Genomic DNA, 144,179 nt, shown 5'->3' with positions numbered 1-144,179 from the left:
ACGGCTCAGCAGTCAGTATCACACAGGATAGGATTAGATACACGGCTCAGCAGACAGTATCACACAGGAGAGGATTAGATACACAGCACAGCAGTCAGTATCACACAGGAGAGGATTAGATACACGGCTCAGCAGACAGTATCACACAGGATAGGATTAGATACACGGCTCAGCAGTCAGTATCACACAGGAGAGGATTAGATACACTGCTCAGCAGACAGTATCACACAGGAGAGGATTAGATACACGGCTCAGCAGTCAGTATCACACAGGATAGGATTAGATACACAGCTCAGCAGACAGTATCACACCGGAGAGGATTAGATACACAGCTCAGCAGACAGTATCACACAGGAGAGGATTAGATACACAGCTCAGCAGTCAGTATCACACAGGAGAGGATTAGATACACAGCTCAGCAGACAGTATCACACAGGAGAGGATTAGATACACAGCTCAGCAGACAGTATCACACAGGAGAGGATTAGATACACAGCTCAGCAGACAGTATCACACATTATAGGATTAGATACACAGCTCAACAGTCAGTATCACACAGGATAGGATTAGATACACGGCTCAGCAGTCAGTATCACACAGTAGAGGATTAGATACACAGCTCAGCAGACAGTATCACACAGGAGAGGATTAGATACATGGCTCAGCAGTCAGTATCACACAGGAGAGGATTAGATACACAGCTCAGCAGACAGTATCACACAGGAGAGGATTAGCTACACGGCTCAGGAGTATCACACAGGAGAGGATTAGATACACAGCTCAGCAGTCAGTATCACACAGGAGAGGATTAGCTACACGGCTCAGCAGTATCACACAGGAGAGGATTAGATACACAGCTCAGCAGTCAGTATCACACAGGAGAGGATTAGATACACGGCTCAGCAGTCAGTATCACACAGGAGAGGATTAGATACACAGCTCAGCAGACAGTATCACACATGATAGGATTAGATACACAGCTCAGCAGACAGTATCACACAGGATAGGATTAGATACACGGCTCAGCAGTCAGTATCACACAGGAGAGGATTAGATACACGGCTCAGCAGTCAGTATCACACAGGAGAGGATTAGATACACGGCTCAGCAGACAGTATCACACAGGATAGGATTAGATACACGGCTCAGCAGACAGTATCACACAGGATAGGATTAGATACACGGCTCAGCAGTATCACACAGGAGAGGATTAGATACACAGCTCAGCAGTCAGTATCACACAGGAGAGGATTAGATACACGGCTCAGCAGTCAGTATCACACAGGATAGGATTAGATACACAGCTCAGCAGACAGTATCATACAGGATAGGATTAGATACACGGCTCAACAGACAGTATCACACAGGATAGGATTAGATACACGGCTCAGCAGTCAGTATCATACAGGATAGGATTAGATACACGGCTCAGCAGTCAGTATCACACAGGAGAGGATTAGATACACGGCTCAGCAGTATCACACAGGAGAGGATTAGATACACAGCTCAGCAGTCAGTATCACACAGGAGAGGATTAGATACACGGCTCAGCAGTCAGTATCACACAGGATAGGATTAGATACACAGCTCAGCAGACAGTATCATACAGGATAGGATTAGATACACGGCTCAACAGACAGTATCACACAGGATAGGATTAGATACACGGCTCAGCAGTCAGTATCATACAGGATAGGATTAGATACACGGCTCAGCAGTCAGTACCACACAGGATAGGATTAGATACACGGCTCAGCAGTCAGTATCACACAGGAGAGGATTAGATACACGGCTCAGCAGTCAGTATCACACAGGATAGGATTAGATACACGGCTCAGCAGTCAGTATCACACAGGAGAGGATTAGATACACGGCTCAGCAGTCAGTATCACACAGGATAGGATTAGATACACGGCTCAGCAGACAGTATCACACAGGAGAGGATTAGATACACAGCTCAGCAGTCAGTATCACACAGGAGAGGATTAGATACACGGCTCAGCAGACAGTATCACACAGGAGAGGATTAGATACACGGCTCAGCAGACAGTATCACACAGGAGAGGATTAGATACACAGCTCAGCAGACAGCATCACACAGGAGAGGATTAGATACACAGCTCAGCAGTCAGTATCACACAGGAGAGGATTAGATACACAGCTCAGCAGACAGTATCACACAGGAGAGGATTAGATACACAGCTCAGCAGACAGTATCACACAGGAGAGGATTAGATACACGGCTCAGCAGTCAGTATCACACAGGAGAGGATTAGATACACAGCTCAGCAGACAGTATCACACAGGATAGGATTAGATACACAGCTCAGCAGTCAGTATCACACAGGAGAGGATTAGCTACACGGCTCAGCAGTATCACACAGGAGAGGATTAGATACACAGCTCAGCAGTCAGTATCACACAGGAGAGGATTAGATACACGGCTCAGCAGTCAGTATCACACAGGAGAGGATTAGATACACAGCTCAGCAGACAGTATCACACATGATAGGATTAGATACACAGCTCAGCAGACAGTATCACACAGGATAGGATTAGATACACGGCTCAGCAGTCAGTATCACACAGGATAGGATTAGATACACAGCTCAGCAGTCAGTATCACACAGGATAGGATTAGATACACAGCTCAGCAGTCAGTATCACACAAGAGAGGATTAGATACACAGCTCAGCAGTCAGTATCACACAGGAGAGGATTAGATACACGGCTCAGCAGTATCACACAGGAGAGGATTAGATACACAGCTCAGCAGTCAGTATCACACAGGAGAGGATTAGATACACGGCTCAGCAGTCAGTATCACACAGGAGAAGATTAGATACACAGCTCAGCAGTCAGTATCGCACAGGATAGGATTAGATACACAGCTCAGCAGTCAGTATCACACAGGAGAGGATTAGATACACAGCTCAGCAGTCAGTATCACACAGGATAGGATTAGATACACGGCTCAGCAGACAGTATCATACAGGAGAGGATTAGATACACGGCTCAGCAGTCAGTATCACACAGGAGAGGATTAGATACACAGCTCAGCAGTCAGTATCACACAGGATAGGATTAGATACACAGCTCAGCAGTCAGTATCACACAGGAGAGGATTAGATACACGGCTCAGCAGTCAGTATCACACAGGAGAAGATTAGATACACAGCTCAGCAGTCAGTATCACACAGGATAGGATTAGATACACGGCTCAGCAGTCAGTATCACACAGGAGAGGATTTGATACACAGCTCAGCAGTCAGTATCACACAGGATAGGATTAGATACACGGCTCAGCAGACAGTATCACACAGGATAGGATTAGATACACAGCTCAGCAGTCAGTATCACACAGGAGAGGATTAGATACACGGCTCAGCAGTAAGTATCATACAGGATAGGATTAGATACACGGCTCAACAGACAGTATCACACAGGATAGGATTAGATACACGGCTCAGCAGTCAGTATCATACAGGATAGGATTAGATACACGGCTCAGCAGTCAGTACCACACAGGATAGGATTAGATACACGGCTCAGCAGTCAGTATCACACAGGAGAGGATTAGATACACGGCTCAGCAGTCAGTATCACACAGGATAGGATTAGATACACGGCTCAGCAGACAGTATCACACAGGAGAGGATTAGATACACGGCTCAGCAGTCAGTATCACACAGGAGAGGATTAGATACACAGCTCAGCAGTCAGTATCACACAGGAGAGGATTAGATACACGGCTCAGCAGACAGTATCACACAGGAGAGGATTAGATACACGGCTCAGCAGTCAGTATCACACAGGAGAGGATTAGATACACGGCTCAGCAGACAGTATCACACAGGAGAGGATTAGATACACGGCTCAGCAGTCAGTATCACACAGGATAGGATTAGATACACAGCTCAGCAGACAGTATCACACAGGAGAGGATTAGATACACAGCTCAGCAGACAGTATCAAACGGGAGAGGATTAGATACACAGCTCAGCAGTCAGTATCACACAGGATAGGATTAGATACACAGCTCAGCAGACAGTATCACACAGGAGGATTAGATACACAGCTCAGCAGACAGTATCACACAGGAGAGGATTAGATACACAGCTCAGCAGACAGTATCACACATTATAGGATTAGATACACAGCTCAGCAGTCAGTATCACACAGGATAGGATTAGATACATGGCTCAGCAGTCAGTATCACACAGGAGAGGATTAGATACACAGCTCAGCAGACAGTATCACACAGGAGAGGATTAGATACATGGCTCAGCAGTCAGTATCACACAGGAGAGGATTAGATACATGGCTCAGCAGTATCACACAGGAGAGGATTAGATACACGGCTCAGCAGACAGTATCACACAGGAGAGGATTAGCTACACGGCTCAGCAGTATCACACAGGAGAGGATTAGATACACAGCTCAGCAGTCAGTATCACACAGGAGAGGATTAGCTACACGGCTCAGCAGTATCACACAGGAGAGGATTAGATACACAGCTCAACAGTCAGTATCACACAGGAGAGGATTAGATACACGGCTCAGCAGTCAGTATCACACAGGAGAGGATTAGATACACAGCTCAGCAGACAGTATCACACATGATAGGATTAGATACACAGCTCAGCAGTCAGTATCACACAGGATAGGATTAGATACACGGCTCAGCAGACAGTATCACACAGGATAGGATTAGATACACGGCTCAGCAGTCAGTATCACACAGGATAGGATTAGATACACAGCTCAGCAGTCAGTATCACACAGGATAGGATTAGATACACAGCTCAGCAGTCAGTATCACACAGGAGAGGATTAGATACACGGCTCAGCAGACAGTACCACACAGGAGAGGGTTAGATACACGGCTCAGCAGTCAGTATCACACAGGAGAGGATTAGATACACGGCTCAGCAGTCAGTATCACACAGGATAGGATTAGATACACAGCTCAGCAGACAGTATCATACAGGATAGGATTAGATACACGGCTCAACAGACAGTATCACACAGGATAGGATTAGATACACGGCTCAGCAGTCAGTATCATACAGGATAGGATTAGATACACGGCTCAGCAGTCAGTATCACACAGGAGAGGATTAGATACACGGCTCAGCAGTATCACACAGGAGAGGATTAGATACACAGCTCAGCAGTCAGTATCACACAGGAGAGGATTAGATACACGGCTCAGCAGTCAGTATCACACAGGATAGGATTAGATACACAGCTCAGCAGACAGTATCATACAGGATAGGATTAGATACACGGCTCAACAGACAGTATCACACAGGATAGGATTAGATACACGGCTCAGCAGTCAGTATCATACAGGATAGGATTAGATACACGGCTCAGCAGTCAGTACCACACAGGATAGGATTAGATACACGGCTCAGCAGTCAGTATCACACAGGAGAGGATTAGATACACGGCTCAGCAGTCAGTATCACACAGGATAGGATTAGATACACGGCTCAGCAGTCAGTATCACACAGGAGAGGATTAGATACACGGCTCAGCAGTCAGTATCACACAGGATAGGATTAGATACACGGCTCAGCAGACAGTATCACACAGGAGAGGATTAGATACACAGCTCAGCAGTCAGTATCACACAGGAGAGGATTAGATACACGGCTCAGCAGACAGTATCACACAGGAGAGGATTAGATACACGGCTCAGCAGACAGTATCACACAGGAGAGGATTAGATACACAGCTCAGCAGACAGCATCACACAGGAGAGGATTAGATACACAGCTCAGCAGTCAGTATCACACAGGAGAGGATTAGATACACAGCTCAGCAGACAGTATCACACAGGAGAGGATTAGATACACAGCTCAGCAGACAGTATCACACAGGAGAGGATTAGATACACGGCTCAGCAGTCAGTATCACACAGGAGAGGATTAGATACACAGCTCAGCAGACAGTATCACACAGGATAGGATTAGATACACAGCTCAGCAGTCAGTATCACACAGGAGAGGATTAGCTACACGGCTCAGCAGTATCACACAGGAGAGGATTAGATACACAGCTCAGCAGTCAGTATCACACAGGAGAGGATTAGATACACGGCTCAGCAGTCAGTATCACACAGGAGAGGATTAGATACACAGCTCAGCAGACAGTATCACACATGATAGGATTAGATACACAGCTCAGCAGACAGTATCACACAGGATAGGATTAGATACACGGCTCAGCAGTCAGTATCACACAGGATAGGATTAGATACACAGCTCAGCAGTCAGTATCACACAGGATAGGATTAGATACACAGCTCAGCAGTCAGTATCACACAAGAGAGGATTAGATACACAGCTCAGCAGTCAGTATCACACAGGAGAGGATTAGATACACGGCTCAGCAGTATCACACAGGAGAGGATTAGATACACAGCTCAGCAGTCAGTATCACACAGGAGAGGATTAGATACACGGCTCAGCAGTCAGTATCACACAGGAGAAGATTAGATACACAGCTCAGCAGTCAGTATCGCACAGGATAGGATTAGATACACAGCTCAGCAGTCAGTATCACACAGGAGAGGATTAGATACACAGCTCAGCAGTCAGTATCACACAGGATAGGATTAGATACACGGCTCAGCAGACAGTATCATACAGGAGAGGATTAGATACACGGCTCAGCAGTCAGTATCACACAGGAGAGGATTAGATACACAGCTCAGCAGTCAGTATCACACAGGATAGGATTAGATACACAGCTCAGCAGTCAGTATCACACAGGAGAGGATTAGATACACGGCTCAGCAGTCAGTATCACACAGGAGAAGATTAGATACACAGCTCAGCAGTCAGTATCACACAGGATAGGATTAGATACACGGCTCAGCAGTCAGTATCACACAGGAGAGGATTTGATACACAGCTCAGCAGTCAGTATCACACAGGATAGGATTAGATACACGGCTCAGCAGACAGTATCACACAGGATAGGATTAGATACACAGCTCAGCAGTCAGTATCACACAGGAGAGGATTAGATACACGGCTCAGCAGTAAGTATCATACAGGATAGGATTAGATACACGGCTCAACAGACAGTATCACACAGGATAGGATTAGATACACGGCTCAGCAGTCAGTATCATACAGGATAGGATTAGATACACGGCTCAGCAGTCAGTACCACACAGGATAGGATTAGATACACGGCTCAGCAGTCAGTATCACACAGGAGAGGATTAGATACACGGCTCAGCAGTCAGTATCACACAGGATAGGATTAGATACACGGCTCAGCAGACAGTATCACACAGGAGAGGATTAGATACACGGCTCAGCAGTCAGTATCACACAGGAGAGGATTAGATACACAGCTCAGCAGTCAGTATCACACAGGAGAGGATTAGATACACGGCTCAGCAGACAGTATCACACAGGAGAGGATTAGATACACGGCTCAGCAGTCAGTATCACACAGGAGAGGATTAGATACACGGCTCAGCAGACAGTATCACACAGGAGAGGATTAGATACACGGCTCAGCAGTCAGTATCACACAGGATAGGATTAGATACACAGCTCAGCAGACAGTATCACACAGGAGAGGATTAGATACACAGCTCAGCAGACAGTATCAAACGGGAGAGGATTAGATACACAGCTCAGCAGTCAGTATCACACAGGATAGGATTAGATACACAGCTCAGCAGACAGTATCACACAGGAGGATTAGATACACAGCTCAGCAGACAGTATCACACAGGAGAGGATTAGATACACAGCTCAGCAGACAGTATCACACATTATAGGATTAGATACACAGCTCAGCAGTCAGTATCACACAGGATAGGATTAGATACATGGCTCAGCAGTCAGTATCACACAGGAGAGGATTAGATACACAGCTCAGCAGACAGTATCACACAGGAGAGGATTAGATACATGGCTCAGCAGTCAGTATCACACAGGAGAGGATTAGATACATGGCTCAGCAGTATCACACAGGAGAGGATTAGATACACGGCTCAGCAGACAGTATCACACAGGAGAGGATTAGCTACACGGCTCAGCAGTATCACACAGGAGAGGATTAGATACACAGCTCAGCAGTCAGTATCACACAGGAGAGGATTAGCTACACGGCTCAGCAGTATCACACAGGAGAGGATTAGATACACAGCTCAACAGTCAGTATCACACAGGAGAGGATTAGATACACGGCTCAGCAGTCAGTATCACACAGGAGAGGATTAGATACACAGCTCAGCAGACAGTATCACACATGATAGGATTAGATACACAGCTCAGCAGTCAGTATCACACAGGATAGGATTAGATACACGGCTCAGCAGACAGTATCACACAGGATAGGATTAGATACACGGCTCAGCAGTCAGTATCACACAGGATAGGATTAGATACACAGCTCAGCAGTCAGTATCACACAGGATAGGATTAGATACACAGCTCAGCAGTCAGTATCACACAGGAGAGGATTAGATACACGGCTCAGCAGACAGTACCACACAGGAGAGGGTTAGATACACGGCTCAGCAGTCAGTATCACACAGGAGAGGATTAGATACACGGCTCAGCAGTCAGTATCACACAGGAGAGGATGAGATACACGGCTCAGCAGACAGTATCACACAGGATAGGATTAGATACACGGCTCAGCAGTCAGTATCACACAGGATAGGATTAGATACACAGCTCAGCAGACAGAATCACACAGGATAGGATTAGATACACGGCTCAGCAGTCAGTATCATACAGGATAGGATTAGATACACGGCTCAGCAGTCAGTACCACACAGGATAGGATTAGATACATGGCTCAGCAGTCAGTATCACACAGGAGAGGATTAGATACACGGCTCAGCAGTCAGTATCACACAGGATAGGATTAGATACACGGCTCAGCAGACAGTATCACACAGGAGAGGATTAGATACACGGCTCAGCAGACAGTATCACACAGGATAGGATTAGATACACGGCTCAGCAGACAGTATCACACAGGAGAGGATTAGATACACGGCTCAGCAGACAGTATCACACAGGATATGATTAGATACACGGCTCAGCAGACAGTATCACACAGGAGAGGATTAGATACACGGCTCAGCAGTCAGTATCACACAAGAGAGGATTAGATACACAGCTCAGCAGTCAGTATCACACAGGAGAGGATTAGATACACGGCTCAGCAGACAGTATCACACAGGATAGGATTAGATACACGGCTCAGCAGACAGTATCACACAGGATAGGATTAGATACACAGCTCAGCAGTCAGTATCACACAGGAGAGGATTAGATACACGGCTCAGCAGACAGTATCACACAGGAGAGGATTAGATACACGGCTCAGCAGTCAGTATCACACAGGATAGGATTAGATACACAGCTCAGCAGACAGTATCACACAGGAGAGGATTAGATACACAGCTCAGCAGACAGTATCACACAGGAGAGGATTAGATACACGGCTCAGGAGACAGTATCACACAGGATAGGATTAGATACACGGCTCAGCAGACAGTATCACACAGGAGAGGATTAGATACACGGCTCAGCAGTCAGTATCACACAGGATAGGATTAGATACACAGCTCAGCAGACAGTATCACACAGGAGAGGATTAGATACACAGCTCAGCAGACAGTATCACACAGGAGAGGATTAGATACACGGCTCAGGAGACAGTATCACACAGGAGAGGATTAGATACACGGCTCAGCAGTCAGTATCACACAGGAGAGGATTAGATACACGGCTCAGCAGTCAGTATCACACAGGATAGGATTAGATACACAGCTCAGCAGACAGTATCACACAGGAGAGGATTAGATACACAGCTCAGCAGACAGTATCACACATTATAGGATTAGATACACAGCTCAGCAGTCAGTATCACACAGGATAGGATTCGATACACGGCTCAGCAGTCAGTATCACACAGGAGAGGATTAGATACACAGCTCAGCAGACAGTATCACACAGGAGAGGATTAGATACATGGCTGAGCAGACAGTATCACACAGGAGAGGATTAGATACACGGCTCAGCAGACAGTACCACACAGGAGAGGATTAGATACACGGCTCAGCAGTCAGTATCACACAGGAGAGGATTAGATACACAGCTCAGCAGACAGTATCACACAGGAGAGGATTAGATACACGGCTCAGCAGACAGTATCACACAGGAGAGGATTAGATACACAGCTCAGCAGACAGTATCACACAGGATAGGATTAGATACACCGCTCAGCAGTCAGTATCACACAGGATAGGATTAGATACACAGCTCAGCAGACAGTATCACACATTATAGGATTAGATACACAGCTCAGCAGTCAGTATCACACAGGATAGGATTCGATACACGGCTCAGCAGTCAGTATCACACAGGAGAGGATTAGATACACAGCTCAGCAGACAGTATCACACAGGAGAGGAATAGATACACGGCTCAGCAGACAGTATCACACAGGAGAGGATTAGATACACAGCTGAGCAGACAGTATCACACAGGAGAGGATTAGAAACACGGCTCAGCAGACAGTACCACACAGGAGAGGATTAGATACACGGCTCAGCAGTCAGTATCACACAGGAGAGGATTAGATACACGGCTCAGCAGTCAGTATCACAAAGGATAGGATTAGATACACAGCTCAGCAGATAGTATCACACAGGAGAGGATTAGATACACAGCTCAGCAGACAGTATCACACAGGAGAGGATTAGATACACGGCTCAGCAGACAGTATCACACAGGAGAGGATTAGATACACAGCTCAGCAGACAGTATCACACAGGATAGGATTAGATACACAGCTCAGCAGATAGTATCACACAGGAGAGGATTAGATACACGGCTCAGCAGACAGTATCACACAGGAGAGGATTAGATACACGGCTCAGCAGACAGTATCACACAGGAGAGGATTAGATACACGGCTCAGCAGTCAGTATCACACAGGAGAGGATTAGATACACGGCTCAGCAGACAGTATCACACAGGAGAGGATTAGATACACGGCTCAGCAGTCAGTATCACACAGGATAGGATTAGATACATGGCTCAGCAGTCAGTATCACACAGGATAGGATTAGATACACGGCTCAGCAGTCAGTATCACACAGGACAGGATTAGATACACGGCTCAGCAGTCAGTATCACACAGGAGAGGATTAGATACACGGCTCAGCAGTCAGTATCACACAGGATAGGATTTGATACACGGCTCAGCAGTCAGTATCACACAGGAGAGGATTAGATACACGGCTCAGCAGTCAGTATCACACAGGATAGGATTAGATACACGGCTCAGCAGACAGTATCACAGGAGAGGATTAGATACACAGCTCAGCAGTCAGTATCACACAGGAGAGGATTAGATAAACGGCTCAGCAGACAGTATCACACAGGAGAGGATTAGATACACGGCTCAGCAGACAGTATCACACAGGATAGGATTAGATACACGGCTCAGCAGTCAGTATCACACAGGAGAGGATTAGATACACAGCTCAGCAGACAGTATCACACAGGATAGGATTAGATACACGGCTCAGCAGTCAGTATCACACAGGAGAGGATTAGATACACAGCTCAGCAGACAGTATCACACAGGAGAGGATTAGATACACGACTCAGCAGACAGTATCACACAGGATAGGATTAGATACACAGCTCAGCAGTCAGTATCACACAGGAGAGGATTAGCTACACGGCTCAGCAGTATCACACAGGAGAGGATTAGATACACGGCTCAGCAGACAGTATCACACAGGAGAGGATTAGATACACGGCTCAGCAGACAGTATCACACAGGAGAGGATTAGATACACGGCTCAGCAGACAGTATCACACAGGAGAGGATTAGATACACGGCTCAGCAGACAGTATCACACAGGAGAGGATTAGATACACAGCTCAGCAGTCAGTATCACACAGGAGAGGATTAGATACACAGCTCAGCAGACAGTATCACACAGGAGAGAATTAGATACACAGCTCAGCACACAGTATCACACAGGAGAGGATTAGATACACGGCTCAGCAGTCAGTATCACACAGGAGAGGATTAGATACACGGCTCAGCAGTCAGTATCACACAGGAGAGGATTAGATACACAGCTCAGCAGACAGTATCACACATGATAGGATTAGATACACAGCTCAGCAGACAGTATCACACAGGATAGGATTAGATACACGGCTCAGCAGTCAGTATCACACAGGATAGGATTAGATACACAGCTCAGCAGTCAGTATCACACAGGATAGGATTAGATACACAGCTCAGCAGTCAGTATCACACAAGAGAGGATTAGATACACAGCTCAGCAGTCAGTATCACACAGGAGAGGATTAGATACACGGCTCAGCAGTATCACACAGGAGAGGATTAGATACACAGCTCAGCAGTCAGTATCACACAGGAGAGGATTAAATACACGGCTCAGCAGTCAGTATCACACAGGAGAAGATTAGATACACAGCTCAGCAGTCAGTATCACACAGGATAGGATTAGATACACAGCTCAGCAGTCAGTATCACACAGGAGAGGATTAGATACACAGCTCAGCAGTCAGTATCACACAGGATAGGATTAGATCCACGGCTCAGCAGACAGTATCACACAGGATAGGATTAGATACACAGCTCAGCAGTCAGTATCACACAGGAGAGGATTAGATACACGGCTCAGCAGTCAGTATCATACAGGATAGGATTAGATACACGGCTCAACAGACAGTATCACACAGGATAGGATTAGATACACGGCTCAGCAGTCAGTATCATACAGGATAGGATTAGATACACGGCTCAGCAGTCAGTATCACACAGGATAGGATTAGATACACAGCTCAGCAGTCAGTACCACACAGGATAGGATTAGATACACGGCTCAGCAGTCAGTATCACACAGGAGAGGATTAGATACACGGCTCAGCAGTCAGTATCACACAGGATAGGATTAGATACACGGCTCAGCAGACAGTATCACACAGGAGAGGATTAGACACACGGCTCAGCAGTCAGTATCACACAGGAGAGGATTAGATACACGGCTCAGCAGTCAGTATCACACAGGATAGGATTAGATACACGGCTCAGCAGTCAGTATCACACAGGAGAGGATTAGATACACTGCTCAGCAGACAGTATCACACAGGAGAGGATTAGATACACGGCTCAGCAGTCAGTATCACACAGGATAGGATTAGATACACAGCTCAGCAGACAGTATCACACCGGAGAGGATTAGATACACAGCTCAGCAGACAGTATCACACAGGAGAGGATTAGATACACAGCTCAGCAGTCAGTATCACACAGGATAGGATTAGATACACAGCTCAGCAGACAGTATCACACAGGAGAGGATTAGATACACAGCTCAGCAGACAGTATCACACAGGAGAGGATTAGATACACAGCTCAGCAGACAGTATCACACATTATAGGATTAGATACACAGCTCAACAGTCAGTATCACACAGGATAGGATTAGATACACGGCTCAGCAGTCAGTATCACACAGGAGAGGATTAGATACACAGCTCAGCAGACAGTATCACACAGGAGAGGATTAGATACATGGCTCAGCAGTCAGTATCACACAGGAGAGGATTAGATACACAGCTCAGCAGACAGTATCACACAGGAGAGGATTAGCTACACGGCTCAGCAGTATCACACAGGAGAGGATTAGATACACAGCTCAGCAGTCAGTATCACACAGGAGAGGATTAGCTACACGGCTCAGCAGTATCACACAGGAGAGGATTAGATACACAGCTCAGCAGTCAGTATCACACAGGAGAGGATTAGATACACGGCTCAGCAGTCAGTATCACACAGGAGAGGATTAGATACACAGCTCAGCAGACAGTATCACACATGATAGGATTAGATACACAGCTCAGCAGACAGTATCACACAGGATAGGATTAGATACACGGCTCAGCAGTCAGTATCACACAGGAGAGGATTAGATACACAGCTCAGCAGACAGTATCACACATTATAGGATTAGATACACAGCTCAACAGTCAGTATCACACAGGAGAGGATTAGATACACAGCTCAGCAGTCAGTATCACACAGGAGAGGATTAGATACACGGCTCAGCAGTCAGTATCACACAGGAGAGGATTAGATACACAGCTCAGCAGACAGTATCACACATGATAGGATTAGATACACAGCTCAGCAGACAGTATCACACAGGATAGGATTAGATACACGGCTCAGCAGTCAGTATCACACAGGATATGATTAGATACACAGCTCAGCAGTCAGTATCACACAGGATAGGATTAGATACACAGCTCAGCAGTCAGTATCAAACAGGAGAGAATTAGATACATGGCTCAGCAGTCAGTATCACACAGGAGAGGATTAGATACACGGCTCAGCAGTCAGTATCACACAGGATAGGATTAGATACACGGCTCAGCAGACAGTATCACACAGGATAGGATTAGATACACGGCTCAGCAGACAGTACCACACAGGAGAGGATTAGATACACGGCTCAGCAGTCAGTATCACACAGGAGAGGATTAGATACATGGCTCAGCAGTCAGTATCACACAGGATAGGATTAGATACACAGCTCAGCAGACAGTATCACACAGGATAGGATTAGATACACGGCTCAGCAGACAGTATCACACAGGAGAGGATTAGATACACGGCTCAGCAGTCAGTATCACACAGCAGAGGATTAGATACACAGCTCAGCAGTCAGTGTCACACAGGAGAGGATTAGATACACGGCTCAGCAGACAGTACCACACAGGAGAGGATTAGATACACGGCTCAGCAGTCACTATCACACAGGAGAGGATTAGATACACGGCTCAGCAGTCAGTATCACACAGGAGAGGATGAGATACACGGCTCAGCAGACAGTATCACACAGGAGAGGATTAGATACACAGCTCAGCAGACAGAATCACACAGGATAAGATTAGATACACGGCTCAGCAGTCAGTATCACACAGGATAGGATTAGATACACGGCTCAGCAGTCAGTATCATACAGGATAGGATTAGATACACGGCTCAGCAGTCAGTACCACACAGGATAGGATTAGATACATGGCTCAGCAGTCAGTATCACACAGGAGAGGATTAGATACATGGCTCAGCAGTCAGTATCACACAGGAGAGGATTAGATACACGGCTCAGCAGTCAGTATCACACAGGCGAGGATTAGATACACGGCTCAGCAGACAGTATCACACAGGAGAGGATTAGATACACAGCTCAGCAGACAGAATCACACAGGATAGGATTAGATACACGGCTCAGCAGTCAGTATCACACAGGATAGGATTAGATACACGGCTCAGCAGTCAGTATCATACAGGATAGGATTAGATACATGGCTCAGCAGTCAGTATCGCACAGGAGAGGATTAGATACACGGCTCAGCACTCAGTATCACACAGGATAGGATTAGATACACGGCTCAGCAGACAGTATCACACATGAGAGGATTAGATACACGGCTCAGCAGTCAGTATCACACAGGAGAGGATTAGATACACGGCTCAGCAGACAGTATCACACAGGAGAGGATTAGATACACGGCTCAGCAGTCAGTATCACACAGGATAGGATTAGATACACGGCTCAGCAGACAGTATCACACAGGAGAGGATTAGATACACGGCTCAGCATTATCACACAGGAGAGGATTAGATACACGGCTCAGCAGTCAGTATCACAATGGAGAGGATTAGATACACGGCTCAGCAGTATCACACAGGAGAGGATTAGATACACGGCTCAGCATTATCACACAGGAAAGGATGAGATACACAGCTCAGCAGTCAGTATCACACAGGACAGGATTAGATACACGGCTCAGCAGTCAGTATCACACAGGAGAGGATTAGATACACAGCTCAGCAGTCAGTATCACACAGGATAGGATTAGATACACGGCTCAGCAGTCAGTATCACACAGGAGAGGATTAGCTACATGGCTCAGCAGTATCACACAGGAAAGGATTAGATACACAGCTCAGCAGTCAGTATCACACAGGAGAGGATTAGATACACGGCTCAGCAGTCAGTATCACACAGGAGAGGATTAGATACACGGCTCAGCAGACAGTATCACACATGATAGGATTAGATACACAGCTCAGCAGACAGTATCACACAGGATAGGATTAGATACACGGCTCAGCAGTCAGTATCACACAGGATAGGATTAGATACACAGCTCAGCAGTCAGTATCACACAGGATAGGATTAGATACACAGCTCAGCAGTCAGTATCACACAAGAGAGGATTAGATACACAGCTCAGCAGTCAGTATCACACAGGAGAGGATTAGATACACGGCTCAGCAGTATCACACAGGAGAGGATTAGATACACAGCTCAGCAGTCAGTATCACACAGGAGAGGATTAAATACATGGCTCAGCAGTCAGTATCACACAGGAGAAGATTAGATACACAGCTCAGCAGTCAGTATCACACAGGATAGGATTAGATACACAGCTCAGCAGTCAGTATCACACAGGAGAGGATTAGATACACAGCTCAGCAGTCAGTATCACACAGGATAGGATTAGATACACGGCTCAGCAGACAGTATCACACAGGATAGGATTAGATACACAGCTCAGCAGTCAGTATCACACAGGAGAGGATTAGATACACGGCTCAGCAGTCAGTATCATACAGGATAGGATTAGATACACGGCTCAACAGACGGTATCACACAGGAGAGGATTAGATACACGGCTCAGCAGTCAGTATCACACAGGATAGGATTAGATACATGGCTCAGCAGTCAGTATCATACAGGATAGGATTAGATACACGGCTCAGCAGTCACTACCACACAGGATAGGATTAGATACACGGCTCAGCAGTCAGTATCACACAGGAGAGGATTAGATACATGGCTCAGCAATCAGTATCACACAGGATAGGATTAGATACACGGCTCAGCAGACAGTATCACACAGGAGAGGATTAGATACACGGCTCAGCAGTCAGTATCACACAGGAGAGGATTAGATACACGGCTCAGCAGTCAGTATCACACAGGATAGGATTAGATACACGGCTCAGCAGACAGTATCACACAGGAGAGGATTAGATACACAGCTCAGCAGTCAGTATCACACAGGAGAGGATTAGATACACGGCTCAGCAGACAGTATCACACAGGATAGGATTAGATACACGGCTCAGCAGTCAGTATCACACAGGAGAGGATTAGATACACGGCTCAGCAGACAGTATCACACAGGAGAGGATTAGATACACGGCTCAGCAGTCAGTATCACACAGGATAGGATTAGATACACAGCTCAGCAGACAGTATCACACCGGAGAGGATTAGATACACAGCTCAGCAGACAGTATCACACAGGAGAGGATTAGATACACAGCTCAGCAGTCAGTATCACACAGGATAGGATTAAATACACAGCTCAGCAGACAGTATCACACAGGAGAGGATTAGATACACAGCTCAGCAGACAGTATCACACAGGAGAGGATTAGATACACAGCTCAGCAGACAGTATCACACAGTATAGGATTAGATACACGGCTCAGCAGTCAGTATCACACAGGAGAGGATTAGATACACAGCTCAGCAGACAGTATCACACAGGAGAGGATTAGATACATGGCTCAGCAGTCAGCATCACACAGGAGAGGATTAGATACACAGCTCAGCAGACAGTATCACACAGGAGAGGATTAGCTACACGGCTCAGCAGTATCACACAGGAGAGGATTAGATACACAGCTCAGCAGTCAGTATCACACAGGAGAGGATTAGCTACACGGCTCAGCAGTATCACACAGGAGAGGATTAGATACACAGCTCAGCAGTCAGTATCACACAGGAGAGGATTAGATACACGGCTCAGCAGTCAGTATCACACAGGAGAGGATTAGATACACAGCTCAGCAGACAGTATCACACATGATAGGATTAGATACACAGCTCAGCAGACAGTATCACACAGGATAGGATTAGATACACGGCTCAGCAGTCAGTATCACACAGGATAGGATTAGATACACAGCTCAGCAGTCAGTATCACACAGGATAGGATTAGATACACAGCTCAGCAGTCAGTATCACACAGGAGAGGATTAGATACGCGGCTCAGCAGTCAGTATCACACAGGAGAGGATGAGATACACGACTCAGCAGACAGTATCACACAGGATAGGATTAGATACACGGCTCAGCAGACAGTACCACACAGGAGAGGATTAGATACACGGCTCAGCAGTCAGTATCACACAGGAGAGGATTAGATACACGGCTCAGCAGTCAGTATCACACAGGAGAGGATGAGATACACGGCTCAGCAGACAGTATCACACAGGATAGGATTAGATACACGGCTCAGCAGTCAATATCACACAGGATAGGATTAGATACACAGCTCAGCAGACAGAATCACACAGGATAGGATTAGATACACGGCTCAGCAGTCAGTATCACACAGGATAGGATTAGATACACGGCTCAGCAGTCAGTATCATACAGGATAGGATTAGATACACGGCTCAGCAGTCAGTACCACACAGGATAGGATTAGATACATGGCTCAGCAGTCAGTATCACACAGGAGAGGATTAGATACACGGCTCAGCAGTCAGTATCACACAGGAGAGGATTAGATACACGGCTCAGCAGACAGTATCACACAGGAGAGGATTAGATACACGGCTCAGCAGTCAGTATCACACAGGAGAGGATTAGATACACGGCTCAGCAGACAGTATCACACAGGAGAGGATTAGATACACGGCTCAGCAGTCAGTATCACACAGGATAGGATTAGATACACGGCTCAGCAGACAGTATCACACAGTAGAGGATTAGATACACAGCTCAGCAGTCAGTATCACACAGGAGAGGATTAGATACACGGCTCAGCAGACAGTATCACACAGGATAGGATTAGATACACGGCTCAGCAGACAGTATCACACAGGATAGGATTAGATACACAGCTCAGCAGTCAGTATCACACAGGATAGCATTAGATACACAGCTCAGCAGTCAGTATCACACAGGATAGGATTAGATACACAGCTCAGCAGTCAGTATCACACAGGAGAGGATTAGATACACGGCTCAGCAGATAGTACCACACAGGAGAGGATTAGATACACAGCTCAGCAGACAGTATCACACATGATAGGATTAGATACACAGCTCAGCAGACAGTATCACACAGGATAGGATTAGATACACGGCTCAGCAGTCAGTATCACACAGGATAGGATTAGATACACAGCTCAGCAGTCAGTATCACACAGGATAGGATTAGATACACAGCTCAGCAGTCAGTGTCACACAGGAGAGGATTAGATACACGGCTCAGCAGACAGTACCACACAGGAGAGGATTAGATACACGGCTCAGCAGTCAGTATCACACAGGAGAGGATTAGATACACGGCTCAGCAGTCAGTATCACCCAGGAGAGGATGAGATACACGGCTCAGCAGACAGTATCACACAGGAGAGGATTAGATACACAGCTCAGCAGACAGAATCACACAGGATAAGATTAGATACACGGCTCAGCAGTCAGTATCACACAGGATAGGATTAGATACACGGCTCAGCAGTCAGTATCATACAGGATAGGATTAGATACACGGCTCAGCAGTCAGTACCACACAGGATAGGATTAGATACATGGCTCAGCAGTCAGTATCACACAGGAGAGGATTAGATACATGGCTCAGCAGTCAGTATCACACAGGAGAGGATTAGATACACGGCTCAGCAGTCAGTATCACACAGGCGAGGATTAGATACACGGCTCAGCAGACAGTATCACACAGGAGAGGATTAGATACACAGCTCAGCAGACAGAATCACACAGGATAGGATTAGATACACGGCTCAGCAGTCAGTATCACACAGGATAGGATTAGATACACGGCTCAGCAGTCAGTATCATACAGGATAGGATTAGATACACGGCTCAGCAGTCAGTACCACACAGGATAGGATTAGATACATGGCTCAGCAGTCAGTATCACACAGGAGAGGATTAGATACACGGCTCAGCAGTCAGTACCACACAGGATAGGATTAGATACATGGCTCAGCAGTCAGTATCACACATGAGAGGATTAGATACACGGCTCAGCAGTCAGTATCACACAGGAGAGGATTAGATACACGGCTCAGCAGACAGTATCACACAGGAGAGGATTAGATACACGGCTCAGCAGTCAGTATCACACAGGATAGGATTAGATACACGGCTCAGCAGACAGTATCACACAGGAGAGGATTAGATACACGGCTCAGCATTATCACACAGGAGAGGATTAGATACACGGCTCAGCAGTCAGTATCACAATGGAGAGGATTAGATACACAGCTCAGCAGTATCACACAGGAGAGGATTAGATACACGGCTCAGCATTATCACACAGGAGAGGATTAGATACACAGCTCAGCAGTCAGTATCACACAGGATAGGATTAGATACACGGCTCAGCAGTCAGTATCACACAGGACAGGATTAGATACACGGCTCAGCAGTCAGTATCACACAGGAGAGGATTAGATACACGGCTCAGCAGTCAGTATCACAATGGAGAGGATTAGATACACGGCTCAGCAGTCAGTATCACAATGGAGAGGATTAGATACACGGCTCAGCAGTCAGTATCACACAGGACAGGATTAGATACACAGCTCAGCAGTCAGTATCACACAGGAGAGGATTAGATACACGGCTCAGCAGACAGTATCACAGGATAGGATTAGATACTCGGCTCAGCAGACAGTATCACACAGGATAGGATTAGATACACGGCTCAGCAGTCAGTATCACACAGGAGAGGATTAGATACACGGCTCAGCAGACAGTATCACAGGATAGGATTAGATACTCGGCTCAGCAGACAGTATCACACAGGAAAGGATGAGATACACGGCTCAGCAGTCAGTATCACACAGGAGAGGATTAGATACACGGCTCAGCAGTCAGTATCACAATGGAGAGGATTAGATACACGGCTCAGCAGTCAGTATCACAATGGAGAGGATTAGATACACAGCTCAGCAGTCAGTATCACACAGGAGAGGATTAGATACACGGCTCAGCAGACAGTATCACACAGGATAGGATTAGATACACGGCTCAGCGGTATCACACAGGAGAGGATTAGATACACAGCTCAGCAGTCAGTATCACACAGGAGAGGATTAGATACACGGCTCAGCAGACAGTATCACACAGGATAGGATTAGATACACCGCTCAGCAGTATCACACAGGAGAGGATTAGATACACAGCTCAGCAGTCAGTATCACACAGGAGAGGATTAGATACACGGCTCAGCAGTCAGTAACACACAGGAGAGGATTAGATACACGGCTCAGCAGACAGTATCACACAGGATAGGATTAGATACATGGCTCAGCAGTATCACACAGGAGAGGATTAGATACACAGCTCAGCAGACTATCACACAGGAGAGGATTAGATACACGGCTCAGCAGTGTCACACAGGAGAGGATTAGATACACGGCTCAGCAGACAGTATCACACAGGAGAGGATTAGATACACAGCTCCGCTGTCGGTATCACAAAGGAGAGGATTAGATACACGGCTCAGCAGTCCGTATCACAATGGAGAGGATTAGATACACGGCTCAGCAGTCAGTATCACACAGGAGAGGATTAGATACACGGCTCAGCAGTCAGTATCACACAGGAGAGGATTAGATACACGGCTCAGCAGACAGTATCACACAGGAGAGAATTAGATACACGGCTCAGCAGACAGTATCACACAGGATAGGATTAGATACACGGCTCAGCAGACAGTATCACGCAGGATAGGATTAGATACACGGCTCAGCAGTCAGTATCACGCAGGATAGGATTAGATACACGGCTCAGCAGTCAGTATCACACAGGATAGGATTAGATACACGGCTCAGCAGACAGTATCACACAGTATAGGACTAGATACACGGCTCAGCAGTCAGTATCACAATGGAGAGGATTAGATACACAGCTCAGCAGTCAGTATCACACAGGATAGGATTAGATACACGGCTCAGCAGACAGTATCACACAGGATAGGATTAGATACACGGCTCAGCAGTCAGTATCACACAGGAGAGGATTAGATACACGGCTCAGCAGACAGTATCACACAGGATAGGATTAGATACTCGGCTCAGCAGACAGTATCACACAGGAAAGGATGAGATACACGGCTCAGCAGTCAGTATCACACAGGAGAGGATTAGATACACGGCTCAGCAGTCAGAATCACACAGGAGAGGATTAGATACACGGCTCAGCAGTCAGTATCACACAGGAGAGGATTAGATACACGGCTCAGCAGTATCACACAGGATAGGATTAGATACATGGCTCAGCAGACAGTATCACACAGGAGAGGATTAGATACACAGCTCAGCAGTCAGTATCACACAGGATAGGATTAGATACACGGCTCAGCAGTCAGTATCACAATAGAGAGGATTAGATACACGGCTCAGCAGACAGTATCACACAGGATAGGATTAGATACACGGCTCAGCAGACAGTATCACACAGGATAGGATTAGATACACGGCTCAGCAGTCAGTATCACAATGGAGAGGATTAGATACACAGCTCAGCAGTCAGTATCACACAGGATAGGATTAGATACACAGCTCAGCAGACAGTATCACACAGGAGAGGATTAGATACACGGCGCAGCAGTCAGTATCACACAGGATAGGATTAGATACACGGCTCAGCAGTCAGTATCACGCAGGATAGGATTAGATACACGGCTCAGCAGTCAGTATCACACAGGATAGGATTAGATACACGGCTCAGCAGTCAGTATCACACAGGAGAGGATTAGATACACGGCTCAGCAGTCAGTATCACACAGGAGAGGATTAGATACACAGCTCAACAGTCAGTATCACACAGGATAGGATTAGATACACGGCTCAGCAGTCAGTATCACACAGGAGAGGATTAGATACACGGCTCAGCAGTATCACACAGGATAGGATTAGATACATGGCTCAGCAGACAGTATCACACAGGAGAGGATTAGATACACGGCTCAGCAGACAGTATCACGCAGGAGAGGATTAGATACACAGTTCAGCAGTCAGTATCACACAGGATAGGATTAGATACACGGCTCAGCAGACAGTATCACACAGGAGAGGATTAGATACACGGCTCAGCAGTCAGTATCACAATGGAGAGGATTAGATACACAGCTCAGCAGTCAGTATCACACAGGATAGGATTAGATACACGGCTCAGCAGACAGTATCACACAGGAGAGGATTAGATACACGGCTCAGCAGTCAGTATCACACAGGATAGGATTAGATACACGGCTCAGCAGTCAGTATCACGCAGGATAGGATTAGATACACGGCTCAGCAGTCAGTATCACACAGGAGAGGATTAGATACACGGCTCAGCAGTCAGTATCACACAGGATAGGATTAAATACACGGCTCAGCAGACAGTATCACACAGGAGAGGATTAGATACACGGCTCAGCAGACAGTATCACACAGGAGAGGATTAGATACACAGCTCAGCAGACAGTATCACACAGGAGAGGATTAGATACACGGCTCAGCAGGCTATCACACAGGATAGGATTAGATACACGGCTCAGCAGTCGGTATTACACAAGAGAGGATTAGATACACGGCTCAGCAGTCAGTAATCACAAAGGAGAGGATTAGATACACAGCTCAGCAGTCAGTATCACACAGGAGAGGATTAGATACACAGCTCAGCAGTCAGTATCACACAGGACAGGATTAGGTACACGGCTCAGCAGTCAGTGTCACACAGGAGAGGATTAGATACACAGCTCAGCAGTCAGTATCACACAGGATAGGATTAGATACACGGCTCAGCAGACAGTATCACACAGGATAGGATTAGATACATGGCTCAGCAGACAGTATCACACAGGAGAGGATTAGATACACGGCTCAGCAGTCAGTATCACACAGGAGAGGATTAGATACACAGCTCAGCAGTCAGTATCACACAGGATAGGATTAGATACACGGCTCAGCAGTCAGTATCACACAGGAGAGGATTAGATACACGGCTCAGCAGTCAGTATCACACAGGATAGGATTAGATACACGGCTCAGCAGTCAGTATCACACAGGAGAGGATTAGATACACAGCTCAGCAGTCAGTATCACACAGGATAGGATTAGATACACGGCTCAGCAGACAGTATCACACAGGATAGGATTAGATAAACGGCTCAGCAGTCAGTATCACACAGGATAGGATTAGATACACGGCTCAGCAGACAGTATCACACAGGAGAGGATTAGATACACGGCTCAGCAGACAGTATCACACAGGAGAGGATTAGATACACGGCTCAGCAGTCAGTATCACACAGGAGAGGATTAGATACACGGCTCAGCAGTATCACACAGGATAGGATTAGATACACGGCTCAGCAGACAGTATCACACAGGATAGGATTAGATACACAGCTCAGCAGTCAGTATCACACAGGATAGCATTAGATACACAGCTCAGCAGTCAGTATCACACAGGATAGGATTAGATACACAGCTCAGCAGTCAGTATCACACAGGAGAGGATTAGATACACGGCTCAGCAGATAGTACCACACAGGAGAGGATTAGATACACAGCTCAGCAGACAGTATCACACATGATAGGATTAGATACACAGCTCAGCAGACAGTATCACACAGGATAGGATTAGATACACGGCTCAGCAGACAGTATCACACAGGATAGGATTAGATACACAGCTCAGCAGTCAGTATCACACAGGAGAGGATTAGATACACGGCTCAGCAGATAGTACCACACAGGAGAGGATTAGATACACAGCTCAGCAGACAGTATCACACATGATAGGATTAGATACACAGCTCAGCAGACAGTATCACACAGGATAGGATTAGATACACGGCTCAGCAGTCAGTATCACACAGGATAGGATTAGATACACAGCTCAGCAGTCAGTATCACACAGGAGAGGATTAGATACACAGCTCAGCAGTCAGTGTCACACAGGAGAGGATTAGATACACGGCTCAGCAGACAGTACCACACAGGAGAGGATTAGATACACGGCTCAGCAGTCAGTATCACACAGGAGAGGATTAGATACACGGCTCAGCAGTCAGTATCACACAGGAGAGGATGAGATACACGGCTCAGCAGACAGTATCACACAGGAGAGGATTAGATACACAGCTCAGCAGACAGAATCACACAGGATAAGATTAGATACACGGCTCAGCAGTCAGTATCACACAGGATAGGATTAGATACACGGCTCAGCAGTCAGTATCATACAGGATAGGATTAGATACACGGCTCAGCAGTCAGTACCACACAGGATAGGATTAGATACATGGCTCAGCAGTCAGTATCACACAGGAGAGGATTAGATATATGGCTCAGCAGTCAGTATCACACAGGAGAGGATTAGATACACGGCTCAGCAGTCAGTATCACACAGGCGAGGATTAGATACACGGCTCAGCAGACAGTATCACACAGGAGAGGATTAGATACACAGCTCAGCAGACAGAATCACACAGGATAGGATTAGATACACGGCTCAGCAGTCAGTATCACACAGGATAGGATTAGATACACGGCTCAGCAGTCAGTATCATACAGGATAGGATTAGATACACGGCTCAGCAGTCAGTACCACACAGGATAGGATTAGATACATGGCTCAGCAGTCAGTATCACACAGGAGAGGATTAGATACACGGCTCAGCAGTCAGTACCACACAGGATAGGATTAGATACATGGCTCAGCAGTCAGTATCACACATGAGAGGATTAGATACACGGCTCAGCAGTCAGTATCACACAGGAGAGGATTAGATACACGGCTCAGCAGACAGTATCACACAGGAGAGGATTAGATACACGGCTCAGCAGTCAGTATCACACAGGATAGGATTAGATACACGGCTCAGCAGACAGTATCACACAGGAGAGGATTAGATACACGGCTCAGCATTATCACACAGGAGAGGATTAGATACACGGCTCAGCAGTCAGTATCACAATGGAGAGGATTAGATACACAGCTCAGCAGTATCACACAGGAGAGGATTAGATACACGGCTCAGCATTATCACACAGGACAGGATTAGATACACGGCTCAGCAGTCAGTATCACACAGGAGAGGATTAGATACACGGCTCAGCAGTCAGTATCACAATGGAGAGGATTAGATACACGGCTCAGCAGTCAGTATCACAATGGAGAGGATTAGATACACGGCTCAGCAGTCAGTATCACACAGGACAGGATTAGATACACAGCTCAGCAGTCAGTATCACACAGGAGAGGATTAGATACACGGCTCAGCAGACAGTATCACAGGATAGGATTAGATACTCGGCTCAGCAGACAGTATCACACAGGATAGGATTAGATACACGGCTCAGCAGTCAGTATCACACAGGAGAGGATTAGATACACGGCTCAGCAGACAGTATCACAGGATAGGATTAGATACTCGGCTCAGCAGACAGTATCACACAGGAAAGGATGAGATACACGGCTCAGCAGTCAGTATCACACAGGAGAGGATTAGATACACGGCTCAGCAGTCAGTATCACAATGGAGAGGATTAGATACACGGCTCAGCAGTCAGTATCACAATGGAGAGGATTAGATACACAGCTCAGCAGTCAGTATCACACAGGAGAGGATTAGATACACGGCTCAGCAGACAGTATCACACAGGATAGGATTAGATACACGGCTCAGCGGTATCACACAGGAGAGGATTAGATACACAGCTCAGCAGTCAGTATCACACAGGAGAGGATTAGATACACGGCTCAGCAGACAGTATCACACAGGATAGGATTAGATACACCGCTCAGCAGTATCACACAGGAGAGGATTAGATACACAGCTCAGCAGTCAGTATCACACAGGAGAGGATTAGATACACGGCTCAGCAGTCAGTAACACACAGGAGAGGATTAGATACACGGCTCAGCAGACAGTATCACACAGGATAGGATTAGATACATGGCTCAGCAGTATCACACAGGAGAGGATTAGATACACAGCTCAGCAGACTATCACACAGGAGAGGATTAGATACACGGCTCAGCAGTGTCACACAGGAGAGGATTAGATACACGGCTCAGCAGACAGTATCACACAGGAGAGGATTAGATACACAGCTCCGCTGTCGGTATCACAAAGGAGAGGATTAGATACACGGCTCAGCAGTCCGTATCACAATGGAGAGGATTAGATACACGGCTCAGCAGTCAGTATCACACAGGAGAGGATTAGATACACGGCTCAGCAGTCAGTATCACACAGGAGAGGATTAGATACACGGCTCAGCAGACAGTATCACACAGGAGAGAATTAGATACACGGCTCAGCAGACAGTATCACACAGGATAGGATTAGATACACGGCTCAGCAGACAGTATCACGCAGGATAGGATTAGATACACGGCTCAGCAGTCAGTATCACGCAGGATAGGATTAGATACACGGCTCAGCAGTCAGTATCACACAGGATAGGATTAGATACACGGCTCAGCAGACAGTATCACACAGTATAGGACTAGATACACGGCTCAGCAGTCAGTATCACAATGGAGAGGATTAGATACACAGCTCAGCAGTCAGTATCACACAGGATAGGATTAGATACACGGCTCAGCAGACAGTATCACACAGGATAGGATTAGATACACGGCTCAGCAGTCAGTATCACACAGGAGAGGATTAGATACACGGCTCAGCAGACAGTATCACACAGGATAGGATTAGATACTCGGCTCAGCAGACAGTATCACACAGGAAAGGATGAGATACACGGCTCAGCAGTCAGTATCACACAGGAGAGGATTAGATACACGGCTCAGCAGTCAGAATCACACAGGAGAGGATTAGATACACGGCTCAGCAGTCAGTATCACACAGGAGAGGATTAGATACACGGCTCAGCAGTATCACACAGGATAGGATTAGATACATGGCTCAGCAGACAGTATCACACAGGAGAGGATTAGATACACAGCTCAGCAGTCAGTATCACACAGGATAGGATTAGATACACGGCTCAGCAGTCAGTATCACAATAGAGAGGATTAGATACACGGCTCAGCAGACAGTATCACACAGGATAGGATTAGATACACGGCTCAGCAGACAGTATCACAATGGAGAGGATTAGATACACAGCTCAGCAGTCAGTATCACACAGGATAGGATTAGATACACAGCTCAGCAGACAGTATCACACAGGAGAGGATTAGATACACGGCTCAGCAGTCAGTATCACACAGGATAGGATTAGATACACGGCTCAGCAGTCAGTATCACGCAGGATAGGATTAGATACACGGCTCAGCAGTCAGTATCACACAGGATAGGATTAGATACACGGCTCAGCAGTCAGTATCACACAGGAGAGGATTAGATACACGGCTCAGCAGTCAGTATCACACAGGAGAGGATTAGATACACAGCTCAGCAGTCAGTATCACACAGGATAGGATTAGATACACGGCTCAGCAGTCAGTATCACACAGGAGAGGATTAGATACACGGCTCAGCAGTATCACACAGGATAGGATTAGATACATGGCTCAGCAGACAGTATCACACAGGAGAGGATTAGATACACGGCTCAGCAGACAGTATCACGCAGGAGAGGATTAGATACACAGTTCAGCAGTCAGTATCACACAGGATAGGATTAGATACACGGCTCAGCAGACAGTATCACACAGGAGAGGATTAGATACACGGCTCAGCAGTCAGTATCACAATGGAGAGGATTAGATACACAGCTCAGCAGTCAGTATCACACAGGATAGGATTAGATACACGGCTCAGCAGACAGTATCACACAGGAGAGGATTAGATACACGGCTCAGCAGTCAGTATCACACAGGATAGGATTAGATACACGGCTCAGCAGTCAGTATCACGCAGGATAGGATTAGATACACGGCTCAGCAGTCAGTATCACACAGGAGAGGATTAGATACACGGCTCAGCAGTCAGTATCACACAGGATAGGATTAAATACACGGCTCAGCAGACAGTATCACACAGGAGAGGATTAGATACACGGCTCAGCAGACAGTATCACACAGGAGAGGATTAGATACACAGCTCAGCAGACAGTATCACACAGGAGAGGATTAGATACACGGCTCAGCAGGCTATCACACAGGATAGGATTAGATACACGGCTCAGCAGTCGGTATTACACAAGAGAGGATTAGATACACGGCTCAGCAGTCAGTAATCACAAAGGAGAGGATTAGATACACAGCTCAGCAGTCAGTATCACACAGGAGAGGATTAGATACACAGCTCAGCAGTCAGTATCACACAGGACAGGATTAGGTACACGGCTCAGCAGTCAGTGTCACACAGGAGAGGATTAGATACACAGCTCAGCAGTCAGTATCACACAGGATAGGATTAGATACACGGCTCAGCAGACAGTATCACACAGGATAGGATTAGATACATGGCTCAGCAGACAGTATCACACAGGAGAGGATTAGATACACGGCTCAGCAGTCAGTATCACACAGGAGAGGATTAGATACACAGCTCAGCAGTCAGTATCACACAGGATAGGATTAGATACACGGCTCAGCAGTCAGTATCACACAGGAGAGGATTAGATACACGGCTCAGCAGTCAGTATCACACAGGATAGGATTAGATACACGGCTCAGCAGTCAGTATCACACAGGAGAGGATTAGATACACAGCTCAGCAGTCAGTATCACACAGGATAGGATTAGATACACGGCTCAGCAGACAGTATCACACAGGATAGGATTAGATAAACGGCTCAGCAGTCAGTATCACACAGGAGAGGATTAGATACACGGCTCAGCAGACAGTATCACACAGGAGAGGATTAGATACACGGCTCAGCAGTCAGTATCACACAGGAGAGGATTAGATACACGGCTCAGCAGTATCACACAGGATAGGATTAGATACATGGCTCAGCAGACAGTATCACACAGGAGAGGATTAGATACACGGCTCAGCAGACAGTATCACACAGGATAGGATTAGATACACGGCTCAGCAGTCAGTATCACACAGGAGAGGATTAGATACACGGCTCAGCAGACAGTATCACACAGGAGAGGATTAGATACACATCTCAGCAGTCAGTATCACACAGGATAGGATTAGATACACGGCTCAGCAGACAGTATCACACAGGAGAGGATTAGATACACGGCTCAGCAGTCAGTATCACACAGGATAGGACTAGATACACAGCTCAGCAGTCAGTATCACACAGGATAGGATTAGATACACGGCTCAGCAGACAGTATCACACAGGATAGGATTAGATACACGGCTCAGCAGACAGTATCACACAGGATAGGATTAGATACACGGCTCAGCAGTCAGTATCACAATGGAGAGGATTAGATACACAGCTCAGCAGTCAGTATTACACAGGAGAGGATTAGATACACAGCTCAGCAGTCAGTATCACAATGGAGAGGATTAGATAAACGGCTCAGCAGTCAGTATCACACAGGATAGGATTAGATACACGGCTTAGCAGACAGTATCACACAGGAGAGGATTAGATACACGGCTCAGCAGTCAGTATCACACAGGATAGGATTAGATACATGGCTCAGCAGTCAGTATCACGCAGGATAGGATTAGATACACGGCTCAGCAGTCAGTATCACACAGGATAGGATTAGATACACGGCTCAGCAGTCAGTATCACACAGGATAGGATTAGATACACGGCTCAGCAGACAGTATCACACAGGATAGGATTAGATACACAGCTCAGCAGACAGTATCACACAGGAGAGGATTAGATACACGGCTCAGCAGTCAGTATCACACAGGCTAGGATTAGATACACGGCTCAGCAGACAGTATCACACAGGATAGGATTGGATACACAGCTCAGCAGACAGTATCACACAGGAGAGGATTAGATCCACGGCTCAGCAGACAGTATCACACAGGAGAGGATTAGATCCACGGCTCAGCAGACAGTATCACACAGGAGAGGATTAGATACACAGCTCAGCAGACAGTATCACACAGGATAGGATTAGATACACGGCTCAGCAGACAGTATCACACAGGATAGGATTAGATACACGGCTCAGCAGACAGTATCACACAGGAGAGGATTAGATACACGGCTCAGCAGACAGTATCACACAGGAGAGGATTAGATACACGGCTCAGCAGTCAGTATCACACAGGAGAGGATTAGATACACGGCTCAGCAGTATCACACAGGATAGGATTAGATACATGGCTCAGCAGACAGTATCACACAGGAGAGGATTAGATACACGGCTCAGCAGACAGTATCACACAGGATAGGATTAGATACACGGCTCAGCAGTCAGTATCACACAGGAGAGGATTAGATACACGGCTCAGCAGACAGTATCACACAGGAGAGGATTAGATACACATCTCAGCAGTCAGTATCACACAGGATAGGATTAGATACACGGCTCAGCAGACAGTATCACACAGGAGAGGATTAGATACACGGCTCAGCAGTCAGTATCACACAGGATAGGACTAGATACACAGCTCAGCAGTCAGTATCACACAGGATAGGATTAGATACACGGCTCAGCAGACAGTATCACACAGGATAGGATTAGATACACGGCTCAGCAGACAGTATCACACAGGATAGGATTAGATACACGGCTCAGCAGTCAGTATCACAATGGAGAGGATTAGATACACAGCTCAGCAGTCAGTATTACACAGGAGAGGATTAGATACACAGCTCAGCAGTCAGTATCACAATGGAGAGGATTAGATAAACGGCTCAGCAGTCAGTATCACACAGGATAGGATTAGATACACGGCTTAGCAGACAGTATCACACAGGAGAGGATTAGATACACGGCTCAGCAGTCAGTATCACACAGGATAGGATTAGATACACGGCTCAGCAGTCAGTATCACGCAGGATAGGATTAGATACACGGCTCAGCAGTCAGTATCACACAGGATAGGATTAGATACACGGCTCAGCAGTCAGTATCACACAGGATAGGATTAGATACACGGCTCAGCAGACAGTATCACACAGGATAGGATTAGATACACAGCTCAGCAGACAGTATCACACAGGAGAGGATTAGATACACGGCTCAGCAGTCAGTATCACACAGGCTAGGATTAGATACACGGCTCAGCAGACAGTATCACACAGGATAGGATTGGATACACAGCTCAGCAGACAGTATCACACAGGAGAGGATTAGATACACGGCTCAGCAGACAGTATCACACAGGAGAGGATTAGATCCACGGCTCAGCAGACAGTATCACACAGGAGAGGATTAGATACACAGCTCAGCAGACAGTATCACACAGGAGAGGATTAGATACACGGCTCAGCAGACTATCACACAGGATAGGATTAGATACACGGCTCAGCAGTCAGTATCACACAGGAGAGGATTAGATACACGGCTCAGCAGACAGTATCACACAGGAGAGGATTAGATACACAGCTCAGCAGTCAGTATCACACAGGAGAGGATTAGATACACGGCTCAGCAGTCAGTAATCAGACTGCAGAGACCCGTGTGTCGTAACCAGTGCCTTCCCCCGTCCCACCACTCCGTAATAAAAGATACCAACAATCCTGGATGGGTTGAACAGGTCGGTCACAGTTTTATTAATTGCAAAGTAGAGAAGGGCAATTACACATCGCGACGCACTCATTGCTGAAGGCCCCAGCCGACGACCGCTGGGCCAGCATGCCGATGAGAGGTTACGAACCTTTGCCCCCCTCTACCTACCGCCACTGTGACGTATATAAAAGAACATCAAAATCTTTTTTTTTTTTTTTTTTTTAAATTTAAAATTCAAAACATTTTAACAGTAATTGCACAGCACATTTATCAATTTATAAGGGAGGGAGGGTGGGACAACAGCTTCCAAGGGTCAACCGGGGAGAAAGAGGGAGAACCTGGCCCGGTCACTAGAATTTAACCCCTGAGGGTGTGGCCTGACTCACCTCCTCTCCCCGGTTGGTCCGCTGGGCGTCCCAATCATGACCTCACCTGGGGAGGTAGTGGGAGGGGGGAATTGGGCACTGCACTGATTTCCCCTCTAGCTATCCCTTAGGGGCTCTGCAGTCAGAGGCACGTTCCTTATACAGTGCCGTGCCTACCAGACTGCAGAGACCCGTGTGTCGTAACCAGTGCCTTCCCCCGTCCCACCACTCCGTAATAAAAGATACCAACAATCCTGGATGGGTTGAACAGGTCGGTCACAGTTTTATTAATTGCAAAGTAGAGAAGGGCAATTACACATCGCGACGCACTCATTGCTGAAGGCCCCAGCCGACGACCGCTGGGCCAGCAAGCCGATAAGAGGTTACGAACCTTTGCCCCCCTCTACCTACCGCCACGGAGGATCATGTGTATGACCTACACAAGACTCCGACCCCCACACAACATCATTAGAGCCTGTTCAACACCATCCCGCAAACCCTCCAAGAATATGTCCAGTCCGATGTCCGTGAGGTGGATGCCATCTGGTCTCAGCAAAGCAAAATTGTTCCCTTCTAACTCCTGGTGTCGCACCACAATGCCGTAATTTTCTCTCACAAACTTCGACATCTTTGTGTTAATCCTTTTTCTTGCGTTTTCGATGGCTTTTACGTCCTTAGCTCCGTGCCAGACCGCTCGAGGTATTATCTCTGACCACACCACCACCATATCTGGTAATAAACAGACAAACCGCTCAATGTCCGTTGACATTACTGTGTACAGCTCGGCCCCTTTCCGCTTGCCCAAATCATTGCCTCCGGCATGTAGCACCAGAACCACCGGCCCCTTGGCCTTCTTAGCGATGTCGACCAACTCCGGGAAGATCTGACGCCACCGAAGCCCTCTGACGCCTCTCCAGTTGACTTCCAAATTCGGGAAGCCAAAATTGGTTCCCCCCGTCCTGAGTTTGGCCCTTTTGCACGCCCAGTAGACAAAAGAATGCCCCACTACCCAAACTGTGGGCTTAAAGCTGCCTGGAAGAGACAAGAAGTGTTAGAGCAGGTCTGGTCTTATGTATCTTGCAAAGCATGCGGATTTCCAGCGGCCCATTCTCTGCACCTCGACTTCCGATACCCCCGCTCTAGCTGCTTCGGTCGCCGCCCCTATTCGGAATGAATGTGTCCCATATTCCTTTGGAGCCACACCGAGTGCCTCTAGGCACTGTCTAAAAATCGCTTGAAATTGATATTTAGTAAGAGGGGACCCGTCGGTGTGTGAAAGGAGGAATCTACCCGGATGTCTTACTAGCGCATAGTTTTTAACTATTTTTACGGGGCATATAGGGCCGCCTGACGCCTTGACCAATACCCATGTCCCCCTCCCGGTGGGGTCGCACTTGGATCTCCGTACTCTAATGCGCAGAGCTTCGCTGCATATGACGAGGTCTTCATTGATTAAGCCGCCTATTGATGCTGTTTTTGACTGGGGCACTAATTCGCTGATGCGAAGTGCCCCGAAGAAGGCGATTGCGAACGCTGCGGATATCAGCGTTGCCTCGTATTGTGATTTGCACACCGATGAAGAAATTGCAATTATGTCGGCCAGCAGCCTTAAGGAAACTGGGCGTCGGCATTCCTGACTAGGTTGCAACCTTCTCCAGCCTTTAACGGCTTGTTTGATGAAAAAATATTTGGTTACGTCCACCCACCCCAGCAGCTGAAAGAAGAATGCTATTCCCGACAGATGACGTTGCGCTAATGTCCCTGACGCACCTCCCTGCCTGAGCTTTTCTAAAAGTTCTACTAGGACGTCGCATCTCGTCCGGTTGCACCTATCGACTGGTCTTCCTTGCGTTAGCGAGCACCACTCCTCCCACGCCTTACCGTAAACCTGCCAAGTCGCCGGTGTCACCGAAGCGCGGATCAAGGGCATCAATGATTGGCCACCATGTCCAAGAGAGAAGGAGGACACCGCAGGCCCGACGTTCGCGCCCTGGGGAGGAAGAGTTTGAATGCCTGCCAATCGGAAGATAACAAAGAGTTAACAATTTTATCATCGACAGTCGCCGTAAATCTGGCCCGGCACCAGATGTTGTGCTTCAGGCATAATAGTGCTAGGCGGCGCAACAGCGCGAGTACCGGCTGAGAAGAAGAGGACATGCTGTTTAGGGCTTTTGCTGTTCTCAGCTGTTTTGTTGTAAATCTGATGTTCGTATTTTCCAATTGGGCACCCCATAGCTCGACTGATGTAACTATTGCCAAAATTTCCACCAGTGCTGGGTCACGGCCCCATGCGGCCGTGGTCCATAGTTCAGGCCATTGGCCTTTGCACCACTGGTTTTTGTATATCGCCGCGAACCCATCAGTAATATTTCCACCAACCATCAAGTCTAAATCTTTGCTTGGCGTCTCCTGCGCCATAACGCATGTATGCCCATTGTAGGACTCCAGGAATGTCCTCCAGACCAGCAAGTCTGCCTTCAGGGAACGGTTTAGCCTAATTCTGTGGCTCGGCTGGGCTATGCCCTTGGTTGCCAGTGATAGTCGGCGTGAAAACGCTCTGCCCGCCGGCATTACACGACAGGCAAAGTTGAGCAATCCTAGCAGGGACTGCATCTGCTGCAGGGTAACTTTTTTTGCTTCGTAGCAATTTTTAACCATTTGCAGAGTTTTTTGCAGCTTATCAGCTGGTAATCGAAACACCATTGCATTGGTGTCTATTTCAATACCGAGGAAAGGCAAAACGTTACAAGGGCCGACTGTTTTATCCGGTGAAAGTGGTACCCCAAATTTTCCGGCTAAAAACTTAAACTGTTGGAGAAGAAAGGAGCAGAGTCTGGAGTCCCCGGGACCGACGAACAAAAAATCGTCGAGGTAGTGAATCGTTGAGTTGCTACCAGTTTCGTATCGTAATACCCAGTCTAGGAAGGTGCTGAAAAGTTCAAAATAATGACAGGAAATGGAGCAGCCCATTGGTAGGCACATATCGAAGTAAAATAGCCTGTCCACCTCACAGCCTAATAAATGAAAACATTCCGGGTGAACGGGCAAAAGGCGGAAGGCTGACTCTATGTCGGATTTCGCCAGCAGGGCACCGGGCCCGGCTGCGCGCACGAGCTCGACCGCCCTGTCAAAAGAAGAGTAGGTTACGGACGAGTCTTCCGCGGGTATTGCGTCGTTAACCGATGCGCCTTTCGGGTAGGAAAGGTGATGTATTAGCCGATATTTTCCTGGCTCCTTTTTGGGAACAATACCTAAAGGCGAGATTCTGAGATTTTTAAATGGCAACGAACTAAAAGGTCCCGCCATCCTGCCCAGCTCAACTTCTTTTTGGATTTTTTGCTGTAAAATATCAGGGAATTCGCATGCCGATTTTAAATTATTTGCAATAGTTGGCGAGGGGCTGGGTTTGAAAGGGATATAAAAACCGTGTTTAAAACCAAAATATAGTTGTTCTGCCGCTTCTTTATTGGGATAACGGCTTAGCCATGGGCCCATTGCGGTTACGTTCACCGGGGTTAGACCTCGCAGGTGCTCTATTTGACTGGCGGGTGCATCTGGCCGCAGGGTGTCCTCCTCCGCAGGAGGAGCATTCGTGTCTATATTTACAGGACCCTTGGAAACGGCAGTATCCGTCGTTAAACAGTAAGCAGGCCCCAGGTCCGCGTGCGACCACTGTGTTCTGGCCTGCTGCTGTTGAGTGATAAGTGGTCGCTGCAGAAGAGGGGGGCTGTTTTTGGGACAACATCAGTCGTAACCAAACGTCCGTCGCTTTCACCCCCCAGCCCAAGTCTGGTTGCATGGCCAACCGCCTGCGGAACTCCTCGTCGTACCGTTTCCATGCCGCCCCGCTGTGACACTTATATGAATTATAAATTAGATCTTGGTAAATAAATAATTCGGAACAGCGCTCTGGGTGCTTTTGGCCCATTATACATCCGAGAACCGCGAAGGCCTGGAGCCAGTTATTCATTGTTTGAGCTATTTTTGGTTTGCTCCTATCTTGCAACCGCTCGCCCATCCTCCTTTCCTTGTCTACGGACTGTTGGTCGGCCGATATCAGTGACCATATATCCACATAACCATTTTCCCAAATTTTTTGCTTTGTCTCCAAGTCAACATGCGCTCCCAGTGGGCTAACTCCACAGAAAAATGCATCCTTGTGCAGACTGGCTGCTTGGGTGGTGCTAGTGTCAGTTGGTACGCCTGGGCGTGTCAACTGCTGAACTAGGGTCTGTCCTGGTGCTGGCCGCCCGCCCAGGAGGATGAAGATGGCAGGCCAGCGGCCAGCGCCGTGGCACGGGGATGTATTCTCGTCTGGTGCCGAGCGTCCCCTGGAGAGGGAGGTGCTCCGGCGTCAGTTGTCTCCATGGTTCGGTGCTGTCTGGTGGACCGGGGAGGTACGTATGGCATGTCTCCCCGTGCGTCAGCCAATGAAGGAGCACGTGACGGATGAGATCTGTCGTGTGCTCGATGATGAGAGGCTATTGGGGCTCTGATCTCTGCCTGGTCGGTAACGGGGGGTGTCAGTGTCTGTTCCCACCGGGTACCCGCTCTGGGTGTCCGGTGAGACCGCCGTCTTTCGGCGTGTGACAGCTTCCAAGGGTCAACCGGGGAGAAAGAGGGAGAACCTGGCCCGGTCACTAGAATTTAACCCCTGAGGGTGTGGCCTGACTCACCTCCTCTCCCCGGTTGGTCCGCTGGGCGTCCCAATCATGACCTCACCTGGGGAGGTAGTGGGAGGGGGGAATTGGGCACTGCACTGATTTCCCCTTTAGCTATCCCTTAGGGGCTCTGCAGTCAGAGGCACGTTCCTTATACAGTGCCGTGCCTACCACACAGGAGAGGATTAGATACACGGCTCAGCAGTCAGTATCACACAGGAGAGGATTAGATACACAGCTCAGCAGTCAGTATCACACAGGATAGGATTAGATACACGGCTCAGCAGTCAGTATCACACAGGAGAGGATTAGATACACGGCTCAGCAGTCAGTATCACACAGGAGAGGATTAGATACACGGCTCAGCAGTCAGTATCACACAGGATAGGATTAGATACACGGCTCAGCAGTCAGTATCACACAGGAGAGGATTAGATACACGGCTCAGCAGTCAGTATCACACAGGAGAGGATTAGATACACGGCTCAGCAGTCAGTATCACACAGGAGAGGATTAGATACACAGCTCAGCAGTCAGTATCACACAGGATAGGATTAGATACACGGCTCAGCAGACAGTATCACACAGGATAGGATTAGATACACGGCTCAGCAGTCAGTATCACACAGGAGAGGATTAGATACACAGCTCAGCAGTCAGTATCACACAGGATAGGATTAGATACACGGCTCAGCAGACAGTATCACACAGGATAGGATTAGATACACGGCTCAGCAGACAGTATCACACAGGATAGGATTAGATACACGGCTCAGCAGTCAGTATCACACAGGAGAGGATTAGATACACAGCTCAGCAGTCAGTATCACACAGGATAGGATTAGATACACGGCTCAGCAGACAGTATCACACAGGATAGGATTAGATACACGGCTCAGCAGACAGTATCACACAGGAGAGGATTAGATACACGGCTCAGCAGTATCACACAGGATAGGATTAGATACACGGCTCAGCAGACAGTATCACACAGGATAGGATTAGATACACGGCTCAGCAGACAGTATCACACAGGATAGGATTAGATACACGGCTCAGCAGACAGTATCACACAGGAGAGGATTAGATACATGGCTCAGCAGACAGTATCACACAGGAGAGGATTAGATACACGGCTCAGCAGTCAGTATCACACAGGATAGGATTAGATACACGGCTCAGCAGTCAGTATCACACAGGAGAGGATTAGATACACAGCTCAGCAGACAGTATCACACAGGATAGGATTAGATACACAGCTCAGCAGACAGTATCACACAGGATAGGATTAGATACACAGCTCAGCAGACAGTATCACAGGAGAGGATTAGATACACAGCTTAGCAGTCAGTATCACACAGGATAGGATTAGATACACGGCTCAGCAGTCAGTATCACACAGGAGAGGATTAGATACACGGCTCAGCAGACAGTATCACACAGGATAGGATTAGATACACAGCTCAGCAGACAGTATCACACAGGAGAGGATTAGATACACAGCTCAGCAGTCAGTATCACACAGGATAGGATTAGATACACGGCTCAGCAGTCAGTATCACACAGGAGAGGATTAGATACACGGCTCAGCAGACAGTATCACACAGGATAGGATTAGATACACGGCTCAGCAGTCAGTATCACACAGGAGAGGATTAGATACACGGCTCAGCAGACAGTATCACGCAGGAGAGGATTAGATACATGGCTCAGCAGTCAGTATCACACAGGAGAGGATTAGATACACGGCTCAGCAGACAGTATCACACAGGAGAGGATTAGATACACGGCTCAGCAGTCAGTATCACACAGGAGAGGATTAGATACACGGCTCAGCAGACAGTATCACACAGGAGAGGATTAGATACACGGCTCAGCAGACAGTATCACACAGGAGAGGATTAGATACACGGCTCAGCAGACAGTATCACACAGGAGAGGATTAGATACACGGCTCAGCAGACAGTATCACACAGGAGAGGATTAGATACACAGCTCAGCAGACAGTATCACACAGGATAGGATTAGATACACGGCTCAGCAGACAGTATCACACATTAGAGGATTAGATACACCTACATTTAGTAGGGGGTGCTGTGTAGGATTGGGGTGATGGGAGGATAGTATTTGGGGGATGATGAGGGTGAGATGTGTTACTTGGGGTGGGGGATGGGTGTATGTTGGGGGCCGCTGTTCTCAGGCTCCAGGATGAGGAGGACCCTGTGCAGAAAGAGGGGGCGGCAGAGACGAGGGGATGGGGGAGGGGAGACACCTCGGATACAGTCTCAGCCCCGCAGCCTCTCCGGACAATCATCGTCTCCGCAGGACACAGAACAGACCCGGTGCCGCCATGGTGAGAGCTGATCCCCCCATTACTGCCCCCAGCGCCTCCCTGCTGCCCACTAATCTGCTGTCTGTGTCCCCAGCTCCTGAGGAGGACTGCCCCCCTGCTGCTGCTGCTGGCCCTGTCCTGCTGCCAGGCTCAGGTATGTACAGACCCCCAGTCCTGAGCCCCCCAACATTGCACCCCCAGTCCTGTGCCCCCAACACTCTGCACCCCCAGTCCTGTGCCCCCAACACTCTGCACCCCCAGTCCTGTGCCCCAAAACTCTGCACCCCCAGTCCTGTGCCCCCAGAACTGCACCCCCAGTCCTGTGCCCCCAACACTGCACCCCCAGTCCTGTGCCCCCAACACTCTGCGCCCCCAGTCCTGTGCCCCAACAATGCACCCCCAGTCCTGTGCCCCCAACACTCTGCGCCCCCAGTCCTGTGCCCCAACACTGCACCCCCAGTCCTGTGCCCCCAGCACTGCACCCCCAGTCCTGTGCCCCAACACTCTGCACCCCCAGTCCTGTGCCCCAACACTGCACCCCCAGCCCTGTGCCCCCAGCACTGCACCCCCAGCCCTGTGCCCCCAGCACTGCACCCCCAGCCCTGTGCCCCCAGCACTGCACCCCCAGTCCTGTGCCCCCAATGTTCTGCACCCCCAGCCCTGTGCCCCCCAACATTGCACCCCCAGTCCTGTGCCCCCAGCACTGCACCCCCAGTCCTGTGCCCCCAATGTTCTGCACCCCCAGCCCTGTGCCCCCCAACATTGCACCCCCAGTCCTGTGCCCCCAGCACTGCACCCCCAGTCCTGTGCCCCAACACTCTGCACCCCCAGTCCTGTGCCCCCAATGTTCTGCACCCCCAGCCCTGTGCCCCCCAACATTGCACCCCCAGTCCTGTGCCCCCAGCACTGCACCCCCAGTCCTGTGCCCCAACACTCTGCACCCCCAGTCCTGTGCCCCCAGCACTGCACCCCCAGTCCTGTGCCCCAACACTCTGCACCCCCAGTCCTGTGCCCCCAACACTCTGCACCCCCAGTCCTGTGCCCCCAGCACTGCACCCCCAGTCCTGTGCCCCAACACTCTGCACCCCCAGTCCTGTGCCCCCAACACTCTACACCCCCAGTCCTGTGCCCCCAGCACTGCGCCCCCAGCACTGCACCCCCAGTCCTGTGCCCCCAGCACTGCACCCCCAGTCCTGTGCCCCCAATGTTCTGCACCCCCAGTCCTGTGCCCCCAGCACTGCACCTTCAGTCCTGTGCCCCCAACACTGCACCCTCAGTCCTGTGCCCCCCAATGTTCTGCACCCCCTTCCTGTGCCCCAATACTCTGCACCCCTAGTTCTGAGCTTTAAAAGATCAATCTTACCCAGTGCAGAAATAGTTAAACCGACCCCCAAGCCCCCCCCCCCCCCTCCTGTGCTCAGACTTGTACATTGTAGGGAAGATTCCATTGTGTAAATGTCTGTAAGATCAAACATGAAACATTGTAACAATCTGATGTAAAGTCTGAGGAAATCTCCCCTTAATATAAACTAAGTGTTATCTATCACCCCCGTATATAAGAAGGATACACGTCTTGTATATCACCCCCGTATATAAGAAGGATACACGTCTTGTATATTACCCCCGTATATAAGAAGGATACACGTCTTGTATATCACCCCCATATATAAGAAGGATACACGTCTTGTATATCACCCCCGTATATAAGAAGGATACACGTCTTGTATATTACCCCCATATATAAGAAGGATACACGTCTTGTATATTACCCCTGTATATAAGAAGGATACACGTCTTGTATATTACCCCTGTATATAAGAAGGATACACGTCTTGTATATCACCCCCATATATAAGAAGGATACACGTCTTGTATATTACCCCCGTATATAAGAAGGATACACGTCTTGTATATTACCCCTGTATATAAGAAGGATACACGTCTTGTATATTACCCCCGTATATAAGAAGGATACACGTCTTGTATATTACCCCTGTATATAAGAAGGATACACGTCTTGTATATCACCACTGTATATAAGAAGGATACACGTCTTGTATATCACCACTGTATATAAGAAGGATACACGTCTTGTATATTACCCCCGTATATAAGGATACACGTTTTGTATATCACCCCCGTATATAAGAAGGATACACGTCTTGTATATCACCCCGTATATAAGAAGGATACACGTCTTGTATATTATCCCGTATATAAGAAGGATACACGTCTTGTATATTATCCCGTATATAAGAAGGATACACGTCTTGTATATTATCCCGTATATAAGAAGGATACACGTCTTGTATATCACCACAGTATATAAGAAGGATACACGTCTTGTATATTACCCCCGTATATAAGAAGGATACACGTCTTGTATATCACCCCGTATATAAGAAGGATACACGTCTTGTATATTACCCCCGTATATAAGAAGGATACACGTCTTGTATATCACCCCGTATATTATTATTATTATTATTATACATTTTTATAGCGCCATTTATTCCATGGCGCTTTACATGTGAATACGGGGCAAATATAGACAAATACATTAAACATGAGCAGATAACAAGGCACACGAGTACATAAGGAGGGAGGACCCTGCCCGCGAGGGCTCACAGTCTGCAGGGGGTGGGTGAGGATACACTAGGAGAGGGAAGAGCTGGCTGTACGGCTGTTCAGTAGGTTGAGGATCACTGCAGGCTGTAGGCTTGTCGGAAGAGATGAGTCTTCAGGTTCTTTTTGAATGTTTCTATGGTAGGCGCAAGTCTGATGTGTTGGGGTAGAGAGTTCCAGAGTATATAAGAAGGATACACGTCTTGTATATTACTCCTGTATATAAGGATACACGTCTTGTATATTACCCCTGTATATAAGAAGGATACACGTCTTGTATATCACCCCGTATATAAGAAGGATACACGTCTTGTATATTACCCCTGTATATAAGAAGGATACACGTCTTGTATATCACCCCGTATATAAGAAGGATACACGTCTTGTATATTACCCCCGTATATAAGAAGGATACACGTCTTGTATATCACCCCGTATATAAGAAGGATACACGTCTTGTATATCACCCCGTATATAAGAAGGATACACGTCTTGTATATTACCCCCGTATATAAGAAGGATACACGTCTTGTATATTACCCCTGTATATAAGAAGGATACACGTCTTGTATATTACTCCTGTATATAAGAAGGATACACGTCTTGTATATTACCCCTGTATATAAGAAGGATACACGTCTTGTATATTACCCCTGTATATAAGAAGGATACACGTCTTGTATATTACCCCTGTATATAAGAAGGATACACGTCTTGTATATCACCCCGTATATAAGAAGGATACACGTCTTGTATATTACCCCGTATATAAGAAGGATACACGTCTTGTATATCACCCCTGTATATAAGAAGGATACACGTCTTGTATATTACCCCCGTATATAGGAAGGATACACGTCTTGTATATTACCCTGTATATAAGAAGGATACACGTCTTGTATATCACCCCTGTATATAAGAAGGATACACGTCTTGTATATCACCCCCGTATATAAGAAGGATACACGTCTTGTATATTACCCCTGTATATAAGAAGGATACACGTCTTGTATATCACCCCTGTATATAAGAAGGATACACGTCTTGTATATTACCCCTGTATATAAGAAGGATACACGTCTTGTATATTACACCTGTATATAAGAAGGATACACGTCTTGTATATCACTCCTGTATATAAGAAGGATACACGTCTTGTATATTACCCTGTATATAAGAAGGATACACGTCTTGTATATTACCCCTGTATATAAGAAGGATACACGTCTTGTATATCACCCCGTATATAAGAAGGATACACGTCTTGTATATTACCCCGTATATAAGAAGGATACACGTCTTGTATATCACCCCTGTATATAAGAAGGATACACGTCTTGTATATTACCCCCGTATATAAGAAGGATACACGTCTTGTATATTACCCTGTATATAAGAAGGCTACACGTCTTGTATATCACCCCTGTATATAAGAAGGATACACGTATTGTATATCACCCCCGTATATAAGAAGGATACACGTCTTGTATATTACCCCTGTATATAAGAAGGATACACGTCTTGTATATCACCCCTGTATATAAGAAGGATACACGTCTTGTATATTACCCCTGTATATAAGAAGGATACACGTCTTGTATATTACACCTGTATATAAGAAGGATACACGTCTTGTATATCACTCCTGTATATAAGAAGGATACACGTCTTGTATATTACCCTGTATATAAGAAGGATACACGTCTTGTATATTACCCCTGTATATAAGAAGGATACACGTCTTGTATATCACCCCTGTATATAAGAAGGATACACGTCTTGTATATTACTCCTGTATATAAGAAGGATACACGTCTTGTATATTACTCCTGTATATAAGAAGGATACACGTCTTGTATATTACACCTGTATATAAGAAGGATACACGTCTTGTATATCACTCCTGTATATAAGAAGGATACACGTCTTGTATATTACCCTGTATATAAGAAGGATACACGTCTTGTATATTACCCCTGTATATAAGGATACACGTCTTGTATATCACCCCCGTATATAAGAAGGATACACGTCTTGTATATCACCCCTGTATATAAGAAGGATACACGTCTTGTATATTACTCCTGTATATAAGAAGGATACACATCTTGTATATTACTCCTGTATATAAGAAGGATACACGTCTTGTATATTACTCCTGTATATAAGAAGGATACACATCTTGTATATCACCCCTGTATATAAGAAGGATACACGTCTTGTATATTACCCCTGTATATAAGAAGGATACACGTCTTGTATATCACCCCTGTATATAAGAAGGATACACGTCTTGTATATCACTCCTGTATATAAGAAGGATACACGTCTTGTATATTACTCCTGTATATAAGGATACACGTCTTGTATATCACCCCTGTATATAAGAAGGATACACGTCTTGTATATCACTCCTGTATATAAGAAGGATACACGTCTTGTATATCACCCCTGTATATAAGAAGGATACACGTCTTGTATATCACCCCTGTATATAAGAAGGATACACGTCTTGTATATCACTCCTGTATATAAGAAGGATACACGTCTTGTATATTACTCCTGTATATAAGGATACACGTCTTGTATATCACCCCTGTATATAAGAAGGATACACGTCTTGTATATCACTCCTGTATATAAGAAGGATACACGTCTTGTATATCACCCCTGTATATAAGAAGGATACACGTCTTGTATATCACCCCTGTATATAAGAAGGATACACGTCTTGTATATCACCCCCGTATATAAGAAGGATACACGTCTTGTATATTACTCCTGTATATAAGAAGGATACACGTCTTGTAAATCACCCCTGTATATAAGAAGGATACACGTCTTGTATATCACTCCTGTATATAAGAAGGATACACGTCTTGTATATTACCCCGTATATAAGAAGGATACACGTCTTGTATATTACCCCTGTATATAAGAAGGATACACGTCTTGTATATCACCCCTGTATATAAGAAGGATAAACGTCTTGTATATCACCCCGTATATAAGAAGGATACACGTCTTGTATATTACTCCTGTATATAAGAAGGATACACGTCTTGTATATTACCCCCGTATATAAGAAGGATACACGTCTTGTATATTACTCCTGTATATAAGAAGGATACACGTCTTGTATATCACCCCTGTATATAAGAAGGATACACGTCTTGTATATCACCCCTGTATATAAGAAGGATACACGTCTTGTATATCACTCCTGTATATAAGAAGGATACACGTCTTGTATATTACCCCGTATATAAGAAGGATACACGTCTTGTATATTACCCCTGTATATAAGAAGGATACACGTCTTGTATATCACCCCTGTATATAAGAAGGATAAACGTCTTGTATATCACCCCTGTATATAAGAAGGATACACGTCTTGTATATTACTCCTGTATATAAGAAGGATACACGTCTTGTATATCACCCCCGTATATAAGAAGGATACACGTCTAGTATATTACTCCTGTATATAAGAAGGATACACGTCTTGTATATCACCCCTGTATATAAGAAGGATACACGTCTTGTATATTACTCCTGTATATAAGAAGGATACACGTCTTGTATATTACTCCTGTATATAAGAAGGATACACGTCTTGTATATCACCCCCGTATATAAGAAGGATACACGTCTTGTATATTACTCCTGTATATAAGAAGGATACACGTCTTGTATATCACCCCTGTATATAAGAAGGATACACGTCTTGTATATCACCCCTGTATATAAGAAGGATACACGTCTTGTATATTACTCCTGTATATAAGAAGGATACACGTCTTGTATATCACTCCTGTATATAAGAAGGATACACGTCTTGTATATTACTCCTGTATATAAGAAGGATACACGTCTTGTATATCACTCCTGTGTATAAGAAGGATACACGTCTTGTATATTACTCCTGTATATAAGAAGGATACACGTCTTGTATATCACCCCTGTATATAAGAAGGATACACGTCTTGTATATCACTCCTGTATATAAGAAGGATACATGTCTTGTATATTACCCCTGTATATAAGAAGGATACACGTCTTGTATATCACCCCCGTATATAAGAAGGATACACGTCTTGTATATTACCCCCGTATATAAGAAGGATACACGTCTTGTATATCACCCCTGTATATAAGAAGGATACACGTCTTGTATATCACCCCTGTATATAAGAAGGATACACGTCTTGTATATTACCCCCGTATATAAGAAGGATACACGTCTTGTATATCACTCCTGTATATAAGAAGGATACACGTCTTGTATATCACCCCTGTATATAAGAAGGATACACGTCTTGTATATTACTCCTGTATATAAGAAGGATACATGTCTTGTATATTACCCCTGTATATAAGAAGGATACACGTCTTGTATATCACCCCCGTATATAAGAAGGATACACGTCTTGTATATCACCCCTGTATATAAGAAGGATACACGTCTTGTATATCACTCCTGTATATAAGAAGGATACACGTCTTGTGTATTACCCCTGTATATAAGAAGGATACACGTCTTGTTTATCACTCCTGTATATAAGAAGGATACACGTCTTGTATATTACTCCTGTATATAAGAAGGATACACGTCTTGTATATCACCCCTGTATATAAGAAGGATACACGTCTTGTATATCACCCCTGTATATAAGAAGGATACACGTCTTGTATATTACTCCTGTATATAAGAAGGATACACGTCTTGTATATCACCCCTGTATATAAGAAGGATACACGTCTTGTATATTACTCCTGTATATAAGAAGGATACATGTCTTGTATATTACCCCTGTATATAAGAAGGATACACGTCTTGTATATCACCCCCGTATATAAGAAGGATACACGTCTTGTATATCACCCCCGTATATAAGAAGGATACAAGTCTTGTATCTCACCCCTGTATATAAGAAGGATACACGTCTTGTATATCACCCCTGTATATAAGAAGGATACACGTCTTGTATATTACACCTGTATATAAGAAGGATACACGTCTTGTATATCACCCCTGTATATAAGGATACACGTCTTGTATATCACCCCCGTATATAAGAAGGATACACGTCTTGTATATCACCCCGTATATAAGAAGGATACACGTCTTGTATATTACCCCCGTATATAAGAAGGATACAAGTCTTGTATATCACCCCTGTATATAAGAAGGATACACGTCTTGTATATCACCCCTGTATATAAGAAGGATACACGTCTTGTATATTACCCCCGTATATAAGAAGGATACACGTCTTGTATATTACACCTGTATATAAGAAGGATACACGTCTTGTATATCACCCCTGTATATAAGGATACACGTCTTGTATATCACCCCCGTATATAAGAAGGATACACGTCTTGTATATCACCCCGTATATAAGAAGGATACACGTCTTGTATATTACCCCCGTATATAAGAAGGATACATGTCTTGTATATCACCCCTGTATATAAGAAGGATACACGTCTTGTATATTACCCCTGTATATAAGAAGGATACACGTCTTGTATATCACCCCGTATATAAGAAGGATACACGTCTTGTATATCACCCCGTATATAAGAAGGATACACGTCTTGTATATTACCCCTGTATATAAGAAGGATACACGTCTTGTATATCACCCCTGTATATAAGAAGGATACACGTCTTGTATATTACCCCCGTATATAAGAAGGATACACGTCTTGTATATTACTCCTGTATATAAGAAGGATACACGTCTTGTATATTACCCCTGTATATAAGAAGGATACACGTCTTGTATATCACCCCTGTATATAAGAAGGATACACGTCTTGTATATCACCCCTGTATATAAGAAGGATACACGTCTTGTATATTACTCCTGTATATAAGAAGGATACACGTCTTGTATATTACACCTGTATATAAGAAGGATACACGTCTTGTATATCACTCCTGTATATAAGAAGGATACACGTCTTCTATATCACCCCTGTATATAAGAAGGATACACGTCTTGTATATCACCCCTGTATATAAGAAGGATACACGTCTTGTAAATTTACCCCTGTATAGAAGAAGGATACACGTCTTGTATATCACCCCCGTATATAAGAAGGATACACGTCTTGTATATCACCCCTGTATATAAGAAGGATACACGTCTTGTATATTACTCCTGTATATAAGAAGGATACACGTCTTGTATATTACCCCCGTATATAAGAAGGATACACGTCTTGTATATCACCCCTGTATATAAGAAGGATACACGTCTTGTATATCACTCCTGTATATAAGAAGGATACACGTCTTGTATATTACCCCCGTATATAAGAAGGATACACGTCTTGTATATCACCCCTGTATATAAGAAGGATACACGTCTTGTATATCACTCCTATATATAAGAAGGATACACGTCTTGTATATTACCCCTGTATATAAGAAGGATACACGTCTTGTATATTACCCCCGTATATAAGAATGATACACGTCTTGTATATCATTCCTGTATATAAGAAGGATACACGTCTTGTATATCACTCCTGTATATAAGAAGGATACACGTCTTGTATATTACCCCCGTATGTAAGAAGGATACACGTCTTGTATATCACCCATGTATATAAGAAGGATACACGTCTTGTATATCACCCCCGTATATAAGAAGGATACACGTCTTGTATATCACCCCTGTATATAAGAAGGATACACGTCTTGTATATTACCCCCGTATATAAGAAGGATACACGTCTTGTATATCACCCCTGTATATAAGAAGGATACACGTCTTGGATATTACTCCTGTATGTAAGAAGGATACAAGTCTTGTATATCACCCCTGTATATAAGAAGGATACACGTCTTGTATATCACTCCTGTATATAAGAAGGATACACGTCTTGTATATTACCCCTGTATATAAGAAGGATACACGTCTTGTATATTACCCCTGTATATAAGAAGGATACACGTCTTGTATATCACTCCTGTATATAAGAAGGATACACGTCTTGTATATTACCCCTGTATATAAGAAGGATACACGTCTTGTATATTACCCCTGTATATAAGAAGGATACACGTCTTGTATATCACCCCTGTATATAAGAAGGATACACGTCTTGTATATCACTCCTGTATATAAGAAGGATGCACGTCTTGTATATTACCCCCGTATATAAGAAGGATACACGTCTTGTATATTACCCTGTATATAAGAAGGATACACGTCTTGTATATTACCCTGTATATAAGAAGGATACACGTCTTGTATACCACCCCTGTATATAAGAAGGATACACGTCTTGTATATCACCACTGTATATAAGAAGGATACACGTCTTGTATATTACCCTGTATATAAGAAGGATACACGTCTTGTATATTACCCCTGTATATAAGAAGGATACACGTCTTGTATATCACCCCTGTATATAAGAAAGATACACGTCTTGTATATTACCCCTGTATATAAGAAGGATACACGTCTTGTATATTACTCCTGTATATAAGAAGGATACACGTCTTGTATATTACCCTGTATATAAGAAGGATACACGTCTTGTATATTACCCCTGTATATAAGAAGGATACACGTCTTGTATATTACCCTGTATATAAGAAGGATACACGTCTTGTATATTACCCCTGTATATAAGAAGGATACACGTCTTGTATATTACCCCTGTATATAAGAAGGATACAAGTCTTGTATATCACCCTGTACATAAGAAGGATACACGTCTTGTATATTACCCCCGTATATAAGAAGGATACACGTCTTGTATATCACCCCTGTATATAAGAAGGATACACGTTTTGTATATAAGCTTGCGAGCAGGGCCCTCACTCCTCCTGGTATCTGTTTTGAACTGTATTTCTGTTATGCTGTAATGTCTATTGTCTGTACAAGTCCCCTCTATAATTTGTAAAGCGCTGCGGAATATGTTGGCGCTATATAAATAAAATTATTATTATATTATTATATTACTCCTGTATATAAGAAGGATACACGTCTTGTATATCACCCCTGTATATAAGAAGGATACACGTCTTGTATATTAGTCCTGTATATAAGAAGGATACACGTCTTGTATATTACCCCTGTATATAAGAAGGATACACGTCTTGTATATTACCCCTGTATATAAGAAGGATACACGTCTTGTATATCACCCCTGTATATAAGAAGGATACACGTCTTGTATATCACTCCTGTATATAAGAAGGATGCACGTCTTGTATATTACCCCCGTATATAAGAAGGATACACTTCTTGTATATTACCCTGTATATAAGAAGGATACACGTCTTGTATATTACCCTGTATATAAGAAGGATACACGTCTTGTATATCACCCCTGTATATAAGAAGGATACACGTCTTGTATATCACCACTGTATATAAGAAGGATACACGTCTTGTATATTACCCTGTATATAAGAAGGATACACGTCTTGTATATTACCCCTGTATATAAGAAGGATACACGTCTTGTATATCACCCCTGTATATAAGAAAGATACACGTCTTGTATATTACCCCTGTATATAAGAAGGATACACGTCTTGTATATTACTCCTGTATATAAGAAGGATACACGTCTTGTATATTACCCTGTATATAAGAAGGATACACGTCTTGTATATTACCCCTGTATATAAGAAGGATACACGTCTTGTATATTACCCTGTATATAAGAAGGATACACGTCTTGTATATTACCCCTGTATATAAGAAGGATACACGTCTTGTATATTACCCCTGTATATAAGAAGGATACAAGTCTTGTATATCACCCTGTACATAAGAAGGATACACGTCTTGTATATTACCCCTGTATATAAGAAGGATACACGTTTTGTATATAAGCTTGCGAGCAGGGCCCTCACTCCTCCTGGTATCTGTTTTGAACTGTATTTCTGTTATGCTGTAATGTCTATTGTCTGTACAAGTCCCCTCTATAATTTGTAAAGCGCTGCGGAATATGTTGGCGCTATATAAATAAAATTATTATTATATTATTATATTACTCCTGTATATAAGAAGGATACACGTCTTGTATATCACCCCTGTATATAAGAAGGATACACGTCTTGTATATCACTCCCGTATATAAGAAGGATACACGTCTTGTATATCACTCCCGTATATAAGAAGGATACACGTCTTGTATATCACTCCCGTATATAAGAAGGATACACGTCTTGTATATCACTCCCGTATATAAGAAGGATACACGTCTTGTATATCACTCCCGTATATAAGAAGGATACACGTCTTGTATATCACTCCTGTATATAAGAAGGATACACGTCTTGTATATCACCCCTGTATATAAGAAGGATACACGTCTTGTATATTACCCCTGTATATAAGAAGGATACACGTCTTGTATATTACCCCTGTATATAAGAAGGATACACGTCTTGTATATCACCCCCGTATATAAGAAGGATACACGTCTTGTATATCACCCCTGTATATAAGAAGGATACACGTCTTGTATATCACCCCCGTATATAAGAAGGATACACGTCTTGTATATTACCCCCGTATATAAGAAGGATACACGTCTTGTATATCACCCCTGTATATAAGAAGGATACAAGTCTTGTATATTACCCTGTATATAAGAAGGATACACGTCTTGTATATTACTCCTGTATATAAGAAGGATACACGTCTTGTATATTACCCCTGTATATAAGAAGGATACACGTCTTGTATATTACTCCTGTATATAAGAAGGATACACGTCTTGTATATCCCCCCCGTATATAAGAAGGATACACGTCTTGTATATCACCCCTGTATATAAGAAGGATACACGTCTTGTATATCACCCCTGTATATAAGAAGGATACACGTCTTGTATATTACCCCCGTATATAAGAAGGATACACGTCTTGTATATCCCCCCCGTATATAAGAAGGATACACGTCTTGTATATCACCCCTGTATATAAGAAGGATACACGTCTTGTATATTACCCCTGTATATAAGAAGGATACACGTCTTGTATATTACTCCTGTATATAAGAAGGATACACGTCTTGTATATTACCCCCGTATATAAGAAGGATACACGTCTTGTATATCACCACTGTATATAAGAAGGATACACGTCTTGTATATCACCACTGTATATAAGAAGGATACACGTCTTGTATATTACTCCTGTATATAAGAAGGATACACGTCTTGTATATTACCCCTGTATATAAGAAGGATACACGTCTTGTATATTACCCCTGTATATAAGAAGGATACACGTCTTGTATATTACCCCCGTATATAAGAAGGATACACGTCTTGTATATCACCCCGTATATAAGAAGGATACACGTTTTGTATATCACCCCCGTATATAAGAAGGATACACGTCTTGTATATTACCCCCGTATATAAGAAGGATACACGTCTTGTATATCACTCCTGTATATAAGAAGGATACACGTCTTGTATATCACCCCTGTATATAAGAAGGATACACGTCTTGTATATTACTCCTGTATATAAGAAGGATACATGTCTTGTATATTACCCCTGTATATAAGAAGGATACACGTCTTGTATATCACCCCCGTATATAAGAAGGATACACGTCTTGTATATCACCCCTGTATATAAGAAGGATACACGTCTTGTATATCACTCCTGTATATAAGAAGGATACACGTCTTGTGTATTACCCCTGTATATAAGAAGGATACACGTCTTGTTTATCACTCCTGTATATAAGAAGGATACACGTCTTGTATATTACTCCTGTATATAAGAAGGATACACGTCTTGTATATCACCCCTGTATATAAGAAGGATACACGTCTTGTATATCACCCCTGTATATAAGAAGGATACACGTCTTGTATATTACTCCTGTATATAAGAAGGATACACGTCTTGTATATCACCCCTGTATATAAGAAGGATACACGTCTTGTATATTACTCCTGTATATAAGAAGGATACATGTCTTGTATATTACCCCTGTATATAAGAAGGATACACGTCTTGTATATCACCCCCGTATATAAGAAGGATACACGTCTTGTATATCACCCCCGTATATAAGAAGGATACACGTCTTGTATATCACCCCTGTATATAAGAAGGATACAAGTCTTGTATATCACCCCTGTATATAAGAAGGATACACGTCTTGTATATTACACCTGTATATAAGAAGGATACACGTCTTGTATATCACCCCTGTATATAAGGATACACGTCTTGTATATCACCCCCGTATATAAGAAGGATACACGTCTTGTATATCACCCCGTATATAAGAAGGATACACGTCTTGTATATTACCCCCGTATATAAGAAGGATACAAGTCTTGTATATCACCCCTGTATATAAGAAGGATACACGTCTTGTATATCACCCCTGTATATAAGAAGGATACACGTCTTGTATATTACCCCCGTATATAAGAAGGATACACGTCTTGTATATCACCCCTGTATATAAGAAGGATACACGTCTTGGATATTACTCCTGTATGTAAGAAGGATACAAGTCTTGTATATTACACCTGTATATAAGAAGGATACATGTCTTGTATATCACCACTGTATATAAGAAGGATACACGTCTTGTATATTACTCCTGTATATAAGAAGGATACACGTCTTGTATATCACCCCTGTATATAAGGATACACGTCTTGTATATCACCCCCGTATATAAGAAGGATACACGTCTTGTATATCACCCCGTATATAAGAAGGATACACGTCTTGTATATTACCCCCGTATATAAGAAGGATACATGTCTTGTATATCACCCCTGTATATAAGAAGGATACACGTCTTGTATATTACCCCTGTATATAAGAAGGATACACGTCTTGTATATCACCCCGTATATAAGAAGGATACACGTCTTGTATATCACCCCGTATATAAGAAGGATACACGTCTTGTATATTACCCCTGTATATAAGAAGGATACACGTCTTGTATATCACCCCTGTATATAAGAAGGATACACGTCTTGTATATTACCCCCGTATATAAGAAGGATACACGTCTTGTATATTACTCCTGTATATAAGAAGGATACACGTCTTGTATATTACCCCTGTATATAAGAAGGATACACGTCTTGTATATCACCCCTGTATATAAGAAGGATACACGTCTTGTATATTACCCCTGTATATAAGAAGGATACACGTCTTGTATATCACCCCTGTATATAAGAAGGATACACGTCTTGTATATTACTCCTGTATATAAGAAGGATACACGTCTTGTATATTACACCTGTATATAAGAAGGATACACGTCTTGTATATCACTCCTGTATATAAGAAGGATACACGTCTTCTATATCACCCCTGTATATAAGAAGGATACACGTCTTGTATATCACCCCTGTATATAAGAAGGATACACGTCTTGTATATTACCCCTGTATAGAAGAAGGATACACGTCTTGTATATCACCCCCGTATATAAGAAGGATACACGTCTTGTATATCACCCCTGTATATAAGAAGGATACACGTCTTGTATATTACTCCTGTATATAAGAAGGATACACGTCTTGTATATTACCCCCGTATATAAGAAGGATACACGTCTTGTATATCACCTCTGTATATAAGAAGGATACACGTCTTGTATATCACCCCTGTATATAAGAAGGATACACGTCTTGTATATCACTCCTGTATATAAGAAGGATACACGTCTTGTATATTACCCCTGTATATAAGAAGGATACACGTCTTGTATATTACCCCTGTATATAAGAAGGATACACGTCTTGTATATCACCCCTGTATATAAGAAGGATACACGTCTTGTATATCACTCCTGTATATAAGAAGGATGCACGTCTTGTATATTACCCCCGTATATAAGAAGGATACACGTCTTGTATATTACCCTGTATATAAGAAGGATACACGTCTTGTATATTACCCCTGTATATAAGAAGGATACACGTCTTGTATATTACCCCTGTATATAAGAAGGATACACGTCTTGTATATTACCCCCGTATATAAGAAGGATACACGTCTTGTATATCACCCCGTATATAAGAAGGATACACGTTTTGTATATCACCCCCGTATATAAGAAGGGTACACGTCTTGTATATTACCCCCGTATATAAGAAGGATACACGTCTTGTATATCACTCCTGTATATAAGAAGGATACACGTCTTGTATATCACCCCTGTATATAAGAAGGATACACGTCTTGTATATTACTCCTGTATATAAGAAGGATACATGTCTTGTATATTACCCCTGTATATAAGAAGGATACACGTCTTGTATATCACCCCCGTATATAAGAAGGATACACGTCTTGTATATCACCCCTGTATATAAGAAGGATACACGTCTTGTATATCACTCCTGTATATAAGAAGGATACACGTCTTGTGTATTACCCCTGTATATAAGAAGGATACACGTCTTGTTTATCACTCCTGTATATAAGAAGGATACACGTCTTGTATATTACTCCTGTATATAAGAAGGATACACGTCTTGTATATCACCCCTGTATATAAGAAGGATACACGTCTTGTATATCACCCCTGTATATAAGAAGGATACACGTCTTGTATATTACTCCTGTATATAAGAAGGATACACGTCTTGTATATCACCCCTGTATATAAGAAGGATACACGTCTTGTATATTACTCCTGTATATAAGAAGGATACATGTCTTGTATATTACCCCTGTATATAAGAAGGATACACGTCTTGTATATCACCCCCGTATATAAGAAGGATACACGTCTTGTATATCACCCCCGTATATAAGAAGGATACAAGTCTTGTATCTCACCCCTGTATATAAGAAGGATACACGTCTTGTATATCACCCCTGTATATAAGAAGGATACAAGTCTTGTATATCACCCCTGTATATAAGAAGGATACACGTCTTGTATATTACACCTGTATATAAGAAGGATACACGTCTTGTATATCACCCCTGTATATAAGGATACACGTCTTGTATATCACCCCCGTATATAAGAAGGATACACGTCTTGTATATCACCCCGTATATAAGAAGGATACACGTCTTGTATATTACCCCCGTATATAAGAAGGATACAAGTCTTGTATATCACCCCTGTATATAAGAAGGATACACGTCTTGTATATCACCCCTGTATATAAGAAGGATACACGTCTTGTATATTACCCCCGTATATAAGAAGGATACACGTCTTGTATATTACACCCGTATATAAGAAGGATACACGTCTTGTATATCACCCCTGTATATAAGGATACACGTCTTGTATATCACCCCCGTATATAAGAAGGATACACGTCTTGTATATCACCCCGTATATAAGAAGGATACACGTCTTGTATATTACCCCCGTATATAAGAAGGATACATGTCTTGTATATCACCCCTGTATATAAGAAGGATACACGTCTTGTATATTACCCCTGTATATAAGAAGGATACACGTCTTGTATATCACCCCGTATATAAGAAGGATACACGTCTTGTATATCACCCCGTATATAAGAAGGATACACGTCTTGTATATTACCCCTGTATATAAGAAGGATACACGTCTTGTATATCACCCCTGTATATAAGAAGGATACACGTCTTGTATATTACCCCCGTATATAAGAAGGATACACGTCTTGTATATTACTCCTGTATATAAGAAGGATACACGTCTTGTATATTACCCCTGTATATAAGAAGGATACACGTCTTGTATATCACCCCTGTATATAAGAAGGATACACGTCTTGTATATTACCCCTGTATATAAGAAGGATACACGTCTTGTATATCACCCCTGTATATAAGAAGGATACACGTCTTGTATATTACTCCTGTATATAAGAAGGATACACGTCTTGTATATTACACCTGTATATAAGAAGGATACACGTCTTGTATATCACTCCTGTATATAAGAAGGATACACGTCTTCTATATCACCCCTGTATATAAGAAGGATACACGTCTTGTATATCACCCCTGTATATAAGAAGGATACACGTCTTGTATATTACCCCTGTATAGAAGAAGGATACACGTCTTGTATATCACCCCCGTATATAAGAAGGATACACGTCTTGTATATCACCCCTGTATATAAGAAGGATACACGTCTTGTATATTACTCCTGTATATAAGAAGGATACACGTCTTGTATATTACCCCCGTATATAAGAAGGATACACGTCTTGTATATCACCTCTGTATATAAGAAGGATACACGTCTTGTATATCACTCCTGTATATAAGAAGGATACACGTCTTGTATATTACCCCCGTATATAAGAAGGATACACGTCTTGTATATCACCCCTGTATATAAGAAGGATACACGTCTTGTATATCACTCCTATATATAAGAAGGATACACGTCTTGTATATTACCCCTGTATATAAGAAGGATACACGTCTTGTATATTACCCCCGTATATAAGAAGGATACACGTCTTGTATATCATTCCTGTATATAAGAAGGATACACGTCTTGTATATCACTCCTGTATATAAGAAGGATACACGTCTTGTATATTACCCCCGTATGTAAGAAGGATACACGTCTTGTATATCACCCATGTATATAAGAAGGATACACGTCTTGTATATCACCCCCGTATATAAGAAGGATACACGTCTTGTATATCACCCCTGTATATAAGAAGGATACACGTCTTGTATATTACCCCCGTATATAAGAAGGATACACGTCTTGTATATCACCCCTGTATATAAGAAGGATACACGTCTTGGATATTACTCCTGTATGTAAGAAGGATACAAGTCTTGTATATCACCCCTGTATATAAGAAGGATACACGTCTTGTATATCACTCCTGTATATAAGAAGGATACACGTCTTGTATATTACCCCTGTATATAAGAAGGATACACGTCTTGTATATTACCCCTGTATATAAGAAGGATACACGTCTTGTATATCACTCCTGTATATAAGAAGGATACACGTCTTGTATATTACCCCTGTATATAAGAAGGATACACGTCTTGTATATTACCCCTGTATATAAGAAGGATACACGTCTTGTATATCACCCCTGTATATAAGAAGGATACACGTCTTGTATATCACTCCTGTATATAAGAAGGATGCACGTCTTGTATATTACCCCCGTATATAAGAAGGATACACGTCTTGTATATTACCCTGTATATAAGAAGGATACACGTCTTGTATATTACCCTGTATATAAGAAGGATACACGTCTTGTATATCACCCCTGTATATAAGAAGGATACACGTCTTGTATATCACCACTGTATATAAGAAGGATACACGTCTTGTATATTACCCTGTATATAAGAAGGATACACGTCTTGTATATTACCCCTGTATATAAGAAGGATACACGTCTTGTATATCACCCCTGTATATAAGAAAGATACACGTCTTGTATATTACCCCTGTATATAAGAAGGATACACGTCTTGTATATTACTCCTGTATATAAGAAGGATACACGTCTTGTATATTACCCTGTATATAAGAAGGATACACGTCTTGTATATTACCCCTGTATATAAGAAGGATACACGTCTTGTATATTACCCTGTATATAAGAAGGATACACGTCTTGTATATTACCCCTGTATATAAGAAGGATACACGTCTTGTATATTACCCCTGTATATAAGAAGGATACAAGTCTTGTATATCACCCTGTACATAAGAAGGATACACGTCTTGTATATTACCCCCGTATATAAGAAGGATACACGTCTTGTATATCACCCCTGTATATAAGAAGGATACACGTTTTGTATATAAGCTTGCGAGCAGGGCCCTCACTCCTCCTGGTATCTGTTTTGAACTGTATTTCTGTTATGCTGTAATGTCTATTGTCTGTACAAGTCCCCTCTATAATTTGTAAAGCGCTGTGGAATATGTTGGCGCTATATAAATAAAATTATTATTATATTATTATATTACTCCTGTATATAAGAAGGATACACGTCTTGTATATCACCCCTGTATATAAGAAGGATACACGTCTTGTATATTAGTCCTGTATATAAGAAGGATACATGTCTTGTATATCACTCCCGTATATAAGAAGGATACACGTCTTGTATATCACCCCCGTATATAAGAAGGATACACGTCTTGTATATCACTCCTGTATATAAGAAGGATACACGTCTTGTATATCACCCCTGTATATAAGAAGGATACACGTCTTGTATATTACCCCTGTATATAAGAAGGATACACGTCTTGTATATTACCCCTGTATATAAGAAGGATACACGTCTTGTATATTACCCCTGTATATAAGAAGGATACACGTCTTGTATATCACCCCCGTATATAAGAAGGATACACGTCTTGTATATCACCCCTGTATATAAGAAGGATACACGTCTTGTATATCACCCCCGTATATAAGAAGGATACACGTCTTGTATATTACCCCCGTATATAAGAAGGATACACGTCTTGTATATCACCCCTGTATATAAGAAGGATACAAGTCTTGTATATTACCCTGTATATAAGAAGGATACACGTCTTGTATATTACTCCTGTATATAAGAAGGATACACGTCTTGTATATTACCCCTGTATATAAGAAGGATACACGTCTTGTATATTACTCCTGTATATAAGAAGGATACACGTCTTGTATATCCCCCCCGTATATAAGAAGGATACACGTCTTGTATATCCCCCCCGTATATAAGAAGGATACACGTCTTGTATATCACCCCTGTATATAAGAAGGATACACGTCTTGTATATCACCCCTGTATATAAGAAGGATACACGTCTTGTATATTACCCCCGTATATAAGAAGGATACACGTCTTGTATATCCCCCCCGTATATAAGAAGGATACACGTCTTGTATATCACCCCTGTATATAAGAAGGATACACGTCTTGTATATTACCCCTGTATATAAGAAGGATACACGTCTTGTATATTACTCCTGTATATAAGAAGGATACACGTCTTGTATATTACCCCCGTATATAAGAAGGATACACGTCTTGTATATCACCACTGTATATAAGAAGGATACACGTCTTGTATATCACCACTGTATATAAGAAGGATACACGTCTTGTATATTACTCCTGTATATAAGAAGGATACACGTCTTGTATATTACCCCTGTATATAAGAAGGATACACGTCTTGTATATTACCCCTGTATATTAGAAGGATACACGTCTTGTATATTACCCCCGTATATAAGAAGGATACACGTCTTGTATATCACCCCGTATATAAGAAGGATACACGTTTTGTATATCACCCCCGTATATAAGAAGGATACACGTCTTGTATATCACCCCGTATATAAGAAGGATACACGTCTTGTATATTATCCCGTATATAAGAAGGATACACGTCTTGTATATTACTCCTGTATATAAGAAGGATACACGTCTTGTATATCACCCCTGTATATAAGAAGGATACACGTCTTGTATATCACTCCTGTATATAAGAAGGATACACGTCTTGTATATTACCCCTGTATATAAGAAGGATACACATCTTGTATATTACACCTGTATATAAGAAGGATACACTGTTGTGAGTTCTGTTTTTGGGCTCCCTCTGGTGGTTACTGATGGTACTGGGTGACTTGTCTTTCCTGGGTCTCTGGGTTCCACCTGTTCCATCAGGATATGGGAGTTTCCTATTTAACCTGGCTTTGCTGGCATTTCCTCGCCGGTTATCAATGTATCCAGTGTGTCTTGTTACCTCTGCTCCCTGCTCCTAGAACCTTCTGGTCAAGCTAAGTTTGGATTTTCCTGTTTTGGTGTTTTGCTTTATTTGGTTTTTAGTCCAGCCTGCAGATATTTGATTCTTTGCTGCTGGTTGCTCTAGTGGGCTGAAATTGCTCCTCATGTACCATGAGTTGGCACATGAGTTCAAGTAATTTCAGGATGGTTTTTTGAAGGGTTTTTCGCTGACCGCGCAGATCACTTTTGTATCCTCTGCTATCTAGCTTTAGCGGGTCTCATTTTGCTGAAACTGTTTTCATACTGCGTATGTGCTTTCCTCTCATTTCACCGTCATTATATGTGGGGGGCTGCTATTTCTGTGGGGTGTTTCTCTGGAGGCAAGAGAGGTCTGTGTTTCTTCTAATAGGGGAAGTTAGATCTTCGGCTGGAGCGAGACGTCTAGGATCATCGTAGGCACGTTCCCCGGCTACTTTTATTTGTGTGTTAGGTTCAGGGTCGCGGTCAGCTCAGGTTCCATCGCCCTAGAGCTTGTTTGTATCTGTGCTTGTCCTTTAGTGATCCCCTGCCATTGGGATCATGACAATACACGTCTTGTATATCACTCCTGTATATAAGAAGGATACACGTCTTGTATATCACCCCCGTATATAAGAAGGATACACGTCTTGTATATCACCCCTGTATATAAGAAGGATACACGTCTTCTATATCACCCCTGTATATAAGAAGGATACACGTCTTGTATATCACCCCTGTATATAAGAAGGATACACGTCTTGTATATTACCCCTGTATATAAGGATACACGTCTTGTATATCACCCCCGTATATAAGAAGGATACACGTCTTGTATATCACCCCTGTATATAAGAAGGATACACGTCTTGTATATTACTCCTGTATATAAGAAGGATACATGTCTTGTATATTACTCCTGTATATAAGAAGGATACACGTCTTGTATATCACCCCCGTATATAAGAAGGATACACGTCTTGTATATCACCCCTGTATATAAGAAGGATACACGTCTTGTATATCACCCCCGTATATAAGAAGGATACACGTCTTGTATATCACCCATGTATATAAGAAGGATACACGTCTTGTATATTACCCCTGTATATAAGAAGGATACACGTCTTGTATATTACACCTGTATATAAGAAGGATACACGTCTTGTATATCACCCCTGTATATAAGAAGGATACACGTCTTGTATATCACCCCTGTATATAAGAAGGATACACGTCTTGTATATTACTCCTGTATATATGAAGGATACACGTCTTGTATATCACCCCTGTATATAAGAAGGATACACGTCTTGTATATCACCCCCGTATATAAGAAGGATACACGTCTTGTATATTACTCCTGTATATAAGAAGGATACACGTCTTGTATATTACCCCTGTATATAAGAAGGATACACGTCTTGTATATCACCCCTGTATATAAGAAGGATACACGTCTTGTATATCACCCCTGTATATAAGAAGGATACACGTCTTGTATATCACCCCCGTATATAAGAAGGATACACGTCTTGTATATTACTCCTGTATATAAGAAGGATACACGTCTTGTATATTACCCCTGTATATAAGAAGGATACACGTCTTGTATATCACTCCTGTATATAAGAAGGATACACGTCTTGTATATTACACCTGTATATAAGAAGGATAGACGTCTTGTATATCACTCCTGTATGTAAGAAGGATACACGTCTTGTATATTACACCTGTATATAAGAAGGATACACGTCTTGTATATTACACCTGTATATAAGAAGGATACACGTCTTGTATATCACTCCTGTATATAAGAAGGATACACGTCTTGTATATCACCCCTGTATATAAGAAGGATACACGTCTTGTATATTACACCTGTATATAAGAAGGATACACGTCTTGTATATCACTCCTGTATATAAGAAGGATACACGTCTTGTATATTACACCTGTATATAAGAAGGATACACGTCTTGTATATTACCCCCGTATATAAGAAGGATACACGTCTTGTATATCACCCCTGTATGTAAGAAGGATACACGTCTTGTATATTACCCCCGTATATAAGAAGGATACACGTCTTGTATATCACTCCTGTATATAAGAAGGATACACGTCTTGTATATTACACCTGTATATAAGAAGGATACACGTCTTGTATATCACTCCTGTATATAAGAAGGATACACGTCTTGTATATTACACCTGTATATAAGAAGGATACACGTCTTGTATATTACCCCTGTATATAAGAAGGATACACGTCTTGTATATTACTCCTGTATATAAGAAGGATACACGTCTTGTATATCACCCCGTATATAAGAAGGATACACGTCTTGTATATTACTCCTGTATATAAGAAGGATACAAGTCTTGTATATCACCCCTGTATATAAGAAGGATACACGTCTTGTATATCACCCCTGTATATAAGAAGGATACACGTCTTGTATATTACCCCCGTATATAAGAAGGATACACGTCTTGTATATCACTCCTGTATATAAGAAGGATACACGTCTTGTATATTACACCTGTATATAAGAAGGATACACGTCTTGTATATCACCCCTGTATATAAGAAGGATACACGTCTTGTATATTACTCCTGTATATAAGAAGGATACAAGTCTTGTATATCACCCCTGTATATAAGAAGGATACACGTCTTGTATATCACTCCTGTATATAAGAAGGATACACGTCTTGTATATTACACCTGTATATAAGAAGGATACACGTCTTGTATATCACTCCTGTATATAAGAAGGATACACGTCTTGTATATCACCCCTGTATGTAAGAAGGATACACGTCTTGTATATTACTCCTGTATATAAGAAGGATACACGTCTTGTATATTACCCCCGTATATAAGAAGGATACACGTCTTGTATATTACACCTGTATATAAGAAGGATACACGTCTTGTATATTACCCCCGTATATAAGAAGGATACACGTCTTGTATATTACTCCTGTATATAAGAAGGATACACGTCTTGTATATCACCCCGTATATAAGAAGGATAGACGTCTTGTATATCACCCCTGTATATAAGAAGGATACACGTCTTGTATATCACTCCTGTATATAAGAAGGATACACGTCTTGTATATCACCCCCGTACATAAGAAGGATACACGTCTTGTATATTACCCCTGTACATAAGAGGGATACACGTCTTGTATAGTTGATCCATATATATTTGGACAGAGACAACATTTTTCTAATTTTGGCTATAGACATTACCACAATGAATTTTATACAAAATTCAGATGCAGCTGAAGTTCAGACTTTCATCTTTCATTTGAGGGTATCCACATTAATATTGGATGAAGGGTTTAGGAGTTTCAGCTCCTTAACATGTGCCACCCTGTTTTTAAAGGGACCAAAAGTAATTGGACAATTGACTCCAAGGCTATTTCATGGACAGGTGTGGGCAATCCCTTCATTATGTCATTCTCAATTAAGCAGATAAAAGGCCTGGTGGTGATTTGAGGTGTGATGCTGCATTTGGAAGGTTTTGCTGTGAAGTAAACATGCGGTCAAAGGAGCTCTCCATGCAGGTGAAACAAGCCATCCTTAAGCTGCGAAAACAGAAAAAACCCATCTGAGAAATTGCTACAATATTAGGAGTGGAAAAATCTACAGTTTGGTCCATCCTGAGAAAGAAAGAAAGCACTGGTGAACTCATCAATGCAAAAAGACCTGGGCGCCCGCGGAAGACAACAGCGGTGGATGATCGCAGAATAATCTCCATGGTGAAGAGAAACCCCTTCACAACAGCCGACCAAGTGACCAACACTCTCCAGGAGGTCGGCGTATCAATATCCAAATCTACCATAAAGAGAAGACTGCATGAAAGTAACTACAGAGGGTTCACTGCACGGTGCAGCCACTCATAAACATCAAGAATAAAAAGGCGAAAAACATCTAACAAAGCCGCACAGATCTGGAAGAACATTCTATGGACAGACGAAACCAAGATCAACCTCTACCAGAATGATGGAAAGAGAAAAGTATGGCGAAGGCGTGGTCCAGCTCATGATCCAAAGCATACCACATCATCTGTAACACCCGGCGGAGGCAGTGTGATGGCGCGGGCATACATAAACCCAGCGGAGGCAGTGTGATGGCGCGGGCATACATAAACCCAGCGGAGGCAGTGTGATGGCGCGGGCATGCATAAACCCAGCAGAGGCAGTGTGATGGCGCGGGCATGCATAAACCCAGCGGAGGCAGTGTGATGGCGCGGGCATGCATAAACCCAGCGGAGGCAGTGTGATGGCGCGGGCATGCATAAACCCAGCGGAGGCAGTGTGATGGCGCGGGCATGCATAAACCCAGCGGAGGCAGTGTGATGGCGCGGGCATGCATAAACCCAGCGGAGGCAGTGTGATGGCGCGGGCATGCATAAACCCAGCGGAGGCAGTGTGATGGCGCGGGCATGCATAAACCCAGCGGAGGCAGTGTGATGGCGCGGGCATGCATAAACCCGGCGGAGGCAGTGTGATGGCGCGGGCATGCATGGCTGCCAGTGGCACTGGGTCACTAGTGTTTATGGATGATGTGACACCGGACAGAAGAATGAGTTCTGAGGTATTCAGAGCCGCCATACTGTGTGCTCAGATCCAGCCAAATGCAGCCAAACTGATCGGTCGTCATTTCATACTACAGATGGACAATGACCCAAAACATAAAGTCAAAGCAACCCAGGAGATTATTACAGCAAAGAAGTGGAATATTCTGGAATGGCCAAGTCAGTCACCTGATCTCAACCCAATTGAGCAGCATTTCACTTGTTAAAGACTAAACTTCAGACAGAAAGGCCACAAACAAACAGCAACTGAAAACCACCGCAGTGAAGGCCGAGCATCAAAAAGGAGGAAACAAGACTTCAGGCCGTCATTGCCAACAAAGGGTTTACAACCAAATGCTAGAAATGAACATTTTATTTACAATTATTGAATATGTCCAATTACTTTTGGTCCCCTTAAAAACAGGGTGGCATATGTTAAAGAGCTGAAACTCCTAAACCCTTCATCCAATTTTAATGTGGATACCCTCAAATGAAAGCTGAAAGTCTGAACTTCAACTGCATCTGAATTGTTTTGTTTAAAATTCATTGTGGTAATGTCTATAACCAAAATTAGAACAATGTTGTCTCTGTCCAAATATATATGGACTTAACTGTAATTGTCAGTAACCATAGAAACAGCAAAAACATTGAAAATGTGAATAACAGAATGTGTGTCAGTGTAATAACTTCTAGCCGCAGTTGTATATATGGAGGTTGCAGGTTCTGGACATTTCGGGGCTTTTCTCCTCCTGTATTTTGGGGCTCCGGTTGGATTCGGCTTATGTCCTATCCTTATACAGACACTTGTCCTCCATTGTAGAGGGAGCGGGGACTTGCTGGCAGCCAGGAGGGAATTCTCCGCCATTGCTGGAGAGCTCTGGATTTGGGGTCCATGCTTCATAGACCCTCTCAGTTGCCTGCCTACACAGGGTTAATAGGAGACTTAACTGTTTACATGCCGGACCTTTGGATACAGTGTGGATAATTGGAAACAGAAACTCTCACACCTGGAGGAAGTGATCTCATACTGTAATCATGGGGGCCGCAGTGTGACAAGGGGGCCGATTGTGCACAGACGTCTGGACATTTTAGTGGTGGGATCTCTGTATGCTGTATACCGCCAGCTGGTCTGCAGGCTACATACAGGGGGATAATGAGACACTGTACAGTCATGGACTGGAGCCATATAATACAGTCATATGGTGTAATGGAGCCTTATAATACAGTCACATGGTGTAATGGAGCCTTATAATAGTCATATGGTGTAATGGAGCCATATAATACAGTCATATGGTGTAATGGAGCCTTATAATACAGTCATATGGTGTAATGGAGCCTTATAATACAGTCATATGGTGTAATGGAGCCTTATAATACAGTCATATGGTGTAATGGAGCCTTATAATAGGCATATGGTGTAATGGAGCCTTATAATAGTCATATGGTGTAATGGAGCCTTATAATAGTCATATGGTGTAATGGAGCCTTATAATACAGTCATATGGTGTAATGGAGCCTTATAGTACAGTCATATGGTGTAATGGAGCCATATAATACAGTCATATGGTGTAATGGAGCCTTATAATAGTCATATGGTGTAATGGAGCCATATAATACAGTCATATGGTATAATGGAGCCTTATAATAGTCATATGGTGTAATGGAGCCATATAATACAGTCATATGGTGTAATGGAGCCTTATAATACAGTCATATGGTGTAATGGAGCCTTATAATACAGTCATATGGTGTAATGGAGCCTTATAATACAGTCATATGGTGTAATGGAGCCTTATAATAGTCATATGGTGTAATGGAGCCATATATTACAGTCATATGGTGTAATGGAGCCATATAATACAGTCATATGGTGTAATGGAGCCTTATAATAGTCATATAGTGTAATGGAGTCTTATAATAGTCATATGGTGTAATGGAGCCTTATAATACAGTCATATGGTGTAATGGAGCCTTATAATACAGTCATATGGTGTAATGGAGCCATATAATACAGTCATATGGTGTAATGGAGCCTTATAATAGTCATATAGTGTAATGGAGTCTTATAATAGTCATATGGTGTAATGGAGCCTTATAATACAGTCATATGGTGTAATGGAGCCTTATAATACAGTCATATGGTGTAATGGAGCCTTATAATACAGTCATATGGTGTAATAGAGCCTTATAATAGTCATATGGTGTAATGGAGCCTTATAATACAGTCATATGGTGTAATGGAGCCTTATAATACAGTCATATGGTGTAATGGAGCCTTATAATACAGTCATATGGTGTAATGGAGCCTTATAATACAGTCATATGGTGTAATGGAGCCTTATAATACAGTCATATGGTGTAATGGAGCCTTATAATAGTCATATGGTGTAATGGAGCCTTATAATAGTCATATGGTGTAATGGAGCCTTATAATAGTCATATGGTGTAATGGAGCCTTATAATAGTCATATGGTGTAATGGAGCCTTATAATAGTCATATGGTGTAATGGAGTCTTATAATAGTCATATGGTGTAATGGAGCCTTATAATACAGTCATATGGTGTAATGGTGCCTTATAATACAGTCATATGGTGTAATGGAGCCTTATAATACAGTCATATGGTGTAATGGAGCCTTATAATAGTCATGGTGTAATGGAGCCTTATAATACAGTCATATGGTGTAATGGAACCTTATAATACAGTCATATGGTGTAATGGAGCCTTATAATAGTCATATGGTGTAATGGAGCCTTATAATAGTCATATGGTGTAATGGAGCCTTATAATAGTCATATGGTGTAATGGAGCCTTATAATACAGTCATATGGTGTAATGGAACCTTATAATAGTCATGTGGTGTAATGGAGCCTTATAATAGTCATATGGTGTAATGGAGCCTTATAATACAGTCATATGGTGTAATGGAGCCTTATAATACAGTCATATGGTGTAATGGAGCCTTATAATACAGTCATATGGTGTAATGGAGCCTTATAATAGTCATATGGTGTAATGGAGCCTTATAATAGTCATATGGTGTAATGGAGCCTTATAATCCAGTCATATGATGTAATGGAGCCTTATAATACTCATATAGTGTAATATACAGGTGCATCTCAAAATGTTAAAATCTCCTCAAAGTGAATTTACTTCAGTTCTTCAATACAAAAAGTGAATCTCCTATATTCTATAGAATCATTACACACAGAGTGATCTATTTCACGTGTTTATTTCTGTTAATGTCGATGATTTGATAACAGCCTTCATCTCATCTGCATTGCTGGGTTTTGGTGTATCTCATCTTCCATCATCAAAGCAACCTGGGCTTCCATAACCCCTCAGCAGCACCACAGGCTGATCGTCTCCATGCCACGCCGCATTGATGCAGTAATTGATGCAGAAGGAGCCGACCAAGTATTGAGGGCATTTACTGAACAGACATTTCAGTGGGGAACATTTCGGATTTTACAATCATTTATCAAGCTGGTGTTATAAAGTATTCTAATTTACTGAGATAACAACTTTTGGGTTTTCATTGGCTGTAAGCCATAATCATCGACATTAACAGAAATAAATACATGAAGTAGATCACTCTGTGTGTAATGACTCTATAGAATATAGGAGATTCACTTTTGTTATTGAAGAACTGAAATAAATTCACTTTTTGATATTATAATTTTGTGAGAAGCCCCTGTATAATGGAGTCATATAATAGTCATAAAGTGTAATGTATAATATAGTCTCACGGTATAATATTAACCCTTTCACTATGGTCATGATATGATGATACAATATAACATTACAGTATAATAATCTTATAATGCACTATAGTCCACCCCGGGGGTCTCTGCTCCTTCCCCCTGTGCCCATCAGTCTCTATGCCTCTGTAATGTAGACCCTGAGGAGCTTTACCAGCGCCCCAGCATGTGGTGCAGGCAGTGTCCTGTGTGACCCCGGATGCCACCTCTGCTCCCTGTAGTTGCCCCATAAACTGCGTCACTACATCCTTCTCCTCCTGCTCCCCAGGGTCTCATCCTGCAGTGTCTGCCCAAAACATCTGCTGTAGATATAAGTGGGACCTCCTCCCCCAGGACCCACTGGACTGTCAGCTCCGGAGTCCAGCTGTGACTTGTAAGGCTCCTCACTCTGCAGATCACATTCATACAAGTGTACAGCAAAGAGAAAGTGACTGGATTGTCAGGTCTGCGGCCAGTGATGTGATATGTGTGGTCTCCTCCTGTGATCACACGGCCTCCTCCTCTAGATTATCAGGTCTGAGGCAAGTGATGTGCGGTCTCCTCCTGTGATCACACGGCCTCCTCCTCTAGATGGTCAGCTCTGAGGCAAGTGATGTGCGGTCTCCTCCTGTGATCACACGGCCTCCTCTTCTAGATTGTCAGCTCTGCGGCCAGTGATGTGCGGTCTCCTCCTGTGATCACACGGCCTCCTCCTCTAGATTATCAGGTCTGCGGCCAGTGATGTGATATGTGCGGTCTCCTCCTGTGATCACACGGCCTCCTCCTCTAGATGGTCAGCTCTGAGGCCAGTGATGTGTTATGTGCGGTCTCCTCCTGTGATCACACGGCCTCCTCTTCTAGATTGTCAGCTCTGCGGCCAGTGATGTGCGGTCTCCTCCTGTGATCACACGGCCTCCTCCTCTAGATGGTCAGCTCTGAGGCCAGTGATGTGTTATGTGCGGTCTCCTCCTGTGATCACACGGCCTCCTCCTCTAGATGGTCAGCTCTGAGGCCAGTGATGTGACATGTGCGGCCTCCTCCTGTGATCACACGGCCTCCTCTTCTAGATTGTCAGCTCTGCGGCCAGTGATGTGCGGTCTCCTCCTGTGATCACACGGCCTCCTCCTCTAGATGGTCAGCTCTGAGGCCAGTGATGTGTTATGTGCGGTCTCCTCCTGTGATCACACGGCCTCCTCCTCTAGATTGTCAGCTCTGCGGCCAGTGATGTGTGGTCTCCTCCTGTGATCACACGGCCTCCTCCTCTAGATTGTCAGCTCTGCGGCCAGTGATGTGATATGTGCGGCCTCCTCCTGTGATCACACGGCCTCCTCTTCTAGATTGTCAGCTCTGAGGCCAGTGATGTGTTATGTGCGGTCTCCTCCTGTGATCACACGGCCTCCTCCTCTAGATTGTCAGCTCTGCAGCCAGTGATGTGTTATGTGCGGTCTCCTCCTGTGATCACACGGCCTCCTTCTCTAGATGGTCAGCTCTGAGGCCAGTGATGTGCGGTCTCCTCCTGTGATCACACGGCCTCCTCCTCTAGATGGTCAGCTCTGAGGCCAGTGATGTGCGGTCTCCTCCTGTGATCACACGGCCTCCTCTTCTAGATTGTCAGCTCTGCGGCCAGTGATGTGTGGTCTCCTCCTGTGATCACACGGCCTCCTCCTCTAGATGGTCAGCTCTAAGGCCAGTGATGTGACATGTGCGGCCTCCTCCTGTGATCACACGGCCTCCTCTTCTAGATTGTCAGCTCTGCGGCCAGTGATGTGCGGTCTCCTCCTGTGATCACACGGCCTCCTCCTCTAGATGGTCAGCTCTGAGGCCAGTGATGTGTTATGTGCGGTCTCCTCCTGTGATCACACGGCCTCCTCCTCTAGATTATCAGGTCTGCGGCCAGTGATGTGTTATGTGTGGTCTCCTCCTGTGATCACACGGCCTCCTCCTCTAGATGGTCAGCTCTGAGGTAAGTGATGTGCGGTCTCCTGTGATCACACGGCCTCCTCTTCTAGATTGTCAGCTCTGCGGCCAGTGATGTGCGGTCTCCTCCTGTGATCACACGGCCTCCTCCTCTAGATTATCAGGTCTGCGGCCAGTGATGTGATATGTGTGGTCTCCTCCTGTGATCACACGGCCTCCTCCTCTAGATGGTCAGCTCTGAGGCCAGTGATGTGTTATGTGCGGTCTCCTTCTGTGATCACACGGCCTCCTCCTCTAGATGGTCAGCTCTGAGGCCAGTGATGTGTTATGTGCGGTCTCCTCCTGTGATCACACGGCCTCCTCTTCTAGATTGTCAGCTCTGCGGCCAGTGATGTGCGGTCTCCTCCTGTGATCACACGGCCTCCTCCTCTAGATGGTCAGCTCTGAGGCCAGTGATGTGTTATGTGCGGTCTCCTCCTGTGATCACACGGCCTCCTCCTCTAGATGGTCAGCTCTGAGGCCAGTGATGTGTTATGTGCGGTCTCCTCCTGTGATCACACGGCCTCCTCTTCTAGATTGTCAGCTCTGAGGCCAGTGATGTGTTATGTGCGGTCTCCTCCTGTGATCACACGGCCTCCGCCTCTAGATTGTCAGCTCTGCAGCCAGTGATGTGTTATGTGCGGTCTCCTCCTGTGATCACACGGCCTCCTTCTCTAGATGGTCAGCTCTGAGGCCAGTGATGTGCGGTCTCCTCCTGTGATCACACGGCCTCCTCCTCTAGATGGTCAGCTCTGAGGCCAGTGATGTGCGGTCTCCTCCTGTGATCACACGGCCTCCTCTTCTAGATTGTCAGCTCTGCGGCCAGTGATGTGTGGTCTCCTCCTGTGATCACACGGCCTCCTCCTCTAGATTGTCAGCTCTGAGGCCAGTGATGTGTTATGTGCGGTCTCCTCCTGTGATCACACGGCCTCCGCCTCTAGATTGTCAGCTCTGCAGCCAGTGATGTGTTATGTGCGGTCTCCTCCTGTGATCACACGGCCTCCTTCTCTAGATGGTCAGCTCTGAGGCCAGTGATGTGCGGTCTCCTCCTGTGATCACACGGCCTCCTCCTCTAGATGGTCAGCTCTGAGGCCAGTGATGTGCGGTCTCCTCCTGTGATCACACGGCCTCCTCTTCTAGATTGTCAGCTCTGCGGCCAGTGATGTGTGGTCTCCTCCTGTGATCACACGGCCTCCTCCTCTAGATGGTCAGCTCTAAGGCCAGTGATGTGACATGTGCGGCCTCCTCCTGTGATCACACGGCCTCCTCTTCTAGATTGTCAGCTCTGCGGCCAGTGATGTGTGGTCTCCTCCTGTGATCACACGGCCTCCTCTTCTAGATTGTCAGCTCTGCGGCCAGTGATGTGTGGTCTCCTCCTGTGATCACACGGCCTCCTCTTCTAGATGGTCAGCTCTGCGGTCAGTGATGTGTTATGTGCGGCCTCCTCCTCCACTAGACTGTTAGGCTACGTTCACATCTGCGTTCTGCCGGGCTGCGTCGGGCGCAGCCGCGGCGACGCATGCGCCATGCGCCCCTATAACATGCGTTTTGCGATGCATGCGTCTTTTTTGCCGCAAGCGTTAGGGCACAGAGGACGCAGCAAGATGCATTTTTTTTGCGTCCAAAATCCGACAAAAAAAGGACACATGCGTCGCAAAACAATGCGTTTTGCATGCGTTCTTGTTTGTGTTGTATGTTGCGTCGCCGACGCAGCCCCGCACAACGCAAATGTGAACGTAGCCTTAGCTCGTGCAGTCATTGTTGCTCCCTGTACTCTCAGCTCTGCTACATCTGTGCTCTGGCCCAGTAGAGGGTGCGGTACTAGGAGGGTCCGCAGTGACTCAGCCTTGGCCTGCAGTCTGCACCCATGGGGGACATTGGGAGGGCGCAGTACATGGGGCCCACCCCAGCTCTGGACTCTTGTTTGCCCACCTGGGGTTGCATACACTGCGGTGTTAACCCACTAGGTGCCAGGTAGGTTTGGTGAATGCAGGGTCTGGATCTCAAAGGGCTTCACACAGTTGTACACCTGTTTACAAAGTAAATCCCCCCGGGGTGGTCCGCACATAGCCTGTAATTGTGAGGAATTCCTGCAAACACAGCTGTCATGGCCTCACCGAAGAATGTCCCCCCAGATGTGCACACGGGAGGAGACCGAGACCCCAATAATATACAGCTTATATCAGTACTGGAGCGTTATAAGAGGGCTGATATCAGTCACATATGGTGTAATGTCTGGAGGTTATATCAGTACTGGAGCGTTATAAGAGGGGCTGATATCAGTCACATATGGTGTAATGTCTGGGGGTTATATCAGTACTGGGGCGTTATAAGAGGGGCTGATATCAGTCACATATGGTGTAATGTCTGGGGGTTATATCAGTACTGGAGCGTTATAAGAGGGGCTGATGTCAGTCACATATGGTGTAATGTCTGGGGTTATATCAGTACTGGAGCGTTATAAGAGGGGCTGATATCAGTCACATATGGTGTAATGTCTGGGGGTTATATCAGTACTGGAGCGTTATAAGAGGGGCTGATGTCAGTCACATATGGTGTAATGTCTGGAGTTATATCAGTACTGGAGCGTTATAAGAGGGGCTGATATCAGTCACATATGGTGTAATGTCTGGGGTTATATCAGTACTGGGGCGTTATAAGAGGGGCTGATATCAGTCACATATGGTGTAATGTCTGGGGGTTATATCAGTACTGGAGCGTTATAAGAGGGGCTGATATCAGTCACATATGGTGTAATGTCTGGGGTTATATCAGTACTGGAGCGTTATAAGAGGGGCTGATATCAGTCACATATGGTGTAATGTCTGGGGTTATATCAGTACTGGAGCGTTATAAGAGGGGCTGATATCAGTCACATATGATGTAATGTCTGGGGGTTATATCAGTACTGGAGCGTTATAAGAGGGGCTGATGTCAGTCACATATGGTGTAATGTCTGGAGTTATATCAGTACTGGAGCGTTATAAGAGGCTGATATCAGTCACATATGGTGTAATGTCTGGAGGTTATATCAGTACTGGAGCGTTATAAGAGGGGCTGATATCAGTCACATATGGTGTAATGTCTGGGGGTTATATCAGTACTGGAGCGTTATAAGAGGGGCTGATATCAGTCACATATGGTGTAATGTCTGGGGGTTATATCAGTACTGGAGCGTTATAAGAGGGGCTGATATCAGTCACATATGGTGTAATGTCTGGAGGTTATATCAGTACTGGAGCGTTATAAGAGGGGCTGATATCAGTCACATATGGTGTAATGTCTGGGGATTATATCAGTGCTGGAGCGTTATAAGAGGGGCTGATATCAGTCACATATGGTGTAATGTCTGGGGGTTATATCAGTACTGGAGCGTTATAAGAGGGGCTGATATCAGTCACATATGGTGTAATGTCTGGAGGTTGTATCAGTGCTGGAGCGTTATAAGAGGGGCTGAGATCAGTCACATACGGTGTAATGTCTGGGGTTATATCAGTACTGGAGCGTTATAAGAGGGGCTGATATCAGTCACATATGGTGTAATGTCTGGGGTTATATCAGTACTGGAGCGTTATAAGAGGGGCTGATATCAGTCACATATGGTGTAATGTCTGGGGTTATATCAGTACTGGAGCGTTATAAGAGGGGCTGATATCAGTCACATATGGTGTAATGTCTGGGGGTTATATCAGTACTGGAGCGTTATAAGAGGGGCTGATATCAGTCACATATGGTGTAATGTCTGGGGGTTATATCAGTACTGGAGCGTTATAAGAGGGGCTGATATCAGTCACATATGGTGTAATGTCTGGAGGTTATATCAGTACTGGAGCGTTATAAGAGGGGCTGATATCAGTCACATATGGTGTAATGTCTGGGGATTATATCAGTGCTGGAGCGTTATAAGAGGGGCTGATATCAGTCACATATGGTGTAATGTCTGGGGGTTATATCAGTACTGGAGCGTTATAAGAGGGGCTGATATCAGTCACATATGGTGTAATGTCTGGAGGTTGTATCAGTGCTGGAGCGTTATAAGAGGGGCTGATATCAGTCACATATGGTGTAATGTCGGGGGTTATATCAGTACTGGAGCGTTATAAGAGGGGCTGAGATCAGTCACATACGGTGTAATGTCTGGGGTTATATCAGTACTGGAGCGTTATAAGAGGGGCTGATATCAGTCACATATGGTGTAATGTCTGGGGTTATATCAGTACTGGAGCGTTATAAGAGGGGCTGATATCAGTCACATATGGTGTAATGTCTGGGGTTATATCAGTACTGGAGCGTTATAAGAGGGGCTGATATCAGTCACATATGGTGTAATGTCTGGAGGTTATATCAGTACTGGAGCGTTATAAGAGGGGCTGAGATCAGTCACATATGGTGTAATGTCTGGGGGTTATATCAGTACTGGAGCGTTATAAGAGGGGCTGATATCAGTCACATATGGTGTAATGTCTGGGGTTATATCAGTACTGGAGCGTTATAAGAGGGGCTGATATCAGTCACATATAGTGTAATGTCTGGGGTTATATCAGTACTGGAGCGTTATAAGAGGGGCTGAGATCAGTCACATATGGTGTAATGTCTGGGGTTATATCAGTACTGGAGCGTTATATGAGGCTGATATCAGTCACATATGGTGTAATGTCTGGAGGTTACATCAGTACTGGGCGTTATAAGAGGGGCTGAGATCAGTCACATATGGTGTAATGTCTGGGGATTATATCAGTACTGGAGCGTTATAAGAGGGGCTGATATCAGTCACATATGGTGTAATGTCGGGGGTTATATCAGTACTGGAGCGTTATAAGAGGGGCTGATATCAGTCACATATGGTGTAATGTCTGGGGGTTATATCAGTACTGGAGCGTTATAAGAGAGGCTGATATCAGTCACATATGGTGTAATGTCTGGAGGTTATATCAGTACTGGAGCGTTATAAGAGGGGCTGAGATCAGTCACATATGGTGTAATGTCTGGGGGTTATATCAGTACTGGAGCGTTATAAGAGGGGCTGATATCAGTCACATATGGTGTAATGTCTGGGGTTATATCAGTACTGGAGCGTTATAAGAGGCTGATATCAGTCACATATGGTGTAATGTCTGGGGTTATATCAGTACTGGAGCGTTATAAGAGGGGTTGATATCAGTCACATATGGTGTAATGTCTGGAGGTTATATCAGTACTGGAGCGTTATAAGAGGCTGATATCAGTCACATATGGTGTAATGTCTGGGGGATATATCAGTACTGGAGCATTATAAGAGGGGCTGAGATCAGTCACATATGGTGTTATGTCGGGGGTTATATCAGTACTGGAGCGTTATAAGAGGGGCTGATATCAGTCACATATGGTGTAATGTCTGGGGTTATATCAGCACTGGAGCGTTATAAGAGGGGCTGATATCAGTCACATACGGTGTAATGTCTGGGGGTTATATCAGTACTGGAGCGTTATAAGAGGGGCTGAGATCAGTCACATATGGTGTAATGTCGGGGGTTATATCAGTACTGGAGCGTTATAAGAGGTGTTATATCAGTAAATCACGGCTCCAGACTAATTACAGACGTCTCGGCCTTCGTCGGTGCAGATTGTGTCGGGGAGAAGCTTCCGGTTGGTCTACCGCCTCCACCGCCGACACCAGGAGGAGTAATCCGTGTCCTTTTGTCGCTGCTGCTCTCTGTATAATCTCCGGTCCTGGCCTCTAGTTGTTATATCCGGCCCCAAATCAGACATTATAGGGTATGTGCACACGTATTTTTGAGGGCTGCAGATTTTATGTGGATTTTATGCGGATTCCACCTGCGATTTTCCACCTGCGGATTCCTATTATGGAGCAGGTGTAAACCGCTGCGGAATCCGCACAAAGAAGTGACATGCTGCGGAATGTAAACCGCTGCGTTTCCGTGTGTTATTTTCCGCACCGTGTGCACTGTGGATTGCGTTTTCCATAGGTTTACATTGTACTGTAAACGCATGGGGAACCGCTGCGGATCCGCAGCAAAATCCGCACCGTGTGCACCGCCGCCGTCTGTCTGGAGCGGAGCGTGCGGCTCCGTGTATTGCTGTGCGGCCGCACGCTCCGGAGTGACGGCGGCAGTGCCGGGTATTAACATGCGAGACTCGGCCGTATTCCTCCCATGTGTGATCCCGGCCTACGATGGAGGAGCCTCCGGCCCAGGACTGCGGCGCTGGCTGTTTTGGCTGCAGTGATGGAGTCACTTCCTGGGGTTCACATTCTCCAGCTCTGATGTCATCTGTGTACGTGTGCCGAGTAAATGGCTAGGCCTGCTGGGACTTGTAGTCCTTCATGCTGTAGATTAGAAGGCGACGGTGCTGTGATCACAGAGTATCTGCCATGCGGGAGAGGAGGAGACGTGCAGGGAAAGGACCCGCCATTCCTGCCATCATCCGCCCTCCATCACAAAGGAAGAACTTCTCCTCACGGGAAAGAGAAACGTTCATGTTGGGAATCGCCGAACACGACGTGTCCTGTATGTTCTCCAGTCACCTCCAGAGCTGCAGTCGCTATTCTGCTGTTAGACCATGTCCTGTACAGTGGGGAAAAAAGTGTTTAGTCAGCGACCAATTGTGCAGGTTCTCCCACTTATAAAGATGACACAGGTGACCACGACTGGATTTATTGTGGCTCGTTCTCAGGGTCCCGGTCACTCTGTGTGTGCGGACATGTGTCACCGGGGTCCGCACTGTGACCCCCAAACCGCTCTGTAGAGGGTCCGCCGTGTATTCCCTGTACACGTCTTATATATCGCATGGTGACATCAGGGGGTGCAGACGTATGTGGGGCCAGTCTCTCTCTCATTGGGGTCACAGTCTCTCTCTCATTGGGGGTCACAGTCTCTCTCTCATTGGGGGTCACAGTCTCTCTCTCATTGGGGGTCACAGTCTCTCTCTCATTGGGGGTCACAGTCTCTCTCTCATTGGGGGTCACAGTCTCTCTCTCATTGGGGGTCACAGTCTCTCTCTCATTGGGGGTCACAGTCTCTCTCTCATTGGGGGTCACAGTCTCTCTCTGGGGGGCCACGATCTCTCTCTGGGGCCACAGTTTCTCTCTGGGGGCCCACGGTCTCTCTCTCATTGGGGTCACAGTCTCTGTCTGGGGCCGCTGTCTCTCTCTCATTGGGGTCACAGTTTCATTGGGGTCACAGTTTCTCTCTCGGGGGGCCGCAGGCTCTCTCTGGGGCCACAGTCTCTCTCTCATTGGGGTCACAGTTTCTCGGGGGGCCGCAGGCTCTCTCTGGGGCCACAGTCTCTCTCATTGGGGTCACAGTTTCTCGGGGGGCCGCAGGCTCTCTCTGGGGCCACAGTCTCTCTCTCATTGGGGTCACAGTTTCTCGGGGGGCTGCAGGCTCTCTCTGGGGCCACAGTCTCTCTCATTGGGGTCACAGTTTCTCGGGGGGCCGCAGGCTCTCTCTGGGGCCACAGTCTCTCTCATTGGGGTCACAGTTTCTCGGGGGGCCGCAGGCTCTCTCTGGGGCCACAGTCTCTCTCATTGGGGTCACAGTTTCTCGGGGGGCCGCAGGCTCTCTCTGGGGCCACAGTCTCTCTCTCATTGGGGTCACAGTTTCTCTCTCGGGGGGGCCGCAGGCTCTCTCTGGGGCCACAGTCTCTCTCTCATTGGGGTCACAGTTTCTCTCTCTGGGGCCGCTGTCTCTCTGGGGACGCAGTCTCCCCTCCTGTCGGAGTCTGTAGCTGTGGTATTGCTGTACTATCACGCACTCTCTGCAGGGCACAATATGGCGGTATTTGGGGATTCTGTCAGACTTGTAGGTTTGGGTGAAACTTTAACCCTGTGATAGTAGTAGTTGAATCTATTGCTCTCTGTTATCAGCTTTTTGGACTGTTCATCAATGTGTCACAACCTGTCATGGTGCCGCTGCCGTCACACCCGGGCCCTGATGCCTGGCGGTGCCCAGGAGGCCTCTTTGGCCCATATCAGAAGACTATAAGGCTCTGTGCACACGATGCAGAAAACGCTGTGGATCTGCAGTGTTTCCTCAGCTGCGGATCCGCAGCAGTTTCCTATGAGTTTACATTACAATGTAAACCTATGGGAAACAAAAAACGCTGTACCCATGCTGCGGATAAAAACGTGCGGAAACGCTGCCGATTACATTCCGCAGCATGTCGCTTCTTTCTGCGGATTCCGCAGCGGTTTTACACCTGCTCCTATAGAAAACCACAGTAAAGCCGCAATAAATCTGCAGCAAAATCGCAGCGTTTTTGCCCTGCAGATTTATCAAATCCGTGGGACAAATCTGCAGTGGACCATTCTACGTGTGCACATAGCCTTAGAGACCCGTGATAGTTGGGACAATGGCGGAGATTTTGTATTGGGGTCCATGTGCCTAAAGTTCTGCCATTAGCTGAGACCCTCCACATGTGACTGATATAACGCAGCAGTTATAATCTCCGGCCTGGCAGAGCACCGTCCCTTTAAGAGCAGATTTCCTGCAGACCCTTCACTTCATACATGGGGGGCTCTTCTCCCAGCTCTGTCTGGTACATTCCAGTCTTGCCCCCTCTCCACAGTGGTGGCACTGCAGGGGTTAATGTCTGCTTCCTCTGCTGGTCTGCAGCTGGCAGCTTGTGATTGGTCAGACCCTGGCTGAATGGGGCTCTCTGATTGGTCCACATCCCCCCTCACTTCCCAGGATTGTATTTGCAGCTGGAACACATTAAATTCCTGGGAAATTCTGCAGAGTTTGGAGACATCCGGGAAAACTGCCCTGTATGGTGCCAGGGCCGGAGGGGGGCATCACTGGGGGCAACACTGGGGGGGGAAGGCATCACTGGGAGGGCAACACGGGGGGGGGGGGGGGGGGTACGGGGGGAAGGGGGGCAACACTAGGGGAAGCAACACAGGGGGCAACTGGTACAGCAAAGGAAGAGACCGCTCCCAACACCTCCCTAACACAGTGTATCACTCCCATCATCGCTGACCCCCTACTCTCCCCATCATACAGTGTATCACTCCCATCATCCCTGACCCCCTACTCTCCCCATCACAGTGTATCACTCCCATCATCGCTGACCCCCTACTCTCCCCATCATACAGTGTATCACTCCCATCATCCCTGACCCCCTACTCTCCCCATCACAGTGTATCACTCCCATCATCCCTGACCCAGGAGCTGACCCCCTACTCTCCCCATCACACACAGTGTATCACTCCCATCATCCCTGACCCAGGAGCTGACGCCCTACTCTCCCCATCACACACAGTGTATCACTCCCATCATCCCTGACCCAGGAGCTGACCCCCTACTCTCCCCATCACACACAGTGTATCACTCCCATCATCCCTGACCCAGGAGCTGACGCCCTACTCTCCCCATCACACACAGTGTATCACTCCCATCATCCCTGACCCAGGAGCTGACCCCCTACTCTCCCCATCACACAGTGTATCACTCCCATCATCCCTGACCCAGGAGCTGACCCCCTACTCTCCCCATCACACACAGTGTATCACTCCCATCATCCCTGACCCAGGAGCTGACCCCCTACTCTCCCCATCACACACAGTGTATCACTCCCATCATCCCTGACAGCGGAGCTGACACACTACTCTCCCCATCACACACAGTGTATCACTCCCATCATCCCTGACCCAGGAGCTGACCCCCTACTCTCCCCATCACACAGTGTATCACTCCCATCATCCCTGACCCAGGAGCTGACCCCCTACTCTCCCCATCACACACAGTGTATCACTCCCATCATCCCTGACCCAGGAGCTGACCCCCTACTCTCCCCATCACACACAGTGTATCACTCCCATCATCCCTGACAGCGGAGCTGACACACTACTCTCCCCATCACACACAGTGTATCACTCCCATCATCCCGGAGCTGACGCCCTACTCTCCCCATCATACAGTGTATCACTCCCATCATCCCTGACGCCCTACTCTCCTCATCACAGTGTATCACTCCCATCATCCCTGACCCCGGAGCTGACGCCCTACTCTCCCCATCACACACAGTGTATCACTACTCCCATCATCCCTGACCCTGGAGCTGACGCACTACTCTCCCCATCACACACAGTGTATCACTCCCATCATCCCGGAGCTGACGCCCTACTCTCCCCATCATACAGTGTATCACTCCCATCATCCCTGACGCCCTACTCTCCTCATCACAGTGTATCACTCCCATCATCCCTGACCCCGGAGCTGACGCCCTACTCTCCCCATCACACACAGTGTATCACTACTCGCATCATCCCTGACCCTGGAGCTGACGCACTACTCTCCCCATCACACACAGTGTATCACTCCCATCATCCCGGAGCTGACGCCCTACTCTCCCCATCATACAGTGTATCACTCCCATCATCCCTGACGCCCTACTCTCCTCATCACAGTGTATCACTCCCATCATCCCTGACCCCGGAGCTGACGCCCTACTCTCCCCATCACACACAATGCACTGAATGATCTGGAATGGGTCGCTCTGAGCACACAGGCTGCCATTGTTCTCGGCAGCGCATCTTCACACAGGACCATGTGCTGCCGAGAACACTATTGGTTTGTCCAGCAGATCAGATCATTGTCCCTATGAAGGGGCTCGTGTCTCTTGTCGGTGGTCACCGGCCTCTTTACAGAGGGGATGGATTTGTTTTCTGACATTGGATACATTGTATCTCTGATAAGTATGTAGATTCAGGACCTGGAGAGCTGTGATCACAGCGGGAGACTGCACTGATCATCAGCATCTCCGCCATGATTTACACCAAGTCTCGGTGGTCACCAACCACCATAATGTGACTGTGAAAATTGCGTCTGTACTTCTGGCTTTTGGCAGCAGTAAGTGAGGGGCGCCCCTTCCCCCTCTTTATTATGCCCCTCATTATTTTCATTGCTTGTGCACATGGTTGATCAATACTGCCACACACTGGCTGCTTCTGGCACTGCAGCCTGTCCCAGCCTGGAAAATAATAGGAAAAGTGACTCCCAGAATAAGATTTCATCTTCCTCTGAGTTTATCTCATCTTTATTTTATTTCTCTTGAAACAGGAAGAAGCAAAAAGTAAATCCAAAGTGTGCGCCAACGTGTTCTGCGGAGCTGGGAGAGAATGTGCTGTGACCGAGAAGGGTGAACCCACCTGTCTATGTATAGAGGTAAGATGTCAGCAGACGGGATATGGGCATATAGCACATGGATGATCTCCTGGGTTGGGTGGACGGTACATGGATGATCTCCTGGGTCGGGTGGACTGTACGTGGATGATCTCCTGGGTCGGGTGGACGGTACGTGGATGATCTCCTGGGTCGGGTGGACTGTACGTGGATAATCTCCTGGGTTGGGTGGACGGTACATGGATGATCTGGGTCAGGTGGACGGTACGTGGATGATCTCCTGGGTCGGGTGGACTGTACGTGGATGATCTCCTGGGTCGGGTAGACTGTACGTGGATGATCTCCTGGGTCGGGTAGACTGTACGTGGATGATCTCCTGGGTCGGGTGGACTGTACGTGGATAATCTCCTGGGTCGGGTAGACTGTACGTGGATGATCTCCTGGGTCGGGTAGACTGTACGTGGATGATCTCCTGGGTCGGGTAGACTGTACGTGGATGATCTCCTGGGTCGGGTGGACTGTACGTGGATAATCTCCTGGGTCGGGTGGACAGTACGTGGATGATCTCCTGGGTCGGGTGGACGGTACGTGGATGGTCTCCTGAGTCGGGTGGACTGTACGTGGATGATCTCCTGGGTCGGGTGGACTGTACGTGGATGATCTCCTGGGTCGAGTGGACTGTACGTGGATGATCTCCTGGGTCGGGTGGACTGTACGTGGATGATCTCCTGGGTCGGGTGGACTGTACGTGGATGATCTCCTGGGTCGGGTGGACGGTACGTGGATGATCTCCTGGGTCGGGTGGACGGTACGTGGATGATCTCCTGGGTCGGGTGGACGGTACGTGGATGATCTCCTGGGTCGGGTGGACGGTACGTGGATGATCTCCTGGGTCGGGTGGACGGTACGTGGATGATCTCCTGGGTCGGGTGGACGGTACATGGATGATCTCCTGGGTCGGGTGGACTGTACGTGGATAATCTCCTGGGTTGGGTGGACGGTACATGGATGATCTGGGTCAGGTGGACGGTACGTGGATGATCTCCTGGGTCGGGTGGACTGTACGTGGATGATCTCCTGGGTCGGGTAGACTGTACGTGGATGATCTCCTGGGTCGGGTGGACTGTACGTGGATAATCTCCTGGGTCGGGTGGACTGTACGTGGATAATCTCCTGGGTCGGGTGGACGGTACGTGGATGATCTCCTGGGTCGGGTGGACGGTACGTGGATGGTCTCCTGAGTCGGGTGGACTGTACGTGGATGATCTCCTGGGTCGGGTGGACTGTACGTGGATGATCTCCTGGGTCGAGTGGACTGTACGTGGATGATCTCCTGGGTCGGGTGGACTGTACGTGGATGATCTCCTGGGTCGGGTGGACTGTACGTGGATGATCTCCTGGGTCGGGTGGACGGTACGTGGATGATCTCCTGGGTCGGGTGGACGGTACGTGGATGATCTCCTGGGTCGGGTGGACGGTACGTGGATGATCTCCTGGGTCGGGTGGACGGTACGTGGATGATCTCCTGGGTCGGGTGGACGGTACGTGGATGATCTCCTGGGTCGGGTGGACGGTACGTGGATGATCTCCTGGGTCGGGTGTATGGTACGTGGATGATCTCCTGGGTCGGGTGGACGGTACGTGGATGATCTCCTGGGTCGGGTGGACTGTACGTGGATGATCTCCTGGGTCGGATGTATGGTACGTGGATGATCTCCTGGGTTGGGTGGACTGTACGTGGATGATCTCCTGGGTCGGGTGGACTGTACGTGGATGATCTCCTGGGTCGGATGTATGGTACGTGGATGATCTCCTGGGTTGGGTGGACTGTACGTGGATGATCTCCTGGGTCGGGTGGACGGTACGTGGATGATCTTCTGGGTCGGGTGGACGGTACGTGGATGATCTCCTGGGTCGGGTGGACGGTACGTGGATGATCTCCTGGGTCGGGTGGACTGTACGTGGATGATCTCCTGGGTCGGATGTATGGTACGTGGATGATCTCCTGGGTTGGGTGGACTGTACGTGGATGATCTCCTGGGTCGGGTGGACTGTACGTGGATGATCGCCTGGGTCGGGTGGACTGTACATGAATGATCTCCTGGGTCGGGTGGACTGTACGTGGATGATCTCCTGGGTCGGGTGGACTGTACGTGGATGATCTCCTGGGTCGGGTGGACGGTACGTGGATGATCTCCTGGGTCGGGTGGACGGTACGTGGATGATCTCCTGGGTCGGGTGTATGGTACGTGGATGATCTCCTGGGTCGGGTGGACGGTACGTGGATGATCTCCTGGGTCGGGTGGACTGTACGTGGATGATCTCCTGGGTTGGGTGGACTGTACGTGGATGATCTCCTGGGTCGGGTGTATGGTACGTGGATGATCTCCTGGGTTGGGTGGACTGTACGTGGATGATCTCCTGGGTCGGGTGGACTGTACGTGGATGAGCTCTGTTATGAAAGGTAATTCAGTACCACAATGGACATAGAGGTCAGCGCACATACAGTGACCTGGCAATAACCCAAAAAACAAGAACGAGCTCTGAGACGTGGGAACTCTGTTGACCGCAATCCCTAATCCTCTCAAACCACACTAAAGGCAGCCGTGGATTGCGCCTAACGCTCCCTATGCAACTCGGCACGGCCTGAGAAACTAGCTAGCCTGAAGATAGAAAATAAGCCTACCTTGCCTCAGAGAAATACCCCAAAGGAAAAGGCAGCCCCCACATATAATGACTGTGAGTTAAGATGAAAAGACAAACGTAGAGATGAAATAGATTTAGCAAAGTGAGGCCCAACTTTCTGAACAGAGCGAGGATAGGAAAGGTAACTTTGCGGTCAACACAAAACCCTACAAAAACCACGCAAAGGGGGCAAAAAGACCCTCCGTACCGAACTAACGGCACGGAGGTACACCCTCTGCGTCCCAGAGCTTCCAGCAAGCAGAAAAAAACAAATTGACAAGCTGGACAGAAAAAAACAGCAAACAAATAGCAAAGAGGAACTTAGCTATGCAGAGCAGCAGGCCACAGGAACGATCCAGGAGGAAACAGGTCCAATACTAGAACATTGACTGGAGGCCAGGATCAAAGCACTAGGTGGACTTAAATAGAGCAGCACCTAACGACTTCACCACATCACCTGAGGAAGGAAACTCAGAAGCCGCAGTACCACTTTCCTCCACCAACGGAAGCTCACAGAGAGAATCAGCCGAAGTACCACTTGTGACCACAGGAGGCAGCTCTGCCACAGAATTCACAACAGATCTCCTGGGTCGGGTGGACTGTACATGAATGATCTCCTGGGTCGGGTGGATGGTACGTGGATGATCTCTTGGGTCGGGTGGACTGTACATGGATGATCTCCAGGGTCGGGTGGACGGTACGTGGATGATCTCCTGGGTCGGGTGGACTGAACGTGGATGATCTCCTGGGTCGGGTGGACTGAATTTGGATGATCTCCTGGGTCGGGTGGACTGAATGTGGATGATCTCCTGGGTTGGGTGGACTGTACGTGGATGATCTCCTTGGTCGGGTGGACGGTACATGGATGTTTCTGGTTCATTTATAGAAATGTAAGTCCCACAAGAGGCCAGTTTGCGGCAGCAATGGGAAGACGTATCTGAACCACTGCGAGCTGCATCGTGATGCCTGCCTGACCGGCTCCAAGATACAGGTGGACTATGATGGACACTGCAAAGGTACAATGTCGCCATCGTGAGATCCTGTGCAGTTGTTATAATGGGATAATACTATAGCTGATCCATTATACAGTCAGAGGATTATCAATGTTATTATGCATAGCTCACGCGGACTGTAATATTATAATAGTCTGCAGGTCAGGACACCTGTTATAATGGTTCTGTCTTTATTTCCTGGAGCAGAGAAGACGTCTGATGATGCCGCCGCCAGCCCAGGTATCGCTTCCTCTCTATTACTCCTCATGGGTGTTATAACCTGTGACTTTCTCGCTCTTTTACCATCTGTCCCTTGCTCTTCTCAGTCGTGTGTTACCAGTCTGACCGCGATGAGCTGCGGAGACGCGTCATCCAGTGGCTGCAGGCCGAGATCATCCCCGACGGATGGTTCTCCAAGGGCAACAACTACAGCGAGATCCTGGAAAAATACTTCAAGGTAAGGAGCGCCAGGTTGTGGGGTCCTGGAGACTAATGCTGTGTACTGAACAATGAAGAGAACATGGAGCCGCAGGGAAAATGCTGTGCACGGAACAATGAAGACAACATGGAGCCGCAGGGAGACTAATGCTGTGCACAGAACGATGAAGAGAACATGGAGCCGCATGGAGCCGCAGGGAGACTAAAGCTGTGCACGGAACGATGAAGAGAACATGGAGCCGCAGGGAGACTAATGCTGTGCACAGAACGATGAAGAGAACATGGAGCCGCAGGGAGACTAAAGCTGTGCACGGAACGATGAAGAGAACATGGAGCCACAGGGAGACTAATGCTGTGCACAGAACGATGAAGAGAACATGGAGACGCAGGGAGACTAATGCTGTGCACAGAACGATGAAGAGAACATGGAGACGCAGGGAGACTAATGCTGTGCACAGAACGATGAAGAGAACATGGAGCCGCAGGGAGACTAAAGCTGTGCACGGAACGATGAAGAGAACATGGAGCTACAGGGAGACTAATGCTGTGCACAAAACGATGAAGAGAACATGGAACCGCAGGGAGACTAATGCTGTACACAGAACGATGAAGAGAACATGGAACCGCAGGGAGACTAATGCTGTGTACTGAACGATGAAGAGAACATGGAGCCGCAGGGAAAATGCTGTGCACGGAACGATGAAGAGAACATGGAGCCGCAGGGAGACTAATGCTGTGCACGGAACGATGAAGAGAACATGGAGCCGCAGGGAGACTAAAGCTGTGCACGGAACGATGAAGAGAACATGGAGCCGCAGGGAGACTAATGCTGTGCACGGAACGATGAAGAGAACATGGAGCCGCAGGGAGACTAATGCTGTGCACGGAACGATGAAGAGAACATGGAGCCGCAGGGAGACTAAAGCTGTGCACGGAACGATGAAGAGAACATGGAGCCGCAGGGAGACTAATGCTGTGCACGGAACGATGAAGAGAACATGGAGCCGCAGGGAGACTAATGCTGTGCACGGAACGATGAAGACAACATGGAGCTGCAGGGAGACTAATGCTGTGCACGGAACGATGAAGAGAACATGGAGCCGCAGGGAGACTAATGCTGTGCACGGAACGATGAAGAGAACATGGAGCCGCAGGGAGACTAATGCTGTGCACGGAACGATGAAGAGAACATGGAGCCGCAGGGAGACTAATGCTGTGCACAAAACGATGAAGAGAACATGGAACCGCAGGGAGACTAATGCTGTGCACAGAACGATGAAGAGAACATGGAGCTGCAGGGAGACTAATGCTGTGCACAGAACGATGAAGAGAACATGGAGCCGCAGGGAGACTAATGCTGTGCACGGAACGATGAAAACAACATGGAGCTGCGTACACCATTATCCGTCTGTTCTACCACAAATCACAGGAGAGACTTTATACAGTGTTAGTGTAGTAATCTTACCTATCTAGTATTCAGCAGGACTGTAGAGCAGTCATTTACACTTCCCCCCTATAACAATGGGCTTTATTGCCCCAGCTGCTGATGCTGCCCTGCCTATCTAGTCCACACAGAATAATAGATCACACATTCTGCCCCTTCTCCTTCTACCAACGATGGCAGAGGCGTAGCTCGGGTTTTGGTTCAGGGGGACAAACGTCTGAGTGGGGGTCGTGGCCTAGGACGGTGATGGCGCACTAGTCTGCTGCTCTGAGGTGATTGCCTCTGAAATCAACGAAAACCATTGCCTACAGTTTTAATTTCTCCTCACAAATGTTAAAGAACCTTAATTAACTATATTTCTATTATTTTTGGAGAAATTTTCCTACATTTGAAGCATTTTGTGAGAGCTATCACTTACAGTGGTTGCTTGGTTACCACCAGGCCTGAGACTGAGGCCTATTTACCTCACAGCTACCTGATCTCTCCTGACTGACTTCTATAATTTACTAACGTAAAAATTCTTGGTATTTTGGCCCTGTTTGTTCTTTACAACACTAATGATTACTCCTTTTATACAGAGATTATTATAGTCAAATAATACATCACCCGAAGTGAGGTTTTCCTGGAAGAAACCGCTAAAATATCAGCACCAGTATCTGAAGTATTCATCTTTATTTCACTAGCCTCCCAGGGATAAAGAAAGAGGCTAAAGTAGATTACGACGAGATTCAAACCACCGGAAGAACTGACAGCATCATATATTCCGGTTCCCGGTGGTGGCTGATACCGTCGAATAGCGGTGGACCGGTCACTCATAGTGGTTCCCACAGATCCCAAAAGAGAACGGAGGCTTTTTCTACCTCTCCATTAGACACCCACGGAGGTTCGGAGGGTGTTTCTAATATACCGGAAAGTTTAATACAGCATAGCCATTTCTGCATATCTGCGCATGCGCGATGCGGTGGATGACAACCCCGAGCCGCTGATTGCAATAGCGCAACAGCGTTCTCCAGATCGGAACCTGTGGAAGAAACAGGACACCAGATACCATCGTGACCTGGAAAAGCAGTGCCAACAGAACAGCAGCAGCCATTACTAACTTACTGCGCAGGCGCGCACTTACAATTTTACTTTATATTGCCTATACTTTGTCTAATCTTTTACCTAAATGGCAGAAAATCCAGAAAATTGTTTAATGTTTATCACTATATTCAGTCGGTATAATCCCTCTGAAAACTTTAGTTATACTCTATTACCATATTTTCGGTGCCTAGTCCTGCTTGTCTAGTCTGCAGCAGAACAATAGATTTTCCTGTCATTGTCATTACCTAGGGATAATAGGATCATTTATACATTCGTTATATTATCTTAAACTCTATTCTATAGTTTTGCCTGTGATGTAATCCTGCTTATCTAGTCTCAGTAGTACCCTAGACCTGTCATTGAGTCATTACAATGCCTTTCTACTGATAACAAGGGATGCCCAGTAATAACCGTGTGTATGTAGCTCATCATTCTGCTGTTGTCAGTGATGTAATCCTGCCTATCTAGTCTCCAGCAGTACAACACTTGTCATTCAGCACTGCTACGTCTAGTTTAATGTTCCAGTCATCCATAGAGATGAATCAATGTCGGGCAGGAGGTTCGATTCACAGTTGGACCCATTGATCATCTCTATAGAACTGTAGATTTGGGAGTCGAGTCTCGCACAAGACACTGAATGAGGACCAGCAAATTATTTTTTGCAGTGAATGTGTTAAATACTGATCAGGAAAGTTTTTGTGACCATCTTGAGACAGAAAATTCCATCAGCATGACAAGCAATATCTCATGAAAACTTTGTAATCGTCCTGAGAACTCGCACTTAGCCAGTTGTTATAAATCCTGGCAGATCCATCCTTCTGGGGAGGTTGGACGACTTGTATAGTTAGGATCTCTTTGTCTGGCATCTTATTGTTCCTGGAATTTACGGATTAAAGGAATTTTCCATTTGTAAATGTGACTTAACCGGTACATTTCTATCCTGAATGTTTTCTGCTATCAGAGCTATGATGACGGGGACTCCCGCCTGGACTCCTCCGAGTTTCTGAACTTCCTGGAGCAGAACCAAACAGCCATTAACATCACCACCTACGTGGACCAGGAGACCAACAAGATCCTCAAGTAAGGGCCCCATGTGTTTCACGTCTGTGCTGCAGGACCCCCCTCCGCGCTGCATTATGTCACTGTAGTGTAATACAGTATTACATGACATCATATGTAATAGCCTCTGGGGTTTGTCTTCTGTGCTCAGGGGCCTGTGTGTGGAGGCGCTGATCGAGCTGTCCGACGAGAATGCCGACTGGAAACTAAGCTTTAATGAGTTCCTGAAGTGTCTGAACCCCACATTCAGCCCTCCAGACAAAAGTAAGTGGCACACCAAATGTCCTCCCTGCGACTGGGGTGTATCCTCCCTGCGACTGGGGTGTATCCTCCCTGCGACTGGGGTGTATCCTCCCTGCGACTGGGGTGTATCCTCCCTGCGACTGGGGTGCATCCTCCCTGCGACTGGGGTGCATCCTCCCTGCGACTGGGGTGCATCCTCCCTGCGACTGGGGTGCATCCTCCCTGCGACTGGGGTGCATCCTCCCTGCGACTGGGGTGTATCCTCCCTGCGACTGGGGTGTATCCTCCCTGCGACTGGGGTGTATCCTCCCTGCGACTGGGGTGCATCCTCCCTGCGACTGGGGTGCATCCTCCCTGTGACTGGGGTGTATCCTCACCGGGACTGGGGTGTATCCTCCCTGCGACTGGGGTGTATCCTCCCTGCGACTGAGGTGTATCCTCCCTGCGACTGAGGTGTATCCTCCCTGCGACTGGGGTGTATCCTCCCTGCGACTGAGGTGTATCCTCCCTGCGACTGGGGTGTATCCTCCCTGCGACTGGGGTGTATCCTCCCTGCGACTGGGGTGTATCCTCCCTGCGACTGCAGTATATTCACATGTTTTATTGCGGTATACCCTCCCTATGACTGCAGTATATTTATGCCATGATTGCAGTATATTCTCTCTACTACCGCGTATATTCACGTCATGATTGTGGTAAATTCTCCTTATGACTGTGGTATATTCTCACGACTGTGGTATATTGTCCCTATGACTGAGATATAGTCAGCAGCAGTAGGACCATACGCAGTGAAACGGCAGTGGCCCAAGCAAGTTCAAAGCAAAACGTTCCATTAGGCTATGTGCCCACATTCAAGATTTTTTGCGCGTTTTTTTCAGCCGTTTCCCACCAAAAAAAAACACTAAAAAAGAATCCCATCATGTTTAATGCATTCCGCATTTTTTGTGCACATGCTGCGTTTTTTTTCCGTTGAAAAAAACGCATCGCAGTAAGAAACGCAGCATGTTCATTAATTTTGCGGATTTTTCATGTATTTGCCGCTATTTATTGAATTGGGAAGCACCGGAAAAAAACACAAAAAAACACACATGCGGATTTCCTGCAGAAAAAGTCCAGTTTTGTTCAGGCAAAATCTGCACACTTTCCTGAACGTGTGCACATAGCCTAAATGTGTGTCTTCACACAGTCCATTAGAATACATAGTACACGCGGCTTTAGTTTGCAGTCTCTAAACAGGCCGGACTTCCCTTTGTCCAGTTTCCCTGAGCGACCACACGCCGGGACTAAGTCTCTTTACTCACGCCGTGCACCTCACGCTATCCTCCGGATCGCAGCCAGAAAAACAAAACGACAGTCCGAGACGCAGGGTGCCAGTCTCTTTGGTTCCTTCAGCTCCTGTGTTGCCTCACACAGGGAGTGCTCTGCAGACAACTGCTGTCTGCTTCCAAGACCACCACTGACACACCTCCCCCTCTACTACAAGGCTTTAAATCAGTCACTGCTTCACCATTCTAATTACAGCCACACCTGTGTCTGCAGTACGCCCTCATTGCCTCACTACGCCTCCGTGCGCATTCTGGAGAGCACAAACAGTGCCCCGTAGCTGTATCGGGTCACTGCCTCACATATCCTTCCCTCCCTGTTCATACCTGTGGGGTTGAACATTTGTTACCCCGTATGGGCGCGAGACTGGGACATCCCCGCCCGACACTGCATTAAGAAACCAAAGTAGGGACTGAAACCATTGATCGGCGCATGCATCCCTTCCCTTTGCGTTTCTCCTCCACACTTTATTATGGGACCACCCATCCCGTTCTGCATTACCGAAGCCAAGCCCTCTTTTTCTGTATAACCGTAGATTAGGGCCAGTGTTGGGTGGTCTCGACCTTGTTTATTTTGGGTTCACTAACCCTACTGGTCATCCTGTCACCTAAGTATCTGCTCTCGGGCCCATGGTACCATTTACTCCGTACCCTTACCCGTGCCTCAGTGACTATATCACGCTGAAACGCCGCAGACCGCGCCGGCAACTCCAAGCATATGTCTGTATTATGTCGCACCCGAACCTGAGCCTCCCGACACTGCTGTCCAGCGAGCTCTCTATCTAATTTACCCTGACCCCTGGCCCATCCTTGACCGGTGCCAGAGGGTTCCTCATGCGCACGTCCCCAATTGCCTCTGCAACTATACACTCCCGGCTTTTCTCATGCCTGCGACTTTTATATCTGCGTCTCCGTGTGGGACCCTGAATCTGAGCTGTCCTGACCTTACCAGGGAACACCTCCAGCTCAGGGTTCAATGGGGTCCCCACGACCTCTACTGCCACAACCTCTAGAGGGAGCCTATCAGGGTTACACTCTATCCCTAAATTGGCGACCCCTGTGACAGACATCTTAGCATCTTCAGGTTCTACACCCAAAACATCTTCAATTTACTGCCACAACCTCTAGGGGGAGCCTATCGGAACTCCGTTTTGTCCCGAGGTTGGCGACCCCTATGGCAGGTATCTCAATATCTTTGGGTTCTGCCACTGGTACAACCTCTTCCGTGAGCGGGTTAAACCTGGTCTCCCACAGGGACCAAAACAGGGGCAAATCTCTCCCCAGCACAGCCCCATATGGAAGGGTCTGTGCCACTCCCACCACATGCTTAATGTCCTCACACGGTGTGGAAAAATCAACCTCGACGATCGGGTACTCCCGGATTTCCTCGTGGATACCCATCACCTCCACTTTCGGTCCTTTGGGGATATCCCCAACAACAAGGGACTAATGGACCAGAGTCACTTTACTCCCCGTGTCCAGGAGAGACTCTGTTCGGCACCCATTCACAAGTACCTGGCACAATTCTGGTTCGCTGCCGGCTGTGCCCGTAGTGGTGACAGAGACTGGCTGGGCACACATAGACTCCTGACCGGTGTTCCCACAGTCCATGGGACTATGTAACGAATGGAAACGGAGCCACAGATGTAGAAGTTCACATTCGTATTTATTGAAGTTAAATGTGGAACCACTAGACAACGGTCCGGGGGGCTCCGAAGGGGGCGTTACTGCGTGAGCCCCAGACACCCGTAGTAAGTCCCCTCAAACAGGGACAGAATGGTATGCCCGGAGGACACGGGTGCTACCTTCAGTTAGACCCCATACTCGTGGCAGCTGTCCCAGGGGAACAGATAGACCAGCAGGGTTAGTGGATGCTGCAGAGCCGACTGGAGGATACCAGGTGTTCGAGTAGAAGCTGGTACCGGGAGTACTGGCATAGACTGGAAGAGTGGCAGGCAGACTGGTGGGACTAGACGGGTCCAGAATAACCGGGTAACAGATAGTAGCGGATCTGCGGAAACAGACAGTGTAAGCGGAGTACTTGGCAGATACTTCAAAAACAGGTGATGAAGGAGCTGCCCGCTCCGAAACGCGCGTCGGGGTCGGGCCTGTTCGCCTGCTCATTGAGTCCGTGGTGCCTGCTGTGGGTATGTTAATTTCTTATTATTATATGTAATGTTTCCCATGCGAGGGCACTTGCCCTATACTTATTTGGATATCCACTATTAGGCATGGGTTTTATAATAATATATATAATAATAATAATTTTTATTTATATAGCGCCAACATATTCCGCAGCGCTTTACAAATTATAGAGGGGACTTCCACAGACAATAGACATTACAGCATAACAGAAATACAGTTCAAAACAGATACCAGGAGGAATGAGGGCCCTGCTCGCAAGCTACAATCTATAGGAAAAGGGGAGACACGAGAGGTGGATGGTAACAAATGCTATAGTTATTCGGACCGGCCATAGTGTAAGGCTCGGGTGTTCATGTAAAGCTGCATGAACCAGTTACCTGCCTAAGTATGTAACAGTACAGACACAGAGGGCTATTAACTGCATAAAGTGAATGAGAACATTTTTTTTTTTTTTTTAAAATAGGCCACACAGGGATCCTTACATTAATGCATTGAGGCGGTAGGCCAGTCTGAACAAATGAGTTTTTAGGGTACGCTTAAAACTGTGGGGATTAATCGCATTAACCTAGGTAGTGCATTCCAAAGAATCGGCGCAGCACGTGTAAAGTCTTGGAGACGGGAGTGGGAGGTTCTGATTATTGAGGATGCTAACCTGAGGTCATTAGCGGAGCGGAGGGCACGCGTAGGGTGGTAGACCGAGACCAGAGAGGAGATATAGGGTGGTGCTGAGCCATGGAGTGCTTTGTGGATGAGGGTAGTAGTTTTGTACTGGATTCTGGAGTGGATGGGTAACCAGTGTAATGACTGGCACAAGGTAGAGGCATCGGTGTAACGGTTGGTGAGGAATATGATCCTGGCAGCAGCATTCAGTACAGATTGGAGCGGGGAGAGTTTGGTAAGAGGGAGGCCGATTAGTAGAGAGTTACAATAGTCCAGACGAGAATGAATAAGTGAAACAGTCAGAGTTTTTGCAGAGTCGAAATTAAGAAAAGGGCGAATTCTAGAAATGTTTTTGAGATGCATGTAACATTGCGCCACTATAGTAGCACGGTCTGTGGGTTGGCTTTCAGGCCCGTTTTCTATGGCCACTAGGAAACGTATATCCATCCCCTGTACTGTATCTCTGTATCCTGTCTGGTGTTTTTAATGTGTATTAATAAATATTTATCTTTTATGGGACCATATGGCTGCTTGTTTTTTCTTTTCTGTTTTGCATATGTATTTTGGCAGCTGGTCCCCATTGGTCCATACAGCATATTGAATTACTTTTGAGGTCCATCACAATATATTAGTATTATACATCTAATATGCTGGCTTCAATATTGTTTTGTTCACAATTCTAATCATAGCAACACCTGTGACTGCAATACGCCCTCACATTCTGGAGAGCATAAAATGCGCCCCCTAGCTGTAACAGGGGTCACTGCCTCACACTCCTTTTGACCACAGTATATTCTCCCTATGACCGCGGTATATTCACGCCATAACTGCAGTATGTTCTCCCAATGACTGCGGTATATTCTCCCTATGACTGTGGTATATTCACTCCGTAACTGTGGTATATTCTCCATATGACTGTTGTATTTTCACTCCATGACTGCGGTATATTCTCCCTATGACTGCGGTATATTCTCGCTATGACTGCGGTATATTCACTCTGTAACTGTGGTATATTCCCCTTATTACTGCGGTATATTTTCTGTATGATTGCGGTATATTCTCCCTATGACTGCAGTATATTCACTCCCTAACTGTGGTATATTTTCTCTATGACTTTGTTATTTTCACTCCATAACTACGGTATATTTTCCCTATGACTGCGGTATGACTGTGATATATTCTCCCTATGACTGTGGTATATTTTCCCTATGACTGCAGTATATTCACTCCATAACTGCGGTATATTCTCCCTATGACTGCAGTATTTTCACGCCGTGATTGCGGTATATTCCCCCCGTGCCCCCGGTACATTCACGCTATATCTGCTCCGCAGAGTGTGCCCTGGAGGATGAGACTTACGAGGACGGAGCAGAGACACAAGTCCAGTGCAACCGCTGTGTCTGCGCCTGTGGGAACTGGGTGTGCACCGCCATGTCATGTGAAGGTAAGTGGCGTGGAGCGCAGTGACGGAACGGTACATCTCCCCGAATCTCCGCCGTATTATAGACACGCATTGGTTGTGGACGTGTGATGAGTGCGGCGCTGTGCATGATGTGGCGGTTCACGTGCTGCTGTTTGTGTCATTGCTGCGCTCTGCAGGTCTGATCCTCGGCTTTGCTCATAATTATTTTCTTTATCCAGGTAAAGACGGACAAAACGAGGGAGACATGAGCCGATACGTGGACGAGCTGAGGAAGCACCAGGTACGCAGGCCGGCTGCACAGTAATGCACTCACTGATATGTGTACATGGGCTGACAGATACATATATACTCCCTGCCCTGCAGCTCATGCACACCCCGGCTCCCATACTGCCACCTTTCTTGATCATTGAGTCATGTTTATTGGACCCGTTTTCCGTGCACTCCTTTATCAGAACAGCCCAACAGGCGGCTCTGGAGAAGTGAAAGCTGAGCTCTGATTGGTTAACCCCTAGCACTGTGCTTGTTATCCAATAACAGCCAATCAGAGGGACCAGGTTCAGATCATGGGGGTCCTCCGCTGAGACCATGTTCTGATAATGGGGTCCTCTGCTGAGACCACGTTCTGATAATGGGGGTCCTCCGCTGAGACCATGTTGTGATCATGGGGGTCCTCCGCTGAGACCATGTTCTGATCATAGGGGTTCTCTGCTGAGACCACGTTCTGATCATAGGGGTCCTCCTCTGAGACCATGTGCTGATCATGGGGATCCTATGTCTATGGGGCTGCAGAAGATGGACGAGCCGTGTACTGACCTGGTTTCTCCATCAGTCCTATAGACAATGAATGGAGGGTGCCGCCATGTATCAGGGATCACTCCAGGCAGCAGGGTATTAGCAGCGCCATTCTCAGGATCTGGGGGGAGCAGCAGGGCGTAGTTACTGGGCAATGCATTGTCATGACTGTTGTCGGATATCCCGGGTCAAAGGATTCCTTCCTTTTCCCTAGTACTAGGGACACTCTAGCTATCCCTGCTCCACCGATTACTTCTAATGGTGAAGATACCGGGGCCAGGTACCTTGCTAAATTCCTGAATTTGCCCTTAATCAGTTTCCTCCCCCACCCAGGGGAGTGGAGAGTAATAGTTTGTGAGAATACAGCAAGCAGATTAATAGGGACTATGTACATGAATAAAGGAAAATTCTAATCCTACAAATATGCACTCACAAACAGAACAGAACACTGGAGAGTGAAGGAAGGAAAAAAACAAATGAGAGAGGATGAGAAAATGCATACAACTGAATAACCAAGCAACAGTGTCACAATTCGACTGGCGAGTGACCTGGGACCAGGGGCACCTTTCCTGGCCCTAACACTGGATAGGATACTTCAGATGGCGAAGATGCCGCAGCCTCCACCCTTGCTCTGTCTCCTAGATTAGCCCCTCATCTGTCCCCTTCCCCCACCCTGGGAAGAGGGAACGCTACTGTGTCCACCGCAGTACACCAACCCGACAGACGAGGACAGAGACAAGGGGGATCTGAAAACTCCACACACAAAATATACTCACAGATAACAGAGGTATTTACCAGGGTGTGTAGGGAGGGGAAAGAAAGCAAAACAGGAAGGATAAGGAATTACCAGGCGTACAAACCAGACAACAGCCGCTAATAAACTCCTCCAGCTCTCCTTCACAACACCAACTTCTCCCACTCCTATGTCTTGCAGCAATTGCTATCTCAAACAAGGACTTGCTAATCGAGCCCAAATTTTATAGGGGAAAGGAGTGGCTAACCGAGCACAGCTGAATGCAGAAATTTCCAACATGGCCGATTAACCCCTGTCCTGCTGAAAGAAATATGTTTAATACACTAGAGAAGTGCTTCTCCTCAGTGTCGGAGTAGGAGCCATCAGACGCTGCGGTCCTTTGGCTCCGCTCCATTGTGGTAACCACGTGACAAACAGTCTTTAGATAAACAGTCAAAACACCTCCTCAAACAACCAACTACTCCAGCTACAGAGCCAGGCAGCATGAAACTAACACTGGCATCCATGAAAGTCAGAGGCAAATATATATAGGAGAGGGGAGTGGCCAACACTGAACAGCTGAGACATCCAAGCAGGAAAGCTCCAGGAGCTCTCCACTGAACCAATTAACCCCTGTAATTCTAAAGGAAACCTGCACTGTTTAATTATGGTGGTGAAGTTCTAATCGGTGCAGGAGTATGTGAGATCAGACGGTGCGGTTTTTCTGGTTCCTCTGTCGCGGTAAACCTGTGACAGATGTACATCCATTGGAAGGATTGTACAATTAGCAATAATATTTACCTTCTGATTACTCCTACGTAGCATAAATGAGTACACCCACTCCTGTATTTCTTATGGACAGTGCTCAGGACAAATTAGTACACCCCCTGAAAAGTAAGATTTAATCCATATATCACTGGACACAAGAACAATTTCTAATATGCTTGACAATTCTACGTTCCATAGAACATTTTCTCCCATAACAGGACAGTGAGGTTATAATATAACTCTACAAAAGCTTCGGTTTTGCTCAACTTAGTTGATGCAGAAATGAGTACACCCCCATCAGTAACTCCTCCATCTAGTATCATGTGTGACCTCCATGATGTATGACCTCCATGATGTGTGAGGAGGTGGTGAGTCTTCTGGGCCTGGAAGGAACAAGGTGGCGACATACTCCAACATTCTGTTTTCTCCATTCTTGGCCCGAGTCACTGGCACTTGTTCTTCTCCAGAAATGCAGATGTGAGTTTTGTATCATTATCATGTTGGAGAAGTGCCGTCTACCGAGGGCCGGAGTGATGGCGGCATCTTCTGTCACTATAGAGCAGCACATCAGTGACTTCATGGTCCCATCAAAGACATGTAGCCCCTGACACCAGCAGCTCATGTTGCCCCCTCCCCGACACCGGCAGCTCATGTGCCCCCTCCCCGACACCGGCAGCTCATGTGCCCCCTCCCCGACACCGGCAGCTCATGTTGCCCCCAATACCCCCTGGCACCTGCAGCTCATTTGCCCCCGACACCAGCAGCTCCTGTTCCCCCGATACCAGCACTCATGTGGCCCCTCTGACCCCAGCAGCTCATGTTCTGAGCACTAATATACACATTGTACCCAGGATAGTCTCTGATCCTCGCAATCCTTGTACACACTGTCATGCTGCTGCAATGCAGGTAGGTGCAGGCTTCACTAGATGGCAGTAGAGAGGAAGCAGGTCTGCACCTAAGCTGAGCTGACCTGCAGTGCAGCAGTGAGGCTACCACAGATGGCAGCAGAATAGTCAAACAAGCCGGGTCAAATCCTAGACTGTAGCGCAGTACGAAAGGAATAAGCAAACTCGCGCTCAGAGACAAGCCAGGGGGTCCGTAACGGTCAGGAGCGGATAAGTCAAAAGAAAAAGGACAGAAACAGGTCAGGATACAAGCCAAGTCAAAACCAGGGAGTCTGCACACTAAAGGAAAACACTTAGTCAAGACAGGAACAGGGGAAAACGGAGACACTGGTGCAGACAGCAAACGCAGCAGGACTAATCAGAGTAGGCTACAGCAGCCCTAGGCAAAAACTATAACTGACATGGTCTGCAGGACACAGCTGGGAAAAATAGCCAACCAGAGACCAGACTGAGGCTGAGAAAGTTAACCCCTGGCATGACCAGACCGGAAAAAGGGGAAGACAGGACTCAAAACCCGGTCTGGATCATGACACACATGGGGGAGTGTACTCAGTCCCTGTCCAGTCTCTGACCTTCGCAGTCTTTGTATGCAAAGGGGGGGTGTACTCAGTTCCTGTCCAATCTTTGACCCTTGCAGTCCTTGTACACATGAGGGGGGGTGTACTAAGTCCCTGTCCAGTCTCTGACCCTTGCAATCCTATTACTCGGTCCCTGTCCAGTCTCTGACCCTCGCAGTCCTTGTACTCTGTCCCAGTCCAGTCTCTGACCCTCACAGTCCCTGTCCAGTCTCTGACCCTCGCAATCCTTGTACTCAGTCCCTGTCCAGTCACTGACCCTCGCAGTCCTTGTACTCAGTCCCTGTCCAGTCTCTGACCCTCGCAGTCCTTGTACTCAGTCCCAGTCCAGTCTCTGACCCTCGCAGTCCTTGTACTCGGTCCCAGTCCAGTCTCTGACCCTCGCAGTCATTGTACTCGGTCCCAGTCCAGTCTCTGACCCTCGCAGTCCTTGTACTCGGTCCCTGTCCAGTCTCTGACCCTCGCAGTCCTTGCACTCGGTCCCTGTCCAGTCTCTGACCCTCGCAGTCCTTGTACTCGGTCCCAGTCCAGTCTCTGACCCTCGCAGTCCTTGTACTCGGTCCCTTTCCAGTCTCTGACCCTTGCAGTCCTTTTTATTATTATTATTTATATAGCACCATTAATTTCATGGTGCTGTACATGAGAAGGGGTTACATACAAACTACAAATATCACTTACAGTAAACTAACGACAGACTGGTACAGAGGGGCGAGGACCCTGCCCTTGCGGGCTTACATTCTACAGTCCTTATACTCAGTCCCTGTCCAGTCTCTGACCCTGGCAGTCCTAGTACACAGTGTTCTGACCCTTCCTCCCTTTATATATAATTTACTGACTGCTCTTTTTTTCTCGTACAGGAGACGGCTGAGAGGTCCAGTAAAGTCAGCAGTAAGGACATCTGAGGTGGCGCACAGACTCCCTCGGCCGCGCCGCTTTCATTCCTGATCTGTAGGGACGGGCAGGAGAATCACTTTAGCGTTTATCAATGAGAAATAAATAAATCAACCTTATGAAGGGCGCAAGCAAAAGCGTGGGGGGCTTGTGGTCGGACCCTCACTGCCAAGCTCTTCCATACGACATCCCCTGATGGCGGGCAATATGGCGCTCAGCTTCCCGCGGCCCATCGTGCCTCCACAGTATGGCGGCTGCTGAGTGCCCTATTGCCTCTTCCTATAGTAACACTGTACCCGCGAGCTCATAGGAGGGGGTGTGTGGGAAGGCGTGAGGGGCGGGGTGGCACAGGGGTGCTACGTGCCCTGTGGATGGCGTTCTTACCCAGGACGCAGCGGAGCGCCCCCTTTGGGGCAGTGGATTCTGGATACATGGCGTTTCAGATATTTTCTGACCGTTCTAAGTGCAGACACTTTGCCAAAGTCCCGGATGTTTTAGAATGACCCTTCCCGTGCCCGGTTAACCGCTTCCTCCTGAGGTCTGGCCCCGCCGTCGGACACCCTTTAAGGTGCTATGATTTGGGGGACCTGCGTCCTCGTTGTGTGTTATTGATATGTAGTGTGTCATTGTAGACGTAGACACAACCGCTCCTGGCTCCGCGCTGTGGTCGTCACGCTTCGCTCTGCTTCCTGCATCGTACAATCATATACCTGCGCCTGGCAGGGTCTCAGCCGGGGGACGGCAGCTCTAATCTGGGGGGCTCCGTATTATGTGACAGCATTGTAACCAGGGAGATGCTTCGGATGTGATTCCTCGGACCCCCGCGACCAGTTCTCTGTACACGGCCCCCATCAGTCAGCCCCACAGATGCCGCACACATATAGATAATGCTCGCATTCCGCTGCCCAGGATCCGCTCCGGTGCCAGGCGCTGCCTTCTCTGCATATACTTCACCCCATATTTGTTTTTTAAAATGGGATTTTTTTATTCTGTAACAACCAAATAAAAAACTAGTAAAATATCCGCACGTGTTGTGACTTTCATGATGACCATCAGAGCAAGAACTGCCCAGCAGCACAGAGTATTTCAGAAGAATAACATTCATAGATTGTGGAAGCAGCAGGGCCCTCACAGCAGCACAGAGTATTTCAGAAGAATAAAATGCACAGACTGTGGAAGCAGCAGGGCCCTCACAGCAGCACAGAGTATTTCAGAAGAATAACATTCATAGATTGTGAAAGCAGCAGGGCCCTCACAGCAGCACAGAGTATTTCAGAAGAATAACATTCATAGATTGTGAAAGCAGCAGGGCCCTCACAGCAGCACAGAGTATTTCAGAAGAATAACATTCATAGATTGTGAAAGCAGCAGGGCCCTCACAGCAGCACAGAGTATTTCAGAAGAGTAACAGGCAGAGACTGTGGAAGCAGCAGGGCCCTCACAGCAGCACAGAGTATTTCAGAAGAATAACATTCATAGATTGTGAAAGCAGCAGGGCCCTCACAGCAGCGCAGAGTATTTCAGAAGAATAACATGCAGAGATTGTGGAAGCAGCAGGGCCCTCACAGCAGCACAGAGTATTTCAGAAGAATAACATTCATAGACTGTGGAAGCAGCAGGGCCCTCACAGCAGCGCAGAGTATTTCAGAAGAGTAACATGCAGAGATTGTGGAAGCAGCAGGGCCCTCACAGCAGCACAGAGTATTTCAGAAGAATAACATTCATAGACTGTGGAAGCAGCAGGGCCCTCACAGCAGCGCAGAGTATTTCAGAAGAGTAACATGCAGAGATTGTGGAAGCAGCAGGGCCCTCACAGCAGCACAGAGTATTTCAGAAGAATAACATGCAGAGATTGTGGAAGCAGCAGGGCCCTCACAGCAGCGCAGAGTATTTCAGAAGAATAACATGCAGAGATTGTGGAAGCAGCAGGGCCCTCACAGCAGCACAGAGTATTTCAGAAGAATAACATTCATAGACTGTGGAAGCAGCAGGGCCCTCACAGCAGCGCAGAGTATTTCAGAAGAATAACAGGCAGAGACTGTGGAAGCAGCAGGGCCCTCACAGCAGCACAGAGTATTTCAGAAGAATAACATTCATAGATTGTGGAAGCAGCAGGGCCCTTACAGCAGCGCAGAGTATTTCAGAAGAGTAACATGCAGAGATTGTGGAAGCAGCAGGGCCCTCACAGCAGCACAGAGTATTTCAGAAGAATAACATTCATAGATTGTGGAAGCAGCAGGGCCCTTACAGCAGTGCAGAGTATTTCAGAAGAGGAACATTCATAGATTGTGGAAGCAGCAGAGCCCTCACAGCAGCACAGAGTATTTCAGAAGAGGAACATTCATAGATTGTGGAAGCAGCAGAGCCCTCACAGCAGCGCAGAGTATTTCAGAAGAGGCACATTCATAGATTGTGGAAGCAGCAGGGCCCTTACAGCAGCGCAGAGTATTTCAGAAGAGGCACATTCATAGATTGTGGAAGCAGCAGGGCCCTCACAGCAGCACAGAGTATTTCAGATGGATAACATGTAGAGATTGTGGAAGCAGCATGGCCCTCACAGCAGCACAGAGTATTTCAGATGGATAACATTCATAGATTGTGGAAGCAGCAGGGCCCTCACAGCAGCACAGAGTATTTCAGATGGATAACATTCATAGATTGTGGAAGCAGCAGGGCCCTCACAGCAGCGCAGAGTATTTCAGAAGAGTAACATGCAGAGATTGTGGAAGCAGCAGGGCCCTCACAGCAGCACAGAGTATTTCAGAAGAGTAACAGGCAGAGACTGTGGAAGCAGCAGGGCCCTCACAGCAGCACAGAGTATTTCAGAAGAATAACATTCATAGATTGTGAAAGCAGCAGGGCCCTCACAGCAGCACAGAGTATTTCAGAAGAATAACATTCATAGATTGTGAAAGCAGCAGGGCCCTCACAGCAGCACAGAGTATTTCAGAAGAGTAACAGGCAGAGACTGTGGAAGCAGCAGGGCCCTCACAGCAGCACAGAGTATTTCAGAAGAATAACATTCATAGATTGTGAAAGCAGCAGGGCCCTCACAGCAGCGCAGAGTATTTCAGAAGAATAACATGCAGAGATTGTGGAAGCAGCAGAGCCCTCACAGCAGCACAGAGTATTTCAGAAGAGTAACTTGCAGAGATTGTGGAAGCAGCAGGGCCCTCACAGCAGCACAGAGTATTTCAGAAGAGTAACATGCAGAGATTGTGGAAGCAGCAGGGCCCTCACAGCAGCGCAGAGTATTTCAGAAGAGTAACATGCAGAGATTGTGGAAGCAGCAGGGCCCTCACAGCAGCACAGAGTATTTCAGATGGATAACATTCATAGATTGTGGAAGCAGCAGGGCCCTCACAGCAGCACAGAGTATTTCAGATGGATAACATTCATAGATTGTGGAAGCAGCAGAGCCCTCACAGCAGCACAGAGTATTTCAGAAGAGTAACATGCAGAGATTGTGGAAGCAGCAGGGCCCTCACAGCAGCACAGAGTATTTCAGATGGATAACATTCATAGATTGTGGAAGCAGCAGAGCCCTCACAGCAGCACAGAGTATTTCAGAAGAGTAACTTGCAGAGATTGTGGAAGCAGCAGGGCCCTCACAGCAGCACAGAGTATTTCAGAAGAGTAACATGCAGAGATTGTGGAAGCAGCAGGGCCCTCACAGCAGCACAGAGTATTTCAGATGGATAACATGCAGAGATTGTGGAAGCAGCAGGGCCCTCACAGCAGCACAGAGTATTTCAGATGGATAACATTCATAGATTGTGGAAGCAGCAGAGCCCTCACAGCAGCACAGAGTATTTCAGAAGAATTACTTGCAGAGATTGTGGAAGCAGCAGGGCCCTCACAGCAGCACAGAGTATTTCAGAAGAGTAACATACAGAGATTGTGGAAGCAACAGGGCACTCGCAGCAGCGCAGAGTATTTCAGAAGAGTAACATGCAGAGATTGTGGAAGCAGCAGGGCCCTCACAGCAGCACAGAGTATTTCAGATGGATAACATTCATAGATTGTGGAAGCAGCAGAGCCCTCACAGCAGCACAGAGTATTTCAGAAGAGTAACATGCAGAGATTGTGGAAGCAGCAGGGCACTCGCAGCAGCGCAGAGTATTTCAGAAGAGTAACATGCAGAGATTGTGGAAGCAGCAGGGCCCTCACAGCAGCACAGAGTATTTCAGAAGAGTAACTTGCAGAGATTGTGGAAGCAGCAGGGCCCTCGCAGAGTATTTCAGAAGAGTAACATGCAGAGATTGTGGAAGCAGCAGGGCCCTCACAGCAGCACAGAGTATTTCAGAAGAGTAACTTGCAGAGATTGTGGAAGCAGCAGGGCCCTCGCAGCAGCGCAGAGTATTTCAGAAGAGTAACATGCAGAGATTGTGGAAGCAGCAGGGCACTCGCAGCAGCGCAGAGTATTTCAGAAGAGTAACATGCAGAGATTGTGGAAGCAGCAGGGCACTCGCAGCAGCGCAGAGTATTTCAGAAGAGTAACATGCAGAGATTGTGGAAGCAGCAGGGCCCTCACAGCAGCACAGAGTATTTCAGAAGAGTAACTTGCAGAGATTGTGGAAGCAGCAGGGCCCTCGCAGCAGCGCAGAGTATTTCAGAAGAGTAACATGCAGAGATTGTGGAAGCAGCAGGGCCCTCACAGCAGCACAGAGTATTTCAGATGTATAACATTCATAGATTGTGGAAGCAGCAGGGCCCTCACAGCAGCACAGAGTATTTCAGAAGAGTAACATGCAGAGATTGTGGAAGCAGCAGGGCCCTCACAGCAGCACAGAGTATTTCAGATGGATAACATTCATAGATTGTGGAAGCAGCAGGGCCCTCGCAGCAGCACAGAGTATTTCAGAAGAATAACATGCAGAGCTCGTGGAAGCAGCAGGGCCCTTACAGCAGCACAGAGTATTTCAGAAGAATAACATGCAGAGATTGTGGAAGCAGCAGGGCCCTCACAGCAGCCCAGAGTATTTCAGAAGAATAACAGGCAGAGATTGTGGAAGCAGCAGGGCCCTCGCAGCAGCACAGAGTATTTCAGAAGAGTAACATGCAGAGATTGTGGAAGCAGCAGGGCCCTCACAGCAGCCCAGAGTATTTCAGAAGAGTAACATGCAGAGATTGTGGAAGCAGCAGGGCCCTCGCAGCAGCACAGAGTATTTCAGAAGAGTAACATGCAGAGATTGTGGAAGCAGCAGGGCCCTCGCAGCAGCGCAGAGTATTTCAGAAGAGTAACATGCAGAGACTGTGGAAGCAGCAGGGCCCTCACAGCAGCCCAGAGTATTTCAGAAGAATAAAATGCAGAGATTGTGGAAGCAGCAGGGCCCTCAAAGCAGCACAGAGTATTTCAGAAGAGTAACATGCAGAGATTGTGGAAGCAGCAGAGCCCTCACAGCAGCACAGAGTATTTCAAAAGAATAACATGCAGAGATTGTGGAAGCAGCAGGGCCCTCACAGCAGCGCAGAGTATTTCAGATGGATAACATGCAGAGATTGTGGAAGCAGCAGGGCCCTCACAGCAGCGCAGAGTATTTCAGATGGATAACATGCAGAGATTGTGGAAGCAGCAGGGCCCTTACAGCAGCACAGAGTATTTCAGAAGAGAGATAAGCGGTGTATTATAGATAAGCGGTGCCATTATTATAGACATACACAGATATACAGGAGATAAGCGGTGTATTATAGATAAGCGGTGCCATTATTATAGACATACACAGATATACAGGAGATAAGCGGTGTATTATAGATAAGCGGTGCCTTTATTATAGACATACACAGATATACAGGAGATAAGCGGTGTATTATAGATAAGCGGTGCCATTATTATAGACATACACAGATATACAGGAGATAAGCGGTGTATTATAGATAAGCGGTGCCATTATTATAGACATACACAGATATATAGGAGATAAGCGGTGTATTATAGATAAGCGGTGCCATTATTATAGACATACACAAATATACAGGAGATAAGCGGTGTATTATAGATAAGCGGTGCCATTATTATACACATATACAGATATACAGGAGATAAGCTGTGTATTATAGATAAGCGGTGCCATTATTATAGACATATACAGATATACAGGAGATAAGCGGTGTATTATAGATAAGCGGTGCCATTATTATAGACATATACAGATATACAGGAGATAAGCGGTGTATTATAGATAAGCGGTGCCATTATTATAGACATATACAGATATACAGGAGATAAGCGGTGTATTATAGATAAGCGGTGCCATTATTATACAGATATATAGGAGATAAGCGGTGTATTATAGATAAGCGGTGCCATTATTATAGACATATACAGATATATAGGAGATAAGCGGTGTATTATAGATAAGCGGTGCCATTATTATAGACATATACAGATATATAGGAGATAAGCGGTGTATTATAGATAAGCGGTGCCATTATTATAGACATATACAGATATATAGGAGATAAGCGGTGTATTATAGATAAGCGGTGCCATTATTATAGACATACACAGATATACAGGAGATAAGCGGTGTATTATAGATAAGCGGTGCCATTATTATAGATATATACAGATATACAGGAGATAAGCGGTGTATTATAGATAAGCGGTGCCATTATTATAGACATACACAGATATACAGGAGATAAGCGGTGTATTATAGATAAGCGGTGTCATTATTATAGATATACACAGATATACAGGAGATAAGCGGTGTATTATAGATAAGCGGTGTCATTATAGATATACACAGATATACAGGAGATAAGCGGTGTATTATAGATAAGCGGTGCCATTATTATAGACATACACAGATATACAGGAGATAAGCGGTGTATTATAGATAAGCGGTGCCATTATTATAGACATACACAGATATACAGGAGATAAGCGGTGTATTATAGATAAGCGGTGCCATTATTATAGACATATACAGATATACAGGAGATAAGCGGTGTATTAAAGATAAGCGGTGCCATTATTATACAGATATATAGGAGATAAGCGGTGTATTAAAGATAAGCGGTGTCATTATTATACAGATATATAGGAGATAAGCGGTGTATTATAGATAAGCGGTGCCATTATTATAGACATATACAGATATACAGGAGATAAGCGGTGTATTATAGATAAGCGGTGCCATTATTATAGACATATACAGATATACAGGAGATAAGCGGTGTATTAAAGATAAGCGGTGCCATTATTATACAGATATATAGGAGATAAGCGGTGTATTAAAGATAAGCGGTGTCATTATTATACAGATATATAGGAGATAAGCGGTGTATTATAGATAAGCGGTGCCATTATTATAGACATATACAGATATACAGGAGATAAGCGGTGTATTATAGATAAGCGGTGCCATTATTATACAGATATATAGGAGATAAGCGGTGTATTATAGATAAGCGGTGCCATTATTATAGACATATACAGATATATAGGAGATAAGCGGTGTATTATAGATAAGCGGTGTCATTATAGATATACACAGATATACAGGAGATAAGCGGTGTATTACAGATAAGCGGTGCCATTATTATAGACATACACAGATATACAGGAGATAAGCGGTGTATTATAGATAAGCGGTGCCATTATTATAGACATACACAGATATACAGGAGATAAGCGGTGTATTATAGATAAGCGGTGCCATTATTATAGACATATACAGATATACAGGAGATAAGCGGTGTATTAAAGATAAGCGGTGCCATTATTATACAGATATATAGGAGATAAGCGGTGTATTAAAGATAAGCGGTGTCATTATTATACAGATATATAGGAGATAAGCGGTGTATTATAGATAAGCGGTGCCATTATTATAGACATATACAGATATACAGGAGATAAGCGGTGTATTATAGATAAGCGGTGCCATTATTATACAGATATATAGGAGATAAGCGGTGTATTATAGATAAGCGGTGCCATTATTATAGACATATACAGATATATAGGAGATAAGCGGTGTATTATAGATAAGCGGTGCCATTATTATAGACATATACAGATATATAGGAGATAAGCGGTGTATTATAGATAAGCGGTGCCATTATTATAGACATATACAGATATATAGGAGATAAGCGGTGTATTATAGATAAGCGGTGCCATTATTATAGACATACACAGATATACAGGAGATAAGCGGTGTATTATAGATAAGCGGTGCCATTATTATAGATATATACAGATATACAGGAGATAAGCGGTGTATTATAGATAAGCGGTGCCATTATTATAGACATACACAGATATACAGGAGATAAGCGGTGTATTATAGATAAGCGGTGCCATTATTATAGACATACACAGATATACAGGAGATAAGCGGTGTATTATAGATAAGCGGTGTCATTATTATAGATATACACAGATATACAGGAGATAAGCGGTGTATTATAGATAAGCGGTGTCATTATTATAGATATACACAGATATACAGGAGATAAGCGGTGTATTATAGATAAGCGGTGCCATTATTATAGACATACACAGATATACAGGAGATAAGCGGTGTATTATAGATAAGCGGTGCCATTATTATAGACATACACAGATATACAGGAGATAAGCGGTGTATTATAGATAAGCGGTGCCATTATTATAGACATATACAGATATATAGGAGATAAGCGGTGTATTATAGATAAGCGGTGCCATTATTATAGACATGTACAGATATATAGGAGATAAGCGGTGTATTATAGATAAGCGGTGCCATTATTGTAGACATACACAGATCTACAGGAGATAAGCGGTGTATTATAGATAAGCGGTGTCATTATTATAGACATATACAGATATACAGGAGATAAGCGGTGTATTATAGATAAGCGGTGCCATTATTGTAGACATACACAGATCTACAGGAGATAAGCGGTGTATTATAGATAAGCAGTGTCATTATTATAGACATACACAGATCTACAGGAGATAAGCGGTGTATTATAGATAAGCGGTGCCATTATTATAGACATTTACAGATATACAGGAGATAAGCGGTGTATTATAGATAAGCGGTGTCATTATTATAGACATATACAGATATACAGGAGATAAGCGGTGTATTATAGATAAGCGGTGCCATTATTATAGACATTTACAGATATACAGGAGATAAGCGGTGTATTATAGATAAGCGGTGTCATTATTATAGACATACACAGATCTACAGGAGATAAGCGGTGTATTATAGATAAGCGGTGCCATTATTATAGACATTTACAGATATACAGGAGATAAGCGGTGTATTATAGATAAGCGGTGTCATTATTATAGACATACACAGATATACAGGAGATAAGCGGTGTATTATAGATAAGCGGTGCCATTATTATAGACATACACATATATACAGGAGATAAGCGGTGCCATTATTGTAGACATATACAGATATATACAGGAGATAAGCGGTGTATTATAGATAAGCGATGCCATTATTATAGATATACACAGATATACAGGAGATAAGCGGTGTATTATAGATAAGTGGTGCCATTATTATAGACATACACAGATATACAGGAGATAAGCGGTGTCATTATTATAGACATACACAGATATACAGGAGATAAGCGGTGTATTATAGATAAGCGGTGCCATTATTATAGATATACACAGATATACAGGAGATAAGCGGTGTATTATAGATAAGTGGTGCCATTATTATAGACATACACAGATATACAGGAGATAAGCGGTGTATTGTAGATAAGCGGTGCCATTATTATAGATATATACAGATATACAGGAGATAAGCGGTGTATTATAGATAAGCGGTGCCATTATTATAGACATACACAGATATACAGGAGATAAGCGGTGTATTGTAGATAAGCGGTGCCATTATTATAGATATATACAGATATACAGGAGATAAGCGGTGTATTATAGATAAGCGATACCATTATTATAGATATATACAGATATACAGGAGATAAGCGGTGTATTATAGATAAGTGGTGCCATTATTATAGACATACACAGATATACAGGAGATAAGCGGTGTATTATAGATAAGCGGTGCCATTATTATAGATATATACAGATATACAGGAGATAAGCGGTGTATTATAGATAAGCGGTGCCATTATTATAGATATATACAGATATACAGGAGATAAGCGGTGTATTATAGATAAGCGGTGCCATTATTATAGACATATACAGATATATAGGAGATAAGCGGTGCATTATAGATAAGCGGTGCCATTATTATAGACATATACAGATATATAGGAGATAAGCGGTGTATTATAGATAAGTGGTGCCATTATTATAGACATATACAGATATACAGGAGATAAGCGGTGTATTATAGATAAGCGGTGCCATTATTATACAGATATATAGGAGATAAGCGGTGTATTATAGATAAGCGGTGCCATTATTATAGACATGTACAGATATATAGGAGATAAGCGGTGTATTATAGATAAGCGGTGTCATTATTATAGACATACACAAATATACAGGAGATAAGCGGTGTATTATAGATAAGCGGTGCCATTATTATACAGATATATAGGAGATAAGCGGTGTATTATAGATAAGCGGTGCCATTATTATAGACATATACAGATATATAGGAGATAAGCGGTGTATTATAGATAAGCGGTGTCATTATTATAGACATACACAAATATACAGGAGATAAGCGGTGTATTATAGATAAGCGGTGCCATTATTATACAGATATATAGGAGATAAGCGGTGTATTATAGATAAGCGGTGCCATTATTATAGACATATACAGATATACAGGAGATAAGCGGTGTATTATAGATAAGCGGTGCCATTATTATAGACATATACAGATATACAGGAGATAAGCGGTGTATTATAGAAAAGTGGTGCCAGTATTATAGACATATACAGATATATAGGAGATAAGCGGTGTATTATAGATAAGTGGTGCCAGTATTATAGACATATACAGATATACAGGAGATAAGCGGTGTATTATAGAAAAGTGGTGCCAGTATTATAGACATATACAGATATATAGGAGATAAGCGGTGTATTATAGATAAGCGGTGCCATTATTATAGACATACACAGATATACAGGAGATAAGCGGTGTATTATAGATAAGCGGTGCCATTATTATAGATATATACAGATATACAGGAGATAAGCGGTGTATTATAGATAAGCGGTGCCATTATTATAGACATATACAGCTATATAGGAGATAAGCGGTGCATTATAGATAAGCGGTGCCATTATTATAGACATATACAGATATACAGGAGATAAGCGGTGTATTATAGATAAGTGGTGCCATTATTATAGATATATACAGATATACAGGTGATAAGCGGTGCCATTATTATAGACATATACAGATATACAGGAGATAAGCGGTGTATTATAGATAAGCGGTGCCATTATTATAGACATATACAGATATACACAGGAGATAAGCGGTGTATTATAGATAAGTGGTGCCATTATTATAGATATATACAGATATACAGGTGATAAGCGGTGCCATTATTATAGACATATACAGATATACAGGAGATAAGCGGTGTATTATAGATAAGCGGTGCCATTATTATAGACATACACAGATATACAGGAGATAAGCGGTGTATTATAGATAAGCGGTGCCTTTATTATAGACATACACAGATATACAGGAGATAAGCGGTGTATTATAGATAAGCGGTGCCATTATTATAGACATACACAGATATACAGGAGATAAGCGGTGTATTATAGATAAGCGGTGCCATTATTATAGACATACACAGATATATAGGAGATAAGCGGTGTATTATAGATAAGCGGTGCCATTATTATAGACATACACAAATATACAGGAGATAAGCGGTGTATTATAGATAAGCGGTGCCATTATTATAGACATATACAGATATACAGGAGATAAGCGGTGTATTATAGATAAGCGGTGCCATTATTATAGACATATACAGATATACAGGAGATAAGCGGTGTATTATAGATAAGCGGTGCCATTATTATAGACATATACAGATATACAGGAGATAAGCGGTGTATTAAAGATAAGCGGTGCCATTATTATACAGATATATAGGAGATAAGCTGTGTATTATAGATAAGCGGTGCCATTATTATAGACATATACAGATATATAGGAGATAAGCGGTGTATTATAGATAAGCGGTGCCATTATTATAGACATATACAGATATATAGGAGATAAGCGGTGTATTATAGATAAGCGGTGCCATTATTATAGACATATACAGATATATAGGAGATAAGCGGTGTATTATAGATAAGCGGTGCCATTATTATAGACATACACAGATATACAGGAGATAAGCGGTGTATTATAGATAAGCGGTGCCATTATTATAGATATATACAGATATACAGGAGATAAGCGGTGTATTATAGATAAGCGGTGCCATTATTATAGACATACACAGATATACAGGAGATAAGCGGTGTATTATAGATAAGCGGTGTCATTATTATAGATATACACAGATATACAGGAGATAAGCGGTGTATTATAGATAAGCGGTGCCATTATTATAGACATACACAGATATACAGGAGATAAGCGGTGTATTATAGATAAGCGGTGCCATTATTATAGACATACACAGATATACAGGAGATAAGCGGTGTATTATAGATAAGCGGTGCCATTATTATAGACATATACAGATATATAGGAGATAAGCGGTGTATTATAGATAAGCGGTGCCATTATTATAGACATATACAGATATACAGGAGATAAGCGGTGTATTAAAGATAAGCGGTGCCATTATTATACAGATATATAGGAGATAAGCGGTGTATTAAAGATAAGCGGTGTCATTATTATACAGATATATAGGAGATAAGCGGTGTATTATAGATAAGCGGTGCCATTATTATAGACATATACAGATATACAGGAGATAAGCGGTGTATTATAGATAAGCGGTGCCATTATTATACAGATATATAGGAGATAAGCGGTGTATTATAGATAAGCGGTGCCATTATTATAGACATATACAGATATATAGGAGATAAGCGGTGTATTATAGATAAGCGGTGCCATTATTATAGACATATACAGATATATAGGAGATAAGCGGTGTATTATAGATAAGCGGTGCCATTATTATAGACATATACAGATATATAGGAGATAAGCGGTGTATTATAGATAAGCGGTGCCATTATTATAGACATACACAGATATACAGGAGATAAGCGGTGTATTATAGATAAGCGGTGCCATTATTATAGATATATACAGATATACAGGAGATAAGCGGTGTATTATAGATAAGCGGTGCCATTATTATAGACATATACAGATATACAGGAGATAAGCGGTGTATTATAGATAAGCGGTGCCATTATTATAGACATACACAGATATACAGGAGATAAGCGGTGTATTATAGATAAGCGGTGTCATTATTATAGATATACACAGATATACAGGAGATAAGCGGTGTATTATAGATAAGCGGTGTCATTATTATAGACATATACAGATATACAGGAGATAAGCGGTGTATTATAGATAAGCGGTGCCATTATTATACAGATATATAGGAGATAAGCGGTGTATTAAAGATAAGCGGTGTCATTATTATACAGATATATAGGAGATAAGCGGTGTATTATAGATAAGCGGTGCCATTATTATAGACATATACAGATATACAGGAGATAAGCGGTGTATTATAGATAAGCGGTGCCATTATTATAGACATATACAGATATACAGGAGATAAGCGGTGTATTAAAGATAAGCGGTGCCATTATTATACAGATATATAGGAGATAAGCGGTGTATTAAAGATAAGCGGTGTCATTATTATACAGATATATAGGAGATAAGCGGTGTATTATAGATAAGCGGTGCCATTATTATAGACATATACAGATATACAGGAGATAAGCGGTGTATTATAGATAAGCGGTGCCATTATTATACAGATATATAGGAGATAAGCGGTGTATTATAGATAAGCGGTGCCATTATTATAGACATATACAGATATATAGGAGATAAGCGGTGTATTATAGATAAGCGGTGCCATTATTATAGACATATACAGATATATAGGAGATAAGCGGTGTATTATAGATAAGCGGTGCCATTATTATAGACATATACAGATATATAGGAGATAAGCGGTGTATTATAGATAAGCGGTGCCATTATTATAGACCTACACAGATATACAGGAGATAAGCGGTGTATTATAGATAAGCGGTGCCATTATTATAGATATATACAGATATACAGGAGATAAGCGGTGTATTATAGATAAGCGGTGCCATTATTATAGACATACACAGATATACAGGAGATAAGCGGTGTATTATAGATAAGCGGTGTCATTATTATAGATATACACAGATATACAGGAGATAAGCGGTGTATTATAGATAAGCGGTGTCATTATTATAGATATACACAGATATACAGGAGATAAGCGGTGTATTATAGATAAGCGGTGCCATTATTATAGACATACACAGATATACAGGAGATAAGCGGTGTATTATAGATAAGCGGTGCCATTATTATAGACATACACAGATATACAGGAGATAAGCGGTGTATTATAGATAAGCAGTGCCATTATTATAGACATACACAGATATACAGGAGATAAGCGGTGTATTATAGATAAGCGGTGCCATTATTATAGACATATACAGATATACAGGAGATAAGCGGTGTATTAAAGATAAGCGGTGCCATTATTATAGACATGTACAGATATATAGGAGATAAGCGGTGTATTATAGATAAGCGGTGCCATTATTATAGACATGTACAGATATATAGGAGATAAGCGGTGTATTATAGATAAGTGGTGTCATTATTATAGACATATACAGATATACAGGAGATAAGCGGTGTATTATAGATAAGCGGTGCCATTATTATAGACATGTACAGATATATAGGAGATAAGCGGTGTATTATAGATAAGTGGTGTCATTATTATAGACATATACAGATATATAGGAGATAAGCGGTGTATTATAGATAAGCGGTGCCATTATTATAGACATGTACAGATATATAGGAGATAAGCGGTGTATTATAGATAAGCGGTGTCATTATTATAGACATATACAGATATACAGGAGATAAGCGGTGTATTATAGATAAGCGGTGCCATTATTATAGACATGTACAGATATATAGGAGATAAGCGGTGTATTATAGATAAGCGGTGCCATTATTATAGACATGTACAGATATATAGGAGATAAGCGGTGTATTATAGATAAGCGGTGTCATTATTATAGACATATACAGATATACAGGAGATAAGCGGTGTATTATAGATAAGCGGTGCCATTATTATAGACATGTACAGATATATAGGAGATAAGCGGTGTATAATAGATAAGCGGCGCCATTATTATAGACATATACAGATATACAGGAGATAAGCGGTGTATTATAGATAAGCGGTGCCATTATTATAGACATACACAGATCTACAGGAGATAAGCGGTGTATTATAGATAAGCGGTGCCATTATTATAGACATTTACAGATATACAGGAGATAAGCGGTGTATTATAGATAAGCGGTGTCATTATTATAGATATATACAGATATACAGGAGATAAGCGGTGTATTATAGATAAGCGGTGTCATTATTATAGACATACACAGATATACAGGAGATAAGCGGTGTATTATAGATAAGCGGTGTCATTATTATACAGATATACAGGAGATAAGCGGTGTAGTATAGATAAGCGGTGTCATTATTATAGACATACACAGATATACAGGAGATAAGCGGTGTATTATAGATAAGCGGTGCCATTATTATAGACATACACATATATACAGGAGATAAGCGGTGTATTATAGATAAGCGGTGCCATTATTATAGACATATACAGATATACAGGAGATAAGCGGTGTATTATAGATAAGCGGTGCCATTATTGTAGACATATACAGATATACAGGAGATAAGCGGTGTATTATAGATAAGCGGTGCCATTATTATACAGATATACAGGAGATAAGCGGTGTATTATAGATAAGCGGTGCCATTATTATAGATATATACAGATATACAGGAGATAAGCGGTGTATTATAGATAAGCGGTGCCATTATTATAGACATACACAGATATACAGGAGATAAGCGGTGTATTATAGATAAGCGGTGCCATTATTATAGATATATACAGATATACAGGAGATAAGCGGTGTATTATAGATAAGCGGTGCCATTATTATAGACATATACAGCTATATAGGAGATAAGCGGTGCATTATAGATAAGCGGTGCCATTATTATAGACATATACAGATATACAGGAGATAAGCGGTGTATTATAGATAAGTGGTGCCATTATTATAGATATATACAGATATACAGGTGATAAGCGGTGCCATTATTATAGACATATACAGATATACAGGAGATAAGCGGTGTATTATAGATAAGCGGTGCCATTATTATAGACATACACAGATATACAGGAGATAAGCGGTGTATTATAGATAAGCGGTGCCTTTATTATAGACATACACAGATATACAGGAGATAAGCGGTGTATTATAGATAAGCGGTGCCATTATTATAGACATACACAGATACACAGGAGATAAGCGGTGTATTATAGATAAGCGGTGCCATTATTATAGACATACACAAATATACAGGAGATAAGCGGTGTATTATAGATAAGCAGTGCCATTATTATAGACATATACAGATATACAGGAGATAAGCGGTGTATTATAGATAAGCGGTGCCATTATTATAGACATATACAGATATACAGGAGATAAGCGGTGTATTAAAGATAAGCGGTGCCATTATTATACAGATATATAGGAGATAAGCGGTGTATTATAGATAAGCGGTGCCATTATTATAGACATATACAGATATATAGGAGATAAGCGGTGTATTATAGATAAGCGGTGCCATTATTATAGACATATACAGATATATAGGAGATAAGCGGTGTATTATAGATAAGCGGTGCCATTATTATAGACATATACAGATATATAGGAGATAAGCGGTGTATTATAGATAAGCGGTGCCATTATTATAGACATACACAGATATACAGGAGATAAGCGGTGTATTATAGATAAGCGGTGCCATTATTATAGACATATACAGATATACAGGAGATAAGCGGTGTATTAAAGATAAGCGGTGCCATTATTATACAGATATATAGGAGATAAGCGGTGTATTATAGATAAGCGGTGCCATTATTATAGACATATACAGATATATAGGAGATAAGCGGTGTATTATAGATAAGCGGTGCCATTATTATAGACATACACAGATATACAGGAGATAAGCGGTGTATTATAGATAAGCGGTGCCATTATTATAGACATACACAAATATACAGGAGATAAGCGGTGTATTATAGATAAGCGGTGTCATTATTATAGATATACACAGATATACAGGAGATAAGCGGTGTATTATAGATAAGCGGTGCCATTATTATAGACATACACAGATATACAGGAGATAAGCGGTGTATTATAGATAAGCGGTGCCATTATTATAGACATACACAGATATACAGGAGATAAGCGGTGTATTATAGATAAGCGGTGCCATTATTATAGACATATACAGATATATAGGAGATAAGCGGTGTATTATAGATAAGCGGTGCCATTATTATAGACATATACAGATATACAGGAGATAAGCGGTGTATTAAAGATAAGCGGTGCCATTATTATACAGATATATAGGAGATAAGCGGTGTATTATAGATAAGCGGTGCCATTATTATAGACATATACAGATATATAGGAGATAAGCGGTGTATTATAGATAAGCGGTGCCATTATTATACAGATATATAGGAGATAAGCGGTGTATTAAAGATAAGCGGTGTCATTATTATACAGATATATAGGAGATAAGCGGTGTATTATAGATAAGCGGTGCCATTATTATAGACATATACAGATATACAGGAGATAAGCGGTGTATTATAGATAAGCGGTGCCATTATTATACAGATATATAGGAGATAAGCGGTGTATTATAGATAAGCGGTGCCATTATTATAGACATATACAGATATATAGGAGATAAGCGGTGTATTATAGATAAGCGGTGCCATTATTATAGACATATACAGATATATAGGAGATAAGCGGTGTATTATAGATAAGCGGTGCCATTATTATAGACATATACAGATATATAGGAGATAAGCGGTGTATTATAGATAAGCGGTGCCATTATTATAGACATACACAGATATACAGGAGATAAGCGGTGTATTATAGATAAGCGGTGCCATTATTATAGACATACACAAATATAGAGGAGATAAGCGGTATATTATAGATAAGCGGTGTCATTATTATAGATATACACAGATATACAGGAGATAAGCGGTGTATTATAGATAAGCGGTGCCATTATTATAGACATACACAGATATACAGGAGATAAGCGGTGTATTATAGATAAGCGGTGCCATTATTATAGACATACACAGATATACAGGAGATAAGCGGTGTATTATAGATAAGCGGTGCCATTATTATAGACATATACAGATATATAGGAGATAAGCGGTGTATTATAGATAAGCGGTGCCATTATTATAGACATATACAGATATACAGGAGATAAGCGGTGTATTAAAGATAAGCGGTGCCATTATTATACAGATATATAGGAGATAAGCGGTGTATTATAGATAAGCGGTGCCATTATTATAGACATATACAGATATATAGGAGATAAGCGGTGTATTATAGATAAGCGGTGCCATTATTATAGACATACACAGATATACAGGAGATAAGCGGTGTATTATAGATAAGCGGTGCCATTATTATAGACATATACAGATATATAGGAGATAAGCGGTGTATTATAGATAAGCGGTGCCATTATTATAGACATATACAGATATATAGGAGATAAGCGGTGTATTATAGATAAGCGGTGCCATTATTATAGACATACACAGATATACAGGAGATAAGCGGTGTATTATAGATAAGCGGTGCCATTATTATAGACATACACAAATATACAGGAGATAAGCGGTGTATTATAGATAAGCGGTGTCATTATTATAGATATACACAGATATACAGGAGATAAGCGGTGTATTATAGATAAGCGGTGCCATTATTATAGACATACACAGATATACAGGAGATAAGCGGTGTATTATAGATAAGCGGTGCCATTATTATAGACATACACAGATATACAGGAGATAAGCGGTGTATTATAGATAAGCGGTGCCATTATTATAGACATATACAGATATATAGGAGATAAGCGGTGTATTATAGATAAGCGGTGCCATTATTATAGACATATACAGATATACAGGAGATAAGCGGTGTATTAAAGATAAGCGGTGCCATTATTATACAGATATATAGGAGATAAGCGGTGTATTATAGATAAGCGGTGCCATTATTATAGACATATACAGATATATAGGAGATAAGCGGTGTATTATAGATAAGCGGTGCCATTATTATACAGATATATAGGAGATAAGCGGTGTATTAAAGATAAGCGGTGTCATTATTATACAGATATATAGGAGATAAGCGGTGTATTATAGATAAGCGGTGCCATTATTATAGACATATACAGATATACAGGAGATAAGCGGTGTATTATAGATAAGCGGTGCCATTATTATACAGATATATAGGAGATAAGCGGTGTATTATAGATAAGCGGTGCCATTATTATAGACATATACAGATATATAGGAGATAAGCGGTGTATTATAGATAAGCGGTGCCATTATTATAGACATATACAGATATATAGGAGATAAGCGGTGTATTATAGATAAGCGGTGCCATTATTATAGACATATACAGATATATAGGAGATAAGCGGTGTATTATAGATAAGCGGTGCCATTATTATAGACATACACAGATATACAGGAGATAAGCGGTGTATTATAGATAAGCGGTGCCATTATTATAGACATACACAAATATAGAGGAGATAAGCGGTATATTATAGATAAGCGGTGTCATTATTATAGATATACACAGATATACAGGAGATAAGCGGTGTATTATAGATAAGCGGTGCCATTATTATAGACATACACAGATATACAGGAGATAAGCGGTGTATTATAGATAAGCGGTGCCATTATTATAGACATACACAGATATACAGGAGATAAGCGGTGTATTATAGATAAGCGGTGCCATTATTATAGACATATACAGATATATAGGAGATAAGCGGTGTATTATAGATAAGCGGTGCCATTATTATAGACATATACAGATATACAGGAGATAAGCGGTGTATTAAAGATAAGCGGTGCCATTATTATACAGATATATAGGAGATAAGCGGTGTATTATAGATAAGCGGTGCCATTATTATAGACATATACAGATATATAGGAGATAAGCGGTGTATTATAGATAAGCGGTGCCATTATTATAGACATACACAGATATACAGGAGATAAGCGGTGCATTATAGATAAGCGGTGCCATTATTATAGACATATACAGATATATAGGAGATAAGCGGTGTATTATAGATAAGCGGTGCCATTATTATAGACATATACAGATATACAGGAGATAAGCGGTGTATTAAAGATAAGCGGTGTCATTATTATACAGATATATAGGAGATAAGCGGTGTATTATAGATAAGCGGTGCCATTATTATAGACATATACAGATATATAGGAGATAAGCGGTGTATTATAGATAAGCGGTGCCATTATTATAGACATATACAGATATATAGGAGATAAGCGGTGTATTATAGATAAGCGGTGCCATTATTATAGACATATACAGATATATAGGAGATAAGCGGTGTATTATAGATAAGCGGTGCCATTATTATAGACATATACAGATATACAGGAGATAAGCGGTGTATTATAGATAAGCGGTGCCATTATTATAGATATATACAGATATACAGGAGATAAGCGGTGTATTATAGATAAGCGGTGCCATTATTATAGACATACACAGATATACAGGAGATAAGCGGTGTATTATAGATAAGCGGTGTCATTATTATAGATATACACAGATATACAGGAGATAAGCGGTGTATTATAGATAAGCGGTGCCATTATTATAGACATACACAGATATACAGGAGATAAGCGGTGTATTATAGATAAGCGGTGTCATTATTATAGATATACACAGATATACAGGAGATAAGCGGTGTATTAAAGATAAGCGGTGCCATTATTATACAGATATATAGGAGATAAGCGGTGTATTAAAGATAAGCGGTGTCATTATTATACAGATATATAGGAGATAAGCGGTGTATTATAGATAAGCGGTGCCATTATTATAGACATATACAGATATACAGGAGATAAGCGGTGTATTATAGATAAGCGGTGCCATTATTATAGACATATACAGATATACAGGAGATAAGCGGTGTATTAAAGATAAGCGGTGCCATTATTATACAGATATATAGGAGATAAGCGGTGTATTAAAGATAAGCGGTGTCATTATTATACAGATATATAGGAGATAAGCGGTGTATTATAGATAAGCGGTGCCATTATTATAGACATATACAGATATACAGGAGATAAGCGGTGTATTATAGATAAGCGGTGCCATTATTATACAGATATATAGGAGATAAGCGGTGTATTATAGATAAGCGGTGCCATTATTATAGACATATACAGATATATAGGAGATAAGCGGTGTATTATAGATAAGCGGTGCCATTATTATAGACATATACAGATATATAGGAGATAAGCTGTGTATTATAGATAAGCGGTGCCATTATTATAGACATATACAGATATACAGGAGATAAGCGGTGTATTATAGATAAGCGGTGCCATTATTGTAGACATATACAGATATACAGGAGATAAGCGGTGTATTATAGATAAGCGGTGCCATTATTATACAGATATACAGGAGATAAGCGGTGTATTATAGATAAGCGGTGCCATTATTATAGATATATACAGATATACAGGAGATAAGCGGTGTATTATAGATAAGCGGTGCCATTATTATAGACATACACAGATATACAGGAGATAAGCGGTGTATTATAGATAAGCGGTGCCATTATTATAGATATATACAGATATACAGGAGATAAGCGGTGTATTATAGATAAGCGGTGCCATTATTATAGACATATACAGCTATATAGGAGATAAGCGGTGCATTATAGATAAGCGGTGCCATTATTATAGACATATACAGATATACAGGAGATAAGCGGTGTATTATAGATAAGTGGTGCCATTATTATAGATATATACAGATATACAGGTGATAAGCGGTGCCATTATTATAGACATATACAGATATACAGGAGATAAGCGGTGTATTATAGATAAGCGGTGCCATTATTATAGACATACACAGATATACAGGAGATAAGCGGTGTATTATAGATAAGCGGTGCCTTTATTATAGACATACACAGATATACAGGAGATAAGCGGTGTATTATAGATAAGCGGTGCCATTATTATAGACATACACAGATACACAGGAGATAAGCGGTGTATTATAGATAAGCGGTGCCATTATTATAGACATACACAGATATATAGGAGATAAGCGGTGTATTATAGATAAGCGGTGCCATTATTATAGACATACACAAATATACAGGAGATAAGCGGTGTATTATAGATAAGCGGTGCCATTATTATAGACATATACAGATATACAGGAGATAAGCGGTGTATTATAGATAAGCGGTGCCATTATTATAGACATATACAGATATACAGGAGATAAGCGGTGTATTAAAGATAAGCGGTGCCATTATTATACAGATATATAGGAGATAAGCGGTGTATTAAAGATAAGCGGTGTCATTATTATACAGATATATAGGAGATAAGCGGTGTATTATAGATAAGCGGTGCCATTATTATAGACATATACAGATATACAGGAGATAAGCGGTGTATTATAGATAAGCGGTGCCATTATTATACAGATATATAGGAGATAAGCGGTGTATTATAGATAAGCGGTGCCATTATTATAGACATATACAGATATATAGGAGATAAGCGGTGTATTATAGATAAGCGGTGCCATTATTATAGACATATACAGATATATAGGAGATAAGCGGTGTATTATAGATAAGCGGTGCCATTATTATAGACATATACAGATATATAGGAGATAAGCGGTGTATTATAGATAAGCGGTACCATTATTATAGACATACACAGATATACAGGAGATAAGCGGTGTATTATAGATAAGCGGTGCCATTATTATAGACATACACAAATATACAGGAGATAAGCGGTGTATTATAGATAAGCGGTGCCATTATTATAGATATATACAGATATACAGGAGATAAGCGGTGTATTATAGATAAGCGGTGCCATTATTATAGACATACACAAATATACAGGAGATAAGCGGTGTATTATAGATAAGCGGTGTCATTATTATAGATATACACAGATATACAGGAGATAAGCGGTGTATTATAGATAAGCGGTGCCATTATTATAGACATACACAGATATACAGGAGATAAGCGGTGTATTATAGATAAGCGGTGCCATTATTATAGACATACACAGATATACAGGAGATAAGCGGTGTATTATAGATAAGCGGTGCCATTATTATAGACATATACAGATATATAGGAGATAAGCGGTGTATTATAGATAAGCGGTGCCATTATTATAGACATATACAGATATACAGGAGATAAGCGGTGTATTAAAGATAAGCGGTGCCATTATTATACAGATATATAGGAGATAAGCGGTGTATTATAGATAAGCGGTGCCATTATTATAGACATATACAGATATATAGGAGATAAGCGGTGTATTATAGATAAGCGGTGCCATTATTATAGACATACACAGATATACAGGAGATAAGCGGTGTATTATAGATAAGCGGTGCCATTATTATAGACATATACAGATATATAGGAGATAAGCGGTGTATTATAGATAAGCGGTGCCATTATTATAGACATATACAGATATACAGGAGATAAGCGGTGTATTAAAGATAAGCGGTGTCATTATTATACAGATATATAGGAGATAAGCGGTGTATTATAGATAAGCGGTGCCATTATTATAGACATATACAGATATACAGGAGATAAGCGGTGTATTATAGATAAGCGGTGCCATTATTATACAGATATATAGGAGATAAGCGGTGTATTATAGATAAGCGGTGCCATTATTATAGACATATACAGATATACAGGAGATAAGCGGTGTATTATAGATAAGCGGTGCCATTATTATAGACATATACAGATATACAGGAGATAAGCGGTGTATTATAGATAAGCGGTGCCATTATTATAGACATACACAGATATACAGGAGATAAGCGGTGTATTATAGATAAGCGGTGCCATTATTATAGACATATACAGATATATAGGAGATAAGCGGTGTATTATAGATAAGCGGTGCCATTATTATAGACATATACAGATATATAGGAGATAAGCGGTGTATTATAGATAAGCGGTGCCATTATTATAGACATATACAGATATATAGGAGATAAGCGGTGTATTATAGATAAGCGGTGCCATTATTATAGACATATACAGATATACAGGAGATAAGCGGTGTATTATAGATAAGCGGTGCCATTATTATAGATATATACAGATATACAGGAGATAAGCGGTGTATTATAGATAAGCGGTGCCATTATTATAGACATACACAGATATACAGGAGATAAGCGGTGTATTATAGATAAGCGGTGTCATTATTATAGATATACACAGATATACAGGAGATAAGCGGTGTATTATAGATAAGCGGTGCCATTATTATAGACATACACAGATATACAGGAGATAAGCGGTGTATTATAGATAAGCGGTGTCATTATTATAGATATACACAGATATACAGGAGATAAGCGGTGTATTAAAGATAAGCGGTGCCATTATTATACAGATATATAGGAGATAAGCGGTGTATTAAAGATAAGCGGTGTCATTATTATACAGATATATAGGAGATAAGCGGTGTATTATAGATAAGCGGTGCCATTATTATAGACATATACAGATATACAGGAGATAAGCGGTGTATTATAGATAAGCGGTGCCATTATTATAGACATATACAGATATACAGGAGATAAGCGGTGTATTAAAGATAAGCGGTGCCATTATTATACAGATATATAGGAGATAAGCGGTGTATTAAAGATAAGCGGTGTCATTATTATACAGATATATAGGAGATAAGCGGTGTATTATAGATAAGCGGTGCCATTATTATAGACATATACAGATATACAGGAGATAAGCGGTGTATTATAGATAAGCGGTGCCATTATTATACAGATATATAGGAGATAAGCGGTGTATTATAGATAAGCGGTGCCATTATTATAGACATATACAGATATATAGGAGATAAGCGGTGTATTATAGATAAGCGGTGCCATTATTATAGACATATACAGATATATAGGAGATAAGCGGTGTATTATAGATAAGCGGTGCCATTATTATAGACATATACAGATATATAGGAGATAAGCTGTGTATTATAGATAAGCGGTGCCATTATTATAGACATATACAGATATATAGGAGATAAGCGGTGTATTATAGATAAGCGGTGCCATTATTATAGACATACACAGATATACAGGAGATAAGCGGTGTATTATAGATAAGCGGTGCCATTATTATAGATATATACAGATATACAGGAGATAAGCGGTGTATTATAGATAAGCGGTGCCATTATTATAGACATACACAGATATACAGGAGATAAGCGGTGTATTATAGATAAGCGGTGCCATTATTATAGACATACACAGATATACAGGAGATAAGCGGTGTATTATAGATAAGCGGTGCCATTATTATAGACATATACAGATATATAGGAGATAAGCGGTGTATTATAGATAAGCGGTGCCATTATTATAGATATATACAGATATATAGGAGATAAGCGGTGTATTATAGATAAGTGGTGTCATTATTATAGACATACACAGATATACAGGAGATAAGCGGTGTATTATAGATAAGCGGTGCCATTATTATAGACATGTACAGATATATAGGAGATAAGCGGTGTATTATAGATAAGCGGCGCCATTATTATAGACATATACAGATATACAGGAGATAAGCGGTGTATTATAGATAAGCGGTGCCATTATTGTAGACATACACAGATCTACAGGAGATAAGCGGTGTATTATAGATAAGCGGTGCCATTATTATAGACATTTACAGATATACAGGAGATAAGCGGTGTATTATAGATAAGCGGTGTCATTATTATAGACATATACAGATATACAGGAGATAAGCGGTGTAGTATAGATAAGCGGTGCCATTATTATAGACATGTACAGATATATAGGAGATAAGCGGTGTATTATAGATAAGTGGTGTCATTATTATAGACATACACAGATATACAGGAGATAAGCGGTGTATTATAGATAAGCGGTGCCATTATTATAGACATATACAGATATATAGGAGATAAGCGGTGTATTATAGATAAGCGGTGCCATTATTATAGACATATACAGATATATAGGAGATAAGCGGTGTATTATAGATAAGCGGTGCCATTATTATAGACATATACAGATATATAGGAGATAAGCGGTGTATTATAGATAAGCGGTGCCATTATTATAGACATATACAGATATATAGGAGATAAGCGGTGTATTATAGATAAGCGGTGCCATTATTATAGACATATACAGATATATAGGAGATAAGCTGTGTATTATAGATAAGCGGTGCCATTATTATAGACATATACAGATATATAGGAGATAAGCGGTGTATTATAGATAAGCGGTGCCATTATTATAGACATACACAGATATACAGGAGATAAGCGGTGTATTATAGATAAGCGGTGCCATTATTATAGATATATACAGATATACAGGAGATAAGCGGTGTATTATAGATAAGCGGTGCCATTATTATAGACATACACAGATATACAGGAGATAAGCGGTGTATTATAGATAAGCGGTGCCATTATTATAGACATACACAGATATACAGGAGATAAGCGGTGTATTATAGATAAGCGGTGCCATTATTATAGACATATACAGATATATAGGAGATAAGCGGTGTATTATAGATAAGCGGTGCCATTATTATAGATATATACAGATATATAGGAGATAAGCGGTGTATTATAGATAAGTGGTGTCATTATTATAGACATACACAGATATACAGGAGATAAGCGGTGTATTATAGATAAGCGGTGCCATTATTATAGACATGTACAGATATATAGGAGATAAGCGGTGTATTATAGATAAGCGGCGCCATTATTATAGACATATACAGATATACAGGAGATAAGCGGTGTATTATAGATAAGCGGTGCCATTATTGTAGACATACACAGATCTACAGGAGATAAGCGGTGTATTATAGATAAGCGGTGCCATTATTATAGACATTTACAGATATACAGGAGATAAGCGGTGTATTATAGATAAGCGGTGTCATTATTATAGACATATACAGATATACAGGAGATAAGCGGTGTAGTATAGATAAGCGGTGCCATTATTATAGACATGTACAGATATATAGGAGATAAGCGGTGTATTATAGATAAGTGGTGTCATTATTATAGACATACACAGATATACAGGAGATAAGCGGTGTATTATAGATAAGCGGTGCCATTATTATAGACATGTACAGATATATAGGAGATAAGCGGTGTATTATAGATAAGCGGCGCCATTATTATATACATATACAGATATACAGGAGATAAGCGGTGTATTATAGATAAGCGGTGCCATTATTGTAGACATACACAGATCTACAGGAGATAAGCGGTGTATTATAGATAAGCGGTGCCATTATTATAGACATTTACAGATATACAGGAGATAAGCGGTGTATTATAGATAAGCGGTGTCATTATTATAGACATATACAGATATACAGGAGATAAGCGGTGTATTATAGATAAGCGGTGCCATTATTATAGACATACACATATATACAGGAGATAAGCGGTGCCATTATTGTAGACATATACAGATATACAGGAGATAAGCGGTGTATTATAGATAAGCGGTGCCATTATTATACAGATATACAGGAGATAAGCGGTGTATTATAGATAAGCGGTGCCATTATTATAGATATATACAGATATACAGGAGATAAGCGGTGTATTATAGATAAGCGGTGCCATTAATATAGACATATACAGATATACAGGAGATAAGCGGTGTATTATAGATAAGCGGTGTCATTATTATAGACATATACAGATATACAGGAGATAAGCGGTGTAGTATAGATAAGCGGTGCCATTATTATAGATATATACAGATATACAGGAGATAAGCGGTGTATTATAGATAAGCGGTGCCATTATTATAGACATATACAGATATACAGGAGATAAGCGGTGCCATTATTGTAGACATATACAGATATACAGGAGATAAGCGGTGTATTATAGATAAGCGGTGCCATTATTATAGACATATACAGATATACAGGAGATAAGCGGTGTATTAAAGATAAGCGGTGCCATTATTATAGACATACACAGATTATATAGGAGATAAGCGGTGTATTATAGATAAGCGGTGCCATTATTATACAGATATACAGGAGATAAGCGGTGTATTATAGATAAGCGGTGCCATTATTATAGATATATACAGATATACAGGAGATAAGCGGTGTATTATAGATAAGCGGTGCCATTAATATAGACATATACAGATATACAGGAGATAAGCGGTGTATTATAGATAAGCGGTGTCATTATTATAGACATATACAGATATACAGGAGATAAGCGGTGTAGTATAGATAAGCGGTGCCATTATTATAGATATATACAGATATACAGGAGATAAGCGGTGTATTATAGATAAGCGGTGCCATTATTATAGACATATACAGATATTCAGGAGATAAGCGGTGCCATTATTGTAGACATATACAGATATACAGGAGATAAGCGGTGTATTATAGATAAGCGGTGCCATTATTATAGACATATACAGATATACAGGAGATAAGCGGTCCATTATAGATAAGTGGTGCCATTATTATAGACATACACAGATTATATAGGAGATAAGCGGTGTATTATAGATAAGCGGTGCCATTATTATAGACATATACAGATATACAGGAGATAAGCGGTGCATTATAGATAAGTGGTGCCATTATTATAGACATACACAGATTATATAGGAGATAAGCGGTGTATTATAGATAAGCGGTGCCATTATTATAGACATACACAGATTATATAGGAGATAAGCGGTGCCATTATTGTAGACATATACAGATATACAGGAGATAAGCGGTGTATTATAGATAAGCGGTGCCATTATTGTAGACATATACAGATATACAGGAGATAAGCGGTGTATTATAGATAAGTGGTGCCATTATTATAGATATATACAGATATACAGGAGATAAGCGGTGTATTATAGATAAGCGGTGCCATTATTATAGACATATACAGATATACAGGAGATAAGCGGTGCATTATAGATAAGTGGTGCCATTATTATAGACATACACAGATTATATAGGAGATAAGCGGTGCCATTATTATAGACATATACAGATATACAGGAGATAAGCGGTGTATTATAGATAAGCGGTGCCATTATTATAGACATATACAGATATACAGGAGATAAGCGGTGTATTATAGATAAGCGGTGCCATTATTATAGATATATACAGATATACAGGAGATAAGCGGTGTATTATAGATAAGCGGTGCCATTATTATAGACATATACAGATATACAGGAGATAAGCGGTGCATTATAGATAAGTGGTGCCATTATTATAGACATACACAGATTATATAGGAGATAAGCGGTGCCATTATTATAGACATATACAGATATACAGGAGATAAGCGGTGCCGATATAATAGATGTGTCAGTCTGTCTGCAGTTTGTTGCCATCTTCTCAGGTCTCCATCACTGAGGATTTACAATCCTACACAGTTTTCCATCTCCTGATTACACCGGACTCTGATATTTAGCTTTCTGTGTCTCAGTCACGTGACCGCTGGTTTTCGCTGAGTCACGTTCTCGCAATCACGCTGTTACATTGTATCACTCTCCTTCATGTCCCCGCCCCCTGACGTCAGCGCCCCGCCCCTCCCGTCTTCCTCCATAAAGTCTCCAGTGTTCCGTCCCCGCGCTGTTTCCGCCTTTCTTCAGGCTTTGAGCCGCCGCAGACCCCGGCAGTGGCCGCCACAGTGCAGGACGGGGCCCGGTGTCTCCGCCCGGAGGAGGCCGCAATAACCAGACCTCGTCCGGGGTCTCCTGGGCTCCCTGACAGGGGCTCCGGCTGAAGTTGTGCTCCGGATCCGATAAAGACGAGAGAAGAGAAGAGGAGCCAGACGGCCATAAACCGGGCACAGGTGGAGGGCCAGTGGGGGCTGCAGAGACCCCCCATAGTGTGTGTGTGGGGGGCTCACTGTGGGGTCCCCGTACTGTGTGTGTGTGGAGGTCTTGCTGTAGGGTCCCCCGTACTGTGTGTGTGTGGAGGTCTTGCTGTAGGGTCCCCCGTACTGTGTGTGTGGGGGTCTTGCTGTAGGGTCCCCCGTACTGTGTGGGGGTCTTGCTGTAGGGTCCCCCGTACTGTGTGTGTGGGGGTCTTGCTGTAGGGTCCCCCGTACTGTGTGTGGGGGTCTTGCTGTAGGGTCCCCCGTACTGTGTGTGGAGGTCTTGCTGTAGGGTCCCCCGTACTGTGTGTGGGGGTCTTGCTGTAGGGTCCCCCGTACTGTGTGTGTGTGGGGTCTTGCTGTAGGGTCCCCCGTACTGTGTGTGTGGGGGTCTTGCTGTAGGGTCCCCCGTACTGTGTGTGTGTGGGGGTCTTGCTGTAGGGTCCCCCGTACTGTGTGTGTGGGGGTCTTGCTGTAGGGTCCCCCGTACTGTGTGTGGGGGTCTTGCTGTAGGGTCCCCCGTACTGTGTGTGTGGGGGTCTTGCTGTAGGGTCCCCCGTACTGTGTGTGTGGGGGTCTTGCTGTAGGGTCCCCCGTACTGTGTGTGGGGGTCTTGCTGTAGGGTCCCCCGTACTGTGTGTGGAGGTCTTGCTGTAGGGTCCCCCGTACTGTGTGTGGGGGTCTTGCTGTAGGGTCCCCCGTACTGTGTGTGGGGGTCTTGCTGTAGGGTCCCCCGTACTGTGTGTGTGGGGGTCTTGCTGTAGGGTCCCCCGTACTGTGTGTGGGGGTCTTGCTGTAGGGTCCCCCGTACTGTGTGTGGGGGTCTTGCTGTAGGGTCCCCCGTACTGTGTGTGGGGGTCTTGCTGTAGGGTCCCCCGTACTGTGTGTGTGGGGGTCTTGCTGTAGGGTCCCCCGTACAGTGTGTGTGGGGGTCTTGCTGTAGGGTCCCCCGTACAGTGTGTGTGGGGGTTTTGCTGTAGGGTCCCCCGTACAGTGTGTGTGGGGGTCTTGCTGTAGGGTCCCCCGTACAGTGTGTGTGGGGGTCTTGCTGTAGGGTCCCCCGTACAGTGTGTGTGGGGGTCTTGCTGTAGGGTCCCCCGTACAGTGTGTGTGGGGGTCTTGCTGTAGGGTCCCCCGTACTGTGTGTGTGTGGGGGTCTTGCTGTAGGGTCCCCCGTACTGTGTGTGTGGGGGTCTTGCTGTAGGGTCCCCCGTACTGTGTGTGTGGGGGTCTTGCTGTAGGGTCCCCCGTACTGTGTGTGTGGGGGTCTTGCTGTAGGGTCCCCCGTACTGTGTGTGGGGGTCTTGCTGTAGGGTCCCCCGTACTGTGTGTGTGGGGGTCTTGCTGTAGGGTCCCCCGTACTGTGTGTGTGGGGGTCTTGCTGTAGGGTCCCCCGTACTGTGTGTGGGGGTCTTGCTGTAGGGTCCCCCGTACTGTGTGTGTGGGGGTCTTGCTGTAGGGTCCCCCGTACTGTGTGTGTGGGGGTCTTGCTGTAGGGTCCCCCGTACTGTGTGTGTGTGGGGGTCTTGCTGTAGGGTCCCCCGTACTGTGTGTGTGTGGGGGTCTTGCTGTAGGGTCCCCCGTACTGTGTGTGTGTGGGGGTCTTGCTGTAGGGTCCCCCGTACTGTGTGTGTGTGGGGGTCTTGCTGTAGGGTCCCCCGTACTGTGTGTGTGTGGGGGTCTTGCTGTAGGGTCCCCCGTACTGTGTGTGTGGGGGTCGCTGTAGGGTCCCCCGTACTGTGTGTGTGGGGGTCGCTGTAGGGTCCCCCGTACTGTGTGTGTGGGGGTCGCTGTAGGGTCCCCCGTACTGTGTGTGTGGGGGGCTCGCTGTAGGGTCCCCCGTACTGTGTGTGTGGGGGGCTCGCTGTAGGGTCCCCCGTACTGTGTGTGTGGGGGGCTCACTGTGGGGTCCCCCTTCCCTGCCTGTGCAGCCATGGAGGGCCCGGAGCCGGCTGAGGGGGAGCACGTCCTGAACCTTTACCGCATGGGGCTGGAGAACTTGAGCCTGGAGCAGATTCCAGAGGAGCGGAGGCAAGAGGTTCTGCAGCTGCTTCTTCCTCACAACCGCCTGCTGGTGCTGCCGCCCGCTGTGGCCGCCTTCTCCCAGCTGCACCTCCTGGACATCAGTAATAACGGCCTGGCCTACATTGGGCCCGAGATCCTGGCGCTGACCCAGCTGAAGACCCTGCTGGCCAAGAACAACCGTCTGGACGAGTCCTCTCTGCCCAAGGAGATGGGCACCATGCGGCTGGAGGTGGTCAACTTCAGCGGAAACCAGTTTGAGGAGCTCCCCAGTCAGCTGCTCCAGATGCAGACCCTCAACACTCTGTCCATGGGGGGCAACCGGCTGAAGAGCATCCCGGCCGAGATCGAGAACATCACCAGGTACGGGAGCGTTGGTGTCACCCTGGAGGGCGATCATCTACTGTAGAACTACTACTCCCAGCAACGAGGCTGCAGAGTCCTGGTACTTCTGTGTGATCGGAGCACGTGTGTGAGGATCTGCGCCTGCCATGGTGCCGTCCTCCCACCGCACCAGGTCTCTGCACCTCATGGGGTAGGGGGTGTATTAGTGACACATGTAACTAACTTGTTCACAAACGTTGTCATTGATGGGATTGGAGTCCTGGACCCCAGCGCTGCAAAACTGCAATGCTACCCACTGAGCCACCGTGCTGCCAGATATATATTACATTGCTGCCCTATATACAGGTCCTTCTCAAAAAATTAGCATATAGTGTTAAATTTCATTATTTACCACAATGTAATGATTACAATTAAACTTTCATATATTATAGATTCATTATCCACCAACTGAAATTTGTCAGGTCTTTTATTGTTTTAATACTGATGATTTTGGCATACAACTCCTGATAACCCAAAAAACCTGTCTCAATAAATTAGCATATTTCACCCATCCAATCAAATAAAAGTGTTTTTTAATAACAAACAAAAAAACCAACAAATAATAATGTTCAGTTATGCACTCAATACTTGGTGGGGAATCCTTTGGCAGAAATGACTGCTTCAATGCGGCGTGGCATGGAGGCAATCAGCCTGTGACACTGCTGAGATGTTATGGAGGCCCAGGATGCTTCAATAGCGGCCTTAAGCTCATCCAGAGTGTTGGGTCTTGCGTCTCTCAACTTTCTCTTCACAATATCCCACAGATTCTCTATGGGGTTCAGGTCAGGAGAGTTGGCAGGCCAATTGAGCACAGTAATACCATGGTCAGTAAACCATTTACCAGTGGTTTTGGCACTGTGAGCAGGTGCCAGGTCGTGCTGAAAAATGAAATCTTCATCTCCATAAAGCATTTCAGCCGATGGAAGCATGAAGTGCTCCAAAATCTCCTGATAGCTAGCTGCATTGACCCTGCCCTTGATGAAACACAGTGGACCAACACCAGCAGCTGACATGGCACCCCACACCATCACTGACTGTGGGTACTTGACACTGGACTTCAGGCATTTCCTTCTCCCCAGTCTTCCTCCAGACTCTGGCACCTTGATTTCCGAATGACATGCAAAATTTGCTTTCATCAGAAAAAAGTACTTGGGACCACTTAGCAACAGTCCAGTGCTGCTTCTCTGTAGCCCAGGTCAGGCGCCTCTGCCGCTGTTTATGGTTCAAAAGTGGCTTTACCTGGGGAATGCGGCACCTGTAGCCCATTTCCTGCACACGCCTGTGCACGGTGGCTCTGGATGTTTCCACACCAGACTCAGTCCACTGCTTCCTCAGGTTCCCCAAGGTCTGGAATCGGTCCTTCTCCACAATCTTCCTCAGGGTCCGGTCTCCTCTTCTCGTTGTACAGCGTTTTCTGCCACATTGTTTCCTTCCAACAGACTTACCATTGAGGTGCCTTGATACAGCACTCTGGGAACAGCCTATTTGTTGAGAAATTTCTTTCTGGGTCTTACCCTCTTGCTTGAGGGTGTCAATGATGGCCTTCTTGACATCTGTCAGGTCGCTAGTCTTACCCATGATGGGGGTTTTGAGTAATGAACCAGGCAGGGAGTTTATAAAAGCCTCAGGTATCTTTTGCATGTGTTTAGAGTTAATTAGTTGATTCAGAAGATTAGGGTAATAGGTCGTTTAGAGAACCTTTTCTTGATATGCTAATTTATTGAGACAGGTTTTTTGGGTTATCAGGAGTTGTATGCCAAAATCATCAGTATTAAAACAATAAAAGACCTGACAAATTTCAGTTGGTGGATAATGAATCTATAATATATGAAAGTTTAATTGTAATCATTACATTATGGTAAATAATGAAATTTAACACTATATGCTAATTTTTTGAGAAGGACCTGTATAGTAGTGCTAACCACTGAGCCACCGTGCTGCCAGATATATATTACATTGCTGCCCTATATATATAGTACAGTGCTAACCACTGAGCCACCATGCTGCCAGATATAGTGCTAGCCACTGTGCTGCCCTGTGTAGTGCTTCCCACTGAGCCACTGTGCCACCCTTTGTATAGTAGTGCTAACCACTGAGCCACCGTGCTGCCTTATATATAGTACAGTGCTAACCACTGAGCTACCATGCTGCCCTATATATAGTACAGTGCTAACCACTGAGCCACCGTGCTGCCTTATATATAGTGCTAACCACTGAGCCACTGTGCTGCCCTTTGTATAGTATAGTGCTAACCACTGAGCCTCTGCTGCTATGTTCAGTGCTAACTAATAAGCCACCATTCTGCTGTATGTATAGTAGACATAACCACTGAGCCTCTGTGCTTCCCTATTTATTGTAGACCTAGACCCTGTGCTGCCCTATATATAGTACACCCCTAACCACTGAGCCAAAATGCTGCCATATATATTTAGTACAGTCCCTGGTCCATGTGCGTCCCCACATACAGTGCAGTGCTGACCACTGAGCCACCGGGCTGCTAACAACTGAGGGGGTTCTATGAATTTCCCATCCACTATTCATGACACTGCTGCCCCGAGGACTGAGCCAACCCCAACCCCCCCCCCCCCCCCTGCCAGAGACCCTGCCACCCCCCACTGGCCCCCACAGGGTCCTGCAGGCTCTGTGCCTTGTCCTCACTGCCATGTAGGGTCCTACAGGCTCTGCCTCCTCCTCGCTGTTCCTGCTGCGCAGGGTCCTGCAGGCTCTGTGCCTCGTCCTCACTGTTCCCGCTGCGCAGGGTCCTGCAGGCTCTGTGCCTTGTCCTCACTGTTCCCGCTGCGTAGGGTCCTGCAGGCTCTGCCTCGTCCTCACTGTTCCCGCTGTGCAGGGTCCTGCAGGCTCTAGGCCTCGTCCTCACTGTTCCCGTTGCGCAGGGTCCTGCAGGCTCTGTGCCTCGTCCTCGCTGTTCCCGCTGCGCAGGGTCCTGCAGGCTCTGTGCCTTGTCCTCACTGCCATGTAGGGTCCTGCAGGCTCTGCCTCCTCCTCACTGTTCCTGCTGCGCAGGGTCCTGCAGGCTCTGTGCCTCGTCCTCACTGTTCCCGCTGCGCAGGGTCCTGCAGGCTCTGTGCCTCGTCCTCACTGTTCCCATTGCGTAGGGTCCTGCAGGCTCTGTGCCTCGTCCTCACTGTTCCTGCTGCGCAGGGTCCTGCAGGCTCTGTGCCTCGTCCTCACTGTTCCTGCTGCGCAGAATCCTGCAGGCTCTGTGCCTTGTCCTCACTGCCGCGTAGGGTCCTGCAGGCTCTGCCTCGTCCTCACTGTTCCCGTTGCGCAGGGTCCTGCAGGCTCTGTGCCTCGTCCTCACTGTTCCCGCTGCGCAGGGTCCTGCAGGCTCTGCCTCGTCCTCACTGTTCCCGTTGCGCAGGGTCCTGCAGGCTCTGTGCCTCGTCCTCACTGTTCCCGCTGCGCAGGGTCCTGCAGGCTCTGTGCCTTGTCCTCACTGCCATGTAGGGTCCTGCAGGCTCTGCCTCGTCCTCACTGTTCCTGCTGCGCAGGGTCCTGCAGGCTCTGTGCCTCGTCCTCACTGTTCCTGCTGCGCAGAATCCTGCAGGCTCTGTGCCTTGTCCTCACTGCCGCGTAGGGTCCTGCAGGCTCTGCCTCGTCCTCACTGTTCCCGTTGCGCAGGGTCCTGCAGGCTCTGTGCCTCGTCCTCACTGTTCCCGCTGCGCAGGGTCCTGCAGGCTCTGCCTCGTCCTCACTGTTCCCGCTGCGCAGGGTCCTGCAGGCTCTGCCTCGTCCTCACTGTTCCCGTTGCGCAGGGTCCTGCAGGCTCTGTGCCTCGTCCTCACTGTTCCCGCTGCGCAGGGTCCTGCAGGCTCTGTGCCTTGTCCTCACTGCCATGTAGGGTCCTGCAGGCTCTGCCTCGTCCTCACTGTTCCTGCTGCGCAGGGTCCTGCAGGCTCTGTGCCTCGTCCTCACTGTTCCTGCTGCGCAGGGTCCTGCAGGCTCTGTGCCTCGTCCTCACTGTTCCCGCTCCGTAGGGTCCTGCAGGCTCTGCCTCGTCCTCACTGTTCCCGTTGCGCAGGGTCCTGCAGGCTCTGTGCCTCGTCCTCACTGTTCCCGCTGCGCAGGGTCCTGCAGGCTCTGCCTCGTCCTCACTGTTCCCGTTGCGCAGGGTCCTGCAGGCTCTGTGCCTCGTCCTCACTGTTCCCGCTGCGCAGGGTCCTGCAGGCTCTGTGCCTTGTCCTCACTGCCATGTAGGGTCCTGCAGGCTCTGCCTCGTCCTCACTGTTCCTGCTGCGCAGGGTCCTGCAGGCTCTGTGCCTCGTCCTCACTGTTCCTGCTGCGCAGAATCCTGCAGGCTCTGTGCCTTGTCCTCACTGCCGCGTAGGGTCCTGCAGGCTCTGCCTCGTCCTCACTGTTCCCGTTGCGCAGGGTCCTGCAGGCTCTGTGCCTCGTCCTCACTGTTCCCGCTGCGCAGGGTCCTGCAGGCTCTGCCTCGTCCTCACTGTTCCCATTGCGCAGGGTCCTGCAGGCTCTGTGCCTCGTCCTCACTGTTCCCGCTGCGCAGGGTCCTGCAGGCTCTGTGCCTTGTCCTCACTGCCATGTAGGGTCCTGCAGGCTCTGCCTCGTCCTCACTGTTCCTGCTGCGCAGGGTCCTGCAGGCTCTGTGCCTCGTCCTCACTGTTCCTGCTGCGCAGGGTCCTGCAGGCTCTGTGCCTCGTCCTCACTGTTCCCGCTCCGTAGGGTCCTGCAGGCTCTGTGCCTTGTCCTCACTGCCGCGTAGGGTCCTGCAGGCTCTGCCTCGTCCTCACTGTTCCTGTTGCGCAGGGTCCTGCAGGCTCTGTGCCTCGTCCTCACTGTTCCTGCTGCGCAGGGTCCTGCAGGCTCTGTGCCTCGTCCTCACTGTTCCTGCTGCGTAGGGTCCTGCAGGCTCTGCCTCGTCCTCACTGTTCCTGCTGCGTAGGGTCCTGCAGGCTCTGCCTCGTCCTCACTGTTCCTGCTGCGCAGGGTCCTGCAGGCTCTGTGCCTCGTCCTCACTGTTCCTGCTGCGTAGGGTCCTGCAGGCTCTGCCTCGTCCTCACTGTTCCCGTTGCGCAGGGTCCTGCAGGCTCTGTGCCTCGTCCTCACTGTTCCTGCTGCGCAGGGTCCTGCAGGCTCTGTGCCTCGTCCTCGCTGTTCCCGCCGCGCAGGGTCCTGCAGGCTCTGCTGTTGGTGCCCCATTCCTGTCCTGCGAGGTACAGAGGGGTGCGTTCCTGTACACTGTCCTATAAAGTGACGACTTGTATCTGCTCCTGTGGTACCGGTGACCACCTCCTGGGGGCGCCCTTCACCTATCTGTGACTTCCTGTGACGCCTGCAGTGTGTGGAATGTGCTGTATCTGGCTTCCAGGAATATAATCTGCAGACGTTCCTGGAATGGGTTAATACGTGGCGCCCCGCCCCCGCCAGGTGCTGATTCCAGGTTCATGGGGTCCAAAGTAAAGTGTGTGCAAAGGTGACGGCAGCGGTGGCTCCTCCGGAGCAGCGATCACTGATACATTGTATCTCCCTCCAGGTGATACAATGTAACAATCTCCCGCTGACATTTTCGGGGTCCTCGCTGCCGATCTTGTGCTTATTGGGGGCAGGTGGCGATTTATTATGGAGGGTAGGCAGACTCGGTTACGTCAGTACTACTGACCGGATAGAAATTATTTGCCCCCCTCCAGGTGTCGCCATCTTTGCTGCACTGAATTGTTGTCTGATAATAAACTGCATAATAGTAAAAGGTGAAGGCGAAAATAAGTTCCCCCTTGTGCCAGCCCCCTTGTGCCAGCCCCCTTGTGCCAGTCACCTGTATATTTGGGGGGTGCCGGGCTTCGTACATGTGGGGGCCTCATCCGTTCTCTGTTGCTTTTGCAGCCTGGAGTTCCTGTACCTGGGCGGGAATCTAATCTCCTACATCCCCCCGGAGCTGGCCCACCTGCCGCACCTGAGCTGCCTGGTGCTGTGTGACAACCGGATCCAGAGCGTCCCCCCGCAGCTGGCGCAGTGAGTACAGGGGAATATGGGGGGTCGAAGTGTCCGTACATCTGTGCTTGGGTCCCAGGTTGTAGCACCCGTCTCTTCCTGCTGGTGGCGCAGTCTGTAGGACGTTGCCCCTTGGATCCCGGTCAGACGCCTCTCCCCCAGCCAATCCGGGTCTCACACTTTGCTCTGACGAGGGGCAGTACCCCGAAACAGTCTGCAAACTGAGGTTCTGGTTTGGCTTCTATCCTGAGTCATGTGACGAGGCTCGTTAAAGGGTCGATTGTGACTGACGATTGTTGCTTCCAGTAGGTGGCACTAGAGTCCTGAATGTGCGTGTTGTTTGCAGGTTACACTCGCTGCGGTCGCTCAGCCTCCACAACAACCTCCTCACCTACCTGCCCCGCGAGATCCTGAGCCTCATTCGCCTGCAGGAGCTGAGTCTGCGCGGGAATCCCCTGGTGGTGAGATTTGTCAGGGACCTGACCTACATGCCGCCCACGTTACTGGAGCTGGCCGGGCGCACCATCAAGAGCCGCGGCATCCCCTACAATCCATGGGAGCTGCCCGAGAACCTGCTGAGATACCTCGACCTGGCGAGCAAGTGTCCGAACCCCAAGTGCGGAGGTGAGAACCGCACAAATAATCTCCTCCACTGCCTGTGCATAGAGGTGTACAGAGAACTGCAGCAGAATAGTGAGTGCAGCTCTGGGGTATAATACAGGAGGTAACTCAGGATCAGTAATGTAATGTATGTACACAGTGACTGCACCAGCAGAATAGTGAGTGCAGCTCTGGTGTATAATACAGAATGTAACTCAGGATCAGTAATGTAATGTATGTACACAGTGACTGCACCAGCAGAATAGTGAGTGCAGCTCTGGGGTATAATACAGGAGGTAACTCAGGATCAGTAATGTAATGTATGTACACAGTGACTGCACCAGCAGAATAGTGAGTGCAGCTCTGGGGTATAATACAGGAGGTAACTCAGGATCAGTAATGTATGTAAACAGTGACTGCACCAGCAGAATAGTGAGTGCAGCTCTGGAGTATAATACAGGATGTAACTCAGGATCAGTAATGTATGCACACAGTGACTGCACCAGCAGAATAGTGAGTGCAGCTCTGGGGTATAATACAGGGTGTAACTCAGGATCAGTAATGTATGTACACAGTGACTGCACCAGCAGAATAGTGAGTGCAGCTCTGGGGTATAATACAGGGTGTAACTCAGGATCAGTAATGTAATGTATGTACACAGTGACTGCACCAGCAGAATAGTGATTGCAGCTCTGGAGTAGAATACAGGATGTAACTCGGGATCAGTAATGTAATGTATGTACACAGTGACTGCACCAGCAGAATAGTGAGTGCAGCTCTGGGGTATAATACAGGATGTAACTCAGGACCAGTAATGTAATGTATGTACACAGTGACTGCACCTGCAGAATAGTGAGTGCAGCTCTGGGGTAGAATACAGGATGTAACTCAGGATCAGTAATGTATGTACACAGTGACTGCACCAGCAGAATAGTGATTGCAGCTCTGGAGTAGAATACAGGATGTAACTCGGGATCAGTAATGTAATGTATGTACACAGTGACTGCACAGCAGAATAGTGAGTGCAGCTCTGGGGTATAATACAGGAGGTAACTCAGGATCAGTAATGTATGTACACAGTGACTGCACCTGCAGAATAGTGAGTGCAGCTCTGGGGTATAATACAGGATGTAACTCAGGATCAGTAATGTAATGTATGTACACAGTGACTGTACCAGCAGAATAGTGAGTGCAGCTCTGGAGTATAATACAGGATGTAACTCAGGACCAGTAATGTAATGTATGTACACAGTGACTGCACCAGCAGAATAGTGAGTGCAGCTCTGGGGTATAATACAGGATGTAACTCAGGACCAGTAAAGTAATGTATGTACACAGTGACTGCACCAGCAGAATAGTGAGTGCAGCTCTGGAGTATAATACAGGATGTAACTCAGGATCAGTAATGTATGTACACAGTGACTGCACCAGCAGAATAGTGAGTGCAGCTCTGGAGTATAATACAGGATGTAACTCGGGATCAGTAATGTAATGTATGTACACAGTGACTGCACCAGCAGAATAGGGAGCACAGCTCTGGAGTATAATACAGGATGTAACTCAGTATCAGTAATGTAATGTATGTACACAGTGACTGCACCAGCAGAATAGTGAGTGCAGCTCTGGGGTATAATACAGGATGTAACTCAGGATCAGTAATGTAATGTATGTACACAGTGACTGCACCAGCAGAATAGTGAGTGCAGCTCTGGGGTATAATACAGGAGGTAACTCAGGATCAGTAATGTATGTACACAGTGACTGCACCAGCAGAATAGTGAGTGCAGCTCTGGAGTATAATACAAGATGTAACTCAAGATCAGTAATGTAATGTATGTACACAGTGACTGTACCAGCAGAATAGTGAGTGCAGCTCTGGAGTATAATACAAGATGTAACTCAAGATCAGTAATGTAATGTATGTACACAGTGACTGCACCAGCAGAATAGTGAGCGCAGCTCTGGTATATAATACAGGAGGTAACTCAGGATCAGTAATGTATGTACACAGTGACTGCACCAGCAGAATAGTGAGTGCAGCTCTGGTATATAAAACAGGAGGTAACTCAGGATCAGTAATGTATGTACACAGTGACTGCACCAGCAGAATAGTGAGTGCAGCTCTGGAGGATAATACAGGATGTAACTCAGGATCAGTAATGTAATGTATGTACACAGTGATTGCACCAGCAGAATAGTGAGTGCAACTCTGGAGTATAATACAGGGTGTAACTCAGGATCAGTAATGTATGTACACAGTGACTGCACCAGCAGAATAGTGATTGCAGCTCTGGAGTAGAATACAGGATGTAACTCGGGATCAGTAATGTATGTACACAGTGACTGCACAGCAGAATAGTGAGTGCAGCTCTGGGGTATAATACAGGAGGTAACTCAGGATCAGTAATGTAATGTATGTACACAGTGACTGCACCAGCAGAATAGTGAGTGCAGCTCTGGGGTATAATACAGGAGGTAACTCAGGATCAGTAATGTAATGTACAGTATGTACACAGTGACTGCACCAGCAGAATAGTGAGTGCAGCTCTGGAGTATAATACAGGATGTAACTCAGGATCAGTAATGTATGTACACAGTGACTGCACCAGCAGAATAGTGACTGCAGCTCTGGAGTGTAATACAGGATGTAACTCAGGATCAGTAATGTAATGTATGTACACAGTGACTGCACCAGCAGAATAGTGAGTGCAGCTCTGGGGTATAATACAGGATGTTACTCAGGATCAGTAATGTAATGTATGTACACAGTGACTGCACCAGCAGAATAGTGAGTGCAGCTCTTGAGTATAATACAGGATGTAACTCAGGATCAGTAATGTAATGTACAGTATGTACACAGTGACTGCACCAGCAGAATAGTGAGTGCAGCTCTGGAGTATAATACAGGATGTAACTCAGGATCAGTAATGTAATGTATGTAGACAGTGACTGCACCAGCAGAATAGTGAGTGCAGCTCTGGAGTATAATACAGGATGTAACTCAGGACCAGTAATGTACAGTATGTACACAGTGACTGCACCAGCAGAATAGTGAGTGCAGCTCTGGGGTATAATACAGGATGTAACTCAGGATCAGTAATGTAATGTACAGTATGTACACAGTGACTGCACCAGCAGAATAGTGAGTGCAGCTCTGGAGTATAATACAGGATGTAACTCAGGATCAGTAATGTAATGTATGTACACAGTGACTGCACCAGCAGAATAGTGAGTGCAGCTCTGGGGTATAATACAGGATGTAACTCAGGATCAGTAATGTAATGTATGTACACAGTGACTGCACCTGCAGAATAGTGAGTGCAGCTCTGGGGTATAATACAGGATGTAACTCAGGATCAGTAATGTAATGTATGTACACAGTGACTGCACCAGCAGAATAGTGAGTGCAGCTCTGGAGTATAATACAGGAGGTAACTCAGGATCAGTAATGTAATGTATGTACACAGTGACTGCACCAGCAGAATAGTGAGTGCAGCTCTGGGGTATAATACAGGATGTAACTCAGGATCAGTAATGTAATGTACAGTATGTACACAGTGACTGCACCAGCAGAATAGTGAGTGCAGCTCTGGAGTATAATACAGGAGGTAACTCAGGATCAG

At 44.8% G+C, this 144,179-nt stretch overlaps 2 protein-coding genes across 2 annotated transcripts in view; both read left to right on the top strand.

The window, feature by feature from the left end:
- Window positions 1–39,872: 39,872 nt before the first annotated feature.
- On the top strand, window positions 39,873–102,087 carry FSTL1 (follistatin like 1). Its single transcript, XM_069760470.1, has 11 exons — window positions 39,873–40,137; window positions 40,211–40,270; window positions 82,846–82,950; window positions 86,480–86,609; window positions 86,793–86,825; window positions 86,912–87,042; window positions 90,512–90,630; window positions 90,761–90,873; window positions 96,313–96,423; window positions 96,621–96,682; window positions 101,033–102,087. Exons 1-11 carry the CDS (start codon window positions 40,039–40,041, stop codon window positions 101,075–101,077), a joined length of 1,008 nt encoding a protein of 335 aa, XP_069616571.1. The 5' UTR covers window positions 39,873–40,038; the 3' UTR covers window positions 101,078–102,087.
- A 30,335-nt stretch (window positions 102,088–132,422) lies between these two features.
- The window catches only part of LRRC58 (leucine rich repeat containing 58), a 13,285-nt gene continuing 1,528 nt past the window's right edge, over window positions 132,423–144,179 (top strand). The window contains exons 1-3 of the mRNA XM_069760478.1: window positions 132,423–133,965; window positions 139,849–139,977; window positions 140,303–140,580. Coding sequence (XP_069616579.1) covers window positions 133,514–133,965; window positions 139,849–139,977; window positions 140,303–140,580 — 859 coding nt within the window. The 5' untranslated portion in view covers window positions 132,423–133,513. The remainder of the gene's footprint in view (window positions 133,966–139,848; window positions 139,978–140,302; window positions 140,581–144,179) is intronic.

This window comes from Ranitomeya imitator, chromosome 3 (assembly GCF_032444005.1).
Source record: "Ranitomeya imitator isolate aRanImi1 chromosome 3, aRanImi1.pri, whole genome shotgun sequence".
In the NCBI taxonomy this organism is placed as follows: domain Eukaryota; kingdom Metazoa; phylum Chordata; class Amphibia; order Anura; family Dendrobatidae; genus Ranitomeya; species Ranitomeya imitator.
The sequence above is the reverse complement of the archived record's forward strand: the minus strand, read 5'-3'. Positions and strand labels throughout refer to the sequence as shown.

Excerpts from the sequence above, each read along its gene's own strand:
- FSTL1 (XM_069760470.1), top strand. The coding sequence starts at position 40,039 with ATGGGGGAGGGGAGACACCTCGGATACAGTCTCAGCCCCGCAGCCTCT. Across the intron at positions 40,271-82,845 it reads TGTCCTGCTGCCAGGCTCAG|GAAGAAGCAAAAAGTAAATC; the intron begins GTATGTACAGAC and ends CTCTTGAAACAG. Across the intron at positions 90,874-96,312 it reads ATTCAGCCCTCCAGACAAAA|AGTGTGCCCTGGAGGATGAG; the intron begins GTAAGTGGCACA and ends TCTGCTCCGCAG.